This window comes from Musa acuminata, chromosome BXJ1-9, assembly GCF_036884655.1.
Source record: "Musa acuminata AAA Group cultivar baxijiao chromosome BXJ1-9, Cavendish_Baxijiao_AAA, whole genome shotgun sequence".
Classification (NCBI taxonomy): domain Eukaryota; kingdom Viridiplantae; phylum Streptophyta; class Magnoliopsida; order Zingiberales; family Musaceae; genus Musa; species Musa acuminata.
Window position 1 is genome coordinate 45434211 of NC_088335.1, and position 141521 is coordinate 45575731.

Sequence of the window (141521 nt, forward strand, 5' to 3'; positions counted from 1 at the left end):
CCAACTATCCTTAATGATTGATGAGGTCTGAGTTGAGATTAAGGCATTAAAGATGGGTTCGACCTCAGTTGTTGTTGTTCGAGCAATAGAGTTGGCTAGTCAACTAGAAGATGCCCAACAAAATCTCAAGAATGTTGAGCAGAGATTCAAGGAGGCTAAGTAAAGGCATAAGTAGGCGAAGAAAAGACTAAAGAATTTAGAACAATAGCTGGGGAACATTGGGTGGTGTTTGGCTAGCCTCGATAAACAATTGAAGGATGTTCGAGGTGCTAATCACGTCATGGAGGACTAGCTGTTGGAGGTCTCCTGAGAGTTGGGGGCGATGAAGACTAAGGCTCGAGAGGCAAAGGAGCACTGGAAGATAAGTAGCATTATATTATCGAACGGGAAAGGGAAATAATTGTCGCATACAAGGAGTCGGCTAAGTTCCAAAAGGGCATGGTGAGATTGGATTGAGTCTTATACAAATACAAGTATCTAGTCACCTTGGCTTGCTTTAATGTGAAGTACCCATAATTGGAGATCGAGAACCCCTTCGCAGATCAACCCGAGGATGATAATGTGCCGATAGCAGTAGATGTTGTTGCTTGTTGAGATAGTTAGGATAGGAGTGGGGCGATGGCTTGTATCATCCTTATGAGTATGCACTTAGTGCGTAAAGCTCAGAAAGGCCTCAACATGAATGACTAGGTGCCCCACGCTCTCTCGGAGGAGAGAGCTCAAGGTCATTGAGTAATCACTAGTAGCACCCCAAGGTTTGAGTCAAGGTGAATGAGTACACTTAAGGAAAGGAGGGCAATTGTCCTCCTTGCACAAAAGTACTATGTATCGGAGGTGGCACCTCCTTGCTAGAGCGCTTGTTGAGAGGGTTTGCCGGTGGACATTCTTGTAACATTCGGTCTCTCCTTTCAATACTAAAATATTATTGCCTTGATGCTATTGATTGGGAGGCAATAACACTTGATCTTGACCTAAAGGCATGAAGTCATCTAGGTAGCTCTCGTGGTGATCCAATAAGATGACTGATGTGATGCCGATGTGTTCGAGGTGGCTTTAGAGGAGTCTTCGGCTACCTGAGATGGTCCCAAGATTGGGCCAAGGTATTTTTTGAGAAAGAGGTATGACCTCTCGGTAGGCACTAAGGGCCAATTTTTATACCTTAGCAACTGAGGAGACCATCCATAACCATCACATTACCCTCTTTCAATGCTTTGCTCATGTGGGTGATGGGCTTGAATGGCCCCTTGCAAGCTACTATCCACGGAGGCCAATTGAGGGGAGTAGATCCGAGCAATCGCTCGGGGACCACTGCCCACGACAACCAACCATATCAGCTCGAACGGCCTCCTGTGGACTATTGTCCACATGGGCGGACAAATCATTATTCCTCCCATATCGCTGTCGAGTGAGGGAATGACCTGGCCTTCATCCTCCATGTCAACTCCTTGATGGCAATGAACTAGCGAGTTATGAGTAATGGCAAAATATTTCCTATTACTTTGTTAAATAACAAATAAAGATATATTTTATGAGATATAATAAATTTTAATTTGCCAAATATGGGAAATTGGTTATACTAAAGATTAAATCTTCATTTTATTTAAGGAAATGAGAATTTTGTAGATGGAAATGTTTCTTTTAACTACAAATGCCATGCGATCAAGAAAAGGATGAAACAAAGTTCTTATAATAAATTGTAATATCCTTTATTTAATAATTTTTATATTAATATTTTTATATTAGAAGCTTAGTGCTAGGGACCTAACTGTAAGTCTTAGAATTTAAATATGATTTATAAAAAAATTATATTAAGTTAGTGAAAAAAAAAAGTGAGAAAGTAGTGGACCCATGTCACTAGTTAACATGGGAGTGTGCCACCCATATTTACTATATTTTTAACATCTCTGATCTTTTTTGTTGTATGCTTATTTATCATATTTTTGTGTGAGTAAATAATTAGAAAAAAAATTAACAAATTAGAATCTTACTGTAATCTATCTTGGATTGAAAATGAGAAGAGGACTTGAATAAGGAGAAGTATTACTTTAGCAAGAGGATTTTAGATCAATTCTTCATCTTGGGATTAACTTGTTCTAATACAAGTATTCTTGCCCATCTTAGTAATTTTTATCTATGATTTCCTCTTGTTTATGAATAATTTGTAGAGTTTCTTCTTGTATGAATAACTTGATAATCTAAAATTTATAAGAATTCTAACTTATCTGTATTGTTTTAATTATAACATTTTATATAAAATTCAGATTTGGCCAAAACCTATTTATTTGAAAAGTAGATTCTTGGATTTTTCTTTTGTTATCTTAATTGATGATTTAGAATATGAATGCTAACCCAAATATTTATTTTAATTAATCTTTTCATTTCTATCAAATAGAGATAAAATGACTTAGTTTATCTGCATTGTTTCAATTATAGTATTATGTATAAAATTTAAATTTGAGTAAAACTACCTTTATCAGATACTAAACTCTTAAATATTTCTTTCAATATGTTATTCAACTGATTTTAAGTATAACTGACTATCTAAATATTTATTTCTTTTAATCTTTTGAATCTTACTATATAGAGATAATATATTTTGATCTTTCTGTACTAAATTGCATGTTACTTTCTATATATAACTTTAATTTATACAAATCTTATTTTATCTAAAAGTATACTCATATATCTTTTAAAAAAATATTTTACTTAAAAAATTAGAGCACAATTTCTTATCCAAATGTCTAGAACAATATACGTTATAGATTATGCTAGAACACATTTATTCTCAAACTCATCCCTTCTTGCTTTTATCTTGAACTTGTTCTCAACTAAAATTCTTTCTTTAAATGAGACATACATTGAACTTTAAACTCTTATATTTCTTATTTTAAATCTTATCACTTTTAATGAATTGTGTATATATTTATGGTGCTTGATATGACTTTATGTATGCTTATGTATATTTTTATTGTTTCACATGTACTACATATATATTCTAACTTTTTTTTATCAAAATATTAAAGCCTATGGTGCTCTTGCCAACTCTAAAGACTTCATCCGGACATATGTCACGGACGGGCATCGCGCACCCGCAACAACTCCATTCAACGAATCGTTCGTCGCTCTCATCTACATGTACAACTGCTTAATAGCATGTTTTGTCTTGGTTTTAAGTCCTTTTGCTTATAAAAATATAAGTTCGAACAAGTTACAGTGATACAGTGCAACCATTCACTAAACCAAGTAAAATAGCCCCAAAACAGCTCCGTTTTTATGTGCCACGGGCTATTTTCTGTAGTCCGTTACTGCACATGAAATGTCAGCCATCTCAGTACCCTGGAACTACCCAGGTGGCACCATGATGGATGGGGCTTCGGTATAGTGTTAGGCGTTGAACAACCTTTCGTAAGTTTGCATGTTACTTTAACGGGAACTTGTTGTGCCCGGCACCCGGTGAGCAGCTGTTTGTGGACTTGCAGTTATTCGTTCAACCCTCTAAAGTCCTTATTTTCCTCCTCTCCCTCTTTTCTCTTATGCATACAAGGTGCTCGCTGAATTGCTTATAAAGCTTTCCCTTTTCGTGAGACGTCGGGACTTGTCCATCGTTCATTCATCGAACTAATCAACATTTTCTTTTACAAGTCATTCGGGACCTACGAGAAGTTGCAAGTGGGTTAATCTTTGCGGACGCAAATCGCAAGGACAAAGTGCAACTTAGGCAATGCAAGCTAAGTTCACGTCTTTGCCGCAAAGGTGCCCCACGACTTATACAATTCTAGCCAAGTCCCTGACACATGGGTGGAGCTATTAGACGTGGGAGACTAATGTTAATATTCAGAATTGAATAAATCATGTTATAGTATGATTTCACTTTATGCTCTTTTGACATATTTTCTAAAGTATATGTTTATGTGTACTTATATGCTCTTTAGATATAAATAAAATATCAAATAAGATATTTGAGTTTATATTTTATATTTATTTCTTGATATGCTCCTATAATGCTCTTTATTCTATTACTATAAATGAATCATATCAAATATGATTTTACTCCGAAGCTAATAACTTGTATCTTGATATTACATAGTTTATATATTACTTTTTGCTTCTTTATTAAGTATACTTTTAATGAAATAATAATATATATACCTCTTCTATCTATACATTGCATCTGGATTGTTAGGTGTATTTATGGATATGCTAGTCACTTACTAAGTTTTATAGCTCACTTTGTTGTTATATAATTTTTTTAGATTAGCTTACTATTCATCCTAATATTAGATTTGGGCTGAACTAATGAAATATTAGAAGATTACGATAAGTATTTAATGATTTGACATAATATTATTATAAAAAATATATTTTACTTGTAATATTATTTTAAAAAATATGAATTGATATCCCTCATAAGGATTAAAGGAACTCTTTTGAAAGTTTAGAATATTAAGTATGGAGTTTTTGTTAAATCTTGAATTTTGATGATGAAATCAATTGATGAGTTTACGATCTAATGTGCTGTTTGAAAAAAATGATGCATGACTAACTTCGATTATGAAAATGTAAAACAATTAAAGAAGAAGAATCAGAAATCGGGCCGGAGTCAGAGATCGGGCATCGTGCCGGAAGTATCAAACGTTACGCTAAGATCGAACGTTGTGAGAGTTAACATGTCGATGGATCAAGCGATACGCCGAAGGTTCGAATGATGTGTCAAAGTTCGTTGGGAGTTTGGATGAATCAATGATATAACAAATAACTTAGATTCTTGTCTTATAATTATTTAGGTCTTAATTATCGTAGTTAGGTATTAAATTGAGTTAGATTTGGGTGTAACCCTACTAACTCAATTAGGGGCCTTTTGGGCCTAGGGTTGAGTTGGGCTTATTAGGAGGCCTGTTTAGTGACCCAAGGTTAAGTCAAGCGATGGCACCGCTTATGAGCTGGAAAAGTACGAAATGTACTTCTTCCGAAAGACCCGACAGTGTTATCGCTGGTATCAGACAGTGGTACCGCCAGTTGTAAGCTTGACAGGTAATGGTATTGCCTAGTAATGGCGGTGGTACCGATAATACATCGAAAACCCGATATGAAACCTTTTTTTACTTTATTTTTAAAGCTATTTGGGGTCTATAAATACCCTACTCTTTCCTGCTTAAGGAAACAAGAAAAGAGAATGAAAACTTATGTTTTAGAATGTGAAAACTCTATTAAAAAGTAGAGTTCTTCCTCCTTAAGCTTAGAGGTTGTTCTAAGGGAGGTTGTGAGGATTTTCTTATAAAAGAGGGTTGTAAAGGTTCTCTCAAGCCTGTCAAAAGGAGAAAAAGTTATAAGAGGATAGTTTGTCTTTACCCATTGAAAGAAAATCGTTAATGAATGCGCCTTGATGAAAGAGAAATCGAGAGTGGACATAGGTCGTGACGATCAAATCCCTATAAACTCAGTTTGCATTTCTGTTCTACTCTTTATTGCTATTGCTTTGTGATTTAATTGCTTATTACATTTACTATAAGTCAAGCACAATTTCGATATCGATTTCTATTGAACAAAGTTTTCAAACTGATATTTTATTGAAAGTACTAGTTCACCCTCACTTCTTAGTGTCGAAATGGTCCGAACAGTTTTATGTTAATATGAACTTGTGATAAATTATTAATTTTATAATTATAGTAATTTTTGCCTCTTTACATTTATAAGCGATGGTTAATGATTTTTGAGTTGACCTTTCAGTTTTATAGAGTTATCGATTAGTGTATTGAATGATTATAAATTATACATGTGTTATAGATGTTAATGAAAACTTAATGCTTTTGGGTGTTGAGAATTTTTTTGATTTAAAATAGGTTCACACCTTTTAATATTATTTTGAGAGTATGATAAATATAATATATCATATACATAATGCAAATTCTTCCTTTGTTCAACGCAAATTCCAATCACAATTGACTCAAATGGTACATCAGAAGTTATATCAAATGTTGGTATATTAGCTTATTATTTGGCAGCCTCTGAATTGCCAATTAAAATAATTAATCCATGGTGGCACAGCTCCAATCAGCTGCAGAACAAAGCCTAGATTTAAGACTTGGCATAACTTATCACCTTTCTATGTCTCACCTGCTTATCATCTAATCCAAGTCTGTCACCAGCTGGGAAATTGATAGTGCAAAGTGAGCTTTTGAATATGAATGTGTCAGTGAATGTCAATGCTTAAAGTAAAGCAGAGTTCTGATGCCAACTTCTTTCTTGTGTGTGTGATTCATGTGGTCACCAGCATCAGCCAAAAGGAGAGGGAGGGGAAGAAGATTATAGATTTGAGACCTTCCCCTTTTCTTTTGAGAGAGAAACCATACTAGGTCTAGCATCAATCAGTGTCAGCACTTTTGTCCATGATTCTGAGGTCAAGACATGGATGTGGGTGGCCCTGAATTCTACTTGTTTGTTTGTGTTTGTCAGATTTAATTTGTTGGTTTGCACAATGATGACCATCTTCTTTTCCTAAAAGCTTCAATGCAAGAATAGTTAGAAGTCAAACTTAGAAATACAATACAGTTCATCTGCTCTTGACATGTATACATATGAAGTTACAGTGTCATTTGATTTTGGGTTATTGATCTCCTTCAAACAAATTTGAGAGTAATATTTTATCTTATTCTTCAATCCCCAGTGAGTAAGATGAGTTTACTATCATTAATTTAAATTTGAACATCTTGCAGTAGTCTAGTTCAAATTTATTAGATTAATACTTTAATTATCTTGTTGAGTCGAGTCGTTAGAATTGATATTAGAATTGACATAATATTAAATATGATAAGAGATGTAAATAGAAAATGACACTTCTCACGATTAGATTAAAGACAATATGAATCATCATTTAACCGAAACTTATATACATCATACTAAAATATGGTTATGGGCTATGTTGGTTTTTGGATGAAGATCAATAATTCTAAAGAAATTTATAAGGGTTTGAGCTCAATAAGTTAATGAGGTCAATCATTCTATCGAATCATATACATATTAATCATTTGATCATTAATATTTGCTTGTTAATCTTTAAAATTCTAAACATAGTTTGCGCTAATTATTCATGCTTAACAATGATAAACATCTCAAAAATATTTCAAATTATGATAATATTTTTAATAATATAAAATTCATTAAAAACATATAAAATAGACGACTACAAGATTAAAAATCTCGAAAATATATACATACAATCAATGTATTTGGAGTATAAAGCTCAACGGTACAAAGACAAAAATTCAGTCTCTCTCTCTCTCTCTCTCTCTCTCTATATATATATATATATATATATAAGGTTTTTAATTTAACATAAGAAGAAGATTTAACATATACTTTGAAGATCATTAATCTGCAGAAGATACTTTTTGATGCATAAACTTAGGTTGTAGCATGGATGCAAACTATTTCAACATTCTATTAATATCCATTATAGCCATCATAGCTAATCTTTTGCACAAATCCAATTTATTCTTTTTAAAGTGCTTCTATGATGGAAAAGCTCAACATGAGTTTGAGTCCATGATGTTGACATCAATCTCTTCAAAGAAGAATCACTAATCACCATTTTATGTTTCCTCCAACCTTTGGAATTTGAACTGAGAAGCCAAGCTAAGCTCCACAGCTTTTGAAGGCAAGGTTTCAGTGGCTGAAGAGTAAACCTCCCAACACCTACAAGGCTACATATTATATGCCAAGTATATATGTACAGTATCAGGAAAGATCATCTGACAGCCAATTAAACAATACAGTATGAATACCTTTAACAATATTATATGAAGACCTGAAAGGCTGTCTCCTGACAGCCTTCCAACACTTCAACAAATAGCCCCCATAAGCTCACCACATCATTGTGTCATATGCAGCCTTTCAGATACAAGATAGAGAGAGTTGAAGAGAGGAGGAAACCAGATAAAAGCTGAGACAGAGACAGTGGAGTGCATGTGAGCAATGCTTTGACAGCATCACTATACTTTAGGAGTACAGATACTAGAGGGTGTGAGATGGAATGTAAGAACATTTCACATATTCTGCATCTTAATTGCCTAATCAATGAAGCAAACAAATGATTAAGGATCATAAACAATAATAAGAGCTCAATAATCAATCACTGATTGGGTAGCTAAGGAGGAACTAAATAATGATAAGTTTGGTATCATCTACAAATTAATTCTTAATCCAAGAATATGTAATACACTTAGTCCATACTTCATCTCACTTCCTAGCTAGTGAAAGTGAGAGGCTCAAGAATTACATAACATCTGAAGTGACATGAACCTTATCATGTTAATGTCAGCCTCTAAGTAGTGAGAGAACAGTGACAAGTAGTGATGTTTTGTGATCTAGCATGTTCCAAGGAAATTAAAGGATTAGAATAGATTAGGTCTTGCAGAACAAGTCAATCACCACCACAAAAGACACATCTTCTAACATTGGGAGTCAATATGTGTGCAGAGGGTACCTCTTGCAACAAATAGGTCAACCTGGAGAAGAATTTGGGATCAGTATCAAATGTTATTAGTGTGTAATGCCAATCAATTCTTTTTTCTTTTCACAACATAATGACTTTTTCTATAAAAAAATTGAACTATCGAAAAAAGATATATATAAAAAAATTAAACTATCGAAAATGGGATATATCTCGAATACGTTAAACATGTCATCACCATAATTCCTTCTTAATATTAAAATCCTCTACATATTTCTGTTCTAAAAATAATCAAGATCAATAGTTAATTTATATTATAAAATAAAAAAATTATAAAACGTTGCTAGTATAGGATTAGCAAGTATGTTAATAAAAAAATTAAAAGTTTATTAAAACAATTCTTAATAAATTAAGATTTACTTATTTTATAAATAGTCTACCAGAAAGTTTTTCAATATGCCTAGGAGGATCAAAAGAAGAATTCTTACATTTATTTTTCATATAATAAATATATAATTTTTTAACTTTTCTAAACATGAGTTTTCTAGTTTGTTCTTTAATTGTTGATCTTAGAGACTTCTCTCTTTTCAGAGTTGACAATTAAATTAACTATAGTGACAAATACTTAATAATCTTTGCAAATGTGAACCACCCATATTATCATAATAATAATGGTTTTGGTTTCTTTTTGTGTTCAAATAATAAGATGTGTTAGAGACTTTTTTCTTTTTTTCCTGTGTTTTGATCGATTGCAAGATGTTAAAATTTTGCATGTATTTAGAAAGAAAAATAGATGTGAGCAAGCTATATATATATATATATATATATATATATATATATATATATATATATATATATATATATATATATATATATATTTGTGCAGGGAGATCTAATTGGATCCCTAATTTGGATTGGATTTTGTGTTCGAAAGGTTGGATTATATTAAAATTTTAGAGCAATATATTTATTTTTTTAATATATATATATATATATATATATATATATATATAATTATAACAATAATAAGGACAGCAACAAAATAATAATAAAGAAAACAACAGAAGGAAGTGAGGAAGGTGGAATAATTAAAGGCGAGAAATAAAAACTCCCATCGACCGACCGAGCGACCTCTCAAACGGCCTACTTTACGCCTTTCCCTTTCCACCGCCCCCCCCACCTCACGATCTCTTCCTCCTCGTCCTCCTCCTCCGTCGTCGGCTTCTGTCGTCCCACCAATCGTTGCACGCATCAATCGAGGAGCAAGTCCGAGACGTGAGGGTTTCTCCGTGCCCTCCATTCCTGACCCAGGTTTGGGCGGGGGGTGGTGAGGGGGGCGACGATGAGGCGACCGGCGAAGCTGGAGGCGGCGCTGTCTCTTGGAAGGAAGCGAACCATGCAGGGCCTCCTGGCCGCTGCCATTCTCTACGTGGCGCTCGTCTTCCTCTTCGAGTTCCCCGTCCTCTTCGGCCGGATCCCCTCCCCATCCTCCTCCTCCTCCTCCATCTACGCCGCCGCCGGGCTCCTTGGTGGCGACGGCCTCGGCCTCTCCCTCCACCTTGGCGCCGAGGATCGGCATGCCCCCCTCCGCCCCTCCCGGCGCACCCACCTCCTCCGCGGCTCCGCCCTCGGCCCCACCGGCTTCCGCGTCCCGTCTGACCGCCGGCGGTCGATGACCGTCTCGGGGCTCGATTTCCGGATCGTCAATGCCACCGCCGCCGGCCGCGGGCCGTTCTCCGGTCTCGACAAGGTCGCGAGGGACGCGTGGGAGGTGGGGCGGAATCTTTTGGAGCAGCTAAAGGCGGCGCCTTTTGCGGCCCCCGCGGTGGCCACGAAGGACGAGAACAGGACGGAGGACGGCTGTCCGCACTCGATCATACTTTCCGGGGAGAAGTTCCTTGAGCGGGGGAGGGTAATGGTGATACCCTGTGGGCTGACGTTGGGATCACACATCACCCTGGTTGCGAAGTCGTACCAGGCCCACCCAGAGTACGACCCCAAGATCGCGACCTTGAGCGACGGGGAGAAGGAGATCATGGTGTCTCAGTTTATGATGGAGCTGCAGGGGCTCAAGACGGTGGATGGGGAAGATCCGCCCAGGATCCTCCATTTCAACCCCAGGTTAAAGGGGGATTGGAGCGGGAGGCCTGTGATCGAGCAGAACACGTGCTACCGCATGCAGTGGGGATCGGCCCAACGGTGTGAAGGTTGGAAGTCCATGGCCAATGAGGAAACCGGTGGGTTACCAAAGCTTCCACTTTAAGCTATTCCCCGTGATGAGTCATGAGTATATTTGAAAGAAATACTTAATCCGGAAAAAGTCATCAGATTGTTGTGAAATGCTAATTTCTGATGGATTCTGCTTTCCTCAAGAGCATGCTAAACATCTGAAATTCCACTTTTTTATATGGAAAAATTATTATTCTGATTTCTTTTTCTTTTTCTGTTGCTGTAAGTTTTGAATATTGTGGAATATTGGAGGCTCACTAGATGTACAAGTCTGTGACTTTGAAATTTCTGAGGAATTATTCTTCTAGAATTTGATACCGATAATAGTTATTCGGAGAAAAAGAAGTCCTTTTACCACGAGAGTGTTGATTTCCATTCTGAGTACCTTCTGTATGTTTTACCAAAGTGTTTTGCTTTAAGAAGTGATCGTTGATTAATGAGCTTGCTTTCTGACTGCTATTTCAGTCGATGGGCTTCCGAAGTGTGAAAAGTGGATCCGTGATGATGACAACCAGATGGAGGAGTCAAAGATGGCATGGTGGTTGAACCGCTTGATTGGTCGGACGAAGAAGATTTCTGTTAATTGGCCATATCCATTTGCAGAAGACAAGTTGTTTGTCCTCACTCTAAGTGCTGGATTGGAAGGTTATCATGTCAATGTTGATGGGAGACATGTGACCTCTTTTCCTTACCGCACTGTAAGTTCCAGTTGCAAAAGCCCCACAGCTGATGTGATCTGGATTCAACATTGTGCTGGAGATGTAACTCTATGGTTTATCTCCCATGTAGGGTTTTGTTCTTGAGGATGCAACAGGCCTGTGGGTGAATGGGGATCTTCATGTCCAATCCATTTTTGCCGGTTCATTGCCTACATCTCATCCTAGCTTTGCTCCACAGAAGAATCTAGAAATGTTAGCAGAATGGCAGGCACTGCCACTTCCTGATGGACCAGTTGAACTCTTCATTGGCATCCTTTCTGCAGGCAACCATTTTGCGGAACGTATGGCCGTCAGGAAGGCATGGATGCGTACAGTTAGAAAATCATCCAATATGGTTGCTCGGTTTTTTGTTGCTCTGGTAAATAATTTTCAAGCTTTGTGCCCTACATTTTTCATTTTTTCTTCTAAAGATATGCTAACTAATGGATTTTTTGTTCAAATAGCATGGAAGAAAGGAAGTGAATGTTGAGTTGAAGAAAGAGGCAGAGTTCTTTGGTGATATTGTCATAGTGCCTTTTCTGGACAGCTATGATCTTGTTGTTCTCAAGACTGTTGCCATATGCGAATATGGGGTTTGTATTGACTACAATGTGTTTTTCCCTGAATCTTAGTTGCTTGTTCTGCTTTTTCTGGTCCTAGTGATTGATTATTTCTAATCCCGAAGGTTTCTTTGGTGCTCTCTTTTCTTTCTTGCTCTGACAGGTTCATACTGTTTCTGCTCGCTATATAATGAAATGCGATGATGATACCTTCGTTAGAGTTGATTCTGTATTGAATGAAGTGAAGAAAGTCTCCAGTGATAAAAGCCTATATGTGGGTAACATGAATTACTACCACAAGCCATTGCGAGAAGGGAAATGGGCAGTTACATATGAGGTAACAAATATAAGTTTTCCTTGTAGCTAAACACACCTATGGTGTGTACAATCTCCTTATCATATGCAAGGTGCTGCATTACTGACAAAACTTGAGTACATTGGAATCCCGTTTTAATTCTGTATACAACATATTAACGTCATACTTTTACACACTTTGCAAGGGTAGAAATTTTGGCAATTGAATCTTGCTTCCTGAAGGTGGAATAAGTCCACTTGTCTTATCTGCAATGCTTGATTGATGACAGGAACCATAATCTTTCATGGTTGCTGCCACCCTGCTCTGCTTACAAGATGTGTTTGTAGATTAGATTTTTGTGTCAAATGCCTCCATGAACAAAAAACCTGCTTTTTTGAACTATAAATTATTATGCCTTTTTTTTCTTCACAAAACTAGATGTATTTTGTCATCAATTAGAAAGAGAAAAGAAGTCAGAACTTTGATTGACTTTCTCATGATAAAAGACATGATTATTTTGAAATCAGAAACATATGATTTCGTGCACCAAGAAATGTGTAATGGAAATCATATCCCTGCATGAATATATTCTTTATTATCACAAACAAAATGAAGCAATGCAAAAGCTGCAATTAGATCTACTAGAAGCACGCGAAGGTGTATATGGCAGAAATCAGCACCACCAATTTAAGGTTAAAGATTGTCAAGGAAAACTTTCTGTTCATGCTTCTTGTGTTATGACTTGAACCAAAAGATTGTGCTGTAGTTGATTGATATATTTAATTCAAATAAAAGATGTTAAGCGATATTTAATGGTTGCGAGAGACTTTCAGTGCATGACATGTATTAATGTGCGGTTCTCATAGTTTGAGCTCTGACCTGATATATGCATCTAAGGTTATATACTGTCAGGCCAATTTATACACTATGATGTGATAATGTAGCCTTTCACAAGTTACTCCCTTATTCTTTCCATTGACTATCATTTTGATAATTTTTTTCAGTTTTTTGACTGATCGTAATATTTATATGCTCATAATCAGTGTTCCAAGAAGTTACTTTTAGAAGTTTTTTCCTTATGAACAGTTATTACAAAGTGCACCAGGTGCTACTCTATATGAACTAGTCTCAAATGGGGATTTAAAACCATTGCCTACAGAAGCTTCCTGGATGAACAACCATCCAGCTAGCTGGATGTTGGCTTCTAAGTAGGTTTTGTTGCTGTCTGCATATGCAGTCATGCCCTTCATTTTGTTGTTGCTGCTTATGCTAATTGTGGTCACATGCACCAATATGGCCTCTTATGCACGAAAAAGCAGACGTGTATTCCTATGCAACCTCATCTGGCTGCATTAGCGAGAAAATAAGGTTGCATATGTGCTGTATGTTTCCTCATCCTTACTAACATTCTACAGTTGCATCGTTTTAAAATTATACAATACATCTTTTCTTATATCTTCTGTCTCGTCATCAAGTTTTGCTCTAGTATGCATCTTTCTCTTGCAATCATGTACCATCTCGTGGTCTCATCATCTGACGCAGATCTATGCATAATTAGTCTTCTTGGGTATGCGGCACACTTCGCATCACAATAAAGTTATGCTTTCTTACTAAGAACTAAAATGTTCATGATTACCTAATGTAATATCATCTGGTGAGATAAGGTAATGCATTTATCGTGCTGAGTAATTCTGACTCGTGTTACAGGAATGGCCTGAAGAGGATTATCCAGCATATGCAAATGGCCCTGGTTATGTTGTATCATCTGACATAGCACACTTCATCATTTCTGAATTTGAGAAACATAAATTAAGGGTAAGTGTGTTTATTTTTCTTTTTCACAAGGATAACAATTATAGTTTAGATTAGTATTACGAGTAGTAACATTATTGGGTCAAGATGACCTGGGAATTAGTTGCAACCATATTTCTGTACCTGTTTCTTCAGTGAAGCATGACTTTTCACACACCATTTTTAATGAAAATAAACAAAATCATGATTTTGGCTACATGCTTTCTAGTTAGTTTACCAGAATGGATCTCTGTCTTGCTGCTTCTTTTTGTCGATAAGGTTTATTCTTTTTGTTCATGTATGAAGAGAAACCATCGCAATTGGCATGTCCTTCTCAATCGCATGCTTTTGTTGTCGTATCATGAACAAAAACTTTTCTGGCCCCCGTATAACATATGAAGATTCTTTTTGTCAAATGATTGTACGTTAAGATGTGAGGTTTTTCAAATTGATGCAGTTGTTTAAAATGGAAGACGTGAGCATGGGTATGTGGGTTGAGCAGTTCAATAACTCCAGAGCAGTTGAATACATACATAGTGTCAAGTTCTGTCAGTTTGGATGCATAGACGATTACTACACCGCACATTACCAGTCCCCGAGGCAAATGACATGCTTGTGGGACAAGCTGCAAGCAGGGAAGCCTCGGTGCTGTAACATGAGATGACGTCAACATGATTGAACAAGTCAAAATTTTAGCAGCTATACGGCTGCATTCATCGCGCAGGCTGGGTTGATAGTGCTTACAAATTCGTTTCCTGCCTTTCTTTTCACATCGGCTGAGAAAGACTAGTGGCCATGGAAGAGCTACTCTGCTGCCTCTAGATATAACTACAAGGATCAAAACGATGCAGATCCTGTTACTCCACGATCCCTCTGATGGAGGTTGCAGCGGTTTTAAAAACTCATAATGTTCAGATCTTATGGCTGCTTCTTGTCTCAGATTTTGTAATTTAATCTCGGTTAAATCGGATGAAATGCCATGGCAAAGAATCACCCCTTGTTTCTGTGCAGAATCAGACCTTGTTTCTGTGCTTATTGTCTATACTTGAGAAGAGCATATATAACCACTGAGTTCATGGTTGAACTTGCGACTTTTTTGTTGTGATTTGCTCTTGTGAATTTACCATCACCTTCTTGATATTTGGGAGTATCAGAGCCATGGAAATATCGAGTTATATTTGCTTTTGCCACAGGCAGTAAATTCACTACCTGCAAATTTAAGATGAATCATTAGATAAGAAACCTCCATTGTTCACCAAAGCTTCATTCTTTTCATGTTCTTTAGCAGTGTGTCAGCTGTCCATGATCTTGGAACCAGCTTTGCAAATTGTTACAGCTTTCCAGTCGTTGTAATATAAATCTAAGATGTTTGCCAGCTGAGACGTGGTTCTCGTTATTGGATTTTGCAATTGGCAGAAACTGGTCAATCTTCTAAAGAGTAGTATGTTGCTTTTGGGTTGTGCATTCTGTGCCCAATTCTTCTACCTTAAAAACTTCAAACTCAATCAATGGAGTTTCCACTTGATGAAAGAAACTTTCCTATTGAGACTTGAAAGTCTAATCAATGGAGTTTCCACATGGATTGGACCAGTGTACTTTCAAGAGAACTTTATGAACTGCTGTTCTGTTTCCAACACGTTGATGTGGGTGATGCTGTTCGAAAGTGCATAAGTTGTTCGTAGGTCTTCAATCAAATAGGACTCTTTTTTTTCTTCTTTAAATTCTTGTATATTTCTTTCAAATTTGTTGTTATCAAAATAGAGGAGGAATCCTTTATTGGATTGAATTCTCCCTCTCACATATTCCTTCAAATTTCTTTGCCCTTTAACACTGTATGAGACTCAGATCCTGCTATACAATGAATACATTTGATGAATCCCATATGAGATGGCATAATTATATTGATTGTAGAGAAGAGAATGAATTGCTAATCTGATAGAAATATTTGGGACCAATTCTAAAAAAAAAGTGCCTCTGATTTCCCCAAAAGTATCTCTTTTAATCTAATACTTCGAATATTCTCATCTCCCCAAAAGAACATTGTAACACAGTATAAAAACTATAGACATAATATTTTAATGAAATTTGTATATGTACTGCATTATAGTGTTTTTCTGATATTGTTGAAAACACTATAATGCAATGTAAAAAAAATCATAAATATAATATTTTTACAAAATTTATATGTGTACTGCATTACATTTTTTTGATATTGTTAAAAACATTGTGACACAATATAAAAACTATAAACATATTTTTTTACAAAATTTATACATGTATTGTATTATAGTTTTCCTAATATTATTGAAACCAAATCATCATAACATATAAAAATATTTTAATTAAAAAATAAAGGAAAAAAATAGATCAATAACAAATTAGACGAAATAAAGACATTCTTAAAAAATATCTGAGAATGAGGACACTTTCTATAAAAAAAAAATCCAAAAATAGAAGCTTCTAAGAATTCATCCAAATATTTGTTTTATGATTTATACAAATCATGCAATAAAATCCAACAATGCTAAAAACGAAATTGTATAGATTTGCCAAGTCGCTAAAGTGAATCCAAAGCAGCAAGACTTATAAAGCATTAAGTTCTTGCAGAACAACATTGTACTCTGATAGCCACAAATGACAACAACACATCTGCCAATTCATTATTTAGCAACAAAGAACTGCGTTCAGACTATACATGCATTACACAAAACCTGCTAAGCGAAACCCAAAATACTGATTTGCAACTTGGAATGCTAAACCACAAATCACCAATGTTTATGGAAGTAGCAAACTATATACCACTACATATAGCACCAGTGCTGCTGGGGAAGGGGTAATTGTGACAGCCCCCCTTATCCATCAATATTAGCATTTGAAGCCATGGCACACAGACAAAACGATAATAAGTACTAGTGCAATAATGATTCCCAAGACGATTAGCTTAACCTTCATGTTCTGAAGCCACATCTTCCTCCTCATCTGTGTTCCATGCTGTCTGAAATCTTGTGCCTGTGATACCACACATCGGAAATCCATGAGAACTGAATCCCCGGCAGAGGAAGCTAACAGATAGTACATGAAGATGCATGAAAAGCATAGCTCTCCACTGTACTAATACAGCAAGTTTACTATGACTTTGAGAAGGCAGTGTGTATAGATATGACTTGTATACCTGTGAGCGAAGGTTTTCTGTCTTGTCGACAAGCAACTCAATTTTCTCCCCGCGATCAAGAACCTAGCAAATCAAGAAAGATCGATCAAGGAAACAGCATCAAGAACATCCATCAGCTGTGAAAAAAAACGAGATCTCTATCATTAAATTTATTTATATATAGATGGAAATGGCTAAGCACCTTCTCAATGTTCTCCATCATAACTCCTTTGACTTCAGAAACCTGAGCTTTCACCTTGGCAAGCTTGCTTATCTCTTCAGGGTGGTCAACACAGTACTGCATGTGCTCTTTAAGCTTGGACCTGATATGTTAGTAAAAGCTTCCCTGTTATGTTTGCTTATAGAAGATTATACGGATTGATTGAACAATTGAGTCATCATAAAAAGAGTACCCGAACTCGCGGGTGAGGCTGTTGGCTGCAGCAGTTGCAGCTTTTCCTCCTCCATATCTTTTGTTAAAATCCTCCTTCACCCTCTCTAGAAAGGCAATGGGAATTTGCCTGCCAACTGACTCGACAGCAACAACACAATACGCTGGAAAAATTGACTTTCGTTAAGCTCCAGGATAGAACTTTTAAGATTCTAAAGTATTAGGTGTGGAAAAAGATAAAAGTACCCATAAACAGAAACCTACATGGTCTAGTTTTATAATCTAACATTATATTTACCAGGAAAATAATCATAATGCCTGTAACAGAATGCGCATGGGGCAAACAAATAGGAGTTTACCCTAGATTTTAAACCTCAAATCATCAATTCCCACAAAGGTGTCCAGTGTCCATGCCTCCATAACAATAAATCCAATAATATTAACAATAAACCATACCTGGATATGCTATTATTTCTCACACAACATATTGGTCCTTGTTTCCAGAACCTCCACGAACAGGAAATATACACCAACCCTCCACAATCCCAGTAGTATAGAACATAACGTCTAACAAACAATATGCAACTGTTTCTAACGGCCAAAACAGCATCATTCTTGAATGCCTAACCTATATCCGATGAATCTGATAAGGATGGAATAAAAAGATATGAGAGTCCACCAAAGAAACTATTATAATTTATCTAAAGAATGTAACAGGTGATAGAGGATAAATTTGTGAATCATCAAAACTTAAGTTGGCAAAGAATATCTCAGCCTGATGTTAACAGTACCGGAGGGCTCACTATTACTGGCAAGAGTAACACAGAAGCGCAAAGGTCATTTTGACTTGCAACTAGGAAAAGGAGAAAATTTCCACCTTCAATGGCAGATGAGAATATTTATGCATGGTTCAAACATGGGCAAATGCAAACATCAATACAACCTTTATATCATGCTTACTAAATAAACATACAGGCTGTCCATTTAATATTATTATTACTCAATTAACACATCATAACGAGAAACATGAAAATTATACATAACTAGAGGTCAAGAATAAGTTTTTGAAGCAGAATGATACCAAATTAGATGCTTCAACATGGTATAAAGAGCTATAAGAAACACATTTCTACTTTCAGATAAGCATGAGGAATGCAATCGAGTCCATCTTCTCTTAATCGTCCAAATTTCTACTGAATTTTCTAACTCTCCACTGATTTCCTCTTCACTGATGCTTCTGAGTACTTAGGAATCTCAACAAAGGAAGAAAAAGAAAGACAAATGACTATCACATGTTGAACTGAACTTATCGATGCCGATAGAACATGTAGCAAAAGAACATCCTAACTCAAGCCAACATATCAGATCTGTAGAGGAACAATCATCTCCCACTCTATTCGCTCTTTCCACTCAAAGCTATCACCCCATATCGATCGCAACCAGAACTTACAAGAAACCCATCCTTCAAACGAGAACAATCCACCTAACTGCTCCAGGAACATCACGATCCATCAACAAAATCAACCGAGAATCAAACCCTAGCCTAACGAAAGACCCCAGATTCGCCCTCAAATCAATCAGAACAACAACCGTCCAGAACAAACCCATCAATCGAACGCGAAAAACGAACACGACGTCAACAAATCTAATCCAGCACGAAACCCCTCAATACTCCTGATCTGGAAGCAGAGCACTCACTGTAACCGTCCTCGACGAGGTAATTGAAGGTGTGGCCGTCGCAGTTGTAGGTGAACTTGTTGTTGCTAGCGGGGAGCTTCTGCAGGCACTGAGCAGCGATGCTGTTGAAGTTACCCGAGAACTCCGTGAACTCCGCCAGAACCACCGTTCCCCGCGCGACGAAGCTGTAGATCAACGACTGCTGTCCCATCTCCACGACCCCTAAAGAAACCCTAACCCCAGATCGGTCGAATCAAGACGAGGAGGAAGTGGAGGAGACCGCGATCTCCACCAAGGTAGAAGAGGCGAAAAGTGCCTCCTCTTCCTTGTCGTTTCTTGAAAGGGGGGAAATGGTGTGCATGACGACTTTATCCATCTAATCATGGAGTAGTCCACTATTTTTGGTCTTTTGAGGGTAAAAATAAAAAGCTGCCAAATATGCTCTTTCTTTATAAAGCCCTTATTATTTTTACATATTTCATAAAAAGCCATCTTAGATAGATTTGTTTCCCCTAAGTATATAACCTAAAGCAATTTTTAGATTTTAAAGAGTGTGTGTAATTGAAAAGATAATAGCTCTTTAATCTCCTACTAAATTTTATTAATATTTTTAAATTATTCTTATTATTTGTCTTCTTATTTTTCTTTTCTATCTCTTCTTCCACGATTATGTACTATCACTATGATATATAGTGTCATTGATGATGACGGGTGACGATGTTGATAGAAAATAAGATAAAATAAGAGATAAGAGAATTTTTTTTAATAATAAAATAATAAAAATATTATAAATAGTAAGCTTTGTCTCTTTTATTTTTATTTTTTTATTATGTAATTCCTTAATCCAAGCCTACTTATTTACTTGTTTAATTATCTTCGTTTTTCATCGTATTTTATTAAATGTCATTATATTATAATTTTTTTATAATTAGTTATCTTTATTATCTCGTTGTATATTCTTTCAAAAGTTATATTGGGATCTTTATACTTATGAAAATAAAATATTTAATCTTATTTTTTTAATATTTTTTTTTAAAAAAATATTTTTAATTCTATAAAATTATCTTTTTAATCTTATATAGGAATGTCAAAATATAAGGATATTAATATAACTTTTAAAAATATAGATATAGAGATATAAATGTAACTAATTACAAGGATAATCTATAATTAGCTTGTATTTTGACAATTTTGAATTATAGATTGGAAACCTATTCTACATAGTTTTATATCTACATAAATGTTTATAATGTTGAAGTGTACATAAGAACTTGATCGAAAATTACTATTAAATTTGCTTCTAATAAATAAGCACATGAAAATGCTACATAAAGCATAACCAAAATGAAGCTGAGATATTACAAAAAAAAAGAAAAGAAAAGAGAAAATTGTTGTCTTCAGTGATTAACAACATCAAATTGTACATGAAAAAGAAAAAAATGAACAATAAACTCATTAAAAATGGACAAAAATAAAATGTAACGTTAAATCACCATCAAAAGGGGAAAAAAAGGGAAAAGAAAAAGAAAAAAACAGTAAATTTTGGATAAAAAAAAGTCAATAGAAAACAACATTGATGATTCCCCTGCGACTTCGTCCACCTTCAAATCTCTCACGCGCTCCGTCCCTGTACACGTGCGTCCATCACCGGCGCCATATCCGCAACCACCCCATCTCTCTCTTTCTCTTCGTGCATGCGTCTTCCAACGTTCTCCTCCTACGACTCTCCCCATTCAAACACTACCACCTGCGGCGGCGGCGGCAGCGGCAGCAGCGGCAGCAGCAGCAGGAGGAGGAAGAGGAGGAGATGACGGTGAAGGGCGGCACGAACAATGCTTGCGCCGCTTGCAAGTACCAGCGCCGCCGATGCCCCGCCGACTGCCCGCTGGCCGCCTACTTCCCCGCCGACCAGCCCAAACAGTTCCAGAACTGCCACCGCCTCTTCGGCGTCAGCAACATCCTCAAGATCATCAACAGGCTCGACCCGCCGCAAAAGGCCGAGGCCATGAAGTCCATCATCTACGAGGCCAACATCCGCGACCGCGACCCCGTCCACGGCTGCCTCGGCGTCATCTGCACCCTCCACCTGCAGATCCAGCACCTGCAGCTGGAGCTCGACACCGCCACCGCTCAGCTCGCGCTCTACCGCCATCACCACCACCAGTCCCTCCAGCTCGCGTCCCCCTTGTCGTCGGGCTCTTCCCCCATCACCGGCACCGCTGCCAACTGCCTACTCTTCGACAACGGCATCTCCATCGTCGAGAGCTGCAGCCGCGCTGACAACAGCGATATCAATACCGTCGGGCCCTTCTGGGCTCATAATTCACATGCTAACAATGACAGCACCGGCAACTCGATCGTCGCAGTCACAGCTGCAGGATTACATGCTCCGTTTGCAGGTGTAATCGAGCACGACTACGATGATATTGCGCCTTACTTCGATACCATTGACGAGGACGGAGCTTACGAATCAAGGTCGATCGAACACAACTGATTCATTGCCTCGATCGATATCATATGATTGGTTTTCTTACTGATGATTCTATTGATCAGCTCGGAGTCTTCGTTGAAGGACACGATGCAGTCGACGATGGAGCATGTCTCGCAAAACGAGCTGAAGAGCGCAGCTGCTTGCTTCACTCTCACCAATGCTGTCAATTAGGTGATCTCGTCTCATCAGTCAAATAATATGCAGCGAAATTTGATTCTTACTAAGGTAGATTTCATGAAGCAGAGTTCAAATTTCTGATGAATAACAGGAGCTAGCTACAATGCGTAGCTCGATTGATGAGACTACCATTTCTTTTGTTAGGACATTGTATAGTTCGTGATAATAATTAAACAATTTGGCTACAGTTAATTCACATCTGTTATGCACTATACATCAACTCGAGGAAATATTTGAGCATCCGTTAATACATCTCATCGTGGGTTTGTAGACTACTCATTGCTGAAAGATAATAAACAAGATTTCCTTTGTGAAATACATGTGATATCTGGACATCAAATGTAAGATATTCATAATAATATTCAAAATCTTTTATGGAAAGAAGACTGTATACTTATGATATCAATCATCATCGGACCCGAACAGCTGCTAGCTGTAGAAAATGAAGAAGCATTTGAAATAGAAACATCATGATGTGATGATAATTATGTTCATTAAAGGTTTATATCTTGATCAAAATTGGAATTATTACCAAACTGTTCAACAGCTCTGTGTAGTGTCCCTGATATGTTTGTTTGTTCTAAAAAAAGGGAAATTTTTTGTTTTGTTTTGTTTATGTAAGTTTGAGATGAGGTAACTATGAGATGAATGATTGACACAGTAGTAGCAATGCCATCAACCCATGCATTACTATGAATTCTTTCATCAAATAGAGGTTACATCCAATACAGGAGATTGAAAAGGGTGAGCACTCCACACTCCTGTGGAGCTCAGTTGAGATTAGATCTGCAGTTCCATGTCCAATCCAAGAGAGCCTTTAGCTACCATGAAAGCTGCCCCGTGAGAAAGCCTCTGCAGAGCCTCTTCCAAGCCTCTCGGTCTGGTTCTTGTGCTTCTAAGCTTGCCTTTGCTGTCTCAGCTTGACAAGCCTGCAAAGGCTACAAATCCATTAGCTTTCAACACAATATACATGGAATCAGAAGTGCTGTCTTTTGGAGAGCTTGGTTTCAGATCTCATTTTGATGGCTGTGAGACTCTCACCTGAATGAGATTACGCTGGAGGAGGCGATCGAGGAGGTGGCGGAGGATGTCCTTGTTGTACTCAGGGTGGCCTTGGATGCCCATCATGTGGTCTCCGTATCTGAACATCTCGACGCCGGTCTTCTCCGAGCAGGCTATCACCTCTGCATAAGGCGGCGGCTGCCACACCTGCGCGGCAAGCAGATCATCGTCAGCATGGAAGGAGGACACTGCTTGCAGGATGGATCGTGCTTCTTCTTCACAGACCTCGTCTCGATGGCACTCGATGATAGGGAGTTGCGAGGGGATGTGGAGAGAAGAGAGCAGCTTGTTAGCGGAGGGAGAGAGGTTGACGGAGGTCACTCCGATATCCCATCCCTTCATGGCTCTGCCGGTCTTCCCGCCCAAAGCCCTGCTCAAAATCTGCCCAAGCAGACATCACTGTCAAAGGATTACTGAAGAACACATTGATCTCAATAATTTTACACTATAAATCTCAAAACAAATAATATATACTATCTCATATCAACTATCTTAAATTTTTTATAAAAAATATTTTAATTTTATACATTAAACTAGGATAACAGTTGACAAACAAAATATTATTCATGTATAAGATTAATATAATAAACTTATTTATATTAATCTTTAGATATATATACTGATTAATATTTTTTTTAAATCCAAAAGAAATAATAGTATCAAACTTAATATATCATTATTTAATTTTTTAATCATAAATAGATTTCTTAAGTTTGTAAACCTATTTTTTTTTTCTTTTTTTATGAATCATTTAGGTTATTTCATGTTGTCACATGCAACGCCCAACCCTTAATCGAGCTATTGTCATGACACACTCGATGATCGTTGCCCATCGTAATCGTTGCCCACCGTAGGGCTTGCGATCATCTGATCGTGACATCATAACAATGCCTTCTCTTACTATAGTCGCTTGTTACATAATACCTTTAGTGTTATTATCGATTGCCTGCACTACTCTCCACAGAGTCACTACACATAATAGTAGCCTCTGCCCAACTCGGTACTATGCTATTAAGGGTAGCCACCTTTGGTCGTAACAACATGTACAACATGCAATAACACCTCACCCCCTTGTCGATGACAACAGTAGTAACAACTCTCATTGTAGCACCCAACGTCACAAGATCATCACCCTCGACCACCGCTAAAACCAATATAAATCAATTCTGACGGTTGAGATTCTATGATGTGATTTCCTATGACATCATTGACAATAGTCCATGATACCAACCGAATGTACGAGGAAATCTTCATCTAGACGATTAGGACTAATGGTATAAACAAAATATATCAAATCATCTTTCACAAGCCAAAGACAATTATATATACAAACATATTTAAACTTTTTTAATCTAAGGTGTTTGATTACAAAACAAAATAACCTAGCTCTAATACTAATTGTAAGCATAAAATTATAAGCAAAATAATTTTAATACCAGAAATCAAATATCCATGAATTAGATATTAGATGTGCATATCTTTCGATACCATTTAAAAATCTTTTCTAATATGAGAACACACTCTGTAATTCAATCCGCAAGCAATAATATTATAGATCTATAAGATGAAAAAGATTTTCTCTCTCCTTTCTTCGTATCTTTCACAAGATTGATGAAATTAGATTAAAGAGAGACAAAAATAGATTTATAATCTCATGTCATATTATGTTATTACATGTGTATTGATATCCTAGAAGGTCCTACCTATTTATAGATGAAATCAGAAGATCTATGATAATTAATTAAGAGAGTACCTCCCATCAAATATATCTCCTAAAAAATCTTATTATTATTAAAAAAATTATTAGTTAATAACCGTAATTAAAATTTAATTAAATTTATAATATATTTTATTCAATCAGATAGTATCATATAATCTAATACAACTCTCTCTCTCTCTCTCTCTCACTCTCTCACTCTTATTGCCCAATCACATCAAAGTTGGGTGTCGAAAGTATAATAAAACTGTGATCTCTATTTAAGGAGGAAGAGAACAAACATATCAAGTTGCAAGTACCAGGAAGCTTTAAGCGGAGGGGAAGTTTCTTCCTATAACCCACTTAATGGAGTCCACTAATGAGGTTGCGAAGAGGTCAACCACGTAAGAAAAGGTCCTCTGCCGACACTAATTGCACTCAAGCTGCATTCGACAGAGGATTGTGATCAGAATATGATGATCACATGCACCTCTCTTCATCTCTGTGAAAGAAGTGATAACGAAGCAGGTTTACCAGCTGAGACCAAGTGATTTGACGGACACAAAATGTGCTGTTCATGCATTGTAATCCCTTCTTCTTCATTCACTTAATCAAATGCATATCAGTTTTACGATACTCTGATCTATAAAACATTGGTCTTTAACAAAAGAAGTAGAAAACGATTTGGAATGCAGAAACCCAAACCTACAAATCTCTGTTCGTTTAGGTGCAAACTAGGATAACTATACCAAAGTTGATTCCCTTTGACGAAGAAGAGTGTACCTGGTGACCGAAGCAGACACCGAGGACCTTCTTCTTCATGGAGTCGAGTGACCTGAGGAAGGAGACGAGGTCGTTGATCCACCGGTCGTCGCCGTGGGCGTCGCTGCAGCTGCCGGTGATGACGAACCCATCGTACGTGTGCACGTCCGCCATGCACGGCAGCTCGCCATGCATGGCGCGGTAGACGTGCCACGTCTCGTCTTCCTCCCCCAGCAGCCCCATGAACACCTTCAGGTACCCTCCGTAGGCCTGCTTCACGTGCTCGGACTCGTCGGCGCAGAGTATTACCGCGAACTTCCGCGTCCCCGCCTTCTCCATCCCTCATCCGTTTTCCCCCGTCGTCTCCCTTCTATAAATAGAAGAGATAGAGAGAGGAACAGAGTAATGAGAGGAGATACATAAAGCTCTCATTAACTTTCTTAGAAAAAACTCTTTCACAAAAACAAATTCTCACTCAATTCAAATATTCTCCCTACAATTATCATTTCTTCTACATATGATCACTATCAAATTCCATGATAAGATTGGATCTTCAAGAATTTTCTTCCACACATGATTAAATTTGGTTTACTTCTTCAAGCTCTAAAAGTAATGTTTCAGTCTTGTGCTTCATTAGATGTAGAAGAAATGTCTTTTAGTATTTACCATTGACAACATTATATGCAACAAAGCATCTACTTTCTTTTCATGAAGTTAATTGGGACTTGCTGTAATTCATCTGATATATCTTATATACACATCAAAAAATGCCTGATCCATATAAATCATTCACATAATGTCCAATCCCCCTAACTTAATCAAATGAACTTTCCTTGTTTACCACTGTCATCCAATGAGATCCATAGGCAGAAAAAGAAGAAGGTATTGAAGCTAAAAGAGTATCCTTATATCTGTGGAGGCAGTGCCCAAGTGCTTGAACCCTTAATTGTTCTTCCAAGGAGGAGCATGCAGAGAATATATGACCAATAATTTTGTTTTGTTTCACCCTTATTGCTTTAGAAAGTTTACCTATAAAAAAATCAGCACTCAAGTCATGTCATCTGGTAGAACAGACCTCTTGCCAAGCATCACTTCCCTATTCAAACATCAATGACAGTACTCCTTATCAGAACATCATGTGTAGAATCCTTACCCTGTTCTTCATTTGTTTAGATTACTCCTATGGATGATTAGATGCTAAAAAGATGCAGTAATCCAGCCATGGATGTTAAGCATGAGAGGGTGCAGGTGTAGTAGCTGTTGTGGTCTTTTAAGTGGCCCACTCAAGTACTATAATAGGATTTGCTATTGAGTGGAGGAATTGTGTTTTACATAAATGCAGACAAAACTAAATGCATCAACTTTTTATCTACAGCTGCATTGTGCCTCAAAATGACACAATCTGAGACTCTTTTTGAGTCCTAGATTGAGCTTTGCAGTTGAGAGGACAAAAACATTACAGATAGCTTTGATCACAACATCTGCAGAATTCAGGATATGTTGGCATTTCAGTCATTGGCTAAACAAAAGAAATTTGATCATGAAGTGTGTGTCTGGGGAGATAACTAAATGCCATAGAAGGATTTCATTGCCACAACCTGAAGTTATCATGAAACAGCTTTACATCATAACAAAAGTTTAGTAGAAAAAAGTATCCTAATGGCCACACCACTCAGAAAATTTCTGTTTTCTAGGCCTCCATCATGTATAATTTTGCCCATGTACCAACTAGTTCAAGCCAGAGACATAACATGGTGGAGTAAGAGGAGAAATCCACAATCTCTGAAGACAAGCATATGTAGTGGAAATCACTGATATCAATGTCCAATCATAGAAGAAAAGATCCAAAACTCATTCCACAGAGATGAGGCATGAGGACAGCTTCATCATGGTTGCGTTGTCGGCATAATGGCTTAAAGTGGAAAGATCTTACAGGATCTCATGGAGTTGCTACAAACCTTACCCTTTTAAATTAATGATAGTATTGAGTAGAGATCTCTCATGTTGCAGCCACTGGCACAATAATCACTTGCAAGTTGCAGTTAATAGCTACATTGTGTTTGTCATTTGCCACCACCATTCCAATATTGAAGCAAACAAAACATTGGAATGAAAAGAAAATTAAAGCAAACAAAAAAGATTTTTCATGTCGGCTGCCAGTAATCCAAGTTGTTCTGTAAGCAAGTTTCACAAACCATCATTGCCTTTCAGGTCTTTCTTACATGTGCATGCATTGATTGGAAGATCCATTGCCCTTCCTGCAACCAAACTAGTTTATCTGTTATTATGAAAGATCTGATTTGTTCCACAATCAGGTCTCTTATCTGAAAAATTCTTGAGATGGTAAAGAAGGTAAGATATAGTTGCGAAAACAATGGAGATTGGATTCAGAATTCTTCCTTGCTTGTTGAGGTGTCAGAAATGAAGAACATCTTTAATACTAAATTAGTCCTTTTATGATTGAATACTCTATGATGGTTATGTGCAATAATTTGCTTTATTGATGTGCTATCATAGTCATTGAGCCTTGTTTAGGTATTCCTAACTAGTCGAGGTGTCGTAAACTAAGAACTTTAAATCTCAAAGATATTTGCTTTAAAAGTCTTCCTAATTGATCGAGACTTCTTAAAGTAGGAACTACTTTAAGACTAAAACTTGACTGACTTATTCATGTATGAAGACTCAAAGATGGTTGTGTACAACAATTGTCATCAACCATTGTTGAAGTCTAAACCAGGAACTTCCTTAAGACTAAAACTCAATTAGTTTCTTCATGTATGAAGACTCAAAGATGGACATATACAACAATTTGCTTTGGCAGTCATAAAGTCTTCCTGATTGGTTTAGGAGACTTAAAACTCAAGAAGCTCATTCATGTATGAAGACTCAAAGATGGTTATGTTCAACAATTTGCTTTGTCAGAATGTGCTATCATAGTCACCAAGGCTTGTTAAAAGATCCAATCAGACAGCACACAGATCACAACCATCCAAAACTCTTCAAATTGGCATTGCCTCTTCTGAATCTGCCATTAGAGTCACCACAAGTTGCCAAAGATTTCCATTCACTTGCATAACACAACCCGATAAGACTCTTTTGCTTGAAGATGTGCTGCCACTTCCAATGATGTGCATGTCCACCAAGATTACACAGTTGCTAGGGTCTGATGACCTTTAAAGAATCTACCTTTCCATCTGTTCAATCTATAGAGACTGTGTGAAGTTCTAGTACATGAGCATGAAGCACCCATTAGTATAAGACTTGTAGCTAAACCAACAGAAAAAAAAAAAGTGGTACCTAAAAGTTGAAAGAGATTAATAGAAATCAAAGCTCTTAAATGGCTTTTACTTACTAAGAACACTATTTTCTAGGAAGAAGAAGCATTTCCAAGTTCTTAAGAAGATTGAACCAGAGACTTCAATATAGAACATGACACCTAAAAGTCAGAAGTTGATTGGGTGTATTCTATATAACATCATTGAAGAAGAATGCAAGAGCAAAGAAGACTTCTCCTTGGGAAGTCTGACTCAGTCTCCAAAGCTTACAGGAATTAATCTGAGTTCAAAATTTAATGATTCTTAATCAATTTGACTCTTGCATGTATCCACCTACTCCAAGTAGATATCTTTCATGATCAATTTTGTTTTTGGAAGTTGAAAGTGATCTTTACAATTGAAATGCTGGATGATGAGATGTAAGATTTAGATAATAGAAGAGTTATATCCAAGCTCAGGTAACCTGCAATATCACACATGATGCTTGGTTGAATGTGATGCTATCCAGAGCATAATTTAACAGGAGTTTTACTGATGATCCAAGTGTGGAATGTCCGATCAGAATTTATATTTTTTTTTGGGCATTGGTAGACTACTGGTAAGAAATTTGGATTTAATACTACGATAAAAGGGAGATATATGGATGCTCAGATCATAGCAGGAAAATATATATAGTTCATCTTATTATTTTATATTGGTGTATTGATTGATCATCGTATGATACATATCAAACTGTATCGATGTACTGATATATGATACGAAGGAATGTATCGAAAAATCAGTATGTACTGTCCATATCGATCCCCTATCAAATCGATACGTATCACCTATACTAGATGATATATTAACGTACGATGAATCTATTATATTGTGACCATAAGATCACCTAAATTTCATACAAAAATTTAATATATCTTATTTTACATTATGCAATCTATAATTGGCTCAAAATACTCCATTCTGACAATTTTTTTGGAAGTCTGATGATCTCAGGCAATTTGAAGTAATAAAGAAAACTAAGTGGAAAAAATAGCATTTCCAGCCTTTAAATATGTCTAAAAATAAGAAGATTTACCAGCCTTTGGCATTACCTCTTTCAAGAAAGAAGACACCCTAGCAAAGCTTTCAAGCATGAATTCCACAAAATCCTCAAATTTTTGTAATATCTTTGGGTAATCACATCAACCGAAATAATCACCTCTAGCCCTTAAAACTCTCTGTTCTTGCAAATCACAAACCATGGCAATGAGCCTGTGAATTTTACAACACCAAAACTTGAACTCATTTCTAAAGTCAACTTAGGCAACTAAGTATAGATGTCAAAAAAATTATAATTATTTTTATTTTCATAGATTATTACATAATTATTAGGCCATATATTCGACACTTCACGTAAACACAGACTCATACTCCGATTAGTATAATATTATGGAAAAAATAAAATTGGGCACCTATGAATTATTCATTATATTTCCCATATCACTATCCAAATAATAATCATTGTCCAAAACTCGATTTCAAATTCTTAAGCGGGTTAAATAGATACGGCTACACAAAAAAATTCCGACCCGCTATCAGCCCTATGATCATTTGATTTCTTCCACCTCTATAGATTTCTTGGGCCTTAAGCTGTCATCATGTGGCCCACTAAAGACATTGTGGCCCAAGTACCACTTACTGTGCCGGTTCGAGTTCGAAACGAACCGGACACGATCGATTCGATCGCGGTCGACCCAATCCTATCCGATCTTGATCCAATCCCCCAACGTAGGGTTCGTTTGATCGAGCCACACGTCTAATTGGATCTCTTTCAGGATTCAATTCAATCGATGCAAGAAGAATCCATCATATTCCATTCGGTGGCGCATTCTTGTCGATCTGATACCGACGCAATATGATTGGAGGACTTGCTGTCTTGAACTGTGGAATGTGACACACACTGTCACCAACCCCACAATAATTGCAAACTTTAGGAATATAATATTTCTTTTTTTGGTCGAAATATAGCGTATATATTTTGCTCAAATATTAAGTTTCAAAAATATTATAATTTTAAAAGATATTTTTTAAAAGGGATATTAATATATAAAAATATAAAATATATAAATTTTCTTTATAAAGTTATAAAGAAAAGAAAAAGGACAGAGAGACTTCTAAACTTAAAATTAAAAGGATGAATACAAAATCACTATGGAAAATATATACTTTCACAAATATATTTCTTATAAATAATGTAGCAGTAAAATGTCAACCAATAACATCAAAAGGATATATATGAATATGTTTTAATTAAATGTCAACCAAAAAAAAAAAAAAAGAAGACCGAGAGATGACTACTGCCATTCATTTATTTGAGTGGCTTTTGGAGCCACCGAACGGCTCTCTTCTCTGCTCTTCTCCTCTCATCACGCTGCTGCCCTCTCTGCCATCTCAAGAGCCCTTCACATTCCAAGCCCCCTCCTATATACTCTCTGCCTTCATCTCCCTCTTCCTCCTCCTCCTCCTCCTCCCTCTCCGACGACTGCGCAAGGAGAAGGAAGGAGAGAGAGAGAGAGATGGCAGTCCAATGGAAGCCGAGTTGTTCTTTGAGGAGCCCACGTGCTCCATTACTGACACCCTCTTCATCGTTTCCATCTTCACCAGCTTCCATGCCGCTCCTCCTGCACATGGCAAAAGGAAGAAGCGGGCTCAGCTATCGCGGCCGCCGCTTCGTCGTCCGGTCGAGCAGCGGAGCCGGCAGCGGGAGTCTGGAGAGCGGATGGCAGCGCTGGTGGCGGCCCCCGGAGAAGGGATTGGGGACGTCCGACGTCAGCCTCAGCGATGTCCTCTGGCCCTCGGCAGGTGCTGCTCCTCCTCGTGTGATCTTGTGATGTTGGGAATGGCGCGTGGTGGTGAACGAATTGGATGCCGCAGGTGCGTTCGCAGCGATGGCGTTGCTGGGGAGGTTGGATCAGATGGTGGCTTCCCGGGGCCTGTCCTTCACCATTGCTCCTCTGGGGGCTGTGTGTGCCGTGCTGTTCACTAACCCTAATGCTCCTGCTGCCCAGGTTCGAATACCTCTTGCTCTTGCTCAGTCACTTATGTTGCAGATTATTGGCATACAACAGAGTTCTAAGCTGTTGGAGGAGGTGACTAATTCCTTTGGTTCTCATGATCACGAGTGAAATTTGTTTCTCAATTTCCAATATGTTCTATGGAGGAACACCATGAACTGGCTCACAAATGAATAATTGGAAGCCCAAGTAGCAAGATGCTTGGATAGGGAATCAGCAAAGAATTGACAATGGATGTTTGTGTTGTCTACAAAATGTAGAGTAAATAAACAGAAGCACATTCTGAAACTAATAGAGAACTTGATAATCTGGTGTTTTGTAGATAAGGATTGAACAATATTTGAAAGAGGGATTTCTAGTTTTTCTTCTTGTTGTTAACAGAAACTGTGCAAATTTCCTAACCTATTTTAATGTAAGATATCCACTAGTGTATTAGCTTATTGAGATTGTACTAAATCTCATGAAAACATTTGGCCAACAGAGAAGATTTCTAAAATAGGATGTAAACCACTGGCTTGAATGGAGTGATTTCCACCCAAAAATAATCAAGAGGACTTGTAGAAACATAGGAAGGAGCTTCATTTTACATATTTTGTTAAAGATTAAAACATGATTACTGGCAGATTGCATTTCAGACGAAAGTCAAATGTTTTATGGGCTTTTTAGGAGATATATATAGGAGTTATTATCAACTGCAGTAATTTGCATGTGAGATGAGGTTATGTAGAATTTGTAGCTCCAGCTCTTGGCTATAAATTTCTGGGATTTTGACTTCCCTATTTGTCTTTCAGAAACAACAACTTTGATAGATTTAGTACCTAAAAGTGATGCGGGGCAAATTTAGTCCTTGGAGGATCACTGAATTTTGCTAAAATTTTAGATTGCAATGAGGTCTATCACAAAAGCCATAAATATGTAGTCAATTATTGCATTAGATGTAAAAAAAAGTGTAAAAGAAATTAATAGAAATCCTGATGGAGGGATTTAAGCTTTTGTGAGTAATCTTAAGGTGTCACCTTAACTTGAAAGATTAAAATACTAGCTTATAGGCTGAGTAATTCTCGTCGATGTAGAATTAATGACTCTCGTTGTTGTCAATAGTGAATAACATAATTTCTAGATTTTAGTTTAGCAACATCAGTTAAATTTAGAAGTAAAATTATACATTCCAGCAAAATAAAGTTTAACTTGTTATTGTTCAATGGGTTGAGTAAAAACATATCTGAAACCATGGTTTTAAATCTTGATAATGGACTTGTGCCGATCCCTAGCTGGATCAGTATCAACTGGTATGAATCAGGTATGAAACCATGGTTTTAAATCAGACACATTTTTTATCAGCAATACCAGTCAACACCGAGAAGAGGGCAGGAGGATGAGAAGGATAATAGGAGGTAAAAGGTGGGTTGAACTATTCAAATTCAAATATCAAAGTTCAAGGTTTCATATTCTCAAAGGAACAAAAAAAATATTCCAGGTCCCATAAAAGACAATTCTGTACCATCAGCTGTTCCTCTTGGCGTAACGAGGTTAACATTTGCTTCATTCAATTTGATTTGCCTATTTGTTGCACATTGTATGTATGGTAGAATTAATTGAAGTTAAAATGAATAGAAGATCCAAGACACTAAAATGGTCATCTTTGTTTCTGAATTCCTCTATTAGAATAGTAAGTCGATAACTTTTTTCCTTTAAATTGTCTAGCTTTAACATGATTATTCTACTTATCAAGTATCATGTGAGAAATGCCTGTAAATTTCACAGGAAGTAGATATTCTATTTGTTCTTTAATCACTATATGATGATTAACTCTAACATGAATTCTGGTACAGAAGTACAACGTGTTCGTTGCTCAGATTGGTTGTGCAGCATTTGGGGTACTAGCTCTAGCAATATTTGGGCCAGGATGGTTGGCAAGAGGAGCTGCTCTTGCTGCATCTATGGCATTCATGATTGCGACTGGAACTACCCATCCTCCAGGTAAAACCTTATAGTGACCATGTGTTCCATATTCCATTTCTGTCATTACAGAAGTAAGATTGTTCTGTGTCAGCTTTCACAAACTAGACTTAAGCCTGGTAATCTTGATGCTTAATTCGGCTATGAACAAATTAGGTCAAGTTGTCAACCTATTTCAAACTATTTCCAGCACCCTTTTTATAAAACTAGATATAAAATGTCTCCTTACTGATCAATAGGAATGATCAGGTTTCGAAACAGTAGTTACTGATATGGTTTCTATGGCTCAAACATTGGTCATTCAAATTACAAAGGAGCAACTTTATCATGGTACAAAAGTTTGTCCTTCAGGAAAGAAAAAGAAAAAAGAATGCATGTGGTAATTCAAAAGTCTTCATAAAGTTCAAGAATGAAGGCCTGGGGTAGAATGCTTGCCATTTCGTTGTCGTAGTTTTCATGCTAATTTTAACTCAGATTTGTAACGAATTTCTCATGGTAATACATTTATCCAGAATAACTTACTGCATTTAATTATGTTAGTGTTATATATCTTGTCATGATATGAAGTTCACTTCATTTGAAGTATGCTGTATATTTACCTGCTACCGCACTGGAAAGCTAAGGATCCTCCCCGTTTGTGAAATATGCTTACTTATCTATGATTTGTCATTTATTATATCTTGGTAACTGATATTTTCTTTTTCTACATCTGCTTGGAAATGCAGCTGCCAGCTTGCCTATCTTGTTCATTGATGGTGCCAAGTTCCATCATTTGAACTTTTGGTATGCCTTGTTCCCTGGTGCTGTGGGCTGTGTTTTTCTATGTTTAATTGTGAGTATGTTTCCCCCCCAAATATTGTGAGTATGTTCACAAACAACCTTCTCCAGCCTTAAGTGATCCATTTAACATGTTCTGTTGCAGCAAGAGATGGTGACTTTCCTGAAAAGGAACTGCAAATTTTGACAAGAGGGAGTATGCTTTCACAACTCTCGTGTTCAGCCCACAGCCCTCTTTGTCATCTGTATCTTATCTTTCCCATTGACTTTCTCTGCCATATATCCAATTGAAGTCAATGTTTCTGACATTTTGTGATCTTTTTTCATCCTCTTTGCCAATGTAAGATGTCAAATTGAAAATTATAATATATCAGGAATAAACTGTCAATCATCCGGTTAAAAGATTTACATAGATTTTCATCATCCGAGTGTGAAAAGGGTCTTTTATATTGTCAATATCAGTCTCAAATACAGATGAAAAAGATGAAAGGTTACCATATGTTACTAATAGTCGGTATAAAATTATATAAAATCTTATGAACATAGATTTGAATTAGTTTGAGTATAGGGCCAGATCATCGTTTGAAAGTGATAATGGACATTTTTACCACTTGGGTGTTTCGAAAACATTAGGGTGTCAAGGTCATAAAATGCTCGAGGTGTTAGGTGTTCGTTCGAGCAAAATAAGATATATTAAAATATATAATATAATTAATAAATATGATTATATAAATAAAAATATAACATTAAATTAAGAACATTTGAAGTATCAAATAATATTATTTATTTTTTAATAATAAAAATATTAAAATATTTAAAACAATAAAGTTTTATATCAACTTTAATCATCATCGTAATCAATATTCTTATTTTCAAATATATCATCATCCTTCTCTTCTTCACGTACACTTTTATAAAAATATGTTTTCTCACAATAGCAAAAGATGAGCTTAAGGCTTTTGTACTTATTTTTTCTTTCGTTTTCTTTCGTTATTTATCTTGTAATTATTTGTAATTCTTCAGTACCAAAGACTCTTGTACTTATTTTTTCTTTCGTTTTCTTTCGTTATTTATCTTGTAATTATTTGTAATTCTTCAGTACCAAAGACTCTTGTCACATCTCGCTATATCAAGTTGTCATCTTCAAATACAAGCTCGTCTTTGACATTTTACAAGTTTGCACTCATTTCCTCGATCAACCACTCATTTGAATGTTTTATAATGAGCTCGAATCAATGTTCTTTTATAAATCATAGCGAGCCTTTGATGCTTGATAATGTTTTGTATAAACAAGATCATATAATCATTGATGCTCTAATCAATTTTTTCTCTTTGTGTAAATCTATCATATCATATAATTTAAAAATATATTAATATATTTATCTAAAAAATAATTAAAATAAAAATATTATATGATCCTTATATGCTCAAAATACTCCAATTTGGCTTATAACTCGTAACACTATATATCAAAATATTATATGAATCTATGCTGTAGGTTTGAGATGAAATTTTTAAATAGACTATCATTTAGCTATAAAATTTATTTTATTATTAACAATAATATACTATATATGATATTAATAATATAAATTTATTAATACCTAGAGATGTAGTTGTCGTAGATTGAACGTATATTAAAATTTTAAAAAGACCATCGACATTCTTATATAAGGATAATACGTATGATTTTATCTTGCACCTCGAGACTTGGAACTAATCTTGCACCTTGATGCATGAAACTAATTTTGCATGATGCATTTATAACTTTTGCATCAAACTTAATATATGGGTTCTTATAAATGAATTTGGATACATGTAATGGGCGATGAAATTGATAATTTCATCTTTCATCGCAAATATTTTCTTATTTTTTTCTTCATTTTCATCAAAAGAACATTTGAATTATCTCCTTTGTTCTATCCATGGCTTCATAAATATATATTATTATAAGTTTTTTTTATCATCTATCAACTGAAGGACTCAAACATGAGAGCCCATTACTTTTAATATATAAATCATAAAATTCCAAAAAGATGAGATTAAGATAAAATCATTGACATATTTTCTTTCACTTCTTTTGCTCATTTGCTTGTCATCCATTTTTCTAAGATAAACATATTTTTCAAGTTATGTTTTTTACAATGCTCTATAATGTTAAGAATAGCAAATCAAGTGAAATCATGTCTCACCAATTTTTTGTTATTTGTGAATTCTCTCATCATATTCAAAGCCCGTATATGATTATAAAGAAATTCAATGACAAAGATTGTACTTTCTAAAGTATTTTTAATTTTAAAATTTTTTTCAATCTCCTCTAACATTAAATCAATACAATATGCATGAAGTCCAATATAAGTCATTTTTTTGTTTCAAGTAATTTATCTAAAACAAAAGATAACAAAATTAATAAGACTTACAAGTCATATAGTTCTTCCATTCAAATTGGAGTATAAAGTAATTAAAAGATTAAAAAGTTTAAAAGATAAATTTTACCGACTAACACAAAGTTGCTTCCATTGTCGATTATAATTTGATAATATTTTATTTATCAATTTATTTCATAAACTTATCAAGCATCTAATATATTTATTCTCTAGATTTTATAAAAAATGATGCATCTATTTATTTCATAAACACGATTCCTAAAGAATAGTTGATCATAAAATTAATTATATTCCTATGTCTCTTGTGATCCAAGAAACTGTTAGAACAATCATGTCTTACTCATAATTCTTTGTAACTCTTTAATAATTATTTATATAATTTAACTCTTTTTTCAATAATGAAACTCACAACTCAATAACTTGGAGGTTCTAATCTCCTACCATATCTTCTAATAGCTTTAATAATCTCCTTAAAACTATCTAAATAATAAGTACCAAGTGAAAGGCTAGTCTAATAGAAGTGAGCAATGTGTTGAATTGTTCTTCCTCTTGTTTCCTTATTACAAGAATCACTTATATATGTTTGTCTTAATTTTACTCCTACTTGCCCTTGTTGTTTTTGTGCTGCTTGATACATATATATATATATAAGTCTATCGGTCCCTTTTTATCCTTCTTAACAACCATAACTTTTTTTTATTTTCTATCATATACACTTTTCCCTCTTGGATTGATATTTTCATAATAATCTTCTTCTTTATCATCTATAATATGTTCAACATTATCTTTGGGTAAAATCCTATAAGATTCATTCCTTTGTAACTTTTTTTAATTATATAAGCTAGCAGCTCTTCTTTTACATCAAGTAGACACTTCTTATAGGCTGATGTGTTCTTAAAATTATCTGGTTGATGCTACTTTACACGAAAAATATCACATCTAATAATCTTATCATAAAAGATTTAAGTAATTATATTAGGATTTTTAAGATCATTTAGATAATTGTATTATTTCTTGATTTTTTAAAGAATTTTTTAAATTTCTTTGTACATTTATCATTAATTTGGACTACCTAATAATAGTTCTAAATAAATAGAGATTAGCAATATTAAAATCTAAATAGAGATTGCTTTGTATAGTAGTTAGAGGGGGAGAAAAGAGTCATCGATAGTGAAAAGTGAGGGAAGGAGAGGGTAACAGTGATAGAGGAACTTTTGGACGACGACGGTGGTAGCGAAGGAAGTTGTAGACGACAACAATAGTAATAGAGGAAGCTTTATATGACAGCAACAATGGCGAAGGAAGCTACGAATGGTAGCAGTGGAAGCTGCAGACGACGATGTCGTGGCAGAGGAAGTTCTAGAAGTGTTCGTTGGTCACGGAGGAAACTACAATCCTCTCCCTCAAAGGTGGAAGCAACAACGGTGGAAGGAACTATGCATGAAAGCTAGGCCATCATACTCGTCTATCGGTGACAAAGGAAGCCTCGATCTTGTGTATTGGTGATAGAGCCAACGATAAAGGAAACATCGACGACAAAGGTAGAAGCTACATTAGGGTTACATAGGAGTGGGTTTTGTGAATATAGAAAGTAGCTAGTTGGTTCGATTGAACCAGACTTAAAAAGTTTGATTCGATTGTTTCATTTGAACCGAACACTCGCCCAAGATGCCTAACACTTGGGTTCAGGCCAACGCCCAGGTGATACTTCATTAAAGCATGTCGTTTGATCAAAACTTGAGGTACTCGAGCCTCGTCTCACCTCACCTAAGCATCTATTTAAACTTCTGATCTCAAATAATTAAAGCGTTCAACTTTTATTTTTTTTTTATTATATAATTTGTTATTTAAACAAAATTTACAATTTATGACACTTGTTTCTATCTCCATGGTTGTGTACACCAACATATTATTTGAGCGCTGTCAAAGATAAAAAGATCATTCTATCAGTTCTTGCAGATGCTCAACTCTGGCAAATTCTACTGAACTATAAAACTTCAGCCATTTCTGCTTTGTGGCAGAAATCATCATTAATTTTTTATCCTTTCTTTCCAGTAAACTAAACTGAGATAATGTAGTGAATTCTTCGGAAAAAAAAATAGTGAATTCTTCACTCTATAAAAAACGTAACTTTTTGACCCCAAAACAATAGATAAAACTTCAATTCAGTTATGTGCAATCTCTAGTGCATTCATCTTTCCATCTAGTAGAAGTTTGTGGGTTGATGGCTAACCAGCTGAATGGCATTTCTATAGACAGGAAGAATGTTTACATTAGAAAGTTTATACTCATTTCTAGCTTGGACCAATTAGACGACATAAACAATAAGCACCTGTTTCTGTTTCCTAATAAGCTTCTCACATGTAAACAAAACTACTTAGGCCAATAATATAAAGTGACTGAGAAATTGATCAAACAAAGTATATTCAAGGTTTGAACGGAAAGATTTAGGTGACAATGTCAACATTAAGTGTACTAAAGATACAAAAGAAGCCAGCCTTCCTGTAGATTTAGAAATACCAGAAGATATGAAACTACAAGATCCAAATCAAGAACTAAAGATAACTGCAACAGCAAACCACACAAGGAACAATTTTGAGACCAGTAGATTTGAAACTACATGACCCAAATCAAGAACTAAAGATAACAGCAACAGAAAAGCATATATAGAACAATTTCAACAAGCCAGAGTCCCCCCCTAGCATTTGATAAGCTTTTTCACAAGGAAACTTCTAATAGAAGCGGCTATTCATGATTCGTGGTGTAGAAATGGCGCAGGTGTCTAATTTATTAATTATCACTGCATCAACAGTCGATACGCCTCGTTGTTCATCTCATATGTAAACTCATATCCAAGATTCTGAGCTCCAATCTTGAACTCTTTCATATCGGCCTTAGGAACTTGGATGCCGACCAACACATTTGCACCAGTCTCACCCTATGAAGCATAGAAATCAGAAGACAGAGGAAATAAATATAGTACTCCTTTGTTCTTAATTTGAAAAAATAACCGAAGGAGAAAAATAAAATATATGCTCTGATCTTTATATACGAACTTAAACCCATGTTAAATCTCTCTTGGTATGCATATCCCAGTGTGATGTCACTGATATGGCAACTCTACAAAATGAATAAATTAAAAAAGAACCAGATGATGCAAAATAACATACCTGTGCTCGATAATGGAACAAGCTGATATTCCAACGTGGGCTAAAGGAGTCCAAGAATTTCATTAGAGCTCCTGGCCTCTCAGGGAAGATAAATCGGCAAAGTAGTTCATCTTGAACATTTGATCGCCCTCCCATCTGAAATGAAGTCAGTAAAAACAGTGTTCATGTTGATTACCACAAAGACACCGGCATACACAGAATCTTTTACTGTAATAATTTGATAGAGATGGACAGACAAGCAATTAGATTGGTGCTCTTTCAATGTTTGTAATGCATGTAGTCATGTTTTGGCTCAGTGCGTTGATGCCAAATGTTGGTTAAATTGGGGGACAATAAATATACTGAAATCTAATTATCAGGTCGATTCCTTTTCTGTTCATGGAACTTGTAGAAGCTCATATCAATTCTCAGTTGCCCTACATGAATGGTAGATGAAACTAACTGCTTTTTCAAAAAATAGAAAATTGAGAGGCAAGAGTCTAGATTTTTCTAGATGAGGACCGAGGCATTGGAAGTAGGAGCATTTTAAATTAGAGAAGAAGGGAGAAGAACAACGAGAAAATGAAGAACATTGAGAATGAGAAAGAGAATACTAGAGAGGGTGATAAGAGGAAGAGTCACTGTTGATCACTAACATGATAAATCAAACTTGCACAATCATATGAGCTATGCTTTTGGCAAGGCCATACTTGCTAGCTACTGCATGTACAGATGGAGTTGGTCCACAATTCCCTCAAAATGAAGCTATTTCTTTAGCGATGCGAAAGCATGAAGACATAATCACTTTGATGTTGGATATTCGTATAGTTGTATATGCACAGAGTAAACACACTTCTGTACATAGCAAACATTTTGTGCATTATCAGTATCTTCATTTCTAAAGTAAATATCATATAGAAACTTGTTAATTTACATGATAAAGTGTCATGTCAAAATTAGTGTCAGATAAGTCTGTCAGTTGCAAGCCCAATCCTAGTATCCAATACCCATCTAAGCCAAAATCACACAAAAAAACAATAAACTAAAAATCTGGATGCATACAGGCATCAAGAGAGGCGAGCTAGCACAATCTGACAACAACCATTATGAACAATAAAAACATGTATTTGTAAATTCTAATAAGATGGTAGATGTCAAAATATTCCATAAGGCAAGAGACATACAAAGTATCGCAGATGATCTTTTGCTAAGTCATCATTGGTGAGGTTAAAAGTTTTAAGTTGTGCATGTTCCATTCGATGTATCATTGCTGCAAGTTCCGAGTCAGTATGAACACCAACACTGCAATAATGTATTTAAAAAGCTTTGATAATACAATTATTATGATAAGATATAAAAGGAAGTCTAACATGATAAAGAAAACTTCAGAAAGGTCAAAACAGAAAAAAGTGAAAAGAAAAATAGTTCCAATCATTTTAGAGGTTTGTTCATACAAGCATCAATGCAAAACTTGCCTATAAAGAACAAGAGCATATTCTTTACGTGAATCATATCTGTACTTGAACTCTGTAATATTCATAGGGCCAACCTACAAAAGTTCATACGATCAAAATCCAAATTTCATTCCTGAAAAGAAAATATTCATGAAGTGAATCTATCAAACATACCAGTTTACAGAATTTTTTAAAACTCCCTTGCTCCTCCGGTAGATGAGTTGCCAGAACAGCCTCGCGTTTCCTACCAACATCAGCTAGTTCAGTTACCAGCCTTAGCCTATCAAAATTCATGTTTGCCCCACTAGTTATTGCAACAATATTCTCATCTTTCAAACCATAGTATCTGCAGTAGGCTTCTGCACCAGCTAGAGCGAGAGCACCAGCTGGCTCTAGTATGCTCCTTTTCTCCTCAAACATATCCTGTATTGCAACAAAGACTTCTCAAAATCCAAATTAATCTCTGTTAATTTCTACCACTTTACAAAATTGCAGGAGGGTGCAAAATTCAATATCTACAAGAATCTAACAATTCAAAAATTAAGAAAGCCCAAAGCCTTAAGACAACAGTTTCTTAAAATGTTCACTCAAAACATTATCTTGAAATATTATCACTGTTGGAAAGCATTGTGAAACTGTGTTATGTATCACCAAGAAGAATCATTGATCAGCCATGGATAGATATTGAGGAACAAACTCACTAACAACCTTATTAGAGTCCCTTCCGTTTTTGTTAATCAAATACCACGACTGACATAGCATAACTATTGCAGAATGTTATGCATAGAGAATTATGTATTTAACTACAAAGAGCTTCTCATAAAAAACTAATAAAAGCCTCAGCAACATAGTCCCTTTTCAGAAGTATGGTTAACCAAAATAATCATTCTAAATTATCTTATGCCATTAAGCTTCTGGATACAAAATTCTATTTTGCTGACAGAGAAATCATAACCTTCTACCCACCAAGAAGCCAATAAAATTTTGCAGCCTCTTGTAATACAAGATTGCACATACTATCTTGCTTATCCAACGGAAGGTTCAAATTGATATGACAATGTATTAACTAGTCATTCGTATTGCATAACAACCATTGAGCTTCTACTGATATAGTGACAGTTTCACTTTCATATCAACATAAGAGGTTTAAACCAAAAAAGGCATGACCATTTAAACTTAAAATTCATGGATTGTTGAACAGTTTATCTTCTCTCTTAATAGAAAAAGAAATATGCAAGTTTCTAATTTTCCAACAATTTTTCTTTCACATTAATGGTCCCTAAGAAATGAATATGAACTCTGAATAAGATTAATAAAGAAATAATAGAAAATAGATATTTTCTGCAAAATGAATGAAACATTTACATCAACTTGTCATGGCATTGAATCCTCACTATTTGGGTTGTTTTAGGTCCACCAATCATCCTTAGCAATTCATATCTTCTTATGTTGTTTCTGACACATTTTATATTAATCTCCCTATGCATAGCATGGAGCTTTTAATTTGAATTGACTCATTTCTCCTTAACGATCTATTTAGTGGTCTTTTTGGAGGCATGCAAATTACCATATTATGATGATGGTAATTAAAACACACAATCACATAGAGATACAAGAGAAGAATTATTAGTAGCAATCAAAATTACAACCAAATAAAATATACTAGGAACATGTTCTTTAGTGCAGAACTTATTGTCCCTTCTATGGGCTAGGACTCAAGGATCAGTGGCACAAAATCCTAAATGCTATGGGACGGACCTATTAAATCAATGAACAAGAGAAATGGAATAGAACTTCACCTTTATAGATGCACAAATAGCATCACGACTAACAAGAACCACTCCATCAACAAGTTCCCTGCACAGGCGAAAAGTTTCTTCTCCAACCACTTTCACAGCCACACCATCTGCAAATCCTCCCACTTGCTCTAGCATGATCCTCTCCCCATGATATAGAGACAATGCCATTGCATTTGCATCAGAAGGCTCTACTCCAATGATCTTTACCTGTTGAGAAAGCTCAATTAAATGAACATCTCTCAAGGAGGATTACTCACTTTATTCTAATTTAATTTAATGATATAGCAGTTGTTTCATCCCTTCTAATCATGCATTTCATGTTTAAAACTTAATATGAGATTAATAAGGAAAACTAAGTGCATGAGACTCATACTTCTACCAATATGAGATCTGAGGGTCAATATATACAACATTCTCCTGCAAGCAGACAGAATATTTCTTAACTAGAATCCAGTCACCCAGTTCACAAAATGAGTGACCTTACCATGGCACTAAGGCTTACTAGAGGAAAAATTCACTACAAAGGTAGTTCGAGCAAACACATTCTAAAGCTGCTAACTTATATAATAAAATAACTATATTACAAGGTAAGAAATTTAAAGACCTGACCATGACTTAATAACTCATGAGAATGCATCTTGTGGATCACAGTCAAACTGAGATTGATGGCCATGACTCAAGAACAAGTTCTATGCACATATACAGAGACATTTTACACTTCTATAAAAGTAATTTTCAGAAAAAGAAAACGAGTTGTTTGTCTTGGAAGAGTTTACTGGAAAGTAGAAAGAAAACAAATAAAAAAATTTTATACTATGTCATTTAGTTACCAAATGTTCAATTTTTAATGAGTGATTTTCTTTTGATAATCACCAAGTACTTAATTTAAAATAAGTTCAACAAAAACAGAAATACACAAAATATATCCAGTCACTATCACTTCTCATCAGTTACAAACACATTTTCTACAACATTTTCTATGAAATAATTGAGGATTACAAATATAGAACCATGCCTGATGGTTGCTAATAAAACCAAAAATAATTTATCATGCAAAACACATACAAGATTATCATTTATCATTATTCATTAGTTACATTTACATATTCTCATTCACTTTGTACAAAATAATTATGGATAACATATACAGAACCATGCTTCATGTTGCTAAACAGACAAAACATAAATTATTACAAATCTCTTGCTCAATGAGTGCAACAAAATTATGGACTGTGCCAAAACTAATAATATATTTTCATTACTCCATTACTAAAACACAATAAAACAAAAATCCATATATTTTGTTAAAAAGATCAATACCCATCTTGAATGCTTCTTCACCAATAAGTTTTTCAAAATTTTGTAGCAATCTGAAATGGAGGATAAATGCAGTTTAAGTAACATAGAGATTTACCACCATGCACAAACCTCTGGGCGAACCCGTTTTACATAAGCAGCAATTCCTGCTATCAATCCACCACCTCCAACTGGTACAAATATTGCATGTAGTGGACTACTCATTTGGCGAATTATTTCCATTCCGATTGTTCCCTGGCCTGCAATAACATCATGATGATCAAATGGAGGTATGAATGTCCGACCCTCCTGGTCTCCACGTTGCTTTGCATGTGACTGTGCTTCATCATAAGAGTCCCCCTTGAGGACAACTGTTGCACCTAATCTCTCAACGGATTGCCACTGAAAGGTAAAAATAATGTACATCCAATAATACAAAAACCAAGAAACAAGCACATGAAATATGACACTTTTTTCCAAGTGGCCATTGTAGAAAGAAGCGATTAACATTCAGGCATGTAGAAACCTTGATTTCTGGCGTTGTCACTGGCATTACAATCACTGCATCACAACCTAGTCTCTGAGCAGCTAAAGCAACTCCTTGGGCATGGTTTCCAGCCGATGAGCAGATAACACCCCTATCCAATTGCTCCCTTGGAAGTTTAGCCATCATATTGTAGGCTCCTCGCAACTTGAAGGAGAATACCTGCATATTTAATATGTATGTCACTAACAATCAATTAAAATATTGATTGAAGAACATATCAACGCATCTATATTGAACTAACCACAAAACATATTGCAAAGTAAGTTCATAACCTCCCGTGGCTGATTTACTACAGCCAGATAACTGAAGAAAGATGGGTCATTACCATATGTCAGTCGTCAAGAACAGAAAGCTAATTGGGAAAAGGAATAAAATGGCAATTCGGTTAGATTCTATGAAACTAAAGGAATAATACTGATTCAATCAACCAACAAAAGAAAAGAATCTCTAAAACCCTATCTTTTCCATAATCATGCCTACATTAAGGGCAAAATAGATGCAAAAGGCACTTGGTGGCTTGAGATGAGACATTAGCCGAAGCATCTGCCACATCGCGTCCAAAAATGAAAGTAGGAAACATCGATCAAATAACCACAATAAGGTCTATAAGCAAAACACAAAAAAGGAAGAAGGCACCTTTTTAGGCTTTCAATCAAATAAAAAAAGGATTCCGCAACAGTTACCGGCTGCAAGTCCTCTCTCTTGAGCCAAAGATCGACCTCAAGCCTCGCCGATAGCTTCGGCGCCAGCTGCAGCGGCGACTCGATCGCCACATCATAAACCCTCGACGTCAGTATACTCGTCAGGTACTCCATCGGATTCAACGCCCCGTTTTGACCTACATCACCCGGTGGCGGCAGCGACAGCTTGGTCTTCTCGGAGATGCCACCAAGGGAGCCGCTTTCGTACTGCAAAGAGTCCACCGAGACACTCTTGAGGGGTGGGGCGAGAGAGATCGCCTCCGGCTGAAACGTGTGAGCCGACGACGAAGACGAAGGCAGGGCATTAGCAGCGACGAGTGGCCCTCTTCTGACACCAGCGTGGGACCCCGGAGAATGGTGGTGGAGGCGAAAGGAGGCGGCGGGTGGGGCAAGCCTCGCCATCGCCGGCAGCCGAGGCGGCGGTGGGCGTGACAGGGCGAGGGACTCCATCGCCTGGCTTGGGTTGAGTCGGGGGGTTTCATTTGATGGCGATTTCTGGGGGTTTATGACATGAATGAAGTCATCTAATTCAGACATTCGTACCTACCCGCTAAGATACCTTCTTTTTATTAAAGAAACAGTGGGTCCGGGTGACCTTCGCGGAGCTTCCTCGTGTACGTCATCTGGGTGCAACGAAACGGTTCATGTAAGTATGACAATTCGGGTGGGCCCGTTGACAACTCTTCCCAGTCGTTGACTAAAACTCCGACTACATGCATAAGATCATAATGCACGTGCAACCTCACGTGTTAGTAGAAATATTATACAACGCTGTTTTACTCGTAGTTTTCTTCACATGGTTATTATATAAGCAAATTTGAAACAAATATAAGATTTAATCTTCAAATATTACGGAAATGAATTAGCTACTGGAAGTAGATTTTATGTTTTTCTAAATTTCATAAAAAATCTTTTTAATCTCAATTATAATTTTATTTTTAATAAGAATTCTTTTAGTGAAATATGATATTCTATTTCTTTACCGTCGTTCGAATTTAACATATTGTCACAGATAAAATTATAAAGTGATTTATGATGTTTAGAATAATTATAAATAATAATTCATGATATTTAAAATAAATTTAATCGAATCATCAGTCTAAGCATTTACATTAATGATTTCAAAAATTGATCGTGATGAGTTACTAATCATCTTATTCTAAAATCGTGAATAATTAATTTGTTATAAAAGGTTGATGTATTTCTTATTCGGAATAAACATAATTATATGTATTCCAATACATGCACGTATGCATGATTCGTATTTTAATCGAGTATATTCGTGTGATATATCGCGCACGAGATCGGTGTGGTTTTAGTAAGTATACGCAATATATCACGTATGAGATCGATACGTGTTGACGTGGCGGATCGTTATTGGGTCTGCCGATTGCTGAGTCGAGGTGGCCATTTCTTCCCGGTCAAAACGGGGCAAACTCGTCAAAGAAAGAGCAACGTGTAAAACTCCTTCGGTGGAAGCTACTCGCTCCCCTGTTTCATCTAATTCAGGGACCAGGAATTCACAGTCGTAGAGTAATGTGGGACCCATGTTAATGCATTGACCAATGTGCTCTCTTCCTTGTGTTTTCTAGAGGGGCGAATTGGGTGTTTCCTGCATTGGTCAAGACAAGGAGGAGCCTTTCGTCCTCGCCGTGGGGACAGACGTGTCGCGCGCCACAAGCTAACGGCCGCGGAACGAGAGAAGCGATGACTTCCCCCACCCACCGATCGAACATGTGGTGGGCAGCCCACGCCCCTAATCCTCCCCATGTGTTCGTTCCGTGCCTTCCTCTTTCATTTGCCCCCCCTCCGCTTCAAAGATTCCTCCGCATCTTCCTCCATCTGATTCCTTCTCTGTACTTCCTTCTTCTTATACGTCTTCCGCGCTCCACCCGTTCGACAAAAAATCTCAGTGAAACTATAAGAACAACAACTGATACGAAGAAAAGGAGCAAACGAAGTCGGGAGATGTTGAAGGCTTTGGCTTCCGCCTCTTCTTCCCACGTGAACGCCTTCTCCCAGCTCCAGACGCAGAGCCCGAACCTCATCGTTTGCTCCTCCTCCTCGTTCCGCCACTCCCCCGGCCCCCGCAAGGCCGTCGCGCCGTCCATCCGCCGGCCCGACGCCGATCGCTGCTCCCTCTGGAGCCACCATGGTTCGGTCCCGACGCGGTCGAGATCGGACGGCGGTGGTGCTTCCACTGCCGCCGCAGCGGTCCATGGCGAGCTGGAGCTGTTCCTGGAGCTGGTCCCGCCGAGGATGCGGAGGGAGCTCGCGCGGCACGAGGAGATCCGGGAGCTCATCGAGCTGGTGATGGATTTGGGGAGGAAGCCCGTGGCACGATTCCCGTCCGGGGATTGGATCATGTCGGAAGAGCCTGTCGGGCTTGAGGACCTTCGCCATGCCATTTCTAAGGTGATTCCGAATGAGTTTTTGATCTGCTTTGTCCTCTTTTCTAGCTTTAGGTAATTCCTATCCAAAAAGGAGCTTTTGATCTTGTTGCTATGATCTACTTGGTTTTTCTACCATGAAGTTTTATTTGAATATGATTTACATCTTACAGAAACGACGGATTGACATATATTAGTAACCAACACTCATTGTGACATATGAATTGGATGTTTTCTTAGTTCAGATTAATATAGTTTTTCCGTCAGGATGGTGACTTGTGATTTTGTAGTTTGCAATTATAAAACTTAACTTTTAGTTCACAGGTTGGTGACTTTTCCGATGACAATCGATCTGGCATCAACCGTTCCTTGCACAGAATTAGTGCCATTCGGAATCGGAAGATGCAAATAATTGGCCTCACTTGTCGAGTCGGTCGGGCTATATCTGGGAGTGCCAAGATGATTCGTGATTTGGTTGAGGGTGGAGGCTCTATCTTGGTAATTGGGCCTCCTGGTGTTGGGAAGACTACTCTGATCAGGTACTGCATGTGTTTCTTGTGAGTTATCGATTATTATCTCTTAAGCTGGACATATCAATAATTTTGCTTTTTATTTATCTTTCAATCAACTGAATGAGACATTGCTTGATCATATTGAAGTACCAAATAGACTTTAAGATTCATAACTTGTATTGACTTTTCTTTTGCACTGTGTGTGGCACACACACATATCATGTAGTCACTGACTCTACATTGATATTACAAAAAGGGCTCCCTCGTGGATATGCATATTACCAATAACTGGTTTTAGGTTTTCTGTAATGACACCTTTTTCTGTCAAGTAGTTGTTTCTCTTCTATGACTCATAGCCACAATGCAAAGCTTCAAGGAACTTTCTTCTTACTAGAAATGTGATCAGCAGCTAGACCTGCTTTCTGTATAATAGTTGACTCGAGAGATGAAAACGATGCTGCGACAACTAAACAAAGTGTCTGTCACAGAGTTATCGTATGTTGTCTCATGGAGTAAAAATTTTATGCAGTTATTGTCTTAATGTCATCATCACCTAAGTTATTTACCTTGCAGGGAAATAGCTAGAGTTTTAGCAGATGAACACATGAAACGTGTTGTCATAGTAGATACATCTAATGAGATTGGAGGTGATGGGGATGTACCTCATTCAGGAATCGGTCGTGCTAGGAGAATGCAAGTTCCAAATGTTAGCATGCAGCACGATGTAAGAACTACTATATGTTACTTTTTCTTCAGTTAAGAGATTGACATTCTGTAGATCTCATGCACCGGAAGGACTACTATTTGTTTGTCAATGTACATATCCTGATCTTATATGTGTGATGCCTCTCCAGGTCATGATTGAAGCAGTTGAAAATCACATGCCAGAAGTCATTATAATTGATGAAATTGGGACAGAACCTGAAGCAATGGCAGCAAGTACCATTGCTCAAAGAGGTGTGCAGCTTGTTGGAACAGCTCACGGAGTAACAATTGAGAGCATAATAAAAAATCCTTGCCTACAGGCACTTGTTGGTGGGATAGAGGTATAAATTATTTCTCTCCATTCACCGTTTTGTGTCGCTGCGAAGCTGATGATATTCTTCTATATGCTTGAGTTATCTATTTGCTTCAATACTTTGTGCATTGATTTGATTGGCTTTCACCTTATTTTTCCATTGATCTTGAAAAACTGAAAATTTTGTGATTGGACATTCGGGAAGTTCCTTGATAGATAAATTGTGTATGATTAGGCCAGATTGTCAACTACCTAGTTTAGAATTTGTAATCAATACACCTGCCTTATGCATGCACCATATGGGAAAATCTTGTTGGACATCTGAATAGAGAGGAATTTAGTATCTTGGAAGGGAAAAGCTGAGAGTCGTTGGATTCTTTTCTGTGTATGTACTTGCAGTAGGTCAGATCACGATTAATAGTGGCTACACAAAGGTGTAACCCAGTAGCGTATCCAGATCACAAAAGGCCCAATTTGCCTGCTACACCAGCCCATCCCCATTATGAATGGCCTATTTCGCCATTATTACCTGAAACTGACTCAAATCTCTGTGTTCTTTCATGCTGTGATTGATATCAACACATACTTGGATATACATTAAAATAATTTGCGTGTATTTTGGACTCTAGTATTTCTCTATGCATGTGTTATAAATTACCACATGCATAATTATCTTTCAATTGCTGTATTTTCAGATGCTGGTCAGTCTAGATTTTTTGCCTATGACATCAGGCGCCATCGCTGCTTGATTTTACAAATATTGTGATGATTCAACTATGAAATCATGAATTTATTCTTTGAAGAGCACAGTTTGAAGAAATACCATATCACTTAAATTGTATAAGCATTAATTTTTTTGAAGTTATCTATTTGCAGAGTGTTACACTTGGTGATGAGGAGGCTAGAAAAAGGAAAGTGCAGAAAACAATACTTGAAAGGAAAGGACCACCCACATTTACTTGTGCTGTTGAGATGATATCCAAAACTGAGTGCCGAGTTCATCACAAACTGGAAGCAACTGTAGATGCTATTCTTGCAGGTATTTAGTTATTTTCTTATACAAAATTGTGGACCATTATCCGTATAGTGGTGCCTGTTTGAAAATATAATCAGTTTTTACCATTTGAGAAGATGAAATTAATCCAAGTGCTTGTACGAAAACAGGGAAATCTCCTCTCCTTGAACTACGTAAGATGGATTCAAAAGACGGTGATTTAAGGAGCGCTTTTCCAGTGCTTGGAAAGTATCATGAAGAGGAACCTTTTATTAGTTGTAAAAATGACTCTTTCATGGAGATGAGGCCTCCTAAAGATGATGCTAATAATAATGCTGGATACAACAAGAAAGTAAAAAGTAATTCATCTATGCCAAGGAGATTACCAGTTCGTGTATATACTTATAAGGTACATATCAAACTCAGTTCTATATTGTGAAATATTCCAGAATTTGTGGGAAAGTTTATGCATCTTAACTGTGCTTTTGCATTCACATGCTATGGTTCATTCCAAAAGAAGGTTATGTCCTCGTACTCACTTTGGCTTGAACCACTAGTCCTCCACTAAAACGAGTGATGTAGAAAGAACTCAACTACTTCTTATCACATAATTGCTTATTGTGGTGCGAGTCCTGGTATGCCCCTAACTCAGTGACAAGCTTCAAGTGCCTCCTGTACCACTTCCATCCAATTTCATTTCATATTCTTAAATTTGAGACTTCCTTCTTGTCAGCTGTGACTCTTAGTTCGCATGACCAAACATCTCCTTTTCATCATGTATAATAAGAAATCTCTCTGACATGATAAGCAGTGACTACTTTTATATCCCAAGCACTGTCCTCATTTGTTGTAGGCATCTCCCTTGGTGGTAACATTGCCATTTAAAGTGAATCTCCGAATGGCCATTCTCATAGCTTATTGGAAGCAATTTAATTTATCTACTTCACCACATTGTTCCTTTATTGTTTGCTGAATGGCTACATGAAATAAATTATAGTTAGAGATGTTGATTCGATCAGATTAATTGATGTAAAATTTAACTTCATTTGGTGGCTCTTATGTCTGTATTGGTCCTCTATTAGATCTTGGAAGCTGATCTACTGCAAGTAGCAACTGTGATGGGGTATGAGGATGACATTGATGTGACTGATGACATTGGAACAGCAACTGCGATTCTAGCATCAACTTCTGAAATGAAGCAAAATCCTTGGATTCGCAGTGTTGCGAAATTCCATCAGCTGCCTATATTTGTGATTAAGGTAATTGATCTCATTGTTTGACTCTCCTGGTTTGCCTGTATTCTTATGGTCCTTTGTTTTTACTTACAGGAGAATACTATGGCCCAAATGGTAAAGGCAGTTAAAATGATTCTTGGGATGAATAATTTTGGATCTACACAAAATGAATCAACCAAACATATGCATAAGGACATTGAGGTCAAAGATGATGCACCTATGAGAAAACCTACCTTGGAGGAAATTGATGCATTGGAGGTATGTGCATCATATCATGAAAACCTTATACATGCTACATTGTCCACATTTTCCATCATCACAAACTAATGTCTTAGATCATTTTGCATGAAATGTAATACAACTTTAGTTTGGAATTTTTATGTTTTGCACCTCTATGTACTTGCTCGTATAAAATAATCTGTATTCGTGGATCAGTCTGAACCTGATGTTAGGATGGTGAATAACTTGGCTTAGATTTAGATGAGGTGCCTAATATATCATGATCAACAAACAGCAAATTATCATGGCAATGTTCATTAGGTGTATTATTCTATATTAGATTAATATCAAGTATCAATGGCTGCGAAGGATAGGCATGTGTGCAGATTTGATTAACCAGATATAAACTTTCTGGAACAGCATAAGGTTTTCTTTCGTTTCCAGTTTCCTGCAGTTGCACTTCAATCTTCATGCTTGATTCATAGCTGCTTAACAAATATATACACTGCTGAATGTAGGAGGTCCGAATGGCTATAGAGTATATCGTAATTCCCGGTGGAGAGCCCGTCGAACTCCTTCCGAGATGCTCAGAGATAATTGCTCGTCAGCTGGAGCTTGTGGAGAGCTATCAATTAGCCGCAAAGAGATCAGGCACCGAGCTGAACTCCAGGTTGCAGATTCTTCCGGTGAAGCTAAGTAAGAAAAGCTTGCCCGCTAAGGGCGATAGATCAGAATCGATCGAGCAAGTCGACCTAAATGATCTAACCAGTTTGAATGTGGGTTCTAGAGTTACTCGCCTGCCCCTTTTGCCTGATCATTAGGGACTCTCATCAAAATGTACATGTTAGTTTGTGTCATGTCTTGTACAGCAATGTAAATTATTATACACATCCTCAACAGCAAATGTGATTCATGTCATTCTTTCAATGGAAAAATAATTATTAAAATAAGTTTGTCTCATGTCATTATTTCACACAATGATACCTTGTTGTTCATACAGTCAGCAAGTCAAGAAAAAAAAAAGTGAAGTTTTGGTGATCTTTCTTATGTTCCTCAAATACTATACAGCCGGCAACTTGGGAGTCCTATCAGTTCTTGGTTTGTATTTTTTGAAATCCGGTCCAAAAAGATGATGACTTTTTGAAATAATAATAATACTGAGACCAAAAAGAAAAAAAAATGGTCAGAGAGAGATGAAGCATCCTCAAATCATGTGTTCTTTTAACTCTATATGCATACAGGAAAAAGTTTCAACATCAACATAAACAGAGGCACCCTTCAATCATAACACTACAACGATCTGAGAACAAAAAAAGTGATAGAGCGACAACTAGTGAACTATTATTATTGCTCAAAATGGGGAATTTACTGCAGATTCTACAATACATATTCTATGATGCAAACCTGAATAATCACTCAGATCAGATGACACTTAATGGTTCCCCACTAGGCATTTGACTGTAAGAAACATATACCACGATATATGTACATGAAACCGACCATGCGAAGTACTATACAACGCAAACACTAGTAAAAGCATCAGTCACCAACCTTAAACATGCATACTACTCTACAATCTTCTGAAGGAACTTGAGTCTGACACATCATCTGCGTCGTCGTTTGGGATCCACCTGCTCATAAATGAAATTCTTTTAACTTGACGCAGGTTGAACAAATATTACTCAACAAGCTCAATGGATAAACACAATGGATGTAAAATAAGTTAAAGAACTAAATAATGTACTTAATCATGAAAGCTGAAAATGTAAGTCTAAGGTGCTTGGCACCCACAACACACAAAACACCAGAGAAGAAAGTCATAAAACTGAAAATTATTTTGTACCATATAGCACCATTTTTTACGGAAGGTAATGGTGCATGATTGCCCATACTATGATGATGGACATAGAAGAAGCTTGAGTTTCGGAAGAAATTCAAATAAGTCTTCCACATCTTCTGGAAGGCTTGGGACTCGCAAGTTAAACCAGTAATGTTAGTAGAAATGCATCAAAATTGAGACCATCGTTTTCTATAAAGAAATTGAAGAAACTTACTGCTTCTGTAGACACTTGGATCTGGAATATCTTATGTAGGCATCTCTAAATGTTGTGACATTATCTCATTAGGTATTGGTGCTACTTAATCATGAATGAACTAAAATATGGGCATCAAACTGTCATGGATGTCCTTGCTAAGTTAATCTTACCATGTGTTATATCACAATACTATATACTTGTAAATATTAACTTCCTGTGAAGTGCAGATGAGAAAATAGATCAACACATGCGCTATACTGAAATCAGTTACCTTCATATCTGATTGCTTTGAACCATTATGGGATTTTTCTGTCTCCTTCCCATTTTCAGTTGTGCAGCTCTGACAAAAGAAGTGCTCAATTTTCTTAGCATCCTCAACAGCCATATCTATGCAGGTAGGATGGTACCTGGAACAGGGAGAATACAGGAATACCATTGATGTTTTAAGATCTAAAAACACGAAATGATAGTTATTGCAGCATGTATAAGTCACGTGAAAAGAAATGGATCAATCAAGAATATGAAAATATTTACTACACAAAATAGCATGAAACGTAACAAAATATTTTGGGTGGCAACTCGTATTTAGCAGTGTAACAGAACTAAACTCAAGCTTCATTCAAGTAAAAGTTCACATACCAATTGACTCCTAGCTAAACTCGAGCTCTTTAATATAGGTTTATTTTAGCGTCTGTTGTTAGATTTCAAAGTCAAAGTAACAAGGAAATTGTTACATATAATGATTGATGATGATTGATGAGATTATCTTGATAACAACATTAACAATTTATTCTAACCAAACATATATAATGATTCATACTTGTTATAAGCACAAACATGTGTATTCAATCTTGCTCTCATTTTCTAATTGTCATTTACAGCTGTTGGTAGCACATCACGATGAGGCCAAACAATTTCTATCAATCAGATTATGATCCCTCCAAAAAGTAAATACATTGTAGGAATTTTCACCTCATAGTAACTCCAGAAGCATTGTCTTAAAATATGGCATTGGCAAAAGGCAGATTAAATTAAAAATAGAGAAAGGCCACTTATAATTCCTCTATAACTCTGGATGTTAAATATTACTTCAAAAGCATTACTTCAATAGATTTATCTCACTTCCCCTATGAGTAGGACAAATGGATTTGGAAACCTAACTCATAAGGACAACCATCAACTAGATCTACACTCTTTCTTGATTCACCAACACGCCAATTATAGAGAGGAGAACATTGATTGGAAGTCCTTACAGAAGATTCATGTTATACTCAGTGTGTTGTGTTTTTGTTGGAAACTTTTGAATGGTCAGTTGCCTCAGTTGTCTACTTCAAGATTTCTTGCTTGAGCAACTATCGTTGAATCTAGGGTGTGCTTTCTATGTAACCTTGAAAGTGATGATCTAACTCATATTTCATTACATCGAAGATTTGTTTGCTAAATTTATTTGGTCCTTTCTAGAATGTAATTTGTTTTCCCTTACCTTGGAAAGGAAAAGTAACACTATAAAGATGATCAATATTAACAAAGCAACTTACCAATCATAGCAGCCCTCACACTGAATCATAAGGTCATCGGGGTTGTAAGGCATCTCACACTTGCAGAACCTGAGACAGCAATTGAAGATTAAATAATCAACTGATGATGATAACAGCAGCAACAACAACAAACCATAATGTCCCAATTTTTCCATGTTATAACATTATCTGAATCATATAACAGGGCAAGATATGCTAGACGAACTATGTTTTAGTTATTAGTTGTTATGATAATAAATGAGAGGATATCCCTTTCTAAATTTTTTAAAGACAAACTGCCATACATATGAAAACATAACCAAGTATTATAATTTAAGAACAACAAAGGTTAGTAGAAAATGATAATACTTGTGATGTTAAACCTACAATAATTGTGACAACAAAGCAGTTAAACAGATCATTTCCCAAGATAAAGTCCAAACAGGCCCCAGTACAAACAAAGTTGAGGCCTAGAGTTTCAAAGCACTTCAAGGCAAGGATCGTAGTTTCGTACCGTACCGGAGTTTCAAGCGTAGCTCGGTATGGTATGGTACAGAGTACCCAGTAGTACACCAAGGTGTATCACTCGATGTGTGTGCGTGTATATATATAAGTAAAAAAAAAAAAAAGGCGACGTCGCCGCCTTGTTTCTTCTGCCCGCATAGGGAGAAGAAACGTCTCCTTGACGACGCTTCGTTTCTTCTCCCCACGACGTCTGTGCGGATAAGGAGAAGTTGCTTACGACGCCGAGGCCTCGTCGCCTCAGACGAGAAGGAGGCAACATCTCATTTGTGGCATCCGGCGACGGATCGGGATCATCGAGGGAGAGCAGTGTCGGATCTCCAGGTTCTCCCTCTTCTTTCTTCTCCCTCGGCTAATACCATCCGGTAGCGGGTTGTCACGAACGGTCGTCGCGCACTCGCAACAACTCCGTTCAACGTACCGTTCGTCGCTCACACCTACATGTACAACTGCTTGACAACATGTTTTCTCTTGGTTTTGGGTCATTTTGCTTGTAAAAATGTAAGTTCGAACAAGCTGCAGCGTTACAAAGCGACCGCTCACCGAACCGAGCAAAACAGCCCCAACACAGCACAAAACAGCTCTGTTTTTGCGTGCCGCGGGCTGATTTCTGGAATCTGCCTCCACTCACCAAAACGTCAGCCATCTCAGCCCTTATGAACCCCCCGGGTGGCACAGGGCTGGATGGGACTTCGGATATATACCGGGCGTTGAATACTCTTTCGCAAGTTTGCACGTTGCCTTGACGGGAACTTGTTGTCGCGCCCGGGACCAGGTGAGCGGCTGTTTGTGGGCTTGCAGCTGTTCGTTCAACCTTCTAAAGCCCTTGTTTTCCCCCTCTCCCTCTTTTCTCTTGTGCACGCAAGGTGCTCGCTGAATTGCTTGTAAAGCTTCCCCTTTTCGCGAGACGTCGGGACTTGTCCATCGCTCGTTCTTTCGAACTAATCAACTTTCTCTTTTTACAGGTCCTTCAGGACCTGCGAGAGGTTACAAGTGGGCTGATCCTTGCGGAGCAATATCGCAAGGGCGAAGCGCAACTTAGGCAATGCAAGCTAAGTTCGCGTCTTTGGCCGCAATGGTGCCTCATGCCTTAGGCAATTCTAGCTAAGGTCGTGACAGGGTGGCGACAGTCGAAATCGACCGTTACCGACCGATTTAGGGTGGTAACGGGGCGAAAGCAGCCCCAATCAATCGTACCATCGAGTAGCGTACCGATCTGCTGGCGGACCGATACGTATCGCTCGGTACGGGCGATATTATTTGAAATTAAAATCCTTGCTTCAAGCAAATTTTATCCAATCTACATGCACCAACATGCATGCGATGATGTCAAGTTAATTGAGATTCTACATAGCTATACAATTGTTTTTTCATCACAAATGCTCCAAAACAAAGTACACCTGTGGAAGTTATAGGAAATATCTGACTAACAACGTTTACCCAAAACGACATAATGGCACCTAGCAGTAAAAGCAGTTAGAAAAGAATTTTCTAGATATTCTAACAATAAGCAAGATAGGTACGAAGATATTTTGTTGCCAAGTCTCACTTAAAACTTATATGGAGGTAAACAACTAATGAGGCTCATTATCTACCTACCTTGGTCATATAATTACGTTGGATAAGAACCAATAAGATCATGAACTAAGTTTTCGATATAATGTTAAATTAATAACTAGAGACTTTTTTCTTGTAAATAATATAAAAAATAAAAGTTATGCAAGGGCCATACATATGAGAAATTTGGTTAGGTATAGTCTTCGAAAAATTAAGGTAAGGATAATATCTAAATAACAGAACCATCGAACCAATACTGGAGTATCATGATATGTTCAAAGTATTTGGTTTTACCTCACTTTCATTAATGTAAGTGAATAGATATTTTGCCTCATCTTCACTTGTCTTTTACCAATAAGTAAAAGGGGAAACCCAATGCATAAACCTCCCATCATTACAAGATCTAGGGAGAGTCAATATACCCAAACTTGGTCCTATAAGTAAATAGACCATTTTTGTGTTTTTTTTTTTTGTTTTACCAAGAAATCAATTCTATCATATATTCAACAGTTCATATGTTGGAAGAGGATCCAATACTATCTCTAGTAGGTATATATTTTATGAATAAGTGTATTCTATGAAATAATTAACACAACCATTGATCTAATGCTGTAAAAGGATCATATGTTTCAAGTATAATGAGCCTTCTTGGCCATCAGTAGCTAAAAGCTTTAAGTTTTCTTAGAATGGGTAATGAGTCTTAGAGCTTTTGGAAAAGAATTCTATGATTCCACTGATTTGTTTTTATTTTACATTGATTATAAACTGGAGAACAGAACTACTCAAAGGAAAAGTGAAAATGGAAAGGAGGGACATGTCAAACATACAAAATGCTGGGAAAAATGAAAATAAGAGATGGATGCAGATAATGCATTGTCGACCCTCTCTCAGAAACAGCATTTGATCTTTATATCAAAATTGTCAAAGTATATACAGATATTTCCTTCTTATTCCTTCCTTTTTTTTGGCCAATCATTTAAACAATTTTAAGATGTAAACATGTTTAATTCCATTATTAATAAATTGGTGCTGAACTCCAGTTCTGTTTCAACTAAAAGTATACCAAGGCTGATAATATTTTCAATTCCAAATTGATCATAATTTACAACATCTAAATAATCAAGTCAAAGCTTATTAACCAAATAATTACCAAATAAACACAGCCACGCCCAAATTGCTGGACTACTTTGTAGGTAATTGTGTAATGTAGCCAGATCAAATAAATTAGCTTGTTCTTTTGAGCCAAAATTAGAAGCCCAACATTAATAAAGTCTTTCTAGAAAAAAAAGATTAGTGCTTAAATAATCTTAAATAGAATGGTGTTTAGTTTATGGAACTAAGTGTTAACCAGCATAACAAATACATAAGTTGCTTGTATGTACAGATATATTTGATAGATAACTAAAGGTGTGGATCCACATACAAATAGGAGAATAAAGCAACAATGCTATATCGTATACAAATAGTTCAAAATCCTTGAAACACCAAATGGCCACCTTTATGAACCACAAATCCAGTAATGATAATAATTGATAGCAAAAGAGATTGGAAAATAGAAAAGTTTGACTGCCGCTCAAACATCTAGCTTTTGGTTTTACTAACTTGAATGCACTAATTCAGATATACACAACTTAATGTATGAATATACATCATGTTGCTCATATCCACTGGATCATGCAACAGAAAAACAGACCACAAACAAATGGTACAGAAGAGCAACTAGGCTAATACCATACAGAATATGCGTTAGATTATTCAAACACAAAATTAGGCACATCTTTGAACTACAACCTATTAGAGATAATACTTGTAAGAAAAACGATTAGAGTCACAAAAAGCAAGAAAATGTTGACCCACAGCTCAAACTTCTTACTATACCTTTATTAACATCTATTTCTTTTGGTGATAATACTTGGATGAAGTGGAGAGAAAGTAACTTTCTAGCATTTAGTTGAAAATTCTGGAGAGAATTGACATGAGATAGACAGAACCAACTTTTTAAACCCCTTCCTTGATTCTGTTAAAAAATAAGTTGAAGTGATAGTTTTGCTTCTCTTATCTTCATCCAAACAATGAGAGAGAAAGTGAGCTTCTGTTCCCATGTATTCTTTTCTCTCTTTTCAGTCTCTTCTTTTCCCAGCTTTTTTCTTCTTTTAATTTTCTCTTCTGCACATTCAAGCTTATAAGCTAAAACCAAAATTTTAAAAGAGAAATCTCCTAAAAATTTCTTCTCCAAAAACTCGACAAATTTGATATGGAAACAGAATCAAAATCCACAAGCACCACTTAGAGGCTTCTCCAGGTACCCAAAAATAATAATGAAGTTTTCAAGGCATGAGATCAAAAATCATGCTTGAAGTTGCGTACCATAAAAAAGAAAAATCTTTTAAAGAATGAGATAAAAAATTCTCTCCGTTGCATATCATCCAACTGTAAGAATTCAGGCATGCATTCATTGACCAAATGCATATAGACCATAACATATAAGTCAAATACCAAAGAAGGGAAGAAGGTGTGAATTCTGAAAGAGATATCACATTCTTACACTGCGATTCTATCTGGGACAAAGCTCCCAGTGGCGGACCTATACTCGAACCGACAGAAGAAGTCATCGTTCCCAACAGCATCGAGCCTGGTATAGTTCTTGAAGCTGTGCACGAAGCACTTGCCCTCGATGGTGTCGGCGCTCTGCACGTCGTAGTGGTCCGACAAAAACACCTCCTTGGCGCCGTGGAACTGACGCCGCCCACCGATGGACTCCTCCGGCCGATAATACCACCTCACCCTCACCTTCACCCCGCCCCGCGCGCCCGCCTCGATGCCCTCCACCCTCGCCACGTACGGCGGATTCGACGAGTCCGGCGCCCGCATCAGCACACAGTCGCCGGCTGGCAAAAACCCGTCGGAATCGCAAGAGTTTAAGCCGAATTAGCACCAGAAAACGAGCAAGAAAAGATCATAAACCGCGTCCTTCTGAAGGGGATCGAAGGGGGAGAGAGGAATTACGCTTGATCGATTTGTTGGTCCCTTTGATCGTGTAGGAATCGAGGGTTCGCTTCCCCTGCCGCGTCTTGGCCATCGGGAGGAGACGAAAGGCGAGACAACGAGTAGAGAAAAATAGTATTAGAAAGAGCTAATAAATAAAAGATTAAAAAAAGATTCGAGAATTTTCCACACAAAAAATAATAATAATAACGTTAGCGAGAAAAGTACTCATAAAATGTTTATGCGATATAACCAACGAACGGACGAGATTTCTTTAAATGATAAAATGAACGGTGGATCTATCGGTAACGATAGTTTAATGCATTCCGAAGGTTTATCTTGTACTCGAAACATTGTCCACCGTATAAATCACAGAGATGATGCATTTTAGACCGTCGGATTGATGATGGGTTTTGTTCCACCGGGATGATTTTGTGCATTTACTTTGCCTCTTAATTAATATAGAAAAAGGCTTTTCTAATATTGATTCACTTTATTATTATTCTTTTGATAGTCAATCATTTTTGTAATTAATTCACTTAAATATCTCTCTTTTTATTTCTTGATCAAAATCCTATAACAATAAAAAACACATGCATTGAATTTTGAGTTTAATGGTTTGACTTAGTCGAGGAATGCGAGACCGATCGACTCGACGAGATGAAAAAGGTCAAAGATACGTGATCGATGATTTGACATGCGGTACTCTTCTCCTGCACAATTTAGTCTGCATAAGATTGACTTGGACACAGGTACTATAATTCATGAATATTATGATGTTCCCTATATACATACATATATATATATATATATATATATATATATATATATATATATATATATATATATTATGCATTTCATTTTAAGAAGATATAATCCTTTACCATTCAGGAATAATGATGACAGCTTCATGATGATTACCTTAGTTTGCTATTACCAACATGTGTTTATCATCATATACCAAAACCAGTTCTGAGTGAAGATTCCTCTCCTTGATTGAACTGTTTTACCTATTACTTCATCACCACTTCAACTGTAATAAGCTTGTCTATTTTTCTAAGATCTACATTAGATTGATAATGTCCAAAGACTCTCTTTTTTTTTCTCTCTCCTGTTTATGAGTTTTTTTTTTTGCCAGCTCTGTAGCTAAATAATCCACCCAAGAAGGAAATTTTCATGGTATTGGTGAATAACTTGAGTCATAGACATTTAATCCTGGCTTCATTATAAGACTTTATGCTGCAAACAGAGGGTTGGACCTGCAACAATGGCTAGTAGTTGTCAGTCTTTGATCAGTACTGTTCATCCTCTGTATCAGACTACTCCTGTTGCAGATAATGACACTTGAAGCTTCTGACAAAAAGTCAGACCCTCTTTCTCAAGAAAACTCATTGTCATGCTGCACTGGAACAGATAAGAGAAAGGAGTGAACCAACCACTTCTCACATTCCTATATCTGCTCACACATCCACCTGTTTGGTGTCCTATTGCAATAGAAGAGATATGAATGTTGAACAGCTCTATTCCAAAATTATCAATCTAACAAATAGAAAGATAATTATTGAAAAAGGAATTTTACAAAAGTTTTGCACTTTCATCCTCCAAAGTCAAAGTTAGATCCTTCCTCTAAGATGGATGTCTTGCTTTCCATACAATTTGTAACATCCTAAACTTGATCCCATGTCAAATGTGAGAGATCTAAGTTGATCTATGAGGATCACTAAATGATCGAGTATCATTAACTTAGGCTTAAAAGATTTTAAGTATAGATTTACTAAGTTAATTAAATAATTATCATGCCTATTAAGATAAATGATATAAAAAAGGACATGAAATAAGTATATGCATGATACTGGTTGCGTTTAGACGTTGATTACTATATCAAATATTAAGAGAGGAAGATTGCAATAATGGTTAGTTCTCCGAGTCAAAAATAATTTAAGGATAATTATAGATTATCCATTATAATTAGACATCATTAATATTTTAATTTTTAGACTTAAAAAATTTATATTCGAATAGCTATAGTTATGAAAGCGAAACATATAGATCTATTTATCCTACCGTCATCATTCGTATTGATAGAAATACAAAAATAATAAATAAAAATATAATTTTAATATTTTAGTTGATGACAGATGATGATATCGCTAATGGGTGCGGGTGATGACAGATGATGATACTGCTAATGGGTGCGGGTGACTAATATAGATGAAAAGAGTGATGACAAGAGATAAAGCTACTATGTATCTGCATCGGTATCGACACAGTTGTCGAGTGGCGAAAGGACCACTCGGTATTTGCATTGACAATGACATAAATGCAAATCGATCCTTTTATCGATCGATAACTATATCGATATAGATGCAGAACAGCTCTCGCCTCTTATCGTTGCTCTCCTCATCTACAACAGCTACTCACGGGCCCTAGTGGCACATTGTCTATCACCACTGATGTCATATGTCATCACAATTTAGAATATTAAAATTATCTTTTTATTAGGAACGAGTCGGCACTAGGGGAGGGGGGGTTGAATTAGTGCAGCGGTAAAAATCATGGTTTCTAAAATTTTGTATCGTACGGTAAAATCAATTTTGGAAATATGCTTAACTTAAAAGCGTGTTCGTAAACATATTGAAAGCAGTAAGCAAGTAAGGAGGTTTGCAGTAAGATAAATTATACAAAAGAAATGCAAACCAGATTTTTATAGTGGTTCGGTCGTCGTGACCTACATCCACTCCGCCGATTCCTCTTCCGTCGAGGTCACCGGCATCCACTATCGATCTTTCCTCTAATAGGGAAGATCAACCTCTTTCTTACACCCCTCTTCTCCTTTTCAGGAGACAACCTTTACAAGAACTCACTCCTCTCTTAAACTATTTTAACACTTAGACTATAAGAGAAGGATTCTCATAAGAGATTACAATAGTATTTTTCCCTTTTTAAATTCTCTGTGCTTATGTAAGTTAACCAGGGATGAGAGGGATATTTATAGGCTTTAAATTGATTCAAACTTAGAGCCTAAAAAGGTCTCATGCTCACCATCACTTGAGCTTATACTCGAGTGGTCTTCAATTGTTTTAAGTCCAAAATCCTTCCTGTTCTTTGGAAGTTTGTCCTCAAGTTCGTTTTGTGCATTGTGCATCATTTCATATGCCATTAATGAACCAATTATTTCTTCAAGTGAAAAATTATTAAGATCTTTTGCCTCTTATATTATGGTTACTTTCGGATCCCAACTCTTATTAAGAGAACGTAAAATTTTGTTTACAAGTTCAAAATCCGAAAAACTTCTACCAAGTGTTTTTAAACCATTGACGATATCCGTGAAACGAGTATACATGTCTCCAATGGTTTTACTTGGTTTCATATGAAACAATTCAAAATCATCCATCAAAAAGTTGATTTTCGAATCTTTAACTTTGCTGGTGCCTTCATGTGTGATTTCAAGAGTATGCCAAATATCGTGCACAGTTTCGCAAATAGAAACACGATTAAATTCATTTTTATCTAAGGCGCAAAACAAAGCATTCATAGCTTTCGCATTTAAAGAAAAAGTCTTCTTCTCCAAATCATTCCAATGGTTCATCGGAAGAGAAGATCTTTGAAATCCATTTTCGATAATATTTCATAAATCGAGATTCAATGAAAATAAGAAAACTCTCATTCGAGTTTTTCAATATGTGTAGTCCGTCCCATTGAATAAGAGAGGATGAATGAGAGAGTGACCCTCTTGAAAGCCAAAAAGAGTCATTTCTCTTGGGTGTTAAACCAAATGAGAAATTACGAGGCTCTGATACTAACTAAGAGTGGGGGTGGTGGGGTGGTGGTGGGGGTGAATTAGTGCAGTAATAAAAATCATAGTTTTTAAAATTTCGTTTCGTATGGTAAAATCGATTTCAAAAATATGCTTAATTTGAAAGCATGTTCGTAAACGTATTGAAAGCAGTAAGTTAGTAAGGAGGTTTGCAGTAAGATAAATTATACAAAAGAAACACAAACCAGATTTTTATAGTGGTTCGATCGTCGTGACCTACATCTACTCCGTCGATTCCTTTTCCATTGAGGTTACTGACATCCACTATCGATCTTCCTTTAATAAGCGAATATCAACCTCCTTCTTACACCCCTTCTCTCCTTTTCATAGATTTAGGAGACAACCTTTACAAGCACTCACTTCTCTCTCAAACTATTCTAACACTTATACTAGAAGAGGAGGATTCTCACAAGATATTACAATAGCGTTTTTCCCTTTTTAAATTCTCTGTGCTCGTGTAAGTTAACCAAGATGAGAGGGGTATTTATAAGTTTCAAGTTGATTTAAATTTGGAGCCTAAAAATATCTCATCTCATGTTTCCTGGGTACTGGCGATACCACCATCATTACTGGGCGGTACTACCATCACTAGTCTGTCACTAGGCAGTACCACCGCCTAACATGGATGGTACCACTGTTGGCAGCATTCACTGTCGGTGGTACCACTGCCCAGTCTGGGAGGTACTAATGCTCAGAAATCCTAGGATGCTGTCTCCCAGGAGATGCCACCACCGGTTGGGCTTTCAGCATCCTAGTTGGGCCTTGAATTCGATCCAAACCAACCTAACTTTAGGCCCAGTTGGCCCCTAATAGAGTTGATGGGATTACCTCCTAAATCACACTTTAATTATGTGCTAACTACGATTCTTAAGACATATCCTAAGCAAATCAAGTCTGGTTAGTCATGGTTTCTTCCGGCGAGCTCCCGGTGAATTTCGAACTTCCGACGATCTCTCGGCAATGTTCCAGTGGACTCTCGGCAAGCTCCTGGACTTCACGACAATCTTCTTGGTGAGTTTCGACGAGCTTCTTTGGCAAGCTCTAGGACTTCTCGGTCAATTCCGATAAAACTTCTGACGAATGTCCAGACTTTCGATGAACTCTCGAACTCCCAACGAAATCACATTCTTGACTCCGGAACTTCATTTTGCTTTATGCCTTGCTATCGTAGTTAATCCTGCACACATTAAACACACTTTGATCTAGACAATTATTACTAAGCATAAATCATGTTGTCCGGCATGTCATTGGTCCATCAATGCTTCGTCCAATTCTTCGACGCATTTTCCTCTCTTGCGGCCTATTGCCTAATTAGCTAGTTGACCCCCGCAACTCCGATATCCTTGGCGCAATATCCGCTTTTCGTGGCTCGATGCCCGAATCCATGGACCGAAGCTTTCTACTGATATGTCGACCGATCCTTCGGTGCGACGTCCAATCTTCTTATATATTTTCCTTCGGCCTAACATGATTCTTCATACTTTAATTATCTCTCCCTGATCGCAGCATCATGCGTCACTCAAAACGCAGATCAAATCATAAACATTTATCAATTGGTTTCATCATCAAAATCCGAGATTCCGAGATTCAATACTTTTTACACGTTGATTCATATTTTCGTTAATAAAACTGGTAATATTAATATAAATGAACCTACTTATTTTACTTTCATAATTATAAGAATTTTAATATAAATATTTTAAATCTAAGGATCAAAATATAAATGAGGTCTAATTACATAAAATAATATATAATTAGCTCAATAATTCACTTAAATTAAATTATTTATACTCATCAAATTAATAAATTAATTATTCTATCAAATTGAATCGTGACGATTTATATATTTTATCCAGAAATATGTAACATAAGAACAGTGATGAAATAAAACATCGATCCAAATTAGATTGAGAATTTTTAGTATAAAATTTTATTTTGAAATATACACAATTTTAGAAGAATCGCATAATATCTCACGATGAAAGCGCATCATCACTCTTGCCGAGGAGCAGAAACGAACGCCGGCTTATACTTCCCCCCTTTTCTGTGTCCGCCACTGCCGCCGAATCATGACCAGTCCTTCCGGTCCTTCTCGCAAGGTTCTTTCTCTCCTTCCCCTCCTCCTCCTCCCAATCTCTATGTATGATCCTGTCCGATCCGCGATCACCAAAATTCCCCCTTCCTCCTCTTTTCCCTCTTTGCATGGCACCAGAACTAACCTAATTAGGTCGATCGTTTCGCAGTCTCTCAGCAAGATCGCGTGCAACAGGCTCCAGAAGGAGCTGGCGGAGTGGCAGGTGAGCCCTCCGGCCGGCTTCAAGCACAAGGTCACCGATAACCTCCAAAGGTTGCGTCTCGGGCCTTGTTCTTCCTTTTCTAATCCCGTTCCTGGTTCCCTGGATCTTAGTTTACTCGAATTGCTTGTTTGTTTTGCTTAAAGATGGGTCATTGAAGTGGTTGGGGCGCCGGGGACTCTGTATGCGAATGAGACATACCAGCTTCAGGTCGATTTTCCGGAGCATTACCCCATGGAAGCCCCTCAAGTGATGAATTGCTAAGATTTTTTTCATAAAAGATGCTTTTTTTTTTAGTTTGTTGTGATTTATTTTGTGGCTATTTGGTTTCATCAGGTCATATTTCTTCATCCTGCGCCTCTTCATCCGCACATCTATAGCAACGGCCATATCTGTTTAGGTAGTTATCATAGCACTTGGTGGTAACCAAAATTTTCACCTGATAGTAAATTTTATTAATTGTTATTGCAAATGTAGCTTCCTGTTGTCAAAAGGGTTATTTTCTTAAATGGACACCACTTCCTTTTATTCTACCAGAAACTACCAATTAATTTATTGGAATTATTGGATCTTTGTATTAGACTGGGGATGATTGTTGAGAATATTTATTTGTTATTTTATTTCTTCATTTAGTTACTGGTTTCTGATTAAAACAACTTTTGGTTATTCTGTATGTGTTACATCCTCTATCTCTTGCCCGGTACAGGGAGCTTATCGAGGAATATCATGTTTAGGGATCTATATTGTCATATTTAATCCCCTTGTGGGTTTAGGTTGCACTTGAGTGCTTACTCATTTTTTTGTTTGTTTTCCCAACATTGCATTAATAAATTCTGAGTGTTGTTAGGGAAAGTAGGTTGGTCATCTGAGTATAATGCAGATGGATCCAACCTTGTTAATTCATTGATGGTTGATCAACCCATGGATGCCAGAGGTAGACATCCAGCCAGCCCTTTCAATACCCCAAGTGATGCAAGGGAATAGGGTTAAGGGGAAGAAGAGGGTTCTCGAGAGTGTACCTGGGGCTGAGGAACCTTCCTTTTTTTAATATGCAAAGAAAACACAACTAGGGTGCTGATTGGGGGACACATGTCTGAGTGATCTACTTCATTTTTCTTGTCGGGTGGATAGGTCATCCTAGGAGGTTGGTTCTTGAAGTTCATGAATTCACTTTGATCCTTTGGAGGGTTCACAAGGCAATGATGGCAAAATCTGTTATGACATTGGAAAGACATTTCACTTCTAATTGTTCAGTATGTATGACACCAATTATTTTGATATTGGGCCTAAGACTGCCATATCATCAACTTCCCGCATTTCTGAGGCCAAAGTTGCCCGGAAGAAAAGAGTAGACCAGTTTACACTTATTAATCATCTTAGCCAAATCTAGCTCAACTGATTGGGTTATGTGGGTGATGCATATATACATATGGTTCCTCCAACTGGCCAATGACAAAATGTCATGTATCAGGTGCCACAAGCGACAAACCTGCTCCACTTCTCCAACATGTTGTCCACAAGCACAAGTGCCTCCACTGCTACAACTCAACTGACAGAAACATCCTGTGCACCACTATTGTGATATGCTGCCTCTAATAGCTACTACTATCATGGCCAGTTCGACATCTCCAACATCCTTACGATCATGTGTCTAGCCTATGACAAAAACATGGCCATCAAACGGTTTTAATATAAGAAATGCAATGATTCCCATTCTGCCTATAATTAAACTTATGTACTTTCCCCTTTTTCCATTTTAGACCATAACTAGAGCATCAAAGGAGGACCAGATATACTTAAAATGACTAAAGATTTCATAAAATTAGCTACTAAAAGCAGCAAAGAAAATGAATATAAAAATATTAGAAAAATTAAAAGATACATCTACTGAGTAGGAGTTGGTCTAGGTCAACTTCTTGTAACAACTTGCCTTGGCTTGAGTTGGAAAAACCATTTCCCATCCCTATTTGCATTTGACTTGGAATTGTCTGCTCTTGTACAAAGTTGAAGTCTCTTTGCCTACTCCAAAACCATGTAGTTCTTCTGTGACTGGAATGTTGTCCCAAGCTAGAGAGCAAGCATATGATGGCCAACATGAATTATCTTTTTGCATTCATATTTTTAGTGCATACCCTTAAATATGCGTCATTGATGATGCACTTTGGACGTTCATGTAGATAAATAATCATGCTACAGACATTGAATTCTGTATATATTAAGGCTATAGTTGGGCAAACCTGTACTTGAAATATTTAGCTTGGATTAAGCAAGTGATTAATGTTATATGGTCATTCATATGATCAAACAATTAATTAATTTTGTATATACTTTCATGATCGCTGGGCATATCTTCATATCATTTCTTCAAAGAATAACACTGCTCAAAAACCAGTTTCAGTTAAGGGATTATTACAATATAATTGAGATCAACTTTCAAAACATTGATAGTTTATCGTAAAATCCTGGGCTCAAATTCTGCTTTTGCCACTTACCCGTTGTAAAAAAAAGAAAAAATTCAAAACTTATATATTTAACAATGATTTTCTGCTTATAATACACGCTAGAAGGTACTTTGTTGAAATTGCATGTCAACCGGATAACTGAATTGTTTGCATTGAACATGAACAATTTGATATGGAGTAGTGAATATGAACATGCTTTGATCTGTAACATGAATCAGACTGGTTTCTGCTGTGAGAGACATTTTTGTTTCCAATGATGGTACAGAACAAATAGAACTTTGAACATAGACGAAAAATAATTATGAAAAGTCAATTAATTTCTAGGAAGAGTGCATCAGGAGAAGTTAGAGTTTAAACAGTCACATGAATTGTGAATAAGTACATTAGTGTAATTATGTTATGGAATAACTAGCTCAATATATATGTTTCTATCAAATAAATAACTAGCAAAGTAAATAGCACTATGGGTCTGTCAGCCTTTTGGACAAAAGTTTACCATGTTTCATTTACTGTTTCATTGATAATTTCCCTCCTTGATGGTTCTTCTGTTGGCGGTGCCAGATATACTATACGATTCTTGGTCGCCGGCAATGACTGTCAGCTCGGTTTGCATCAGCATTCTGTCCATGTTATCAAGCTCAGCTGTTAAGGTACACATACATTCCTGTGCTGCCAGTCACCTCCATATATTTTTTGGTGTTAAGATCAAAATCATTTTTTCTGGCTGCAGCAACGTCCTGCTGATAACGACCGCTACGTGAAGAACTGCAGGAATGGTAAGTCTCCAAAGGAGACTAGATGGTGGTTCCATGATGACAAAGTATGATAACCGGTACTAATGCTTCTCCTGTACCATAGTTGCCACCCTTCTGAACTACCCGCCATACTCCATTTCCTATAACATAGGAGTATCAGGTGATCTAAAATCGGGGGTTTATAAGCTTACCAGTGACATGCTATAGTATATTTGTAAAGGAAACAGTAATATTGATCTTGACATATTATGAGGACCAGAAGTACGTGGCCAACTTTTTTGGTCAAACAATTGTGAAGTTAATTTGAACTCCATTCCTAATGGAATTACTTTTGGCACCATATCTGTCTCCTAAAGTTCCTACCTTTGATAAAGATGCTCTATATCATATGATTTCAGTTCAGATACCTGAGCAGTTACTTGTCAGCTTGTTAGCAAAAACTGATAGAATGATACTTCTGTGTTGATCTTGTTGGTTTATGGCTTGGGAATTCAAGTCCAAGGAGCACATATTGCTTTGGATAATTTTCCTTGCGTCAATATGGAAACTGGTTTTCTTTGTGATCTGGGTTCAAAATAGTTTCTTCGTTGCTAAAGGTTAAACTATATATTTGTTAAGTTATATTTTGGTTATGAAACATGCATAACAATTCGAAGTCAATTAAGGTTCTTAATAATGTATGGTCTTAGGCATATAAAATTGTATAAAACTGTATTAGGCATATAAAATTGTATTGGGCGTGAAAGTTATATCGGGTGCATACCTAATAAAATTATTAATAAATTTTTTTCTGTGACTCAACATGTCATGTCGAACGAACGATGAAGTGAAGATGATGTGTTCGATTAATGATATATAAGTCCGATGTTTGTTGGATGAGAATAAGATATCATCGCCATGCAGTGTCATAATCCCCATAATATTAATACATTTTGAAAACCTCATAAAATCCACGTAATCTCTTATTAGGGCTCAACATGACTTGGCACGGCCACCTCATTAGGTCTGTCTTGGTCAAGCAACATTCCGAATCTAAATTGATATGGTGGTAGTTGGAGCCTTCTATCATACAATTGACGTTACCACAAGCTGATGCTCCACTTCTCTAATTCTCTAATTGGGTCCCACTAGCGGCAATAACTCGTGGGGCGGGTAGCAGGTAAACGGGTACGTGAAAAGACGTCACTACATGGCGACGACGGTCCGATGCAACGCTCCATTTAATTCGTCACACCGACTCCGTCGTTGATGATTGCGGTCGGCCACCGCGACACCGCCTTCGGAGGCTTTCTTGTTGCGTCTCTAATTTAGCGAGGGTTTAATCTTCCCTTCCCGTTTTGGAGGTGGATTCGAGAGGGAGGCTCGTTCTAGGGTTTTCAGAGCATGGAGGGGGCGAGGAACGGCGGTGGCAGGACGAGGTGGCGGTGGGGTTGGGTCGTTGGGGCGCTGATTGCCGTCCTCCTCGCCACGGCCGCGACCTCCAGGAACTCCCCCAGGAACCCGCTCTCCGGGATCACCAGCAAGCTCTGCCAATGCACCGTAATCTTCTCTCCGCTTCCTTCCCTTGCAAAGATCCGATCTTGATGTCCTTTTCCCTGAAAATCGATTCGAAATGGAGTCTTGGTGATTGTTATGTTAATTAATTAGTCGAAATTTGGGCTCATTTTATCAGGAGTCGAGGAAGTACACCGGCATTGTGGAGGACTGTTGTTGTGACTACGAAACCGTAGATTCCCTTAATAAGGAAGTGTTACATCCCATACTACAGGATCTTGTCACTACCCCGTTCTTTCGGTATTTTAAGGTAACTGATTGGTGGCTTTGATTCTTTTATCAATTCTTATAGTATGTTTTTTTCATATCTTGTGATTCGTTTTATTGCTGTCGGTGAGAATGGGCTTTAGGGATGCATAAGTATTAGTCGTTTCATATATTTATGCAAGTGAACATTTTCATAATGATATGGATTGAATTGTCATCATTAATATGATTAAGTCTCAAAATTTGTTTTCCTTTTTTTCTTGATCTGATCAGAAAGGAAAGAAATAGGGAATTTAGTCATCACAGAAGAAAGAAATGTGGAACATTTATTGAGCTTAGTTGTCTGCAGTTTAGTGAAATGTTCTTGATGTTTTTTTCTTAAAACCACCACCAACACATACAGACAAGGGAACAAAAGGTTGCATCTGCCTCTATCTTTCTTTAATTCTTAAGAAAGTTCTAGTTATAACTAAGAGAAGAAACCAACAGAAATTGATCCCTTGAAGTGGAACGGGAATGTACAGAAAGTTCATTGCAAAAGCTTTCCTGATAAATTATTGCTTTGTATTTTTTCCTGTGTTTATCTGTTTGTTTCTGTCTCCTGTAGTTCTACGTAAATCTAGGTGGCCGAATCAGTGGTTCACCATTTTTTTAATCCCAGCATTAGCCCAACTAGAAGGCATGTTCTCCTTAATCAATGTTCATTTGAGTAGGCATTTCCAGACTTATTGATACTATCGAAAAAGTACTGGTGTTTTCAGGGTCAACAATATCTTGATACTTGTTACCTGTTACAAATTACATCATCTATATATTCAGTGTGGTTGTTTGGCTGATAATTTAAATGGTTTTCTATTCGATGAAATGCAAGGCTTATGAGGTTTAAGTGCCAGTGTTTCCGAAGACAGATAAGCTTTGTGAAATGTCTATCTCTGATATTTCTGACTGATGCTTTAAATGGTACACTTGTATAAACTGTTCTTATTTGCTTGGGTAAGCCCATCCACACCAACATACAGTCTTCATTTGATCTTCTTGTAATTGAGCTCCCATATTTGCTTCACATAGCTTTGGTTCCCTTTCTTGTTCTGGCTCCTGTGTTGTTTTCCATTCCTCATTGTGGTATATCGCCATCCTAGATTTATTATCAAACATAGGATATCTAAGAGTGAATAATAGATTATAAAATCAGTTAAGATATTGATGAAAGTGGCCACAAGCAGTCAAGCATATACACATCTTTTTTATGCTAGGGTTCATATGGGATATTTTTGTCAAAACAAAGTATATTTTAATAATAGAGGAGATAAGTCATGATGTCAGCTTACTTGAGATGCAATATTTTCTTTCTTTTGGCTTTTGTAGTTTGAGTCTCCCTTCTCAGGTTGCTAGATCAGCTGAGAGGATAAAGAGTTGATCTTTACTTTCTTATATATCCTTGATTTTTCTGAGTTATGAAACATAAATACAATCTCAATTTTGATTGATATCATGGTGCCTTTACTTTTGTAGTCTATCTTCTATTTCACTTGGCAAGATTAATTGAAATGATCATGATATTCTTAAAAGAAAAAAAGAAATGATCATGATTGAACATTTTGGTGTCTGAGAAGCTGCATGCTTTGGTTGTAATTGTATTTAGTAGTTCTTTGGGTTGCTTAAGATCTCTGCATGAGTGTTCAACTGCTATAACTTTTATCTTATCACTTATCTTTCTGTGCTATTTTGTCACTTATCCTTCCGTGCTATTTAGAGAAGATAGATTATCTTTAACTTGTCCATCAAGCAGTCGTGGATGCCTTGGAGAAGATAAATATTTGTTTAGTATCTGAATATGTTATAATATATTCTGCATTGTATTGATCAAAATGGGCATTTTCATAATGCTTATTTCATTTTAATAATTTAGTAAATGGATGCTTTGGTTTTCTTATTGACTTTTTGCATAATGCTTATCAAGTAGTGCTGGATAAAATTTCTCTGATGTCTGATTTTATTCTAATTAAAAATGCATTTTATTGGTCTAAATGGGTATTTTTATAATACTTATTTCATTATCTAATTTTAGCTATGTTGTAAAACGAATGCTCTGCTTTTTTTTAAATTGTCATTTTGCTTTGTTGTGGCGTTGGAAGGTCAAATTATGGTGTGACTGCCCATTCTGGCCTGACGATGGTATGTGCCGTCTTCGGGATTGCAGTGTCTGTGAGTGTCCAGAAAGCGAGTTTCCAGAGCCTTTTAAGAAACCTTTACATGGGCTTTCTGCTGATGATCTAAAATGTCAAGAGGGAAAACCACAGGCTACTGTTGATCGCACTCTGGATAATAAGATTTTCAGAGGGTGGATTGAAGTCGACAATCCATGGACTTATGATGATGAGACTGATAATGGTAGTGCATCTAGTATGCTTGGTATCTTATTAGTTTGAGATAATTGTTATACCTTTGTGGTAGTTTCATCATATTGACTGATTATTGATGTTCAACTTTTTCCTCTTCTTGGTGCAGCTGAGATGACATATGTGAACCTTCAGCTTAATCCTGAGCGCTACACTGGTTACACTGGCCCTTCAGCAAGGCGGATATGGGAAACTATCTATACAGAAAATTGCCCAAAATGTTAGCTCAATGCTGATTTTTGGGTTTTTAAAAGTCACACTCTTATTCTAGTGACCAACTTTTCTCGTACATTATTATCTAAGTGACCAACTTTTCTTATACGACTTTTTCTTATGTATATTATATGCTCTTTTGTTTGATTTGTAGTAGGTTTATTCATCTTGGTTACAATGACCACTTTGCTATCTAATTAACCTTTCTGACTATTTTTTATCATTAATTTTTCTTAAGCCTTTCCTACTGTTTTTAGTCATTAATGTTTCTCAATCCCTCCTGACTATTTTCATTCCAGCAGTTTCCTGGAAGTCAATCTCTGTTGAAATTATCTCATTCCCTGATTATCGTTAATTATGCCACCAAAGTTACTGTTGTACTGATTGAGCCTGATGTTGCAAAAGTCATGTATCAGCATATCATTTTTACTAGGCTACTAAGTTTATAGCTTTTAATGTTCTTATTGGTGCTCATATTTTCAGATCCATCAGGAGAATTTTGTCAGGAGAAAAAGGTCTTGTACAAGCTGATTTCAGGATTGCATTCTTCCATCTCGGTTCACATAGCTTCTGATTATCTCCTTGATGAAACTGACAACTTGGTTATTCCTAACTCATGCTTATGCTCTGCATTGTTATTAGTCATGTTTAGGGTGCATTTAGTTGTATGTTCTTATTTTTGGGATAGGTTTTATGACATTTCAATTCTTTTCTTGATCACAGTGGGGTGAAAATCTTGAGTTGTTGTATGATCGAGTACTGAAGCACCCAGAGCGTGTGAGAAACTTGTACTTCACCTTTTTGTTTGTTCTCCGGGCAGTTACAAAGGTGATTTTCTTGCATGTTGCATTTTCTTCCTTTTGAAAAAACACTTGATACCGCTATGCAGTGATCCCTAAATCTCATCATGATTTATCATGGTTGTTGTGACTTCGTTCAAGAATTCAACATATCTCCAAGATGTATCCAATTAATATCAGCATTATGTCATGTAACATGCACAATGAGGTTTCTGTCTTTCATCAGAACATGTCTATTCTTGTTGCTGCTGTTATAGTTTTCTGTTTTTGACATTTCCACTGCACATTTTGAATGTATAGTTCCTTTTACCATGTCCTTGGTGTAACTTTGCATGCTCATTGATGCATGAGAATAAACGATTGGAATGAATCATTTGTGTTAGTTGATATGATGCTAAATATTTTATGAATGTCTCCCGGACACACATGGAGAGAGAGGCATTAGTTACCAAAACAAATGCATTTAAGTTAGTTTTTATTGCTAACTGTGTCAAGATGCTGTCTCATAATTTTGGTGGAATTAATATAGTTACAGTTTACTACAAAGTGAAAGTTATTCTTTAGACCAATAGTTTGTACTGGGGTAATAATGGGGAATCCATCCCTATTTCGAACTCAGACCCTGCTTTTCCATCTTCAGTCCTAAGCACAACCAGGATGAGAATCTGAATGTCTTTATCAGAGTTCAAACTGACATCACCTGTACACCCATGGGATGGGGTTATTTACCACCACCTTGTGCAATTAATTACAACAGTATTGTTGATGGACATACTTTACTCCATAGTATCAATAGGTTTTATTTACTAGTCAATTAATATTTTTACTGTCATGACATAAAAATTTTCTCCATGGTATGTATAAACATTTCACTTACTGCATCACATTGCTCCAGTGATGACAATATTTATTCTCAACTTGCTTGCAGTTAGTTATATGGATACTTTCCAACCATTTGTCTCTGTCAAGTGCAACATCTTCAAATAGTCCAACAGTCATATCTTGCCTTTGTATCTGTTTTTCTCTCAAGTTCTATGATTTTCCACTTCTTCTCTCAAAACCTTGAACTTTTTTATATTTCTTTTTTAATGGTGTATGTAAAGGAGGCCACATACTATTACAATGTTAGGATTTTTTCCTAATATAAATTTACAAAACTGTGATTTTATTTCCAATTTATTTTTTTCACAAAAGAAAAGGTTCTTTAGCCCCTAACTTATTATATGTTTATTTTTATATAATAACGCCTCCTTCTCTGCCTGTGTACCGGTTTGTATAACCAATATTGTCATACCTCTCAAATTTTCTCCTAGCATAATTTTTCCTCTATATCTTTTCTTCATTTGGGTGACTCTTTTGCATGATGCTAATCTAGGGTTTATTACCCAAAATGAATCCAGAAGAATACTAGTTAATTATTTTAAATTCATTTCACTTAGTGCATTATCAATGTTAAAATTTTATATTGTACAATCATAATAATTTTTCTTATGCATGTTCAAGGATGAGAAAGAATTACTAACTTTGAACTCCTTGTATTGCTTGGTCTTTTCATAATTATGCAACCAAATTCCATTATTCCATAAATAGTCATTCAAAGATATATTTTGCATCTTTCAAGTTTTCACTAGTTTCAGATGCTTAATGGATCTGTGTTGCCATCCGCATTTTTGACAGTTCTCTGTTACTCTCATCTTTTGGTTTCAATGCGGATGCATGCTGAGGCTGTTTCAAAGTGTATATTCTGCATCTTTTCATTTGTCTCTAGTCTTACTTGCTATATGGATCTCGGTTATTATACTAGCGCTTCTCTGGATCCATGTGTATCTATCACATCATCCTTCTTCTTTATGTGTCACAGGCTCCAGATTATTTAGAACAGGCTGAGTATAACACAGGCAACTTAGAAGAAGATCTTAAAACACAATCATTAGTGAGGCAACTAGTCTACAATCCCAAATTACAAACTGCTTGCCCACTGCCATTTGATGAGGCCAAACTCTGGCAAGGTGAGAGTGGGCCTGAACTGAAGCAGCAAATTCAGAAGCAATTCAGAAATATCAGGTTTAAATATTAAACTTGGCATATTATGATTGTAAAAGCTAGAACCATCAAACTGATGGGACCCATAATCAATTGCAGTGCGTTGATGGATTGTGTTGGATGTGAGAAATGCCGCCTTTGGGGGAAACTTCAGATTCTTGGTCTGGGCACAGCTTTGAAGATTCTGTTTTCTGTTGATCACCAAAACTATATTAATCAGCAGGTACATATCTTTCTTCATTACAATGGTTATGCACTAAGATGATGCTTATGTTTGCACTAGCAAAAGTGGGCTTAGTTTGATCATTAATCATATGTGACAACATACAAAATCTCTGTGTGCTTGTGTGTGTGTATGTTTTTTTCTTCTTTTTTTTGAGTGGAGAACATGGTTGTGAAAATATAATAAACAACCCAAAAAAGTTGTGGTCGATCAACCAAATTTTTTGGGATCATCTAAGTACTAAAATCATGAAGTTCTGATGTAAACTGATGAGTAAAAATGAATTCTGGTAATATGACATATAATTCCATCAACGTCAAACAACTTAAGAGCCTTTTTATCTTGCAAAAGTTTATTTATGTTTTTGTAGTTACTCTCCAGGGTTCTTCTGGTCTTGTATTTTTATATATTTGGTTGGTCTTGGGAAATCATTTAAATCACATAGCTCACATTAATGGTGGATCTTTGCTGGTCTTTCAGCTGCAGCTCCAACGAAATGAAGTAATTGCTCTGATGAACCTTCTAAATAGGCTGTCGGAATCTGTTAAATTTGTCCATGACAAGGGGCCATATGCTGAGAGAATCGTGGGAGGGAAGATTTCTTCTCCTACCAGCAAGAACAGCTTATAGACAGCAATAGTTCTAGCTATTTTAGTAAGATTTCTTTTTCCTCTGCTGTCTCTGTTTGAATGAGTGCATTTAATTTGTAATCTCAATCTTATCTTCCTTTTTGAACTTTCAGAATGCTGATTATATGACAGTTTTGGATACGTGAATTTTTTGGACCACATTATAGTGGTGATGAGAGCTGCCTATTTATAGTTTTTGGGGTGATCCTGGGGAGATCTACCACCTTTCTTTGCGGTAGATGACTCCGACGCAGAAAGAAACAAAGATGTAGAGATGCTCCACAGAAGATCGATACAAGCATTCATCTCAATCGAGAGCTATGATGTGTGACTTGCTAAATCGAAGTACTGTAACTTGCATGAGACTTTCAAGCTTATTGTACTGTGTACAAACGATTACCCCAAACAAACTGCTAAATTATACTAGGTTTTTTGGAACTTCAAAGCAATTGTTCTTGCTCTGGATATTCCTTATGGCAAGATTCTTTTGGAACTTCCTGTCATGCCTTTCTGACATGGGAACAAATTTTGATTACCCTATATTCTCGAGGGATGAGTAGTAGACGCTAAACTTTACAATCCACCATGGAAGAGAGAAAGTTGTAATCTTCTGGCTTTTCAAAATATATCTGGCATTCAAACTCATTCATGGTGGTATTACTACTAGACTACCTATCATTGCCACTATGATTATTGCTGTAATATTTTTTGGGAATTTTAAGACCAATTTTTATTTGTGCATCACCATTTGTCAATGTACTTGAAAGGTGAAATCTCAAACATATTATCCTTTATGCAGCTGTTCTCTATCATTGTTATAGTTGAGTTTGATCAGTCTGCATGCAGTTCTACTTATGTTTACTTCAGCTTTAGCATCAGAGTTAATCGAACACATCAAAATCTTATATGATGGAAACTGGGATTATTTTTGTTGAAGATCCAAACAAATATCTTTCTCATTATTCTATAAGGATGTGGATGGATATTGCCAAATGAGTCCATGCTACAATCTCAAGCTCTAGAATTATTACAGCATCTCCATGCAAAACATGCTTCTTCTTACCCAAATCAGTGATGGTGACAAAAGGAATCAAACAAAATATGAGTGAAAACAATGAAGATGAAGCTCAATGACCGGGCGGGCACGGTCCGCTGCCGCCGCTGGATCCATTGGTGCAATTTGAAGGAACAGAAGATCCATTGTCGCCTTTTGGCAGTGATTGGAACATTTCCAGAATCACCATCTTCCCAAATCGCGTTGCTTCCGCAGGGGATTGGAAGCTGAAGAGCAGCAAGATGAAGACTATGGCTGTCACTTCGGGCAGGTTTCTCCTCACAGAACTCATTGCTGTTGCTAATGCCTTCAAGCAAGAACAAAGATGAGGTAGGTGGATGAGGAAACTTGATGCATAGATGAATGGAGAAGGGGATGCATATATAGAATCTGCCATCAGTGTGCGGTTCAAATCTATTGAAGTGTTTGACCCGGATAGAGAACTCTTTGCATACGTTAAGGAAGCAGCAAGGCAATGTTGTCTTTGAATTGCATCAGTTGAAATGGTCTTCTTCTTTGTGTGTGGTTGGAAGTCCTACACTAACAATGGAAGAGAGTTCAGATTTTTCCTATGGCCCAGAAGTCGGATGACAGAAAACTTTGATGAAACATGAAACATAGTTGTCAGTATTGGATCATGGAAAATTCCTTAAATGGCCACTCTCTACATAAATGTTTTTGATTCAGCTGCATGTGAATGGCAATGACATTCATGGAACAGAAAGCTAATAGAATAACTTTTGTTAATGATCCAAAAGAATTTTTGTGTCTGCATTAGTGGAATTACTAATATTTCTTATGCAGGGAAAAGTTTATTTTCATCTTGTTTTTTTTTGGCATAGGTTTGTATGTTTTGGGAAACAACTACAAATATTCTTACTTTTCGATAAGTTTCTTTTGGTTATATTTATGTTGATGGAAATTAATCACATAATTTCATGGAGCTCATAGGCAAAACTTAGTTCATCAGATTATTATTGTAACCTGTGGTCATCAATGTTGTTTGCTTTCAAGAATCACTAGTGATCAGCAATATCTTTTCATTAGAATATTTGGAGTGTCTACATTTGTGGCATTGAATGGATTCACCACTATTACAATGTATGGTATGAATTCATGCAACCAGAAACAGAGTCATCAATGTACATGAAGAGGACCAGAAGTGATGTCAAGATGTATGAATGAATCCTCCTTTAGAATGAACTCCTTTGACCAGATGACACAACATTTTCTTGGTAAAAGTCAGGAGATTGAAGGCAATAGTTGATTGGAAACTCCCAAATAAAGATGATGTCGTGAAATGTCTGAAGCTGCACAAACTCAGATGAAGAAATTTCCTCGAGATCTTATCGTCAACATCCACATAGTTGATTGGAAAAAGTAATACAAGTCAACACCAATGCGGACTTAGCAGTGGTTGACCTCTGGTCAAAGTTATATGTTGACCATGAGCAGACTCCTGGTCAAATCAACTAGAAGAGTCATGCTGAAGAACAAACAAATATGAAGACTCAGTGATTGTTGGTAATGTCCAAATTCTTTCAGGTTTTGGTGCATCTTCTTTTGCAACAAATTTCTTTCATCTGAAATAGTATTGTGTAGAGTTGCTATTTTCCTATACTATATATACAGTCATTCAACTCTGCTTTTAGGTAAATAAGAGAAGTCAACACATTAGTTTAATTAGAACAATATAATACAGGCTTCAGTATACAATTAATGAGATTGCTATTTCTAACATTCTATACCGTAAATATATGATACGTAATATATTATTGGTCAATCATCATCCGACATATAAAATAGCTGTCACTCTCCACCCATCCACCCGCATAGAAAATAGTCTAAAATAGGTCATTCAAAACTGTCTCCCCCATGCTACCCACATGGATAAAATATCAAGATGGGGACGTTGGGACGGTTACATGTTGTCCCCTCTAATTCCATGTATAAAAGCTAATCTCCGATACAATGTCAGAGGGCTTTCTTTCCGATAAAAAACCTATACCCACTAGGAGACCTCGATCACTAACTTGAGTGTATGAGGCGTTGGGTCGAAAAGTTTCCCTCGACCTTGGTCTTAGTGTAGGTAGTGCATCGAGAGCTCGATACTTCGACCTTGAAGTCACCTCAAAGCCACCTTAGTCATCACCTTGGACACTTCTATGTTCTTGAGTTTAGACTATAGCGGGTTGACTCAAACATCAATAATAATTTTTCATAATATTTTTTGCCCTAGATTTATGGTCTTATGTTGTAGGAATGTCTACCCATAAATTCTCCCAACAAATGCTCCAATGAGGAGGCCCTCCCTTTGACCTATAATACTTTTACTCAAATGGGGTAGCTGTCATCCTTCCCTCACATGGATATGTCCAATTTGGCATAAACACTAGTGTGGTACTGGCGTCTGTTCAATGATCTCGGCCTTTCACCCATGGGGACAAACATCGAGTCACCTACTCATCCATACTGAGGTGCTCCCAAACCTTACCAGTAGGTGTATATGCTAATGGGCATGATGTAGGCTATCGTCCAGCACCTACCTAATTTAGACCAACAAGCAACACACTATCTTAATCATGATCAATACATCAATTTCCATCGGCTCCGATGCCCATCGGGATCCTATAGCCTAACACGATACTAGCATCTTAAGATCTTTCGAGGCCTATAGAATTACCGGTTGAGGGAGCACCCTGCTTCCCAACCATGGAATTTAGTGCACTATTGCACTACCACTTTATTCTACCTGAATCTAAAACTTAGTTACCAAATTCAATGGATAACTCCCTTAGGATCCAACTATAACAAATAGACCAATACTTAGAAGAGATGTAGTGAGAGTTCTAACAATCCAAAGAGAGAAGGTTGGATGATCCTATCTCGGGTCGAGTCCCATTTGCTTAGAACATTTAGAATGAACCAGTCTTGACAAATTTCTACCTCTTGTCATTGGAGGCCTTTGAAGGCAGTACCAACCCGATGGATCATACTACCACATTCTATACCCAAATGTTACTATACGATACTTTGGACGTCTTGATGTGCTGTACCTTCCTAACAATGTTAAGAGGCACAACATGAGAATGGTACACTCACTTGAATCCCCTTTTGATCGACTCCTTTGCTCAGCTCACAAAGGAGTTTGAGCTCTGCATCCTCAGGAATATGTGTTCGAGGTCATCAGTAGTAATGCTTCTCAAACTTAGGTAAGGGGAGGAAGAAACATTATTCGACTTCATCGCTTGATTCACCAATAAGATTTAAGGCATGTAAGAAGCTTGTCCATCACTTGTAATATAGGCTTTCATAATGGAGCTCAAGCTCTCTCACTTTTTCTAATCATTGGTGGAGAGGCCACTGACAACGATACTCAAGGTGCTCCAGAAGGCCAACCAATATATTACTGCGAAGGTAATAGTTTCAAGTAAGTAAGAGGAGACATGTAAAAGGCTAAGACAAGAGTGACTATTATTAGCCCCGACCCAGAGGTCACCATGGTAAAGAAAAAATGACTAACTTGAGTTCCCTCACTTAAGGTCTGAGTCGACTTCCTTAAATATGACTAGAACCGAAGTCTTTTTACATATAAAGAAAAAATGGCTCTCGAAAGACTCTCAACCGATGAAGATATTATTGAAGAGGAGAGACAAATATAAGTACTATCACTTCCACGTTGATTATGGCTACAACATGGAGGACTGTTGCGATTTGAAGGAGTAAATCGAGGAACTCGTTTGTTGGGGAGACCTATGGAGGTTTGTCTGGAGGCACTGGGAGCCTTCGCCCTGACCTTAGGGGTCAATGGAGACACAAATTGATGTCATCATTAGTAGACCTACCTTAGGAGGAGATAGCTTCTCAGGTTATAAAGCCTACACCCAAGCTACTATTAAAAAGCTCTCGAGATCTAAAGATAACTTGAAAATAACCTTTAAGAAAGAAGAGATGGAGTATAGGACTTAAACCATAATGATGCCTTAGTGGTCTCCATGGGGATGATTAATGCCTAAGTAAAGAGAGTCATGATTGGCATAGGTAATTTTGCTGATATCTTCTATTTTAATACTTTTCAAAAACTTGGGCTCTAAGTTAACGATCTCACCCCTATGGCATAGGTAAATTAGCGACTCTATCTCCCCTCTCAGGATTTTAAGCCTACATGTCATGTTTAAGGATGAGCTCTACTCTAAAATCGTGATGACCAAATTCATAGTGGTTGAAATCCCCTTAGCATACAATGCGATTATAGGCTGACCCATGCTTAATAGGCTGAGGGTAGTGGTATGACCTATCATAAGATGATGAAATTTTCAATAAAGATCGATGTTAGAGAGTCGATAAGCAACTGGAGAGAGTTAAGTCAGTGATATCTAATGGCAATCCTCTTGTCGAATAAGGTCTGGCCCGAAGTACTATCGATGAACCCCCAAAACTTTGCCAAGTCCCTCCCATATATGGAGCTAATAGAGCCACTGATCAAGGAACCCCATAACAAGGCCCATCCTTATTAGATTATCAAATCGGGGCAACATTTCCTGAGGACAAGCGAGTGTAATTCATTAATTTTATCAAGGAGAATACCTAGGTATTTGCATGGTCATTAAGAGACATGTTGGGAATCATCCTAAATATAGCCTAGCACTACCTAAACATCTCTCTCGAGGCTCAGATGGTATAGCAAAAGTCTCACATGTTTGTTCCTGATCGATCGTAGACGATTAGTGATGAAATAGATAAGCTATTAGGACCGAGCTTTATTGCTATGGTGCAGCACCCCTAGTGGCTTGCTAATGTTATACTAGTTAAAAAGTCTAATAAAAATTAAAGAATATATATTGATTATACCGATCTTAATAAGGCATGTCGGAAGGACAACTACCCACTCCCCTAGATTGATTAGTTGGTTAATACTACATCACGCTACTAGCTCCAAACCTATATGGATGCATTCTTGGGATATAGTTAAATAAAGATAACACTACAGGATCATCGAGAACATACCCCTTTTATCATAGATTGAGACATTGCTATCAAGTTATGCTATTTGGATTGAAAAATATGGACACGACATACTAAAGGATGATGAATAAGATGTTCAAGTACTAGATTGGGAGGAATATGAAGGTGTATATAGATGATGGGTAGGTTTGATATTTGAAATGTATCGAGGATTGTCATAAAGGCTCAAGCATTGGTAGATTTTATCTCAGAGCTAACTCTCTCGCTTGAGTCCGATAGTCACACCCTTTATGCATAGACTTTATTCGTGGATGGTTCCACCATATCGGAAAGGGATAATGCTAGACTTATTTTGAAGGCCCTGAACAAGTAGGTGTATGAACAAGCTCTCCAGATCGAATTCAAAATCTCCAATAATGAGGTCGAATATGAAACGCTTCTATCAAGGCTCTAACTCGCATGAGAGTTTCAGGTCTAAGACTTAACAAGTATTCAATAACTCATAACTGATTGTGAGCTAAATGAAAGGGAGCTACGAAACCTGAGATATGATTATGGCAAAGTACCTTGTTGAGGTACGGAGGTTAGCTCGTAGCTTCTCCCAACTCAATGTGTTATGAGTCCCTCTTGTAGAAAATGTCGAGGCTGATACACTCACCAAGTTAGCCTCCACTTGAGCTTTGGGGGAGGGCTAGTTGTTGGTCGAGACACTATTGACTTGATAATTGAAAAGCACAATATGTCTACGGTCAAAGAGGAACCGAGTTGAATATATAAGATCTTATGCTATAAAAAAAAGAGATATGCTCTCGATTGACCTCGTGACAGTGTGAAGAGTCAAGAATCATCAAGCATGATATTACATAATTAATGATTACCTATATTACTGGTCTTTCAGCCAATATTCCTCGTATGCTTAATACCCTAAGAGGCCAAGAGAGTCCTCACCGAGATGCACGAGGTGGGTGAACTCTTGCATTAAAAGTGCTTTGCTAGGAGTTCTACTAGCCAACGTTGTGAAGGACATAATTAGATTACTGATTAGCAAGCCAATTAGCACACTGATTCGCCTCTCTCTCTCTCTCTCTCTCTCTCTCCGTGAGAGACTTTTACATTATTGAATGAGTTGATGAGATGAAAAATGTGGACAGCAATCTTGGCCCGTATCAGTTCTAAGTATAAAGCTGCGGTGGATCTTTCAAACCCCAACCAGACTCCCTGCTTCTTCGGAGGGAGTGAAAGATCCAACGCGATGCAAACCCACACATACTTTCCCCTCTCCATCGAGACGGAATTTTCGTCTAAGCGAAGGGGTCTGCCTACAACGGAAGCAATCTGCAGCACCCCCTTCCGGTGCCAATACTCCACCGGCAACTCTTGAAGACGGATCCAGGCCGGTGCACTTTGGAATTGCTCCAGCATCGATCGGAAGTTTGGCTGCCAGGGATCAAGTATAGAACGTCACCCCTAAACGACCTAACAGCTTCATATTCAGAAGAGGAAAAAATCCTCCGGCCAAATCCCAAACAAGGGGAGGAGATGAACATTTCCGGAGTTTGGTCAGCTATTCTTAAGTCTCGATGGTTTATACATTAATTTCCACCACATAATTTCTCATATTAACTGCATCCAGAAGTGCATGCCAAGTTTCTTTTTCTTTACCTTGCAAAATTGCTCCCATGAGCTCATCCACCCGTCACTGTGGCCTTTGTTGAAGCTGCAAAATATTGACTCTTGTGATCACTGCTTGATTGGAATCAAGTCTGTTGTTCCATTTCTTCATCCAACAAGACCATAATACACTGCTATATATGTATAAAATAATTCATTAAAAGAAAAAAGGTATTATAAGGATTCAATTCATGATATGCTCAAACAAACAGTTGGGGGACAGACCAAGCAACACAACCATACACAGAGTGGCTTCCATGTCTTCGAGTGCATCTGGATACAATACCAACATAAGCTCATCATCTAACCTTGAGTTGATTCTCGCCAACGAAACCCAATGATGTTGATCATGATCTACTTGCTACCTGTGACACTTTATATTGCACTTCTGTGATAACTTTACCTGGAAAACAAGACACGAACATCATTTAACCTGCAAGAAACTCGCTCATCTACTCAACGTCCTGCAACAGAAGTGATGAGGTTTACCATACAAGAAAACATTACATTAAAACAGAAAATGAAAAACAGAAGCTGTAAATTCTGTGACCATAGTTGTTTAGAATATAGAAGGATATGAATCAGATATAGAATGGGCACGGATGCCAATGGAATTTTAGGTTTTTATAGGTGGTAGTCACATTAATCATGTACCGGACCCATAGCGATTGCTGGCCGAACCAATGTGTATCAGTTGGTACCAATCTGTTGACACAGACACAGTACATCGATACATTCTAGTGTTTTGATGTTTTGAAGATGAAAAAAAAGAAAAGGATGAAGGCATAGTGGAAGAGGGAGGAAGGAGAAAAATTAATAGGAAGGAAGATGAGAAGGCGGTGGAGGAAGAGAAACAGGAAGAAAATAGAAGAAGAGGAAGCTATAGAGGAGGAAGAAAGAAAACGAAGTGGTGAAGGAAGCAAGAAGAAGAAGAAGAAGAGAAGGCAATGGAGGAGGAAGACAAAGGAATAAGAGAGTTGTAGAGGAGAAGAGAAGAGAAGAGGGCCTACCAAGGAAGTAGGTGGCAACAACATCGAATGACAATGGTGAGGCAAACAACAGCAACAATGACATCGAATGACAACAGTCGCAACATTGATTACATGTGGCCTGCAAGAAGAGGGCTCGCATTCACGAGCCTTAATCGATGTTTAGGTTTTATTTTTATATTGAGTTGGACCAGACCACCAGCAACAAGGCGATCCACATATAGGTTCACATATAGGTACCACCTCTGTTGTACCGATCTAGAAGAAACTGACTTCCTTGGATCTAATAACTTGGCTATTGTACTTCATAAGAGTATAATTTCTAAAAGTTATTTTGCAGAAATAAGACATGAAAGCTTAAAGATAGGGCAAACACAGTGCACTAAGCTCCTGTAAATGTGAGGTTCAAAAATTTCAATGCACGTGGCATTACTTCTATACGCACATATAGCGACCCATCATATCGGTGTCAGATGGCGACAAAAGATCCATGTAGCCAACCCCAAATAGTTGGGGTTTACGGTTTTGTTGATTGTTGTTATTGTTATATATATATATATATATATATATATATATATATATATATATATATATATATATATATATATATATATATATATATAGAGAGAGAGAGAGAGAGAGAGAGAGAGAGAGAGAGAGAAGCTGATTCCATTACTTGAACCTCAATCACTTAGATCACAAAAGAATAATGCTCTTTGAAAGCTCAAGAATCCACATCAAGAATCAAGAATCAGTTGGACTGATTGGAGGCATGTCACTGGGTCAACCTTTTCAGCCAAGAATACAGAAAATTCAAGTGGAAGGTTTCCATCAGCAGATTACTTATATTCCACATTTAGAAGTGATTTTTTCTAAATATTACAAAAATAAAACAAGGATTTCCTTTTCTGGTTTTTATCAGAGCACACTGGTGACTGCATAGAACACGTCCTCCATTCCAGGTGACAATTAAGTAAGTTATGCATTAACTTGGGTGGCTACAAAGAATAAATCCTCCTTTTTAAGTAGCAATTAAGTAAGATAGATATGCATACTTAACAAGACAAGAAGAGCTTCTAAACAATTGCATAAGAACCAAGTATATTTAATTCATAAATCCATGTTCACCTCACTTCTCTACAAGCAAACAATGTTAAGTAATCTTCATCAATCCAAATTCAAGCATGGCAGCTATTGGACACATATAATCCAACAAATCAAAGATGTGTTCAATGAAAGAGATGAATCAACATACTTTTTCCCTGTCGCCTCCTCAATACGTTCCCCGGCTGTTGTTCAAGATCGATCCAAGAGTCCCCAAGACAGCGAAAGCCAGAAGGGGGCTGACATCGAGGGTATCAAAGACCGGCGGGATGATGTTCCTGAAGAGGTTGAGGTACGGGTCGCACAGGTCCCGGATCGCCGACAGAGGCTGGCGATCCCAAGGGATGTTGGGGAACCAGCTCAGCAGTACCCTCACCATCAACACTCCGCTGTAGATGTCCAACCATTTCGCCATCCCCGCCGCGACTACGGTGAGCGGGGTGTTGAGGTATCCCGACGGCCGCTTCATCCGGCGCGCGGCGAAGAAGAGGGGCCCGGCCGCCCAGGCCAGGTTGCCTTGGATGGAGCGGAGCTCGGCGAGCTCGTCCGGGGAGGGTGCGGCCGCCGCGGCGGCGCGCTCGGCGAGGCGACGGACACAGGAGAGGACGGCCTTGGAGGCGGAGAGGGCGAGGGCGAGGAGGGAGGAGAGTGTCCGGGTGGAGTCGGATAGGAGGGAGGGCGAACGGGGGGTGACGGTGGCACGAGCGCGGAGACGGAGGTCTCCAGGGCGCGGAGAGCGGTGGGGGAGGCGGAGCAGAGAAGGCGGTGGAGAGGGCCGGTGGCGGAGGAAGAGGGTAGGGTTAGGGCATGGGAAGGCGGCGGTGGAGACGGCGGAGGCCATTGTTATGCTCGGGCCTCTTCCCAGGGCCACATCGTTTCTAAGCGGCGATATAAAACAACTACCGTGGAAGCATGAGCGGCCACGATTAGTTTAAGATAATAACTTAACGGCTGAGATCAACATGATATGAAGCTTCGAGAGGCAGCACAAATTTTAATGGGCTTGGGTTGGGCCTAATTATTCTAATATTGGGCTTTTGTGTTGGGCTATTCGACGTCCATTAATAAATACTCACATGAATGGTTGACTTATTTCTATCATCGTAGACATATGTTACCACGGGATTTACCTTTATATCATTATATATTTGATCCACGTGGCGCTTACACATGGTTGAACCAAACATTTAAAGATGGCTTGGTGCAATCATGGAATGGCATGTATAATCAATCAGATAGATGATCATGATAATGCTTATATGAGAATGAAGAGCTAATTATATATTATCTATGTAGAAAATTATCTTTAATATTTTAATCCTTATATTTGATCGATTTATCAATAAAAATATAAAAATAAAAGATAATAAGAGGACAACAGCATTATTAAGAGTCACAGGTGATTCTTATGGATGAGAAGAACGGCAACGAGACCACTCTATATCAATGTCGATACCAATACAGTTATCAAGATACTGCTATGCATTATAAAAGGCTTATTATAAACTTAAATAATCTAATCAAACTTGATTTATTAGATTTATTTTTGAGATAATGTCATTCCTTTTGGTTTATAAAAGGGTGACTTAGAAGTTGGCATGTAGAGTTAGACTTATTATTATCGGATGGGCTTACGATGTGTTCAAAAGTAAAAAATGTTATCAATGAGACGGATCATATTATTAGTAGTAGTGACAGATGAAGATAGACTTTATTTCACACTACTCAAACACACACCCAACTCAAACATAGATGCCAGTAACAGACATTGGCATCCTTATTCATCATGGCACACAGAGATAGAGATAGATAGTCAACACCCTCCACAAGGGTTGGCTAAGCCAGCATCACGTAGACTCCAAATGCAGTGAGATACTCTGTAGTTGCTTGTCCAAAGAAGCCCTTAATCTCGTCATATTCTACGTTGACTTCAAAAAAGGTTCCACCCCCACCTCCATATGGACCGTATGTCTTTCCAAGATTGGTGGTAAACGTGAGTTGAGATACACATGGAAATTCAGAACAGTCGTGTTTGACATACCCAGAAACGGAGGTGAGGTATTCATCTTGCATGAGACTAAACTGCGAGGCAATTAGAGCGATGATACATTTAGCGTCTTATATATTTGATAGCAGGTATTAGTAGGAGGGAGGGGAAGGCAAAAGAATAGATGCATGGATGGATGGAGGTCGGAGAGGCATGCCTGGAATAGTTCACCGCCGGGGCCTCCATATCTGGGAGTTACGCGAGGGGTTCCGTCGATGTCGAAGGTTATCTTAATGGAGTTTATGCATGAAGCAGCGCCAATGCTGATGCCTGTGATTTTGTCTGCAGGTTCCATGGCCCAACGAGACTCGTTGCCGCATGGACGTTTGGGGACGCCCCCTCGGGCATGCGCGGCCGTCTTGATCTGGTTGGAAGCCTGCACCACCATGCATCATCCATCACAAACCACATAGAGTTAGAATAGAAACTGCAGTACTACATAATAGATAGGCCTCCCTCTAAAGGAAGCAAAGCTATATTCTTTCGGTGGAGGCAGAATATCTATATGGCGTCTCTCTCACCATCAGCGAGCTTATGAAGGAAGGAACTCCTCTCACACCGGATGATATGCAAACACACTCGAGTCGATGGGGAGAGAGAGGATGGATGGGGGGGTATTTATAGAACCAAAAGGTGCATCAAGCTGTCACGACTGGGACTTGTACCAATTCAAAGAGAACCAGCAGCAGCAGTACCTGTTATGAACCTGTTATGAATGGGATTTGTAACGATTCATTATGCATTTAAGCTGATCGGAAGACTCCCGTGAGTCTTGTACTATTTTATTTTTATTAAAGAACTAGTAAGAATGACAACATAATAATAAAAAATAATAGGTCTTCTCTTATTTTGAGATATTATCAAAAATATCTATTATGTCTATTCTACAAGATCATTAGCGATGACATCAACATCATATGGAAATTCATCAATATTTTTTTATTGTTCAATCTCATCAATTTTTTTAGTGATTTGAGGAATAACATTCTCTTGAAAATAATAAAAAAGTATTATCATCTGAATATCAAAAATTAAAATTTAAAATTTTCACTTTTGCTATAAAATATGATGAGATTAAGAGCTTTTTTTGGTCATGCAACTACTGAATATCTCATTGCTTTTGGAGTTTATGTGATGCTGGCTTAGCCAACCCTTGTAGAGTATGTTTAATATCTATCTCTATGTGTGCCACCCATGCAGTGGGTGTTTAATATCTATCTCTATGTGTGCCATGATGAATAAGATGCAACTATTTGTTATTAGCATCAATGTTTAAGTTGGGTGTTTGTGAGTTGTGTGAAATAAAATATATTTACACTTACATGCCCCTACTAATAATATGATGTGTCTCTTTAATAACATTTGTGACTTTCAAACACACTGTGTGCTTATCCGGTAATAATAAGTCTAACTCAATGTATCAATTAAAAATAATAAAGAAAGACTTGTACTTCACTAACTTATATGACATAACATCGTCATAGTCATACCTTAATAGATCAATATCATAAATATTCAATTGAAATCGTGATGACTTCATCATAAAAGTAAATTTGATAAATAATGTTGGACATAATTATTCAAGGTCATAATAAGCCTTTTATAATCAACAAATTCTTATAAGTGGAAGACCATTCCAAGGAGGGTAGATATATACATTTATATAATTTTTAAAAGAGATCGAAATTGTGAAAAGAAGCATAGCATCATAAATTTCAAGTGCTAATATGGTATAAATAATTGTACGTAAATATACAATCATAAGAATTATAATTTTACTCTATATTTTAGCTCATCCACTTTTGAAGTTCAAATCTAAACTACATTTTATTTGTTATGGACTGTTGCCTTGAACAAAACTATCATATTTTACACTAAATTTGAGATACATGTAGGTGTGTCACTCACTTGAGAAAACCTCATATCTGTATAAGCCAAATGTCATGATGTTAATAGATTGATTCGATGGTCTTATTTTTATCATTTTATTGTATTGTATACATCATTTTAGGTTTAAGATGAAACTACTAATATATGAATGTATTGTCATTCAAAATAAAAATCCGATAGTCATGATGAAATTTCAAACAATGAATTTGGATGGGGTCGCAAGTCATATTTGAAAGAAGGAGGAGCATAAATAATAATAATAATAATAATAATAATAATAATAATAATAATAATAATAATATATTAATAATAATAATAATAATAATAATATTATTATTATTATTATTAACCTAATAAATAATACTAGTTTGGCTTGGAAGATCAAAGGCATACTTTTTGTGTGTTTTAATTAAAATACGACCAAATGAAGCCAAATGTCATGATGTTAATAGATTGATTCGATGGTCTTATTTTTATCATTCTATTGTATTGTATACATCATTTTAGGTTTAAGATGAAACTACTAATATATGAATGTATTGTCATTCAAAATAAAAATCCGATAGTCATGATGAAATTTCAAACAATGAATTTGGATGGGGTCGCAAGTCATATTTGAAAGGAGGAGGAGCATAAATAATAATAATAATAATAATAATAATAATAATAATAATAATAATAATAATAATATATTAATATTAATATTAATATTAATAATAATAATATTATTATTATTAACCTAATAAATAATGCTAGTTTGGCTTGGAAGATCAAAGACATACTTTTTGTGTGTTTTAATTAAAATACGACCAAATGAAGCCAATAGTCGTGCATACTTCGACATAATTGAAAAGCTAAAATATGATTTCTGATATATTATGTGATATGAGATGCATACATGCCAATCTGCATTTTATGGATTCAAATCTTGGTGCATTCAATATGTCCCATGTTGGTTATACAAAGAGGATAATTGAGTTGGTGTACATGCATGGAAGGATCGACTAAAGAATGATCGTGAAGTTTTAAATAATGACTTTGATGTTATATTAGTTTTAAATAATGACAGGATAAGTATTGAATTCTTTCAAATACTTAAATGGTCACTATGAAAGTTTGAATGTTTTTTAAGATTAAGATGTCATCATGAATGTATCCATCGAATATCTACTTGATTTAAATTAAATATTGACTATTAATTTTTTAAAAAAAATTAATTATATATTATCTTTTGTAGTTAGATCTTCTTATTATCCTAGTTTTTAGAACTAAAAAATTTATATTAAAATTTCTATAATTATAAAAATAAAATATTTAGGTTCATTTACCCTAACGTCATCGATGTTACCGATGAAAACATGAAAACAATAGGTAAAAATATAAAAATTTAAAAAAAAATCTTTGATGTTCTCATACTATTGTTGCAATATTTAAGAAGATAAAAAAAAATATAAATTAAAATCTTGATTTAAATAGAGCAAAACTATTAGTATAATCATGTGTCTCCTTGTACATGTATAGAATCGGTAATAATTGATTTAAATTTAACTTCCATTACTCACAAACTTGAACTTTCCAACTGTCAAATTTGAAGGATACATTATTTTCATATACAAGATCGATGTAATAGTACGGTGGATGGGAATGGATCATCTACAACGTCTCTCGGAAGATTAAGCTAGAATGCATAATTAAAGACTAGAAGAGTATTATTCTTCTATGAAGTTTTAAATAATGACTTTGAGTCATATTAATTTTCATACTAACCCTAGCAGGTTAGTATGAAATTCTTTCAAAGAAGTAAATCATCATTATAAAATTTTGAATGGTTTTTAGATTAAGATGTCATGGAAGTATCTATCAAATATTCACTCGATTTAAATTAAATATTCACTATCAATTTTTTTTTGATTAATTATAGATTATTCTCTATAGTTATACATTATTATCTTGGTATCTAGATTAAAAAATTTATTTTAAAATTCTTATAATTATGAAAGTGAAACATATAGGTCTATTTATCCTAACGCCATCAATTTTACGGATAGAGATATGAAAATAATAGATAAAAAAGTAAAAATTATAAAAAAAAAAATTCTTTCTTTGTTATTCTCATACCGTTGTTGTGATATTTAAGAAGATAAAAATATATATATAAACTAAAATCTTGATTCAAATATAGCAAAAATGTTGACATAATCATGATCATGTATCTCCATGGACATGTATAGGATTGGTAACAATTGGTTTAAATTTAACTTACATTACTAGAACTTTCCAAGTTGCAAAATTATGAACAATGGTATGATCATTTGAAGGAATAATTATTTTCATATACAAGACAAATATACTAATGTGGAGATGTCAAATTTCACTAGTTTGGCTTGGAAGATTAAGCCCATAGTATTGTTTTTCTGGTATTTTAATTAAATATGACCGAAGCCCATTGGTCAAGGAGACAAACATAAATTCATAATAAAAGACTAGAAGAGTATTTTTCTTAAAAGTTCTTTAATCAAAATAAAATAGTAAAATACTCCTGGGAGTCTTCTGATCAGCATGCAGTGGAAAATGATCAGCCCCATTTGTTTTGTCCAGTTTGGATTCAAAGGTAAGAAGGCGGTGTTAAGATATCGCACAATCATGTTTGAACCGACAACATTTCTACACTGAAAAGGAAGGAAAGAAACAGAGAAGAAAGAAAGACTGCTTGATGTTAATACACGTAGAAGAAAGGATCATTCGTATAAAGATTTAATGCAAGCCATTCGTATTATAAACGAAGATGAGGATGGAGTGATAATATTTCTACTGACTTTGGATTGAGCTGAACATGCAAGTCATATTCTAAGTAATCCAACAGACTTAAGTAAAACATTGACTTGGAAGCGGTACCGGTACTGCTTCTTTCTTTCTGTATTGTTGTTACAAGTTCCATTCATACATAAATATTGGACAACTTGATGCACCTTTTGGTTCTATAAATACCCCCCCATCCATCCTCTCTCTCCCCATCGAGTCGAGTGTGTTTGCATATCATCCGGTGTGAGAGGAGTTCCTTCATTCATAAGCTCGCTGATGGTGAGAGAGACGCCATATAGATATTCTGCCTCCACCGAAAGAATATAGCTTTGCTTCCTTTAGAGGGAGGCCTATCTATTATGTAGTACTGCAGTTTCTATTCTTACTCTATGTGGTTTGTGATGGATGATGCATGGTGGTGCAGGCTTCAAACCATATCAAGACGGCCGCGCATGCCCGAGGGGGCGTCCCCAAATGTCCATGCGACAACGTGTCTCGTTGGGCCATGGAACCTGCAGACAAAATCACTGGCATCAGCATTGGCGCTGCTTCATGCGTAAACTCCATTAAGATAACCTTCGACATCGACGGAACCACTCGCGTAACTCCCAGATATGGAGGCCCCGGCGGTGAACTATTCCAGGCATGCCTCTCCGACCTCCATCCATCCATGCATCTATTCTTTTGCCTTCCCCTCCCTCCTATTAATACCTGCTATCAAATATATAAATCGCTAAATGTATCATTGCTCTAATTGCCTTGCAGTTTACTCTCATGCAAGATGAATACCTCACCTCCGTTTCTGGGTATGTCAAATACGACTGTTCTGAATTTCCATGTGTGTCTCAGCTCACGTTTACCACCAATCTTGGAAAGACATACGGTCCATATGGAGGTGGGGGTGGAACCTTTTTTGAAGTCAACGTAGAATATGACGAGATTAAGGGTTTCTTTGGACAAGCAACTACAGAGTATCTCACTGCATTTGGAGTCTACGTGATGCTGGCTTAGGCAACCCATGTGGAGGGTGTTGACCATCTATCTCTATGTGTGTCATGTTGAATAAGGATGCCACTGTCAGTTATTGGCATTTATGTTTGAATTGGGTTTCAGCTTAAGTAGTGTGAAATAAAGTCTATCTTATTAATACTATGATGTGTCTCATTGGTGACATTTGTGACTTTTCAACACATCGTTCGTCCATCAGCAAATAATAAGTCGAACTTACCATGATCACTTCTAAATCATCCTATTATAAATTCACTAACTTATATGATATAACATCTCCATAGTTGTACTTTAATAGAGCAATATCATAAACACTCAATTGAAGTCGCCATGATATTGTCACAAAAGTAAATTTGATAAATATAGGATTACTTAAGTTTATAATAAAAAGAGTCCCTCTCATTAATATTATATCTTAAGAAATCATATCATAATAAAACGAAGATTATTTAAAAAAATTATTTAATTATATTTTAAATTTTTTAAAAAATATTTTATACATGCATATAAATTTTATAAAATAGGTAAATAAGTTTAATAAACATAATAATACCATATTAAGTCTAACTGCTAATGTGTGTGTCATAGCGAAGGTTTATCATAAATGTCAAACTTTCTTCTATATATCATAATGCTATTAGTCCTTTCTATTGCAGTAAAAAATATCTCATATAATTTGTCTATATATGACAATCCTATTATAAATATTCGATCATAATATATACATACATAAATGTAAATAAGATAGCTAAAATAAATAATTTTAATTACATAAATCAGAATATTAATTATAATGTCCACTAAAACATATATTATCATATCCTTTACGGGTTATTCACAATCCCAATCATAAGAATATATTCTTTACAACTACTTTACACTACAAGTTCTAAGCGAATGAATTAGAAATCAATACAATGAAACTTGAAACTCAAGTTGACACAAACTTATTTCTCCGTTAACTGATCATAGAAGGGGACTGCATTTAATTGCTTGACATAAAAGCCAGACTATAATATTATTTTGTGATATGGAATACATATATGCCGATCCGATCCGATCAATCATGGATTCAAATCTTGATACATTCAATATGTCCCATGTTGGTTGCATAGAGAGGATAATCGAGTTGGTGTATGGATTCGAACCAACTCGATGTCTATGGAACATGTCGACTAAATCATAAGCATCAATGCCACCACTGCCTCGTGTTAATTCCATCAACATAAACTACATGTTGGATGGGATGACTCATGTAACTCTTATATTTGGAGGCTTCGATGGTGAATTCTTCTATGCATTGTCACTAAAACTCTACTTTTGTCATATGCTAATAACTTGTTCAGGTCTTCTTACAAGAGAGAAAGAGAGGAAATAAAAAAAAGAATTTATTTATTTAATTTTGTTATTCTCATGCTGTTGTTGTAATGATATTTACGAAGATAAAGAAAAACATCGACTAAAATATTAATTCAAATATAAGAAAACTATTGGCATAATCATGTATCTATATGTATTAAATTCAAACTTCGATTACTACTCGAAACTAGAACTTTCCAACAACATTCAAGTCTGTCGAAAAATTGTGGATGTGGGAATGGATCCTCTACAAAGTCAAATTTCACAAGTTTGGCTTGGAAGATTAAGCTCATTGTATTGCTTGCTGGTCTTGGGAGACAAACATAAATGCATAATGAAAGAGTAGAAGAGTATTATTCTTACAAGTTCTTTAATAAAAATAAAATAGTAAAAGACTCCCGGGAGTCTTCTGATCAGCTTGAATTCATAATGAAATCCACATTGGTTCTTATATATTAATGCCCCTCATCCCCTTCTCTATCTTTCCAGTTCTCTCTCTCCAAACCATGGAAAACCACAGTGATAAGAGAGAGAGCGAGAGAGAGAGATTTGGATTAATCGAAGACCAGCATGGAGTGATAATATTTCTATTGACTTGGAAGTCATATTCTAAGTAATCCAACAGACTTAACTATAAATGGTCATTATGAATCCAATGCATAAATTTTTAGGTTTTTGATGATGTTATCCACACATAAACCTGACTAAAAAGAAGAAACCAGCAAAGAACTCATTCCTCTCGGTTTGAAGTAAAACATTGACTTGGAAGCGGTACCCTTACTGCTTCTTTCTATATTTTTGTTACAAGTTCCTTCCATTCATACATAAATATTGGACAACTTCATGCAACTTTTGGTTCTATAAATACCCCCCATCGAGTCGAGTGTGTTTGCATATCATCCGGTGTGAGAGGAGTTCCTTCATTCATAAGCTCGCTGATGGTGAGAGAGACGCCATATAGATATTCTGCCTCCACCGAAAGAATATAGCTTTGCTTCCTTTAGAGGGAGGCCTATCTATTATGTAGTACTGCAGTTTCTATTCTTACTCTATGTGGTTTGTGATGGATGATGCATGGTGGTGCAGGCTTCAAACCATATCAAGACGGCCGCGCATGCCCGAGGGGGCGTCCCCAAATGTCCATGCGACAACGTGTCTCGTTGGGCCATGGAACCTGCAGACAAAATCACTGGCATCAGCATTGGCGCTGCTTCATGCGTAAACTCCATTAAGATAACCTTCGACATCGACGGAACCACTCGCGTAACTCCCAGATATGGAGGCCCCGGCGGTGAACTATTCCAGGCATGCCTCTCCGACCTCCATCCATCCATGCATCTATTCTTTTGCCTTCCCCTCCCTCCTATTAATACCTGCTATCAAATATATAAATCGCTAAATGTATCATTGCTCTAATTGCCTTGTAGTTTACTCTCATGCAAGATGAATACCTCACCTCCGTTTCTGGGTATGTCAAACACGACTGTTCTAAATTTCCATGTGTATCTCAACTCACGTTTACCACCAATCTTGGAAAGAAATACGGTCCATATGGAGGTGGGGGTGGAACCTTTTTCGAAGTCAACGTAGAATATGACGAGATTAAGGGCTTCTTTGGTCATGCAACTGAAGAGTATCTCACTGCATTTGGAGTCTACGTGATGCTGGCTTAGGCAACCCTTGTGGAGGGTGTTGACCATCTATCTCTATCTCTGTGTGCCATGATGAATAAGGATGCCAATGTCTGTTGCAGGCATCTATGTTTGAGTTTAGTGTGTGTTTGAGTAGTGTGAAATAAAGTCTATCTTCATCTGTCACTACTACTAATAATATGATGCGTCTCATTGATAACATTTTTGACTTTTGAACACATCGTAGGCCCATCCGATAATAATAAGTCTAACTCTACATGCCAACTTCTAAGTCACCCTATTATAAACATGAGGGAAATTCTTGTGCTTCACTAACTTATATGATCTAATATCTGCAAATATGTGCCGTAATAGAGCAAATAGATTGTTTTGACCCCTATGCTCCCAACCAAACAAACAAGACACTTCACAGCTTATACAATTTGTATCTTAAACCATGATCGAAGAGGGTCATGGACGTGCATCAACAATCCCTTAACATGACAATGGAACCTTCAATAACTCAACTAAAGCTCTAATAACTCAATAAATCCTTTTAACATGCTAATTCGTAGGTAGATCTAGTATTGCGATTTTGTGCCACTCACTCCGAGTCCACTTGATTGTTTAATCGCTTGATTGTTATTATTCATGATGAAATTTCACATCAGATTTAAATAATGATTTTGGATAGACTTTCATGAAATTTCAAATATTGACTTTAGATAGGCTCTCAAGTCAGATTTAAAGGACTATGGAGCATAATTATTATTGTTATTATTGATTTTTTTGTTTCCATGGTGTTATCCGGCCAAAATTTAAATTTTTTTACTGTCATGTTCATATAAAAATAAGGGTGATATATTTAATTGTCAGTAATTCTAAGTACCAAAATAAAAAAGTGGACTGATGTGAGATATTGTTAGAGCTAGTCCTAAAAAAAATTACCAAAGAGTAATTTTAACAACCTAACAAAGACAATAAAGCGGAAAGATAAAAGCGACAAGAACACGGACGAAAGAGGAGCAAATCACTACTATAAAAAGGACAATTATAAATACCTTAGGAAGATGTTCGTAGGCCATAAAACACCCGAAAATACTAAACAAGAAAAACCTCAACTATAAGCCCAAACTATTTAACTGAGTATGGACTTAAACCCAAAGCAAACACTTAGGTTTTTCTTGTGGTGCCACTTATGATGCCACTTGTGGTGCATCACGGTTTACCTTTAATCTTATTTAAATTAAAATTTTTATTAGATTAAAATATATTATCTAAAATTTTTAGTATTCTTTGATCTGAAAATTAAAATGTGTTATTCAGAATGATTTAAAATTTATTTGACTAGAATATGTTGAAATTATATATGTGTTGAAAGTATGATTTCTATTTGAATTTAGAAGGTTATTTCTTTGCATTAAACCTTATCTCTCAATCTTTTTTTTAATGTGTTATTATGTTTTTGTTTATATAATTATCAATGAATATATGTTGTGGTGTAAAATTGAATATAAATTGGATTGAAATTGCTCATAGACTAGGCCCAACCCGTAGGTTAGGCCACAGCCCGCTGGCCAAGTCCAATCAATAGACTAGGCCCAACCTGTAAGCCAGGCCCAACCCAAGGGTCAGGCCCTGGCTCGTAGGGTAACCCAGCCCAACCATCATGGGTGGTCACGTGCGACGGACATTACCAGCCCATAGGCTAAGGCTGGGCCAACCTAGCGTGATGCATGCCTATTCATGTGTAATGCACATGACCAGTATATGGATTGGCCCAATCTAGCCTAATATTATTGTTGGATTTGAGTCCAAATATTGATTGCATTAAACTATGCTTGATTAGTCTAGATCGATTCAGGGTGATTCCAAATTGATTATTTTATTCAAGTTAGTTTAACCTAAATTGAACTTAATCTAGTTCAAATTATACTAGTTTAAGGTGATTCCAGACTAATTAAATAAGAATTGGCAATTGGTTCAGTTAATTCTAGTAAATCGAGTTCAATTAGATTGATTGAGGGTTAATTTATATTATTTGATATCGATGATATTTAAACAATATATTTTAAATATATTATTTCATCCCAATATAGATATGACTAGTGTGAGATTATATTATTACCCTACCAAGGGCTGGTAGGGCGATTCTCTTTGAGGATTAGCAAGTCGTTAGACGTGATAGCTGGACGGTTCCTTTATTTGTTGTTGAGATGAACATGTCCCTACTTTGGCGGGTAAGGGACACCACTCTATCCGCTGTTTGGAGTGCGATATGAGTTTGCATACATCCGCTGTTAGGAAAATACAAATTCATCCCGTAGGATAAAGCCTCTCCATCCACTGTTGAGGGAGTGCACCTTTGGGTATTTAATATATGCCAATAGGATTATTAAATTTTGATCATGTATTCATTTTAAGTTGACTTTTGGGGTTCTTACTCAGTATTACTAAATTTTTTTTGTTTTTGATTTTCAGAACAGCCTCCCTTTAGTACTAAATCATATTCCAATGGAGAACAGATCTTCCTCTACCGCTAAGTGGAGTCACTTGGATAATTTTTGAAGTTAACATCACTATGTTTACTTTTCTACTTATGATTTGATGAATAAATGAATTATAATAAATATTTATAAATGATGAATAAAGTATTATTTATCTACTTGGCTCTGAACGTTGTGGAAAGATATAAAAAAAAGAATCCAGGATGTGACATCTTTTTATGATGTCAAAGCATAGTCTAGGGCTTGTAGGTAAATTAGGTCCCTTAATTGACTCTAACTGATGATTGTTTTTAACATATTATAAGAGTAATAGAGCCAATTCCAGATGATCCTATCAATCAGGATGCTTATGGTCATAATTCTACTAGTCTATACACTTGGAGAGGTGTTCGAATAAACAATAACTTGGAAGTTCTACGTGTTGTAGAGCAAACCCAAAGAGTAATTTTGACAACCTAACAAAGACAATAAAGCGGAAAGATAAAAGCGACAAGAACACGGACGAAAGAGGAGCAAATCACTACTATAAAAAGGACAATTAGAAATGCCTTAGGAAGATGTTCGTAGGCCATAAAACACCCGAAAATACTAAACAAGAAAAACCTCAACTATAAGCCCAAACTATTTAACTGAGTATGGACTTAAACCCAAAGCAAACACTTAGGTTTTTCTTGTGGTGCCACTTATGATGCCACTTGTGGTGCATCTGACTTCAAAGCTCAAGCCCTTATTTATAGTTCCAATAGGAGATAACAAGTCTGATTTTGTCTCGTACCAAACGTCAAATCTTGATTTTGGCTCGGAAGATTAAACTCATAGTTTTGATGGTCTTACAATTCAATATGACCCGAGCCCGATGGTCTTTTAATTAAATGCATAATGAACTTTTTGTTATGGAAGATTAGAATATTATTCTTACTGGTCCTTTAATAAAAATAAGAAAAAGCAAAAAGACTCTCGGGAGTCATCTCCGCTTCAATTCGATCGCGCAAACACCATCACTGAAATGTCTTCATGATCTATATGTCCCTATGATTTATATTTCTAAGGATCTGGTATTATTAAAATATTATATATTTTCTTTTATTTTTTTATAATCACGTGAATCAATCATTGAAAAATTATAGATTTTCTCTCGTCTCTAATTTATTCATAATTCATTGTTTATAACGATCTTATAAAAGATGAGAAGAAAGAAGAAGAAGATCTAGTTTTTCTTATAAATTGGCATCATCATATTTTTCGAATTTATCGCTGATGCACCTACAAATCAGATAAAAACTTTACATGACATTGAAAAGTATGTATCGTATATTTGATCTATCATTATTTAATTTTAATTTTTGACATTGAAATTTATTTTTGCAATGAAAACTCTATCTTATCCTAAAAATTTAAGCATTGGATTCATATTGACCATTTATAGTTCAGTCTGTTGGATTACTTAAAATATGACTTCCACGTCAATAGAAATATTATCACTACATGATAGTATTAATCCAAGTCAATAGAAAAAGGACACGGACGAAGAACATGATGCATTCACCAAAACTCACACTTGTTGGGATCTGATAGACTTACCTTCAAGAGAATCTATATGGGGTTGTAAATAAGTTCCAATCTGATGATGAAGACTGTCTTATTGCAAAGGGGTTTGTTTCCTCAGGAATTTGGCACTTATTATTGGAAATACAATCAATATATGTTCTAACTAACCGGTTGACTATGGTTAAGAACTTTCATTTCTCTTTCAGCTGCGTGGCACTTGAAATACAATATATGCTCTAACTAAAAGTTACAAATGATACCAATGAGACACATCAATCATTTCACTAGTAGAGACAAGTATGAAAGTTGACAAATGCATGAAGGTAGACTTTTTTATTTGACATTACTCCAACGATATGACGTAGATGTCAGTAATAGACGATGGCGTCCTCATTCATCATCACATACATAGAGATGGATAGTAAGCACCCTCCAAGAGGGTTTGCTAAGCCAGCATCACGTAGACTCCAAATACAGTGAGATGCTCGGTAGTTGCATATCCAAAGAAGCCTTTGATGTCGTCATATTCTACGTTTACTTCGAAAAAGGTTCCACCCCCACCTCCATATGGACCATGTGTCCTTCCAAGATTGGTGCCAAACATGAGTTGAGATATGCAAGGAAGGTCCGAAAGATGTGTCTGACGTACCCAGAAACGGAGGTGAGGTATTCATCTTGCATGAGAGTAATCTGCAAGGCAATTAGAACAATGATACACTTAGCTATAGTGTATCTGTTAGCAGGTGGCAGCCTAATTAGAAAGTACATCGATTGATGTTGGAGAGGCATGCCTGGAATAGTTCACCGTCGGAGCCTCCATATCTGGGAGTTACGCCAGTGGTGCCGTCTATCTCGAAGGTTATCTTAATGGAGTTTACGCATGAAGCGGCGCCAACGCTAATGCCTGTGATTTTGTCAGCAGGTTCCATGCCCCAACGAGACTCGCTGTCGCATGGACATTTACGGATGCCCCATCCTCGAGCTTGCGCCGCCGTCTTGATCACGTTTGAAGCCTGCACCACCATGCATCCATCACAAACCAAATAGAGGAGAATAGATACTGCAATGTGTACTGCTTAGGCTTCGAAGCAAACCATATATACGTAGCTCTCTCTCGCTCTCACCATTCTGAAGCGAGCTCCTCTCGCACCAGAAGATATGCACACACTGGGACGAGAGCGAGTGGGAGTGTTTATAGAATCAAGGTGAGGTTGTTCAACGTCGATCGAAGGTGAAATGATCGAGACTTTTAATTCAGAAAAAAGCCGGTAGTCAATATTTAATTTAGACCGAGTGGATATTGGATGGCCACATTACTCTTATTCATGTGTGGATGACAAATTAATCTAAAATTAATATGACTTCAAAGTCCAGCTCCATCCCAAGTCATTATTTAAAACTTCATGGTCATTCTTCATGCGTGCACGCTGCAATCCATCCTTCCATGCATGAATTCATGCATGTACTCCAACTCGATTATCCACTCTATGCAACCAACATGGGACATATTGAATGTATCAAGATTTGAATCCATGATTGATCGGATCGGATCGGCATATATGTATTCCATATCACAAAATAATATTATAGTCTGGCTTTTATGTCAAGCAATTAAATGCAGTCCCCTTCTATGATCAGTTAACGGAGAAATAAGTTTGTGTCAACTTGAGTTTCAAGTTTCATTGTATTGATTTCTAATTCATTCGCTTAGAACTTGTAGTGTAAAGTAGTTGTAAAGAATATATTCTTATGATTGGGATTGTGAATAACCCGTAAAGGATATGATAATATATGTTTTAGTGGACATTATAATTAATATTCTGATTTATGTAATTAAAATTATTTATTTTAGCTATCTTATTTACATTTATGTATGTATATATTATGATCGAATATTTATAATAGGATTGTCATATATAGACAAATTATATGAGATATTTTTTACTGCAATAGAAAGGACTAATAGCATTATGATATATAGAAGAAAGTTTGACATTTATGATAAACCTTCGCTATGACACACACATTAGCAGTTAGACTTAATATGGTATTATTATGTTTATTAAACTTATTTACCTATTTTATAAAATTTATATGCATGTATAAAATATTTTTTAAAAAATTTAAAATATAATTAAATAATTTTTTTAAATAATCTTCGTTTTATTATGATATGATTTCTTAAGATATAATATTAATGAGAGGGACTCTTTTTATTATAAACTTAAGTAATCCTATATTTATCAAATTTACTTTTGTGACAATAAATTTGATATTGTCACAAAAGTAAATTTGATAAATATAGGATTACTTAAGTTTATAATAAAAAGAGTCCCTCTCATTAATATTATATCTTAAGAAATCATATCATAATAAAACGAAGATTATTTAAAAAAATTATTTAATTATATTTTAAATTTTTTAAAAAATATTTTATACATGCATATAAATTTTATAAAATAGGTAAATAAGTTTAATAAACATAATAATACCATATTAAGTCTAACTGCTAATGTGTGTGTCATAGCGAAGGTTTATCATAAATGTCAAACTTTCTTCTATATATCATAATGCTATTAGTCCTTTCTATTGCAGTAAAAAATATCTCATATAATTTGTCTATATATGACAATCCTATTATAAATATTCGATCATAATATATACATACATAAATGTAAATAAGATAGCTAAAATAAATAATTTTAATTACATAAATCAGAATATTAATTATAATGTCCACTAAAACATATATTATCATATCCTTTACGGGTTATTCACAATCCCAATCATAAGAATATATTCTTTACAACTACTTTACACTACAAGTTCTAAGCGAATGAATTAGAAATCAATACAATGAAACTTGAAACTCAAGTTGACACAAACTTATTTCTCCGTTAACTGATCATAGAAGGGGACTGCATTTAATTGCTTGACATAAAAGCCAGACTATAATATTATTTTGTGATATGGAATACATATATGCCGATCCGATCCGATCAATCATGGATTCAAATCTTGATACATTCAATATGTCCCATGTTGGTTGCATAGAGAGGATAATCGAGTTGGAGTACATGCATGAATTCATGCATGGAAGGATGGATTGCAGCGTGCACGCATGAAGAATGACCATGAAGTTTTAAATAATGACTTGGGATGGAGCTGGACTTTGAAGTCATATTAATTTTAGATTAATTTGTCATCCACACATGAATAAGAGTAATGTGGCCATCCAATATCCACTCGGTCTAAATTAAATATTGACTACCGGCTTTTTTCTGAATTAAAAGTCTCGATCATTTCACCTTCGATCGACGTTGAACAACCTCACCTTGATTCTATAAACACTCCCACTCGCTCTCGTCCCAGTGTGTGCATATCTTCTGGTGCGAGAGGAGCTCGCTTCAGAATGGTGAGAGCGAGAGAGAGCTACGTATATATGGTTTGCTTCGAAGCCTAAGCAGTACACATTGCAGTATCTATTCTCCTCTATTTGGTTTGTGATGGATGCATGGTGGTGCAGGCTTCAAACGTGATCAAGACGGCGGCGCAAGCTCGAGGATGGGGCATCCGTAAATGTCCATGCGACAGCGAGTCTCGTTGGGGCATGGAACCTGCTGACAAAATCACAGGCATTAGCGTTGGCGCCGCTTCATGCGTAAACTCCATTAAGATAACCTTCGAGATAGACGGCACCACTGGCGTAACTCCCAGATATGGAGGCTCCGACGGTGAACTATTCCAGGCATGCCTCTCCAACATCAATCGATGTACTTTCTAATTAGGCTGCCACCTGCTAACAGATACACTATAGCTAAGTGTATCATTGTTCTAATTGCCTTGCAGATTACTCTCATGCAAGATGAATACCTCACCTCCGTTTCTGGGTACGTCAGACACATCTGTTCGGACCTTCCTTGCATATCTCAACTCATGTTTGGCACCAATCTTGGAAGGACACATGGTCCATATGGAGGTGGGGGTGGAACCTTTTTCGAAGTAAACGTAGAATATGACGACATCAAAGGCTTCTTTGGATATGCAACTACTGAGCATCTCACTGTATTTGGAGTCTACGTGATGCTGGCTTAGCATAGCAAACCCTCTTGGAGGGTGCTTACTATCCATCAATATGTATGTGATGATGAATGAGGACGCCATCGTCTATTACTGACATCTACGTCATATCGTTGGAGTAATGTCAAATAAAAAAAGTCTACCTTCATGCATGTGTCACTTTCATACGTGTCTCTACTAGTGAAATGATGTGTCTCATTGGTATCATTTGTGACTTTTAGTTAGAGCATACATTGTATTTCAAGTGCCACGCAGCTGAAAGAGAAATGAAAGTTCTAACCATAGTCAACCGGTTAGTTAGAACATATATTGATTGTATTTCGAATAATATGTGCCAAATTCCTGAGGAAACAAACCCCTTTGCAATAAGACCGTCTTCATCATCAGATTGGATCTTGATCTTACAAGCTTATATACAATCCCCTATAGATTCTCTTGAAGGTAAGTCTATAAGGTCCCAAGTGTGAGTTTTGGTGGATGCATGATGTTCTTCGTCCGTATCCGTTTTAATTGAGTCGAAGGTTCATATGCCTTTTTAATTGAGTCGAAGGTAGTCGAAAGGATTATATACATTTTCAGATCTTCTCTTTTTTTGAGAAGATAATTGAGTTGGTGTACATGCATGGAAGGATCGATTACAGCGTATACTAAATCACTCTGAGACTCAATTCATATATATTCTTTCTAAGATAGTCTTGACAATATTTGAGATCTATCACTAAATAGCTCAATGCTAATAACATAAGATATCTCATTCATACCAACATTGTTAAAATTTTTATTAAAATTTGTTTTTGGTATGGTACAATAAACCATGATCCTTTTTAGTAAGAAAAATATTATTTACCTATAGACTAATATAGTAAACTAGCTACCACTAATTATCGAATATAAATATTGATCAATAATATTTTTTTAAATTTAAAGAAAGTAATGGTATAAAAAAACTTTATATACGATTGTCTAGAAGTTTGTTTAACGTCATAAATAGATTTTCTAAATTTGCATACTAAATTTTATCTTTTTTTAATTTTCTATACGATTCATTTAGGTTATCCATATAAATCTATATCCCAATTCAAAAAACTTATTTTTATATTCAAATGTTGTAACTCAAAAACATAATAAGCTGCTAATGTCATGATGATTCTTAATGAATTTATTTTAAAAAATTAAAAATATATATCTTGTTATGATCAATGCATTTTTTGAGTAAAACATTTGATCAAAAGTCTAATTTTTATATCGTTCGATTTTACTCTTTAAGTCACGTTTATATAAGAGACTATTTATAAGTATTAGGCAATTTTATGAGTTTTTAACTATTGTTCTGGTCTATTAATTTTAACTTTTCTTTTATTACATCATATTATTTTTTAGAATCACTATTTTTCATAACTTATAAAAATAATGAAGAATCATTTTGATTTATATATTATGGATGGGCTCTCAAGTCATATTTCAAATGATCGATCATGGATTCAAATCTTGATGCATTCAATATGTCCCATGTTGGTTGCATAGAGAGGATAATCGAGTTGGTGTATGGATTCGAACCAACTTTGAGTCTCGATGTCTATGGAACATGTCGACTAAATCATAAGCATCAATGCCACCACCGCCTCGTGTTAATTCCATCAACATAAACTACATGTTGGATGGGATGACTCATGTAACTCTTATATTTGGAGGCTTCGACGGTGAATTCTTCTAGGCATTGTCACTAAAACTCCATTTTTGTCATATACTAATTGATAGAAGATAAGATTTCCCTAACTATACGAGGAAATATCTGTATTCTATTGAGGAAATTCCTTTCTCCTAATTTATATAAATAGGAGAGGGAACATGTTAATGTATTGAAGCATTTTTTATTTCTTCAATAAAGCTTCTTCACTTCTTCAATAAAACTTCTTCAGTAATTGTTCTTATCTTCTATTCTTTTCATCATGGTATCAGAGCAGTGAGAAAAGTGAAGTTTCGCTCTTGCCTTTGGCCAACGACCAACGTCGTTGAGAAAAGCGAAGCTTCGCCCTTGTCTTCGGCCAGCGACCAACGTCGCTGCAGCCACATTCCTAAGAGGCTCCACGGCGAATCCTCATCTTCCTCACCACGGTAGCCTTCACTGCCTTCGTTGATCTGCCAACAGTCGGTGGAATTAAGGAGAACGAAGGGTGGACTTAAGGAGAACGAAGGGAACACCTGTGCCCTCACAGCAACAGCAATCACAACAATAGCAACGATCTGCTTAACGAAGGGTGGACTTAAGGAGAACGAAGGGAACACCTGTGCCCTCACAGCAACAGTAATCACAACAATAGCAACGATCTGCTCTTGCCCTACTCACGAAGTCTCTCGCTTGTAAACCATTCTTTGCATCGATCCAAGATTGGTATCCTTATCAGGAGCACCATCTTGCGGGGACATGATAGAAGATAAGATTTCCTCAACTATATGAGGAAATCTCTGTATTCTGTTGAGGAAAATCCTTTCTCCTAATTTATATAAATAGGAGAGGGAACATGTTAGTGTATTAAAGCATTTTTCATTTCTTCGATAAAGCTTCTTCACTTCTTCACTTCTTCAATAAAGCTTCTTCAGTAATTGTTCTTATCTTCTATTCTTTTCATCACTAATAACTTGTTCAGGTCTTCTTACAAGAGAGAAAGAGAGGAAATAAAAAAAAGAATTTATTTATTTATTTTTCTTTGTTATTCTCATATTGTTGTTGTAATGATATTTACGAAGATAAAAAAAATATCGACTAAAATATTAATTCAAATATAAGAAAACTATTGGCATAATCATGTATCTATAAGTCCGTCCATGTAACAATTGGCTTAAATTCAAACTTTGATTAGATTACTATTCGAAACTAGAACTTTCCAACATTCAAGTCTGTCGAAAAATTGTGGATGTGGGAATGTATCATCTACAAAGTCCAATTTCACAAGCTTGGCTTGGAAGATTAAGCTCATTGTATTGCTTGTTAGTCCTTTAATTAAATATGAACGAAGTCCAATGGTCTTGCGAGAGAAACATAAATGCATAATGAAAGAGTAGAAGAGTATTACTCTCACTAGTTCTTTAATAAAAATAAAATAGTAAAAGACTCCCGGGAGTCTTCTGATCAGCTTGAATTCATAATGAAATCCACATTGGTTTTTATATATTAATGCCTCTCATCCCCTTCTCTCTGTCTTTCCAGTTCTCTCTCTCCAAACCATCGAAAACCACAGTGATAAGAGAAAGAGAGATTTGGATTAATCTAAGACCAGCATGGAGTGATAATATTTCTATTGACTTGGAAGTCATATTTTAAGTAATCCAACAGACTTAACTATAAATGGTCAATATGAATCTAATGCTTAAATTTTTAGGATGAGATAGAGTTTTCATTGTAAAAATAAAAATCCTGTTTATTCTACTGTTCTATGAAAAATTTTAATATTCAAAATTAAAATTAAATAATGATAGATCAAATATACGATACATACTTGTCAATGTCATTCAGAAGGTCTTTATCTGATTTACAAGTACGTCATCGTCGAATCCAAAAAATATAATGATGTCAATTTATAAGAAGGACTAAATCATCTTCTTCTTTCTTCTCATCTTTCATAAAATTACTATAAACATTGAATTATGAATAAAACAAAGATGAAAGAAAATATATAATCTTTCAATGATTGATTCATATGACTAAAAATAGATAAGTGAAAATATATAATATTTTAATAATATCATATCCATAGAAATATAGATCAGAGAGACATATAGATCATGAAGATATTTAGCTGATGGCGTTTGCACGATCGAATTGAAGCTGAGTTGACTCCCGGGAACCTTTTACTTTTTCTTATTTTTATTAAAGGACCAGTAAGAATAATATTCTAATCTTCCATAACAAAATGTTCATTATGCATTTAATTAAACGACCATCGGGCTCGGGTCATATTCAATTGTACGACCAGCAAAACTATGAGTTTAATCTTCCGAGCCAAAATCAAGATTTGACTGTGCAGATGATCCATTCCCATCCACCACATTAATATCTCACATCAGTCCACTTTGTTTCTCCTTCTTTGTTTTGGAACTTAGAATTACTGATAACTAAATATATCACCCTTATTCACATCTTCATGTAGTTTTAGAAGATGTGAATAATAACAATAATAATTATGCTCCGTGGTCCTTTAATCTGACTTGAGAGCCTGTCTACGGTCATTATTTGAAATTTCATGAGAGCTTATCCAAAATCTTTATTTAAATCTAACATGAAATTTCATCGTGAATATTAATGATTAAACAATCAAGTGGACTCGAAGGAAAGGAAGTGGCACAAAATCGCAATACTAGATCTACCTACGAATTAGCACGTTAAAAGGATTTGTTGAGTTATTAGAGCTTTAGTTGAGTTATTGAAGGTTCCATTGTCATATTAAGGGATTGTTGATGCACGTCCATGACCCTCTTCGATCATGGTTTAAGATACAAATTGTATAAGCTGTGAAGTGTCTTGTTTGTTTGGTTGGGAGCATAGGGGTCAAAACAATCTATTTGCTCTATTACGGCACATATTTGCAGATATTAGATCATATAAGTTAGTGAAGCACAAGAATTTCCCTCATGTTTATAATAGGGTGACTTAGAAGTTGGCATGTAGAGTTAGACTTATTATTATCGGATGGGCCTACGATGTGTTCAAAAGTAAAAAATGTTGTCAACGAGACACATCATATTGTTAGTAGTGACAGATGCATGAAGATAGACTTTATTTCACACTACTCAAACACACACCCAACTCAAACATAGATGCCTGCAACAGACATTGGCATCCTTATTCATCATGGCACACAGAGATAGAGATAGATAGTCAACACCCTCCACAAGGGTTGGCTAAGCCAGCATCACGTAGACTCCAAATGCAGTGAGATACTCTTCAGTTGCATGACCAAAGAAGCCCTTAATCTCGTCATATTCTACGTTGACTTCGAAAAAGGTTCCACCCCCACCTCCATATGGACCGTATGTCTTTCCAAGATTGGTGGTAAACGTGAGTTGAGATACACATGGAAATTCAGAACAGTCGTGTTTGACATACCCAGAAACGGAGGTGAGGTATTCATCTTGCATGAGACTAAACTGCGAGGCAATTAGAGCAATGATACATTTAGCGATTTATATATTTGATAGCAGGTATTAATAGGAGGGAGGGGAAGGCAAAAGAATAGATGCATGGATGGATGGAGGTCGGAGAGGCATGCCTGGAATAGTTCACCGCCGGGGCCTCCATATCTGGGAGTTACGCGAGTGGTTCCGTCGATGTCGAAGGTTATCTTAATGGAGTTTACGCATGAAGCAGCGCCAATGCTGATGCCAGTGATTTTGTCTGCAGGTTCCATGGCCCAACGAGACACGTTGTCGCATGGACATTTGGGGACGCCCCCTCGGGCATGCGCGGCCGTCTTGATATGGTTTGAAGCCTGCACCACCATGCATCATCCATCACAAACCACATAGAGTAAGAATAGAAACTGCAGTACTACATAATAGATAGGCCTCCCTCTAAAGGAAGCAAAGCTATATTCTTTCGGTGGAGGCAGAATATCTATATGGCGTCTCTCTCACCATCAGCGAGCTTATGAATGAAGGAACTCCTCTCACAACGGATGATATGCAAACACACTCGACTCGATGGGGAGAGAGAGGATGGATGGATAGGGGGGTATTTATAGAACCAAAAGGTGCATGAAGTTGTCCGATATTTATGTATGAATGGAACTTGTAACAGCAATACAGAAAGAAGCAGTAAGGGGACCGCTTCCAAGTCATTGTTTAAGCATTGGATTCATATTGACCATTTATAGGTTTGGAAAATGTGAATACTTAAAATATGACTTCCAAGTAGTCCAGCTCAATCCAAAGTCAGTAGAAATATTATCACTCCATCCTCATCTTCGTTTATAATACGAATGGCTTGCATTAAATCTTTATACGAATGATCCTTTCTTCTACGTGTATTATTACATCATCAAGTAGTCTTTCTTTTTTCTCTTTTTCTTTCCTTCCTTTTCAGTGTAGAAATCATGTAGCTTCAAACATGATTGTGCGATATCTTAACACCGCCTTCCTACCTTTGAATTCAAACTGGATAAAACAAATAGGTCTGATCATTTTCCACTGCATGCTGATCAGAAGACTCCCGGGAGTATTTTACTATTTTAGTTTGATTAAAGAACTTTTAAGAATAATACTCTTCCCGTCTTTCATTTCATTATGAATTTATGTTTGTCTGCTAGACCATTGGGCTTCTGTCATATTTAATTAAAATACCAGAAAAACAATACAATGGGCTTAGTCTTCCAAGCCGAACTAGTGAAATTTGACATCACCACGATTAGTATATTTATCTTGCATCTGAAAATAATGACTCCTTCAGATGATCATACCATTGTTTATAATTTTGCAACAGATTTACTGTTGGAAGGTTCTAGTAATGTAAGTTAAATTTAAACCAATTGTTACCGATCCTATACATGTCCATGGAGATACATGATTATGTCAATAGTTTTGCTATAATTGAATCAAGATTTTAGTTTATATTTTTTGTATCTTCTTAAATATCACAACAACGGAATAAGAAAATAAAGAAAGATTTTTTTTTAATTTTTACCTTTTTACCTATTATTTTCATACTTCTATCCGTAAAATTAACGACATTAGGGTAAATAGACTTAGATGTTTCATTTTCATAATTATTAAGATTTTAATATAATTTTTTTAGGTCTAAAAACCAGGATAATAAGGTAAAACTATAGAGCATAATCTATAATTAGTCCAAAAAACATTGATAGTGGATATTTAATTTAAATCGACTGAATATTTGATATATACTTTCATGTGTGGATGACATATTAATCTAAAAATCATTCAAACTTTCATAATGACTATTTACTTCTTTAAAAGAATTTCATACTAATCCTGCTAGGGTCATTAAAATTAATATGACATCAAAGTCATTATTTAAAACTTCATAGAATAATAATACTCTTCTAGAATAATTTAAAGACCAACAAAGCAATACTATGAGCTTAATCTTCCAAGGGATGTTGTAGATGATCCTTTCCCATCCACCACTCTATTACATCAGTCTTGTATATCAAAATAATGTATCCTTCAAATTTGACTATTGGAAAGTTCAAGTTTTCGAGTAATGAAAGTTAAATTTAAACCAATTATTACCAATTCTATACATGTACAAGGAGACACATGATTATACCAATAGTTTTGCTATATCTGAATCAAGATTTTAGTTTATATTTTATTTTGTATCTTCTTAAATACAACAGTATGAGAACAACAAAGAATTTTTTTTAATTTTTATATTTTTTACCTATTATTTTCATATTTTCATCAGTAAAATTGATGACGCTAGGATAAATGGATCTAAATGTTTTTCTTTCATAATTATAAAGATTTTAATATAATTTTTTTAGGTTTAGATACTAGGGTAATAAGAAGGTCTAACTACAATAGATAATCTATAATTAATCTTAAAAAAATTAATAATCAATATTTAATTTAAATCGAGTGGATATTTTTGACGGATACATTCATGTGTGGATGACATCTTAATCTTAAAAAAAATTCAAACTTTTATAGTGACCATTTACGTGAAAGAATTCAATATTTATCGGGTCATTAAAATTAATATAACATCAAAGTCATTATTTAAACCTTCACGGTCATTCTTTATGCATGTACGTTGTAGTCAATCCTTCCATACTTATTTAAAATATTAAAGTCATAATCTAAATTTACATACTAAATTTTATATTTTTTTAATTTTCTATACAAATCATTTAAGTTATCCATATAAATCTATATCTCCATTCAAAAAACTTATTTTTATATTTAAATGATGTAACTTAAAATCACAATTCTTAACGAGTTTATTTAAAAAACTTGAAAAAAAATTTCATTATGATCGATATATTCTTTATCAATAAAATCTTTGACCAAAAGTCTGACTTTTATATTGTTCGATATTACTCTTTGAGTCAAGTTTATATAATAGACTCTTTAATAGTTATTTAGCAATTTGATGATTTTTTATACACTATTATAATTCACTGATTCTAACCTTTTTTTTATTGCATCGTTGCATTTTTCAGAATCTTTATTTTTCATAACTTATGAAAATTATGAAAGATCCTTTTGATTCCTATATCATGATTCTTATAGATATACCACGTAATAATAAAAAATAATATATATTTTTTTATTTTAAGATATTCTATATGAGAATTCATCAATATTATTTTATTATTCACCCTTATCAATTTTTTTAATAATTTGAGAACAACAATCTCTTGAAAATAATAAAGAAATACAAATCTGTATCTTCTCGATATCAAAATTAATTTTTAAAATTTTTATTTTTACTGTAGAATATGATCAGATTAAAGGCTTCTTTGATCATGCAACTACTTAATATCTCATTGCTTTTGGAGTTTACGTGATTCTGGCTTAGCCAACACTTGTAGTGGGTGTTTAATATGCTAGTTATATGTGTCCTACAAGCCAATCACATGAGTGATGTCACGTGTGACATGATACACATTCTTTTTTCTATTATATTATTTGATATTTTATCATTTTATATTACTTGTTGCACATATATATATATTGTGATGTCTATAGATCTATGCAATGATAATCGAATCGTGATGATATCACGATAATAAGATTGATTTACCTTTAAATATAGACCCTAAATAATCATGGTCATAGGTTACTCGAGAGAGACATCAAGATAACCGGACATGCTGGTGTGCTGTATACCCGTCCATATAATAGAGGAAACTGGTATCATAACTGCTTGTGTTGGGACACTAGGGTTATAGTGCCGGTGCTTATTGAAGAATGAGTTCACTGATTGATCCACTCACGGAATACTAGATAGTTAATGATACTTCATTATCAGACAGTGATTTCATTATCCTAGTAGTGTACTTGGTCCTTAGACTTAAGACACCAAAGATATCCTGTATGAGTGCTCAACTCTTTGATACCGGACTATAGGTTTGGAAGTTCCATATCTAGCACAACCGATCATTGGGAGTGACAGTCGACCTTACAAGGGCTATTGAGTGTTGATAGAGAATAATCTGCTCTTGGTGTCATGAGAGGAATATCACATGTGTTCTTGCTTAGATAAATCTCTAGCCATGGTCATTCAGATTAAGAGAGAAAGAGTTTTCTAAGAGAATCTAATTAGAGCGAGACTCGAGAAGAAACCGTATGGATCTGATTGCACCATGCCCAGTATACAATCTTTGGGATATTAGATGGATGAGAGACTATAGGTATGCGATAACTAAGGATAAATAAGGCCAAATGATTGGATTCCCTTATATCGTTTCTGGACTACGGCGTAGTGACCTAGTACATCTGCAGTCGATAAGTCGAGTGAATTATTATAAAAATAATAATTCACTAAGTCGAAAAGAGTTCTAATAGGTATGATTCATGGCCTGCTCGATATTGGGCCTAGAGAGTCACACACATATGGTAGGCATTGCGATTAGTAGAGGTTCGGATATGAGATATCCGTTGGAGCCTATATCTTAATGGATATCCAATAAGCCCCTAAATTATTGGATCTTATGGATGAGATCTAATAAGAATACAATTATCTTAAAAATTTAAGTTTTATAAGTTTTTTACGCATCAATCTTTCCATAACGACGAATATTTTTTTAAAAAACTTAAGATTTTTATTTTTTATTCTTTCGCTATGTGTGCAGTGATATCTATCACGTAGTGCCATGATGAATAAGGATGCAACTATTTGTTATTGGCATCTATGTTTAAGTTGGGTGTTTGTGAGTTGTGTGAAATAAAGTCTTTTTTCATGTATATGCCCCTACTGATAACATTTGTGACTTTCCAACCCGTGGACCCATTGGGTAATAATAAGTCTAACTCAGCATATCAATTAAAAATAATAAAAAAAATTTTGTGCTTCACTAACTTATATGATATAACATCATCATAGTCATACCTTAATAGAGCAATATCGTAAATACTCAATTGAAGTCCTAACATCATAAAAGTAAATTCGGTAAATAATGTTGAACATGACTATTTAAGTTCATAATAAGCCATTTATAATCAACAAATTCTTTTAGGTGGATGACCATTACAAGGAGGGTATATATATACATATATATACTATATACATATATATATACTCTTTACAAGAGATCAAAATTGTGAAAAGAAGCATAGCACCATAAATTTCAAGTGATAATATGGTATAAATAATAGTAAGTAAATATATTATGATAAAAATTATAATTTTACTCTATATTTTAGCTCGTCCACTTTTGAAGTCAAAATCTAAACTACATTTTATTTGTTATGGACTGTTGCCTTGAACAAAATTATCATATTTTATGCAAAAATTGAGATACATGTGGGTGCGTCACTCACTTGAGAAAATCTCAAATTTGTATCAAGTCAAATGTCATGATGTCATAACTCATAATAGATCGATTGGATGACCTTATTTTTCTCATTTTATTGTATTGTATACATCATTTTAGGTTTAAGATGAAACTACTAATATATGAATGTAGTGTCATTCGAAATAAAAATCTGATAGTCATGATGGAATTTCAAATAATGACTTTGGATGGGCTCTCAAGTCATATTTGAAAGAAAAAGGAGCACAAAAAATTATAATAACAATAATAAATTATTATTATTTTTATTAACCCACTTGAAATTGGCATGTTAAAAGGATTGGTAGAGTTATTAGAGCTTTAGTTGAGTTATTAAAGGTTTCGTTGTCATGGTAAGAGATTGTTGATGCACGTCCATGACCCTCTTAGATTATGGTTAATAGATGTTTTTTTTTTATGAGTTTTTAATATACAAATTTTACAAGCTGTGAAGTGTCTTGTTTGGTTGGTTGGAAGCATAGTGGTCAAATTTGCATATATTATATCATATAATATATGATATTTGCATATATTATATCATATAATATATTTGCTCTATGGCACATATTTGCATATATTATATCATATAAGTTAGTGAAGCACAAGAATTTTCCTTTTGTTTATAATGTTGGGAAAAACATGTTAAAGCGGAATAATATTTTCCCTCTTTGTGTATCAAAATGGGTTCCTCATCCAAATGTAAATATCAACCAGCACAGCATAAACAATAGAGGAAAAAATCAATCACACTATTAGACCAAATCTTTTAAAGTGGAAAACCCAATATGGCAAAAACCACGGGACCGTAGTCCACCTCAAACTTCCACTATCAATAATAATGATAACAGGTTTACAGTAGATCTTCTCTAGAATAACTAGAAGATCATAATAATGTCAAGAACATAGATCTTAGCTCTAGCATATCATCATATATGATGGATCTCCTCAAAAGAAAATTCTAAGTCTCACAAAATGGGTATAACAGGAAAGTACCTCGGAGAGGGTAAACTGTAGATCAACACCATTAGGATTGTAGAGTTTACTGCAAGGATTCTCCACATAAAATTTAGGCCAAAATTGATAACGTTTGGCCATCGATCGTCAAGTAGAAAACTCAGAAACCTAATCCTTCTCTCTCCTCTTTTTTCTGCACGCCGTCGCACACTCACCTGCACACACGCACGCTGCACTATCTAATTTTGCCATTTCTCTCTTAATTATTGATTTATTTGATTTGGGCTCAAACAACCCAATTTGTCCAAGCCCACATATGGGCTAGAGCCAACAATTCTCCCCCTCCAGCTCATATGGTGGGTTGTATCAAGCCCACTCTTCGCTTACATACTTCAAGCTTCTTCTTAGGTAAAGATTTTGTCAACATATCTGAACCATTATTATTGGTATGTACTTTTTCCAATTGTAATTCTTTCATCTCAAGCACCACGAATCCAGTGATATCTCACATCAATATGCTTGGATCTAAAATGGTATGTTGAATTCTTGGAGAGGTGACTGGTGCTCTGACTGTCACAGTAAACAGTATATCCTTCCTGTTTCAAGCCTAATTCCTATAGAAACTTTTTCATCCATAAAGCTTCCTTGCAGGCTTCAGTAATTGCTATGTATTCTGCTTCTGTGATTGATAGAGCAACACACTTTTGTAACTTAGACTGCCAAGAGACTGCTCCTCCTGCAAATGTCATCAAGAATCCCGAAGTGGACTTCCTGGAATCAGAATCACCTGCCATGTCTGCATTTGTGTACCATTCTAACACAGGTTCATCATTACCAAAACATAAACATAACTTGGAAGTACCTCTTAGATATCTTAATATCCATTTCACTACTGCCCAATGTTCCTTTCCAGGATTAGAGAGAAATCGGCTGACAACTCCAACTGCATAAGCTATATCTGGCCTAGTACAAACCATAGCATACATCAAACTACCTACTGCAGATGAGTAAGGCACTCTGGACATTTTTTCTTTTTCTTTCTCACTTGTAGGACATTGTTTCGAATTAAGCTTGAAATGACCTGCAAGTGGAGAACAAACTGCTTTAACTTTACTCATGTTGAATCATTCAAGAACCTTTTCAATGTAAGTCTCCTGAGATAGCCAAATCTTCCTTTTCTTCCTATCACGAAGAATCTTCATGCCAAGTATTTGTTTCACCGATCTCAAGTCTTTCATGGCAAAAGACTTACTTAGCTCTCTTTTAAGCTTTCCAATTTTTCTAACATCATGGCCAACAATCAACATATCATCAACATATAGCAGTAAAATAATAAAATCATCATCTAAAAATTTCTTCATAAACATATAATGATCAGATGTGGTTATATCATACACTTGACTCATCATAAAGGAATCAAACTTCTTGTACCATTGTCTAGGTGCTTGTTTGAGTCCATATAAGATTTTCTTAAGCTTACACACAAGATTTTTTTTTCCTTTGACTTTGAAACATTCTGGTTGCTCCATGTAAATTTTTTTTCTAAGTCACCATGAAGAAATATTGTTTTTACATCAAGTTGCTCAACTTCTAAATTCAAGCGGGCAGTCAAACAAAGAACAACTCAGATAGAGGACATTTTCACAGTTGGAGAAAATATTTATTCAAAGTCAATACCTTTCTTCTGACTGAATCCTTTCACAACTAGTCGTGCCTTGTATCTTTGCTGTGAGCTATTGTTTTCGGTCTTCAATTTATAAACTCACTTATTCTTGAGAGCTTTCTTCTCTTTAGACAATTTTACCAAGTCATAGGTGTGGTTCTCAAGCAAGGATCTCATCTCTTCTTGCATGGCTTTAACCCACTCATTCTTATTCTCATATAGAATAGCTTCTTGGTAAGTTTCTGGCTCTCCCCCGTCAGTAAGCATAACATACTCATGTGGAGGATATCTGGTAGATGGTTGTCGCTCTCTAGTGGATCTTCTCAATGGAATCTCAACTGATGGTGGAGATACTTGTTCAATTGGTTGAGCATCATTAACTGTAGGTGTATCATCACTTACATTCTCACCATGTTCTTCTTGTTCATCTCCCCCATGATCATCATGAATTATAGGTGAAGGAACTGGACCTAAACTCCAAGGAATATAAACAGAGTTTTATGACTTCTCAATATTATCACCATCATCAAACAATTGGTCTTCAAGAAACACAATATCTCTGCTTCTAATAATCTTCTTGTTCACTAGATCCCATAATCTGTACCGAAACTCTTTATGACCATATCCCAAGAAGATACATGATTTTGCTTTACTATCAAGCTTAGACCTCTCATCTTTGGGAATATGAACAAATACTTTACACCCAAAGACTCTTAAGTGATTATAAGATATATCATTTCCTCTCCATACTCTCTCTGGAAGATCACCTTTCAGAGGAACTGATGGAGAAAGATTTATCAAATCAACTGTAGTTCTCATAGACTCCCCCCAAAATGACTTTGGTAACTTGGCATGGGAAAGCATACACCTAATCCTTTCTTCAATTATTCTATTCTTCCTTTCTGTCACACCGTTCTGTTGAGGAGTTTTAGGAACTGTTTTCTCAAGCCTGATACCATATAACCTACAATAATTCTCAAAATGACCCCTGTACTCGCCACCATTATCTGATCGAATACACTTTAGTTTTCCACCAGTTTCTCTTTCAACATTGACATGAAACTCCTTAAAAACATCGAGTACCTGATCTTTAGATTTCAAAACAAAGGCCCACACTTTTCTAGAATGGTCATCAATAAAAGTAACAAAATAAAGAGCACCTCCAAGAGTTCTAGTTTGCATAGTACAAACATCAGTATGAACTAAATCAATAACATTTGATCTTCTAGATGATGGATATGTCTAAAATGCAACCCTATGTGTTTTTCCAACTAAACAATGATCACAAGATTTAAGAGATGTACCGTGCAACTCTAGTAAGAACTACTTTCTAGCAAGATTTTGAAGTCCCTTTTTGCTTATATGTCCAAGCCTCTTGTGCCAAAGATCTATACTTTCACCTTTTTGAATTACATTAATCTCTCCTTTGTGTAGCTTAGTTTTCATGACATAAAAAGAGTTAATCTTCTTTCCTCTTGCCACAATTAGAGAACCTTTAGTGAGTTTCCATTTACTTTCACCAAAATAATGTGCAAAGCCTTCATCATCAAGTCTACATGTAGATATCAAGTTAAGACGAATATCTGGAACATGCCTTACATCTTTGAGTATCAATTTGCTCCCAATACTGGTCTCCAAGCAAATATCTCCAATATCCACAATCTTAGATGTACCACTGTTTCCCATTCTGATATTACCAAAATCACCAGTAGTGTAAGATCTAAAGAAATCACCAAGAGAAGTGACATGAAATGAAGCACCAAAGTCAATTACCCAATTACTGTCCTGAGCTATAAGACTAACACAACCTTCATCACAGACAATAGTGATATTACCTTCAGCAGCAACTGTATTGGTCTCTTTCTCATTTTTCTTCATTTCATTCTGTTCTCGCTTCCAAAACATACACTCTTTCTTTATGTGACCTGGCATGTTACAGTGAAAACATTTGATATCTCTTCTAGACTTGGATCTTCCTCTATAACCATGTGGATTTCTGCTATGACTTCTTCCACGTCTTTCCTGTTTTTCAGTAACAAATGCCCCAAAAGAAGATTCACCCTGTTCTTTCCTTCTGGCATCTTAATTTAGCAAACTATCTTTAACCATATCTATAGTTAGAGTCTCCTCTGGCGTGGAGTTACAAATAGTCACCACATACGTTTCCCAACTTTCTGGTAAAGAGCTAAGAAGTAATAATCCTTGCATCTCATCATCTATATTCATTTTCATAGCAACCAACTTATTTGCAAGACTCTGAAATAGGCTTATGTGCTCAACAATATTGCCATCATCTTTATACTTCAAATTTACAAGTCTTCTGATGAGAGAAATTCTATTTCCCATTGTCTTTTTCGCAAAGAGGTTTTCTAACCTTTGCCAAACAACATCAGCTCTGGTTTCATCAGAAATATGCTCATGCAAGTTTATATCCATCCATCTTCTAATATAAGCAATGACTTTTCTATGTTGAACTTCTCATTCTTCATCGTCCATAGTAGAAGGTTTATCTTTAATTTTGATAGGCTTATACAAATCTTTGCAATAGAGCAAATCTTTCATCAAACACCTCCAAGTGAAATAATTTGATGAGTTCAATTTAATCATACCATCTAACTGCTCCATTTCAATCACACAAGAAAAACTAGCACCAAACAACCTGTTGTTCTGATACCACTTGTTGGGAAAAACCTGTTAAAGCGGAATAATCTTTTCCCTCTTTGTGTAGCAAAATGAGTTTCTCATCAAAACACCAAATGTAAATATCAACCAGCACAGCATAAACAATAGAGCAAAAAATCAATCACACTGTGAGACCAAATCTTTTAATGTGGAAAACCCAATATGGGAAAAATCACGGGACCATAGTCCACCTCAAACTTCCACTATCAATAATAATGATAACAGGTTTACAATAGGTCTTTTCTAGAATAACTAGAGGATCATAATAACATCAAGAACATATATCTTGGCTCTAGCATATCATCATATAGGATGTATCTCTTCAAAAGAAAAGTCTAAGTCTCACAAAGTGGGTATAGCAGGAAAGTACCTCGAAGAGGGTAAACTATATATCAACACCGTTAGGATTGTAGAGTTTACTACAACAATTCTCCATATAAAATTTAGGCCAAAACTGACAACGTTTGACCACCGATCGTCAAATAGAAAACTCATAATTCTAATCTTTCTCTCTCCATTTCTCTGCACGCCGTCACACGCTCACCTCCACACACACACGCACACATGGACACTGTACTATCTAATTTTATCCTTTCTCTCTTAATTATTGATATCTTTGATTTGAGCTCAAACAGCCCAATTTGTCCAAGCCCACATATGAGCTGGACCCAACATATAATAGGGTGGCTTACAAGTTGGTACGTTGAGTTAGACTTGTTATTATCGGATGGGCCTACAATGTGTTCAAAAGTCAAAAATGTTATCAATGAGATGCATCATATTATTAGTAGTGACAGAAGATAGACTTTATTTCACACTACTCAAACACACACTAAACTCAAACATAGATGCCTGCAACAGACATTGGCATCCTTATTCATCATGGCACACAGAGATAGAGATAGATAGTCAACACCCTCCACAAGGGTTGGCTAAGCCAGCATCACGTAGACTCCAAATGCAGTGAGATACTCTTCAGTTGCATGACCAAAGAAGCCCTTAATCTCGTCATATTCTACATTGACTTCGAAAAAGGTTCCACCCCCACCTCCATATGGACCGTATGTCTTTGCAAGATTGGTGGTAAACGTGAGTTGAGATACACATGGAAATTCAGAACAGTCGTGTTTGACATACCCAGAAACGGAGGTGAGGTATTCATCTTGCATGAGACTAAACTGCGAGGCAATTAGAGCGATGATAGATTTAGCGACTTATATATTTGATAGCAGGTATTAGAAGGAGGGAGGGGAAGGCAAAAGAATAGATGCATGGAGGTTGGAGAGGCATGCCTGGAATAGTTCACCGCCGGGGCCTCCATATCTGGGAGTTACGCGAGTGGTTCCGTCGATGTCGAAGGTTATCTTAATGGAGTTTACGCATGAAGCAGCCCCAATGCTGATGCCATTGATTTTGTCTGCAGGTTCCATGGCCCAACGAGACTCGTTGTCGCATGGACATTTGGGGACGCCCCCTCGGGCATGCGCGGCCGTCTTGATCTGGTTGGAAGCCTGCACCACCATGCATCATCCATCACAAACCACATAGAGTTAGAATAGAAACTGCAGTACTACATAATAGATAGGCCTCCCTCTAAAGGAAGCAAAGCTATATTCTTTCGGTGGAGGCAGAGTATCTATATAGCGTCTCTCTCACCATCAGCGAGCTTATGAAGGAAGGAACTCCTCTCACACCGGATGATATGCAAACACACTCGACTCGACGGGGAGAGAGAGGATGGATGGGGGGGTATTTATAGAACCAAAAGGTGCATGAAGTTGTCCAATATTTATGTATGAATGGAACTTGTAACAACAATAGAGAAAGAAAGAAGCAGTAAGGGTACCGCTTCCAAGTCAATGTTTAAGCATTGGATTCATATTGACCATTTATTGGTTTGGAAAATGTGAATACTAGTTAAGTCTGTTGGATTACTTAAAATATGACTTCCAAGTTCAGCTCAATCCAAAGTCAGTAGATATATTATCACTCCATGCTTATCTTTGTTTATAATACGAATGACTTGCATTAAATCTGTATACGAATGATCCTATCTTCTACGTGTATTAACATCAAGCAGTCTCTCTTTTCTTCTTCTTCTTTCCTTCCTTTTCATTGTAGAAATCTTATCGGTTCAAACATGATTGTGCGATATCATAACACCGCCTTCTTACCTTTGAATTCAGACTGGACAAAACAAATAGGGCTGATCATTTTTCACTGCATGCTGATCAGAAGACTCCTGGGAGTATTTTGCTATTTTATTTTGATGAAAGAACTTTTAAGAATAATACTCTTCTAGTCATTCAATATGAATTTACGTTTGTCTCGTGGACCATTGGGCTTCGGTCATATTTAATTAAAAGACCAGAAAAATAATAGTATTGGCTTAATCTTCCAAGCCAAACAAGTGAAATTTGACATTGTAGAAGATCCATTCTCGTTCACCACATTAGTATATTTATCTTATATCTAAAATTAATTATTCCTTCGAATGATCATACCATTATTCATAATTGTGCAACAGACTTATGGTTGGAAAGTTCAAGTTTTGAATAGTAATGTAAGTTAAATTTAAACTAATTGTTACCAATCCTATACTTGTCCATGGAGATACATAATTGTGCCAATAGTTTTGCTACATTTGAATCAAGATTTTAGTTTATATTTTTTTGTATCTTCTTAAATATCACAACAATGGTATGAGAATAATAAAGAAAGAACTTTTTTTTATGTTTTACATTTTTACCTATTATTTTCATATTTCTGTTCGTAAAATTGATAGTGTTAGGATAAATAGACCTAGATGTTTCACTTTCATAATTATAGGGATTTCAATATAAATTTATTAGATCTAGATACCAAGATAATAAGGTATAACTATAGAGAATAATCTATAATTAATCAAAAAAAAACTGATAGTGAATATTTAATTTAAATCGAGTGAATGTTTGATAGATACTTTTATAATAACTATTTACTTCTTTGAAAGAATTCCATACTAATCCTGTTAGGGTCATTAAAATTAATATGATATCAAAGTCATTATTTAAAACTTCAATAATACTCTTCTAGTCTTTCATTATACATTTATGTTTGTCTTTTAGATATTGGGCTTCGGTCATATTTAATTAAAAGACCAGCAAAGCAATACTATGAGCTTAATCTTCCAAGGGACATTGTAGATGATCCATTCCCATCCACCACACTATTACATCGGTTTTGTATATGAAAATAATGTATACTTCAATTTTGACTGTTGGAAAGTTCAAGTTTCTGAGTAATGGAAGTTAAATTTAAACCAATTATTACCAATTCATGGACAATGAGGCACATGATTATACTAATAGTTTTGCTATATTTGAATCAAGATTTTAGTTTATATTTTTTTTATCTTCTTAAATATCGTAACAATTGTATGAGAACAACAAAGATTTTTTTTAATTTTTTTATATTTTTACCTATTGTTTTCATGTTTTGATTAGTAAAATCGATGACGTTAGAATAAATAAACCTAAATATTTTACTTTTATAATTATAGAGATTTTAATATAAATTTTTTAGGTCTAATGACTAGGATAATAAGAAAGTCTAACTATAAAAAATAATCTATAATTAATCTAAAAAAATTAATATTTAATTTAAATCGAGCGGATATTGGATGGATACATATATGCATCTCATATCACATCACACATCAGAAATCATATTCTAGCCTTTCAATTATGTCAAAGTATGTGTGACTATTGGCTTTGATCTTCCAAGCCAGCATTATTTTGACTTTGTAGATCAACCATTCCAATGTCATCAACATATCCAGCTTGTATCTGAAAATTAAACTCCACATTCTCATCGGTCCACTTTGTTATCCTTCTCAGTTTTCGAACTTAGAATTAATGAAAACCCTGCTCATCTCATATCGTCCCACATTGTTATATGAATGTGAATTAATAATAAAGAAACAAACAAAACATTATATTTTGGCCGGATAGAACCAACGGAACAAAAAAAATTTCAAGTGGGTTATTAATAATAATAATAATAATACTTATTATTATTATTATTATTATTATTTATGCTCCTTCTTCTTTTGAGAGCCTGTCCAAAGTCATTATTTGAAATTTCATCATGACTATCGGATTTTTATTTTGAATGATAATGCATTCATATATTAGTAGTTTCATCTTAAACCTAAAATGATGTACACAATACAATAAAATGAGAAAAATATGGCCATCGAACCGATCTATTAACATCATGACATTTGGCTTGATACAAATATGAGGTTTTCTCGAGTGAGTGACACACCCACATGTATCTCATATTTAGCATAAAATATGACAGTTTTGTTCAAGGCAACAGTCCATAACAATTAAAATGTAGTTTAGATTTTGAATTCAAAAGTAGACGAGCTAAAATATAGAGTAAAATTATAGTTTTTATCATCATATATCTACGTACTATTATTTATGCCATATTAGCACTTGAAATTTATGATGCTATATGTATATATTTATATATATGCCCTCCTTATAATGGTCATCCACCCAGAAGAATTTGTAGATTATAAAAGGCTTATTATGAACTTAAATAATCATGTCCAACATTATTTATCAAAATTACTTTTATGATGATGTCATCAGGACTTCAATTAAGTATTTACGATATTGCTTGTATAACTATGTCGATGTTATATAATATAAGTTAGTGAAGTACAAGAATTTCTTACTTGTTTTTAATTGATACATTCAGTTAGACTTTTTTATTATCGGATATGCCGATGATGTGTTCGAAAGTCACAAATGTTATAAATAGGGACACATATGTGAAAATAGACTTTATTTGTTATTGACATCAACTTAAACATAGATGTCAATAACAAATAGTTGCATCCTTATTCATCATGGAACACATAGAGATAGATATTAAACACCCTCTACAAGGGTTGGCTAAGCCAGCATCACATAAACTCCAAAAGCAATGAGATATTCAATACTTGCATGATCAAAGAAACTCTTAATCTTATCATATACTATAGTAAAAATGAAGATCTCAAAATTTAATTTTTTTACTAATAGGGATCATGGTTTATTGTGTTGTATCAAAAAACATTTTCAACAAAAATTTTAAGATTATTGATGTGAATGAGACATCTTATGTTATTAGTATTGATGTATTACTTATCTTAAGAATAACTAGTATTGATGTATATATATATATATATATATATATATATATATATATATATATATAAATTGAGTCTTAGTATGATTTAATATATAGCTTTATTCAACAAATGATAAAATTAAAAATTTTAATTAAACCAAGTGATTTTAAAATAACTTTAAAAATTTTCATAAAGAAAAATATTCATTATGGATGTGTAATTGAAAGTCTATTACATGCTAGATATCAATTTTGTAGTTAGAATATTGGGTATATATTAAAGTCATCAAACATTAAAATATTATAAAGAAAATAATAAGATATATATAAGGGATAAAGGATTATATGCTCACATATATGAAAATAGATTAGCTTGAAATAATAATATTTTCATATGTTGATTTTCTAAATTACCTCGATAAGAAGAAGTCCACTTTATATTTTATTATTAAGCAATACATTATTATAATTTCAATAATAAAAGCTGATTTTATGGTATACTTTAAGGTTACTAATCAAGTTTTATGATTCCAAAATTTTATCTCAGCACTTGGTATGGTTAGACTTAATTATCAAGTCACTAAATATGTTTTGTGACAAATCACAATAGTTTTCATCTATAAAAATAGTAAGTACTCGAACGGTTCTATGCATTATAGTAAAAATTACTTAGTGGTTAAAGAAAAAAGTTTAGAAATAATTAATATCAATTAAAAACTTAAGTTCCATTGTATTAATTTCTAATCAATTCACTTAGAACTTATAGTCTAAAATGTTTGAAAATATATATTTTTATGATTGAGTTTGTGAATAATCCATAAAAAATATGGATACATATTTAAGTGGACATTATATTTGACATTCTTATTTATGTAATTAAAATTATTTATTTACTATATTATTTACATTTATGTATGTATATATTATGATTGAATATATATAATAGGATTGTCATAAAATCATAAATTATAGAAGACACCTTTTATTACATTAGGAAGGACTAATAGCGTTGTGGTATCATTATGTTTATTAGACTTATTTATCTATTTTATAAAATTTGTGTGCATGTATAAAATATTTTTTCAAAGATTTAAAATCTAAGTAAATAAAATTATTTTCAAATATTTTTTGTTTTATTATGATAATTTTTTTAAGAGATGACATTGATGGGAGAGACTCTTCTTACTATAAACTTAAGTAATACTATCGAACTTGATTTATCAAATTTACTTTTATGATAATATCATCGGAGTGTTTATGATCTTGCTTTATTAAGGTAGACTATGCAATGTTATATCATATAAGTTAGTGAATTTATAATAGGATGACTTAGAAGTGGCCATGGTAGGTTCGACTTATTATTACCAGATGGGCCGTGTTCAAAAGTCACAAATGTCACCAATGAGACACGTCATAGTATTAAACTATTAGATGCATCTTATTATTAGTAGTGACAGAAGATAGACTTTATTTCACACAACTCAAACACACACTAAACTCAAACATAGATGCCTGCAACATACATTGGCATCCTTATTCATCATGGCACACAGAGATAGAGATAGATAGTCAACACCCTCCACAAGGGTTGGCTAAGCCAGCATCACGTAGACTCCAAATGCAGTGAGATACTCTGTAGTTGCTTGTCCAAAGAAGCCCTTAATCTCGTCATATTCTACGTTGACTTCAAAAAAGGTTCCACCCCCACCTCCATATGGACCGTATGTCTTTCCAAGATTGGTGGTAAACGTGAGCTGAGACACACATGGAAATTCAGAACAGTCGTGTTTGACATACCCAGAAACGGAGGTGAGGTATTCATCTTGCATGAGACTAAACTGCGAGGCAATTAGAGCGATGATACATTTAGCGTCTTATATATTTGATAGCAGGTATTAGTAGGAGGGAGGGGAAGGCAAAAGAATAGATGCATGGATGGATGGAGGTCGGAGAGGCATGCCTGGAATAGTTCACCGCCGGGGCCTCCATATCTGGGAGTTACGCGAGGGGTTCCGTCGATGTCGAAGGTTATCTTAATGGAGTTTACGCATGAAGCAGCGCCAATGCTGATGCCTGTGATTTTGTCTGCAGGTTCCATGGACCAACGAGACTCGTTGCCGCATGGACGTTTGGGGACGCCCCCTCGGGCATGCGCGGCCGTCTTGATCTGGTTGGAAGCCTGCACCACCATGCATCATCCATCACAAACCACATAGAGTAAGAATAGAAACTGCAGTACTACATAATAGATAGGCCTCCCTCTAAAGGAAGCAAAGCTATATTCTTTCGGTGGAGGCAGAATATCTATATGGCGTCTCTCTCACCATCAGCGAGCTTATGAAGGAAGGAACTCCTCTCACACCGGATGATATGCAAACACACTCGAGTCGATGGGGAGAGAGAGGATGGATGGGGGGGTATTTATAGAACCAAAAGGTGCATGAAGCTGTCACGACTGGGACTAGTACCAATTCAAAGAGAACCAGCAGCAGCAGTACCTGTTATGAACCTGTTATGAATGGGATTTGTAACGATTCATTATGCATTTAAGCTGATCGGAAGACTCCCGTGAGTCTTGTACTATTTTATTTTTATTAAAGAACTAGTAAGAATGATGCTCTTTCTTTGTGCATTTATGTTTGTCTCCCAAATCATTGAGCTTCTTTCGTATTTAATTAAAAGACCAACAAAATAATACAATGAGCTTAATCTTCCAAGCCAAACTAGTGAAATTTGACATTGTAGATCATCCATTCCCATCCACCACCACATTCGTATATCTAAGTTGATCATCGGAAAGTTCTAGTTTCGAGTAATAATCGAAGTTGAATTTAGATCAATTGTTACATATACATGGAGATATATAATTATGCCATTAGTTTTCTTATATTTGAATTAAGACAAGCAACAAGCAAAAACTATCTTAACACTTTGGAACCCCTAGGTAGGAGCGTGCCAAATAATACTTTGATTATAGGGATAGATCATTGCATCGACATGAGCACTTTTACCTTAGATTGTCTGTAAGCTTGTAAAATCTATCTTTATATTGTACAGGTCCTAAGTTTATATTTGCATGGAGCAATAATAGTACTTTGCTTGTACGGAAGACTTAACTCTTGCGGACGAATATCACAAGGATATTGCAGACTTAAAATTAGCTAAGTCCAATTTGTGAAGATGGACAGCCGATGGATCTGTCGAGCCGCCCATAATATATATATATGGATTATCCTTAGATTCATCATAATATTTATTGAATTGATGATGATTTATTAAGAAATCTAATAGGCCTGGCTATTGTTCTTTTTGAATAGATATTGGATTTCCCCGCTTATCCATATTCTTTAGACTAGACGACCCTTTAAAGATGTCAAAGAGCATGAAAGAGGAATGAATCGTACTGCTTTCTCATGTGGGGAACCATACAAGGTATTCAATGACAACGATCGAACACTTTGAGATCATGGCCGCCCTGTGAACTTCCTAACCCGAATTCACCTTAAACACCTTACATGTCTTTGAATCTATCTATTTCCTAAACCGACAGGTTTGAAGCAAAAGAGACAAGCAACTACTAGAAAGGCAAAGAAAGTAAGGAGACACAAGTGAGGGCATGACGCTCGTTGTGTCGGTACGTAACAGTATCTATTGTCTTGCAAAAAGGGTCTGGCTTATCTCAATCTATGGAATATGAGATTTATGCAATTGTTTGATTCGTCTGTTTGCACAACCAAATCCAAGTAGAGTGCCCTCAGATGTGGATCACCCAAGACGGGGAATTGACTCGTCAATAATTTTCATCCACCGATACCGAAAGTGCTCTAGTTTTCCAAGCAATGGTTCTCTTGGTGAGCCCGTGCCAATGCAGATTGGTGCAGATAGGCGAAGAGAGTCCACGTACGAAGGTGGAACTCAAGAAAGAATAATGGCAGATTCAAGCAAAAGAACGACTAGACATACCAATAGTTACTAGATTTTGGCTTTTCCTTGTTACTTGACCTGAACTTCGAGTCGGGCAAAAGAAAGGGATGCTGTGTATTTACTTTATTATGTATCATATGCAAAAGATAGAGATTCCACTTCCATTACTGTTTGACTTGGGCCAAGAGAGGACTGTTGTTCCTGCTCTTCTTTCCTCGCTTCGGGGGACCTCTGGTTTGCTTTAGGGCGTCCTAATCCTCTGAAGAGACATAGGGCCACTGAAGATAGAGCCAAAAAAAGGATCTTTCCGCGAGGGAGAATTCTGGCTCCACAGAGGTTCAACCTTTCTTATGTGGATAGAGCAAAAAGTAGAGTGTTGGAAGCTTTAAGAACGAACGGTAAACTGCCCACAAGTCTCACATAGGCCCACATTAGAAAAATTAAGTTTGGTATCTCCTGTTTAAACTATAAATAAGGGTATGGATTTTGAAGTCAGATGTACTACAAGAAAATCTAATTGTTTGTTTTAAGTTTTTCGAGAGTAGCTGTGGGAATCTTCTGATTGAAATCAGTATGGGGAGAAAGTTCGACCGATCAAACGGAGGAGTCTTTTCAAGAGACCAGAGACAGTCGCCTAACTTGCTTCTCGCTGTGCTCGATCTGGCTTTGACTTGGGTCTTCTGGTCACAGCACCAGGAGCAAATGAGATGGATCTTTGTTTATGGATAAGGCCGGAATCAAGCACCTTCTTTGAGTTACCACTAAGTCAAGTCAAAGGGCTTCCTTGTGCGGACCCATGATCTCCTGATCCCGAGGCCTTTCACCTTTACCCTTCGATTAATAGGGAAAGAGCTGATGGCTACCTATTCTTTTCTCTGTTATACAAGTGCTCGATAGAAGATATATTCAATTCATACGATAACACCATCTGTTGGTAACTAAACTTCTTTACGGGCTTGATGTAAAGTTTCCTTTCTTCCTCTATTCTTGCATTTTGCCTATAGTCACTTTCTTGTGCTGTGACTTCTGTAAGCCTTCCTTCTGGTTCAGGGGCTCACGCTTTTGTCTCTAACTGCTATTAAAACGGAGGATGAAGAAAAGAAAAGGAGTTCACAAACTAGTTCTAACCCAACTTCCTACTTAGTTCTTGATAGCAGATAAGATTTATAGAATTGCATGAGAAAATCTCGCTACTCTATTGAGGAAAATCTAGAACCTAGTCCAGTACCAAATTCAACTCACAAAATATGATTATATCAAGATCGTCTCATCCTCCAAGCTATTCAAGCCTCAGTCGCTAGATCTATCACCCTACTGATATCTTCATGTGCGACTACTACAGAAGCATGATACAAGCTACAAATAACTTTGACAAATCGTTCGTATACTCATATGTTTAATCTTCTATCCAGTCTAATAAAAACAAAACAAGAGGGAAGTACTATTGTTGATTATCTATAAAATATCAAAGTTATCATCGATGACTTAGCTTTGATAGGTCATTCTCTGACGAAGAAGTCATAATCCATACCTTAATGGCTTAGGAGATGAGTGCAAGGAACTAACAATCGTAATTTAGGCACGTGACTTATTAATGTCATTTGAAGAACTCTATGATAAATTGACTAACTATGAGACATATTCAAAGCATGAGGATAGATTAACCGGACCAAATATCACAGCTCAAGTCAATCAAAAATTCAAGAGGAAAAGCAACCAATACAATAAGGAAGTCAACAAAGGTTTAACCAATATATCTCCTTACCCTATGGGTCCCAAACCAACATGAGTCGTTTGTTAGCTGTGTGATAAAATCAGACACTCTGTGAAAGTCTATCGATCTCGACCCAGACTGATACTATCCAACATGAGGATTGAGTTCTTACTGTCTACTTTTTAGTCAGGTTTATGTATGGATAACATCATTAATAACCTATAAATTTAAGCATTGGATTCATATTGATCATTTATAGGTTTGGAAAATGTGAATACTAGTTAAGTCTGTTGGATTACTTAAAATATGACTTCCAAGTCAATAGAAATATTATCACTCCATACTGACCTTCGTTTAATCCAAATCTCTCTTTCTCGGATCACAGTGGTTTTCCATGGTTCTGAAGAGAGAGAAGGGCATGAGAGGCATTAATATATAAGAACCAATGTGGATTTCATTATTAATTCCAGCTGATCAGAAGACAACCGGGAGATTTTTACTATTTTTGTTTTTATTGAAGAACTAGTCAGAATAATACTCTTCTAATCTTTCGTTATGCATTTATGTTTGTCTCCCAACTATTGAGCTTGGGTCATATTTAATTAAAAGAGCAGCAAAGCAATACTATGGGCTTAATCTTCCAAGTCAAATTAGTGAAATTTGACATTGTAGATGATCCATTCCCATCCACCACATTAGTATGTATCTGAAGATAATGAATCATTCAAATGATCATATCATTATTCATAATTTTTCAATAGACTTGACCGTAGGAAAGTTCTAGTTTCGAGTAGTAATCGAAGTTGAATTTAAACAAATTGTTACATGTAGATAGAGATATATGATTATGTCAATAGTTTTCTTATATGATTGATTAGTTAACTATTGCATTCTTTCCTAGGTTTTGGCAAACTATCTTAAACCCTACCTTACATATCTTATCAATAAAAATAGTTTGCTTTCATCACTAAAATGACAACTTTGGCAAACTTTGTATTCTATGATTTAAGGATCAATCAGTGAATGATTTAATTATATAATTTGAGTGTATGATTGAGGAAAATCTCTCCCTAAAAACTTATATAAATACATATCACCTCAATGAATAGAATAACAAATTCTCTAATTCTTCATGGTATCAAAGCCCCTTGGCCTCTTCATCCTAAGTTCGTGAAGGTCCTCATCCCTGATGATCTTGATCTTGGCGGCCATGTTGAAGATCTCCAGCTTCAGATCGAACATCGTCTTCTCCTCCTTAGGTGCTGCACTGGTGACACTAGCAGGTTCAAGGAAGCTAGCGAAGACACCCATGCCGAAAGAATAACAGTGATTCTCTGCTATTAAGCAAAGAATAGTAGCAATTCTCCTCACAAATGCATACTCCAGCTCCTCAAATAGCAAACACTCGACTAGTATATCTGTTGTCAGAAATCACAATCGTAACATTTTGTGACATCCATCGTGGGGCTCTATCAAACAAGCTGGTGGCAAAGGCTCTGTCATCACCATAGAAGGCCTCTCCTCTGCAAATCCTCCCTTTAATCGACGATCAGATATGCAAATCCTCCCTTTGATCAGCAATCATATATACAACCATAGACCACTCCTTCACTAGTTATGGATACGATAAGATCATCTAATTCTATAAGCAATTCAAGCCTTGTTAACTCCATAGCACTACTAATCTTTTCGTTCAATACTATAGCAGAATCATGGTCAAAGTTATAAACCACCCTTTCAATCGCTTTTGCACTCACATATTAAGTTTTTTATCTATTCTGATGAAAATAACATAAGAGGAAAGTAGTATTGTTGATTATATATATAATTTAAAAGTTATTATAGATGACTTGACTTTAATAGGTCATCCCCTGAGTGATGAAAAAGTCATTATTCATACTCTCAACAGCCTAAAAGATGAATATAATAAACTAGTAATGGTAATTCGAGCATGTGACTCACAAAGGTTATTTGAAAAACTCTATGACAAGTTGATTGATCATGAAACATATTTGAAATGATAAGAGAGGATGATGAGACCAACTATCATAGCTTAATTCAGTCAAAAATCCAAAAGTAAGAGCAATCAAAATAACAAAAATTTCAACAAAGGATCAAACAAGATGCTCATTGGACACATAGATAATACATAAAGTCATCCCTTCAACCATGGTAGTAACTTCAATCCAAACAACTCAAGGAACAACTTTAATTATAACCATCAATATTTCTGGCATCCCAATAATAATAATTAATAAAAAATCATCTACTATGACAAAATTAGACATATAGCAAGTGTTTGTCAATCTTAACCTAAGCTTACTACCACACCTAACTGGCTTCAAGAAAATACTATGACTACTCCAATTGCTCATCTAAGTAATTAGACTGTTAACTCCGAGACTTTTCATTATATCATCTCTGATTTATAGAATTTTTCTATCTACAATAACTATAGAGGCAATAAAGACATCATCATTGGTAATGGTAACAAAATCTCTATTACTCACGTTGGTTCCACAACACATAATTTAAACACAAACATTTGATGATATTCTATGTGCACCTTGCATCAAAAGAAATATTATCTTTGCCTCTCAATTCTATAAACAAAATAACATCATTATTGAATTATTTTTTGACTTATTTCTTGTGAAGGATATAAGCATGAGGGTATCCTTTGTCCGAGGCCACAATAAAGATAACATTTATGAATAGTCATTAGCTTCACAAATCACCAACCAATCACTCTTGCTTTAGTTGTTGCTCTAATTGATGTATGACATTATCGCCTTGATCATCTGTCATCCGTCATTTAACAATAGCTAATTTCTCATTACTCCCTTCTAACTTTCAAATCAAGTATAATTACAATTCATTGTGATATTTACCTTAACAATAAAAGTCATAAACTACCTTTTGGACCATCATTATATTTTGCTCCAAACCATTTGAAATTATTTACATTGATATTTGGGCTCGGCCCCAATCACCTTCTTTAATAATTTAGATTTTTTTTATAATTTATATAGATTACTTCACCAAATATACACGACTATACCCTCTCAAACATAAATATAAAGTCAATAGAATATTTACCCATTTTAGAACGATGGTCAATAACTTTTTCAAGTCTATCATCAAAATAGTTTATTTTAATAGAGGAATTAAAGACCAAGCCTGAACAACTTACCTCTTATCCTGTGATATACAATATTTTGAGTCACCACCACACACACCTCAACTAGTTGACTCTGGGAAACAAAAGCATCAACATATAGTTGAAATTGGTCTCACCCTTTTATACTAAGCCTCCATGCCACTAACCTTTTGGATAGTATGCTTTCAAACTATAGTTTACCTTATTAACCGCATGCTTCCCCCAATCCTACAACACCAATCACTATTTAAAAAATTATTTTACAAAATCATAAACCTTCAAAAATTGTTTATATTATCTCTAGCTATACCCCTACACATCACATAAGTTAACACTAAGATCTAAGCATTGCATCTTTATTGGGTACCCCCTTGAATATAATATGTTTCAATACTTTGACCCTTAAACTCAAAAGGTATTTGTATCATGTCAAGTTATTTTTGTTGAGTCCACCTTTTCCTTACAAAATCATGCTCCTTCAATAATGCGAGCCACTACAATAACTATACATCAATATATTCATATAAGTAAACCTCAAACCCCCTCAAGTACACCTCTCACCACATCAACTAGCGGTTCTCCTCTAAAACTGTCCTTCATTATCACTCTAGTTTAGCAACACCTCGCCCCCTTTGCAACTTCCCCATCTACTCCTTTACCAACTCACTCTACAATGCCCAATGAAGCAACGGCCTTGGCATCACTCTACTAACTCTCTATCAATTCTTATACCTCCAACACAACCCAATAATAATACCAAGCCTAAATATCACATGACAACTTACTCCAAAAATGATATCCAATAATCCGTTACCGCCATGCTATCACAAGTTCTCTACCTAAGCCTACTGAACCTGCAACCATCACCCAAGCCCAAAAATATCTATTTAACATCAAGCCATGTGTGAAGAATATGATACCTTATACCCTACTCCATAATACCACATGGATCCTTGTACCATCTCAACACACAAAAAATATAATCAATCGTAAGCAAATCTTTCAAACTAAGTGAAACCCAAATAGATTCATTGTTAAATACAAGGCACATTTAGTGGCCAAAGGGTTTTATCGATGATCAAGTGTTGATTTCATAAAAATATTTAGTCCAGTTGTTAAACTAATGATAATCTAACTCATCATGAGTTTGGCTATTACTCAAGAATAGCATATATGTCAACTAGTAGTTAATAATGCTTTCTTGAGTGAGATATAACTCATCTTTGAAATTATTTACATTGATATTTGGGCAGGAGAGGTGCGTGGGCTTCTTTTGCCCAGGTTACTTCTGAGGTGAGAGTGGATCCCAGGGTGCGTCAATAGGCCAAAGCTGATGTCACTTTATTCTCTATCAATATCTTATCTAATTAAATATGACCGAATCTAATAAGAATATGTGATTCATAATTACATATATTTTATTTAATTAAATATGACCATAGAACGTAACAAGAATATATGATTCACGATTACCACTGAGTCATGCATCATCCTAATCACCATCTAAAAATAGTCAGCAACTTAAATGTCATCCTAATATATTTTATTTAATTAAATATGACCATAGAACCTAACAAGAATATATGATTCACGATTACCACTGAGTCATGCATCATCCTAATCACTGTCTAAAAATAGTCAGCAACTTAAATGTCATCCTAATATATTTTACTTTATTAAATATGATAACAAAATCTAACAAAAATATGTGATTCACGATTACCATTGATTTATGCATTATCCCAATCAGTATCTAAGAATAGTCAGCAACTTAATTGTCATCCTAATCAAAATTCAATTGAATTAATAATATATATTATGAACATAAAATCTAACAAAAATATGTGATTGACGATTACCATTGAGTCGTGCACCATCCATCAGCAACTTAATTGCCCGCCTAATGTCCCTATACCAACTTAATTAACATTTCTCCATGGCAAGACCAAACTCTGTGTATGAGCCTTCCGTAGACTGCGAGTCAAGCAGGAGAGCTTCCCCTCACTCACCTTGGTCTTATAAGTACCTCTGCCCATCTCTCCCTTATTTATCGCAAAGTTCAAAGCTATGGTGAGAGAAAATAATAATTTACTGGGGAAAGTAGCAGGAGCCCTGCTTACTCTCTCTCTCTCTTTCTGTCTCTCATTCGTGATATGCATGCAGGGGGAACCAGAGATCAAGGTGGGGACGTGGGGTGTGGATGGAGGGTCCCGCTGGGACATGGGGCGCGCCGACTGCATCAAGTCAATCAGGATTCGCGCCGGGGGTGTTGTCGACTCCATAGCCTTCACGTACGTGATTGGAGAGACGACCAAACAGACTCACCCATATGGAGGCCCCGGCGGTACATCCAACGAGGCATGCCTCCTGCTTCACCTCCTTCTGTCTTATCACCTGCTATTAGTTCCCTTCCATTAGGCATCAAAGGAACATGCATTTACTATTCAAAAATCAAATTGATATATTTTTTATACTTTTATTATTATTATTATTATTTTCATGATAATTTACTCGATTTTTATTTCAAGAATCTTTTTCAAGATGATCATATTTTTTATAGTGATAGGGAACATTTAGATTTTTATTTTTGTACTAGTAATTTTTTTAATACATCCATTTTTTTTGTAATAAAAACATTTATAGGTTTCTTTATTGTCTTCAATAGAGTTCCTCTGTTTTTCATTTGATCGGCCTCTTTCTTTGCCTTGAGCATTAGATTATCTATATTTTTTATTATTTTGATCTTTCTCTATAGATTTGGTTTTTAAAATTTTCTTTTGGTCTTTCTAATTTATCTTCATTTAAAGAGCATATTTTAAAATTTTATCTAAAGATCTGTTCACTTTTTATTCATGAACTAAAGTAAACCCATTAATTCATCAACAGATAATATATTTATATCCTTAACTTCTTGCAGTAAAAATCATAGTAAATTTTAGAGATAAACGCCATAAAACATTTTCTACTATAATTTGATCTTTTAGATTTTTATTATAAGGTCTTATTTAGTTCATAATAAAAGAGGCTTTCGAAAAAAACCAATGATAGATTCAAAATATTTTATTATAAGAGTTTCGAATTCACGTCAAAGAATTTAAAGCTTTGAAATTTGTATCTTATCTATGCCTTCAAACATACTTTTTAATATTTTTTAATCTTTTATTGATGTTGATGTCATCATGATTTAAGAAAATAGAGACTCATCTATTGCTTGTTATAGTATGTAGATAGTTCTTGCGTCTTTCTACATATTCTCATTCATTTGATCTTTTTAATATTTAGTAATATTAAGATCCTTTATATCATACTCAACAAAATCATTCTCTACAAAATTCCATAATCCTTATAAAATAAATAGAGTTTTCATTTTAATGATCCAAAATTAATATTTTTTACCTTTGAAGATAAAAAGAAGTTAATTAGGAACACTTACTTTGGTGCATGTCATCTTCTTGTTTCTTTTCTTTTGATCTATTAGCCTTTCATTCTTTTTTAATCGATGTACTCTTATTGGTCTTCTTCGAATCACGCTCCGATACCACACTTAATGATTAATCCAAAAAACTTATTTATATTAGTCAAAAGATAAAGTATATTTTTTAATAATAAAAAATATCATATCCCAATAAGTATTTTCATTCTTATCTATTTATTTTAATCTAAATTTTTATTTTTTATTTTATCTAATCCTAATTATTTGAATTAATCTTATCATAAACATCACAAAAATGACTTCTTATAGAAGCTTTTTTACACCTCAGTATTCAACAACGAAAGAAAATGCAACAAAATAAAGGAAAGAAATCATGCACATGCTTAATCGTCTCTCACGATTACAGTGCTGTGCATTCCAAGAAATCAACACCTCAATAATCCATGTGAACTCTGTGCCGTTGCAGATCAAAATTTCTGACGAGGAATACCTCACCTCAATCTCGGGATACATCGGAGAGTGCGGTGGAACTCCTTGCATATCTCAGCTCACATTTGCCACGAATCAAGAAAATTACGGACCGTACGGAAGTGGCGGCGGAACTCCTTTCAACCTTCCTGTGGAAGAGGGTAAGATCGCGCGCTTCTACGGACGTGCAGGTCCCTATCTTACTGCCATTGGCGTCTACTTGAAGCCAAACTAGTAGCAGCTCAATGGAGTGCAATTGAAGCTGTCTATTACTTGGGTGATCCAATAAATAAAGGATGTCATATACTACCGTTGACATCTCTCGATGTTTGTCTTATGTTTAAGTTGTGTGCCTAAGTATGTCGTTGTGATCCTACAAATAAAATGGGTTGTGCTTATTATGTGACTCAATAGTATCATGCACCTCCTTATCTTTCATTAGAATGTTTATGAAACTCTAAGGCGAGCGTGTGCTTATATAAGGCCATTATTATTATGTGACTTTATCGTTTTATTCCAAATCTTTTTCCTCAACTGTACGAGGAAATCTCTCTGCTCAGTTGAAAAAAATTCTCTCTTTTAACATGTATAAATAAACACCATAACGAGATATTTTTTTTTTTGTTTTTTAAATGAACTCGTTAAAAATCGTCATGATATTAGGAGCTTATTATGATCTTGAGTTATATCATTTGAATGTAAATTTTTTTTTTAATGGGAATCTAGATTTATATAGATAACTTAAACGATTTGTATAGAAAATTAAAAAATATATAAATTTTGGTATGCAAATTTAGAAAATCTATTATGGTATTAAACAAACTTCTACATAATCATGTATAAAGTGTTTTTATACTATTACTTTCTTCAAATTTTAAAAAAAATACTATTGATCAATATTTATATCTAATAATTAGTGAGAGCTAGTTTATTATATTGGTCTATATATAGATAATATTTTTTCTTGCTAATAGGGATCATGGT

The 141521-nt window shown here is 35.8% G+C and overlaps 17 protein-coding genes and 3 long non-coding RNA genes across 25 annotated transcripts; 10 read left to right on the forward strand and 10 right to left on the reverse strand.

The window, feature by feature from the left end:
- The first annotated feature begins 9563 nt into the window (after positions 1-9563).
- Positions 9564-15106, forward strand: LOC135593777 (hydroxyproline O-galactosyltransferase GALT6-like). Its single transcript, XM_065084047.1, has 7 exons — positions 9564-10686; positions 11144-11376; positions 11468-11755; positions 11841-11969; positions 12100-12273; positions 13939-14046; positions 14480-15106. Exons 1-7 carry the CDS (start codon positions 9792-9794, stop codon positions 14684-14686), a joined length of 2034 nt encoding a protein of 677 aa, XP_064940119.1. The 5' UTR covers positions 9564-9791; the 3' UTR covers positions 14687-15106.
- Positions 15107-16657: 1551 nt separating this feature from the next.
- LOC135593778 (vesicle-associated membrane protein 721) lies at positions 16658-19581 on the reverse strand. The gene is made up of 5 exons (XM_065084048.1): positions 19263-19581; positions 17587-17728; positions 17376-17496; positions 17195-17257; positions 16658-17031 (listed from the first exon to the last, which is right to left on the reverse strand). The coding sequence occupies exons 1-5, from the start codon at positions 19450-19452 to the stop codon at positions 16888-16890; spliced, it is 660 nt and encodes a 219-aa protein (XP_064940120.1). The 5' UTR covers positions 19453-19581; the 3' UTR covers positions 16658-16887.
- Positions 19582-21048: 1467 nt separating this feature from the next.
- Positions 21049-21931, forward strand: LOC103999019 (protein ASYMMETRIC LEAVES 2-like). Its single transcript, XM_065084764.1, has 2 exons — positions 21049-21716; positions 21795-21931. The coding sequence occupies exons 1-2, from the start codon at positions 21049-21051 to the stop codon at positions 21901-21903; spliced, it is 777 nt and encodes a 258-aa protein (XP_064940836.1). The 3' UTR covers positions 21904-21931.
- A 730-nt stretch (positions 21932-22661) lies between these two features.
- On the reverse strand, positions 22662-25768 carry LOC135593781 (gamma-glutamyl peptidase 5-like). Its single transcript, XM_065084050.1, has 4 exons — positions 25451-25768; positions 23197-23352; positions 22951-23118; positions 22662-22838 (listed from the first exon to the last, which is right to left on the reverse strand). The coding sequence occupies exons 1-4, from the start codon at positions 25766-25768 to the stop codon at positions 22731-22733; spliced, it is 750 nt and encodes a 249-aa protein (XP_064940122.1). The 3' UTR covers positions 22662-22730.
- A 5322-nt stretch (positions 25769-31090) lies between these two features.
- LOC135593780 (uncharacterized) lies at positions 31091-34901 on the forward strand. The gene is made up of 5 exons (XM_065084049.1): positions 31091-31545; positions 31618-31751; positions 33590-33737; positions 34442-34548; positions 34639-34901. The coding sequence occupies exons 1-5, from the start codon at positions 31260-31262 to the stop codon at positions 34678-34680; spliced, it is 717 nt and encodes a 238-aa protein (XP_064940121.1). The 5' UTR covers positions 31091-31259; the 3' UTR covers positions 34681-34901.
- Positions 34902-39362: 4461 nt separating this feature from the next.
- Positions 39363-46320, reverse strand: LOC135593782 (threonine dehydratase 1 biosynthetic, chloroplastic-like). Of its 2 annotated transcripts, XM_065084051.1 has the most exons (9): positions 45809-46320; positions 45105-45284; positions 44711-44980; positions 43283-43489; positions 41658-41906; positions 41505-41578; positions 41214-41331; positions 40051-40185; positions 39363-39818 (listed from the first exon to the last, which is right to left on the reverse strand). In XM_065084051.1, exons 1-9 carry the CDS (start codon positions 46274-46276, stop codon positions 39678-39680), a joined length of 1842 nt encoding a protein of 613 aa, XP_064940123.1. In that variant the 5' UTR covers positions 46277-46320; the 3' UTR covers positions 39363-39677. The 2 variants fall into 2 exon arrangements, with proteins under 2 accessions (XP_064940123.1, XP_064940124.1); XM_065084052.1 differs by lacking the exons at positions 41214-41331; positions 41505-41578.
- Positions 46321-47518: 1198 nt separating this feature from the next.
- LOC135593783 (protein SEEDLING PLASTID DEVELOPMENT 1-like) lies at positions 47519-53154 on the forward strand. Its single transcript, XM_065084053.1, has 9 exons — positions 47519-48241; positions 48541-48755; positions 49302-49452; positions 49583-49774; positions 50623-50785; positions 50911-51149; positions 51823-51999; positions 52069-52233; positions 52713-53154. Exons 1-9 carry the CDS (start codon positions 47534-47536, stop codon positions 53013-53015), a joined length of 2313 nt encoding a protein of 770 aa, XP_064940125.1. The 5' UTR covers positions 47519-47533; the 3' UTR covers positions 53016-53154.
- A 356-nt stretch (positions 53155-53510) lies between these two features.
- Positions 53511-60933, reverse strand: LOC103998934 (chromatin remodeling protein EBS). Its single transcript, XM_009420562.3, has 5 exons — positions 60833-60933; positions 60372-60714; positions 55769-55837; positions 54502-54637; positions 53511-53825 (listed from the first exon to the last, which is right to left on the reverse strand). The coding sequence occupies exons 1-5, from the start codon at positions 60903-60905 to the stop codon at positions 53799-53801; spliced, it is 648 nt and encodes a 215-aa protein (XP_009418837.2). The 5' UTR covers positions 60906-60933; the 3' UTR covers positions 53511-53798.
- Positions 60934-66590: 5657 nt separating this feature from the next.
- On the forward strand, positions 66591-70479 carry LOC135585298 (probable ubiquitin-conjugating enzyme E2 16). 2 transcript variants are annotated; one of them, XM_065084054.1, is made up of 6 exons: positions 66591-66727; positions 66872-66975; positions 67069-67171; positions 67259-67322; positions 69946-70034; positions 70115-70479. In XM_065084054.1, exons 1-6 carry the CDS (start codon positions 66698-66700, stop codon positions 70208-70210), a joined length of 486 nt encoding a protein of 161 aa, XP_064940126.1. In that variant the 5' UTR covers positions 66591-66697; the 3' UTR covers positions 70211-70479. The 2 variants fall into 2 exon arrangements, with proteins under 2 accessions (XP_064940126.1, XP_064940127.1); XM_065084055.1 differs by having other exon boundaries at positions 67069-67132.
- Positions 70480-71372: 893 nt separating this feature from the next.
- LOC135593785 (endoplasmic reticulum oxidoreductin-1-like) lies at positions 71373-79001 on the forward strand. Of its 2 annotated transcripts, none has more exons than XM_065084056.1 (10): positions 71373-71678; positions 71812-71943; positions 74036-74312; positions 74409-74519; positions 74996-75114; positions 75236-75340; positions 77174-77376; positions 77455-77578; positions 78059-78232; positions 78321-79001. In XM_065084056.1, the coding sequence occupies exons 1-9, from the start codon at positions 71523-71525 to the stop codon at positions 78206-78208; spliced, it is 1377 nt and encodes a 458-aa protein (XP_064940128.1). In that variant the 5' UTR covers positions 71373-71522; the 3' UTR covers positions 78209-78232; positions 78321-79001. The 2 variants fall into 2 exon arrangements, with proteins under 2 accessions (XP_064940128.1, XP_064940129.1); XM_065084057.1 differs by having other exon boundaries at positions 71375-71678; positions 74036-74291.
- A 7035-nt stretch (positions 79002-86036) lies between these two features.
- Positions 86037-88864, reverse strand: LOC135593786 (ylmG homolog protein 1-2, chloroplastic-like). Of its 2 annotated transcripts, none has more exons than XM_065084059.1 (2): positions 88142-88864; positions 86037-86300 (listed from the first exon to the last, which is right to left on the reverse strand). In XM_065084059.1, exon 1 carries the CDS (start codon positions 88829-88831, stop codon positions 88160-88162), a length of 672 nt encoding a protein of 223 aa, XP_064940131.1. In that variant the 5' UTR covers positions 88832-88864; the 3' UTR covers positions 86037-86300; positions 88142-88159. The 2 variants fall into 2 exon arrangements, with proteins under 2 accessions (XP_064940131.1, XP_064940130.1); XM_065084058.1 differs by having other exon boundaries at positions 86037-86361.
- Positions 88865-89660: 796 nt separating this feature from the next.
- Positions 89661-90629, reverse strand: LOC135594381 (jacalin-related lectin 3-like). The gene is made up of 3 exons (XM_065084765.1): positions 90559-90629; positions 90195-90413; positions 89661-90072 (listed from the first exon to the last, which is right to left on the reverse strand). Exons 1-3 carry the CDS (start codon positions 90559-90561, stop codon positions 89827-89829), a joined length of 468 nt encoding a protein of 155 aa, XP_064940837.1. The 5' UTR covers positions 90562-90629; the 3' UTR covers positions 89661-89826.
- A 4322-nt stretch (positions 90630-94951) lies between these two features.
- On the forward strand, positions 94952-95881 carry LOC135594382 (jacalin-related lectin 3-like). The gene is made up of 3 exons (XM_065084766.1): positions 94952-95008; positions 95154-95372; positions 95495-95881. Exons 1-3 carry the CDS (start codon positions 95006-95008, stop codon positions 95738-95740), a joined length of 468 nt encoding a protein of 155 aa, XP_064940838.1. The 5' UTR covers positions 94952-95005; the 3' UTR covers positions 95741-95881.
- A 2017-nt stretch (positions 95882-97898) lies between these two features.
- Positions 97899-98913, forward strand: LOC135594383 (uncharacterized). Of its 2 annotated transcripts, XR_010480081.1 has the most exons (3): positions 97899-98037; positions 98183-98401; positions 98524-98913. It is a non-coding gene; the product is annotated as an uncharacterized LOC135594383 (long non-coding RNA). The 2 variants fall into 2 exon arrangements; XR_010480080.1 differs by having other exon boundaries at positions 97990-98401.
- Positions 98914-103082: 4169 nt separating this feature from the next.
- LOC135594384 (uncharacterized) lies at positions 103083-104000 on the reverse strand. Its single transcript, XM_065084767.1, has 3 exons — positions 103877-104000; positions 103574-103795; positions 103083-103472 (listed from the first exon to the last, which is right to left on the reverse strand). The coding sequence occupies exons 1-3, from the start codon at positions 103907-103909 to the stop codon at positions 103317-103319; spliced, it is 411 nt and encodes a 136-aa protein (XP_064940839.1). The 5' UTR covers positions 103910-104000; the 3' UTR covers positions 103083-103316.
- Positions 104001-106103: 2103 nt separating this feature from the next.
- LOC103999398 (jacalin-related lectin 35-like) lies at positions 106104-107014 on the forward strand. Its single transcript, XM_009421155.3, has 3 exons — positions 106104-106227; positions 106309-106530; positions 106632-107014. The coding sequence occupies exons 1-3, from the start codon at positions 106195-106197 to the stop codon at positions 106875-106877; spliced, it is 501 nt and encodes a 166-aa protein (XP_009419430.3). The 5' UTR covers positions 106104-106194; the 3' UTR covers positions 106878-107014.
- Positions 107015-111620: 4606 nt separating this feature from the next.
- Positions 111621-112580, reverse strand: LOC135594385 (uncharacterized). The gene is made up of 3 exons (XR_010480082.1): positions 112494-112580; positions 112130-112348; positions 111621-112007 (listed from the first exon to the last, which is right to left on the reverse strand). It is a non-coding gene; the product is annotated as an uncharacterized LOC135594385 (long non-coding RNA).
- Positions 112581-123430: 10850 nt separating this feature from the next.
- On the reverse strand, positions 123431-124404 carry LOC135594386 (mannose/glucose-specific lectin-like). The gene is made up of 3 exons (XM_065084768.1): positions 124329-124404; positions 123965-124183; positions 123431-123850 (listed from the first exon to the last, which is right to left on the reverse strand). Exons 1-3 carry the CDS (start codon positions 124329-124331, stop codon positions 123605-123607), a joined length of 468 nt encoding a protein of 155 aa, XP_064940840.1. The 5' UTR covers positions 124332-124404; the 3' UTR covers positions 123431-123604.
- Positions 124405-129270: 4866 nt separating this feature from the next.
- Positions 129271-130237, reverse strand: LOC135594387 (jacalin-related lectin 3-like). The gene is made up of 3 exons (XM_065084769.1): positions 130163-130237; positions 129799-130017; positions 129271-129676 (listed from the first exon to the last, which is right to left on the reverse strand). Exons 1-3 carry the CDS (start codon positions 130163-130165, stop codon positions 129431-129433), a joined length of 468 nt encoding a protein of 155 aa, XP_064940841.1. The 5' UTR covers positions 130166-130237; the 3' UTR covers positions 129271-129430.
- An 8491-nt stretch (positions 130238-138728) lies between these two features.
- On the forward strand, positions 138729-140948 carry LOC135594388 (uncharacterized). The gene is made up of 2 exons (XR_010480083.1): positions 138729-138994; positions 140536-140948. It is a non-coding gene; the product is annotated as an uncharacterized LOC135594388 (long non-coding RNA).
- Positions 140949-141521: the final 573 nt, after the last annotated feature.

Excerpts from the sequence above, each read along its gene's own strand:
- LOC135593777 (XM_065084047.1), top strand. The coding sequence starts at position 9,792 with ATGAGGCGACCGGCGAAGCTGGAGGCGGCGCTGTCTCTTGGAAGGAAG. Across the intron at positions 12,274-13,938 it reads AATGGGCAGTTACATATGAG|GAATGGCCTGAAGAGGATTA; the intron begins GTAACAAATATA and ends CTCGTGTTACAG. Across the intron at positions 14,047-14,479 it reads TTGAGAAACATAAATTAAGG|TTGTTTAAAATGGAAGACGT; the intron begins GTAAGTGTGTTT and ends AAATTGATGCAG.
- LOC135593782 (XM_065084051.1), bottom strand. The coding sequence starts at position 46,276 with ATGGAGTCCCTCGCCCTGTCACGCCCACCGCCGCCTCGGCTGCCGGCG. Across the intron at positions 44,981-45,104 it reads TGACAACGCCAGAAATCAAG|TGGCAATCCGTTGAGAGATT; the intron begins GTTTCTACATGC and ends TTTACCTTTCAG. Across the intron at positions 40,186-41,213 it reads AAGATCATCTGCGATACTTT|ATGGGAGGGCGATCAAATGT; the intron begins GTATGTCTCTTG and ends ACTTCATTTCAG.
- LOC135593780 (XM_065084049.1), top strand. The coding sequence starts at position 31,260 with ATGGCAGTCCAATGGAAGCCGAGTTGTTCTTTGAGGAGCCCACGTGCT. Across the intron at positions 31,752-33,589 it reads CTAATGCTCCTGCTGCCCAG|AAGTACAACGTGTTCGTTGC; the intron begins GTTCGAATACCT and ends ATTCTGGTACAG. Across the intron at positions 33,738-34,441 it reads TGGAACTACCCATCCTCCAG|CTGCCAGCTTGCCTATCTTG; the intron begins GTAAAACCTTAT and ends TTGGAAATGCAG.
- LOC103999398 (XM_009421155.3), top strand. The coding sequence starts at position 106,195 with ATGGTGAGAGCGAGAGAGAGCTACGTATATATG. Across the intron at positions 106,228-106,308 it reads GAGAGAGCTACGTATATATG|GCTTCAAACGTGATCAAGAC; the intron begins GTTTGCTTCGAA and ends ATGGTGGTGCAG. Across the intron at positions 106,531-106,631 it reads CCGACGGTGAACTATTCCAG|ATTACTCTCATGCAAGATGA; the intron begins GCATGCCTCTCC and ends ATTGCCTTGCAG.
- LOC135594381 (XM_065084765.1), bottom strand. Across the intron at positions 90,073-90,194 it reads CCGGCGGTGAACTATTCCAG|TTTAGTCTCATGCAAGATGA; the intron begins GCATGCCTCTCC and ends ATTGCCTCGCAG.
- LOC135593783 (XM_065084053.1), top strand. The coding sequence starts at position 47,534 with ATGACTTCCCCCACCCACCGATCGAACATGTGGTGGGCAGCCCACGCC. Across the intron at positions 48,242-48,540 it reads TTCGCCATGCCATTTCTAAG|GTTGGTGACTTTTCCGATGA; the intron begins GTGATTCCGAAT and ends TTTAGTTCACAG. Across the intron at positions 52,000-52,068 it reads TGCCTATATTTGTGATTAAG|GAGAATACTATGGCCCAAAT; the intron begins GTAATTGATCTC and ends TTTTACTTACAG.
- LOC103998934 (XM_009420562.3), bottom strand. The coding sequence starts at position 60,905 with ATGGCCAAGACGCGGCAGGGGAAGCGAACCCTCGATTCCTACACGATC. Across the intron at positions 60,715-60,832 it reads GACCAACAAATCGATCAAGC|CCGGCGACTGTGTGCTGATG; the intron begins GTAATTCCTCTC and ends GGTTTTTGCCAG. Across the intron at positions 55,838-60,371 it reads GTCCCAGATAGAATCGCAGT|GTTCTGCAAGTGTGAGATGC; the intron begins GTAAGAATGTGA and ends TTGCTGTCTCAG.
- LOC135593781 (XM_065084050.1), bottom strand. The coding sequence starts at position 25,768 with ATGGAGAAGGCGGGGACGCGGAAGTTCGCGGTAATACTCTGCGCCGAC. Across the intron at positions 23,353-25,450 it reads GTGTCTGCTTCGGTCACCAG|ATTTTGAGCAGGGCTTTGGG; the intron begins GTACACTCTTCT and ends CTGCTTGGGCAG. Across the intron at positions 23,119-23,196 it reads TCGAGTGCCATCGAGACGAG|GTGTGGCAGCCGCCGCCTTA; the intron begins GTCTGTGAAGAA and ends CTTGCCGCGCAG.
- LOC135594386 (XM_065084768.1), bottom strand. Across the intron at positions 123,851-123,964 it reads CCGGCGGTGAACTATTCCAG|TTTAGTCTCATGCAAGATGA; the intron begins GCATGCCTCTCC and ends ATTGCCTCGCAG.
- LOC135594387 (XM_065084769.1), bottom strand. Across the intron at positions 129,677-129,798 it reads CCGGCGGTGAACTATTCCAG|TTTAGTCTCATGCAAGATGA; the intron begins GCATGCCTCTCC and ends ATTGCCTCGCAG.
- LOC135593778 (XM_065084048.1), bottom strand. The coding sequence starts at position 19,452 with ATGGGACAGCAGTCGTTGATCTACAGCTTCGTCGCGCGGGGAACGGTG. Across the intron at positions 17,497-17,586 it reads AGCCTCACCCGCGAGTTCGG|GTCCAAGCTTAAAGAGCACA; the intron begins GTACTCTTTTTA and ends CTAACATATCAG. Across the intron at positions 17,258-17,375 it reads TGATGGAGAACATTGAGAAG|GTTCTTGATCGCGGGGAGAA; the intron begins GTGCTTAGCCAT and ends TTGATTTGCTAG.
- LOC135593786 (XM_065084059.1), bottom strand. The coding sequence starts at position 88,831 with ATGGCCTCCGCCGTCTCCACCGCCGCCTTCCCATGCCCTAACCCTACC.
- LOC135585298 (XM_065084054.1), top strand. The coding sequence starts at position 66,698 with ATGACCAGTCCTTCCGGTCCTTCTCGCAAG. Across the intron at positions 66,976-67,068 it reads GTCACCGATAACCTCCAAAG|ATGGGTCATTGAAGTGGTTG; the intron begins GTTGCGTCTCGG and ends TTTTGCTTAAAG. Across the intron at positions 67,323-69,945 it reads CAACGGCCATATCTGTTTAG|ATATACTATACGATTCTTGG; the intron begins GTAGTTATCATA and ends TGGCGGTGCCAG.
- LOC135593785 (XM_065084056.1), top strand. The coding sequence starts at position 71,523 with ATGGAGGGGGCGAGGAACGGCGGTGGCAGGACGAGGTGGCGGTGGGGT. Across the intron at positions 71,944-74,035 it reads CGTTCTTTCGGTATTTTAAG|GTCAAATTATGGTGTGACTG; the intron begins GTAACTGATTGG and ends TGGCGTTGGAAG. Across the intron at positions 75,115-75,235 it reads TTGATGAAACTGACAACTTG|TGGGGTGAAAATCTTGAGTT; the intron begins GTTATTCCTAAC and ends TCTTGATCACAG.
- LOC135594382 (XM_065084766.1), top strand. Across the intron at positions 95,373-95,494 it reads CCGGCGGTGAACTATTCCAG|TTTACTCTCATGCAAGATGA; the intron begins GCATGCCTCTCC and ends ATTGCCTTGCAG.
- LOC103999019 (XM_065084764.1), top strand. The coding sequence starts at position 21,049 with ATGACGGTGAAGGGCGGCACGAACAATGCTTGCGCCGCTTGCAAGTAC. Across the intron at positions 21,717-21,794 it reads GACGGAGCTTACGAATCAAG|CTCGGAGTCTTCGTTGAAGG; the intron begins GTCGATCGAACA and ends TCTATTGATCAG.
- LOC135594384 (XM_065084767.1), bottom strand. The coding sequence starts at position 103,909 with ATGGTGAGAGCGAGAGAGAGCTACGTATATATG. Across the intron at positions 103,796-103,876 it reads GAGAGAGCTACGTATATATG|GCTTCAAACGTGATCAAGAC; the intron begins GTTTGCTTCGAA and ends ATGGTGGTGCAG. Across the intron at positions 103,473-103,573 it reads CCGACGGTGAACTATTCCAG|ATTACTCTCATGCAAGATGA; the intron begins GCATGCCTCTCC and ends ATTGCCTTGCAG.